Genomic DNA, 121,896 nt, shown 5'->3' on the forward strand with positions numbered 1-121,896 from the left:
GGACAAAACAAAGACCATGTCTCTCAAAAGGATGAGGTTTTCCTCGAACAGGTTCCTATCCATTTGTTACTTCCTACTAATAGCAAACTTTACAATGCATGGGTCCCTTCTACACCTATCTCCATAAATCTTTTTTTTTGCCCAGCATTTTCCAGAAAGCTCCAAATCCGTCCAAATAGCATGATAAACACCAGAAAGTTCTGCCTGACCTTTCATTAACATTTCTGCCCCCCCCCCCTCAGCCAATATGGTTTTCTTTTGCTACCGGCACCCAGAGGAATTATGAAAAATACTTTTTTCTGTAGTTTAGCCCATGTGCGCTTAATAGGTTCACAAATATAAAACCATTATAAAAAAGAAAAACTGCCAATGCGGCGAAAACAAATTGTCATAACACTAAATTATTATATAAATATAAAAGGAATATGTCTGTAAAATATTCACTCAGTGGGGATCCCAAGGTGATGCTTTTGCTATGTTGCTCTTATTCCTGAGAGATCCATAACACATTTGGATATGTCATATGTCACCACATGAATCAGGAAGTTAATGCATGTGCTTTTCCAAAGCAGAGCTGTCTCCTTTACTGAATGTCTTTATACGTACCTATATATGTGTGTGTGTGTGTATGTATGTATGTATGTGTGTGTGTGTGTATGTGTATGTATGTATGTATGTATCTATCTATCTATCTACCTGTCTGTCTCTATCTATCCCTATCTATCTATCTATCCATCCATCCATCTATCTATCTTATCTATCATCTATCTATATCTATCTATCTATTTATCATCTCTGTCACCTACCTACCTACTTACCAAACTACCTATCTATCTTTCTATCTATCTATCTATCTATCTATCTATCTATCTATCTATCTATCTTTCTATCTATCTATCTATCTATCTATCTATCTATCTATCTATCTATCTATCTATCTGGAATGGAATGGAATGGAATGGAATAGAATAGAATTCTTTATTAGCCAAGTGTGATTGGACACACAAGGAATTTGTCTTTGGTGCACATGCTCTCAGTGTACATAAAAGAAAATATAAATTTATCAAGAATCATGAGGTACAACACTTAATGATTGTCATAGGGTACAAATAAGCAATCCGGAAACTAACTAACTATCTATCTATCTATCTATCTATCTATCTATCTATCTATCTATCTATCTATCTCTATATCCATCTGTCTGTCTGTCTGTCTGGCTGGCTGGCTGGCTGGCTGGCTGGCTGGCTGGCTGTCTGTCTGGCTGGCTGGCTGGCTGCCTGTCTGTCTGTCTGTCTGTCTGTCTATCATCTAGCTATCTCTATCTGTCTGTCTGTCTGGCTTTGTCTCATCAGGGTAATTTAATGTCTTGCTCATAATACTGCATCTTAAGGAAAAATATGCACTGTCTTAAGTAGTTATTTATTGTGGCATGCCAAGTCTATTTCCTCAAGCTTCACACACACCTTGTCTATAGTACTAATGTCCAATATGCTCATAGACCTTAATAGAGTTAATATATTTCCAGTGTAGGGTTTTGCCCCTATTGTTTTACAGTAGCTTTTCATGGATTGTTGATTCAGAAGCAGCTGAGGCTCACATAAACCTGCCCATCAACACCAGGCTTAAATGATGTTATTTTAAAGGAAGGGTGTGATCTGGCATGCTTCAGTATTTTTCATGGGGGAAAATAGTGCCCTCCCAGCAGTGATGGGCTCCTACAGGTACAGTCAGGTACGCAGAACCGGTAGAAAAAATTTGAATTTTTTTCTTTTTTTCCCCTTCTGGACTCTGGGTATGTTTTTCCTATCGCAGTAAATGAGGTTGAATGTGTATAATTTTGGAAGAGCTGAGCGTGAGTGTGTTTACACACACTTTATATAGTAGATAATGTATATTTTTGTCTGCCTGTGTGTAATATCTTCGGAGTGTGTGTCTTCGGAGAGGGGCGGCATACAAGTCCAACTAATAAATAAATAAATAAATTTATGTACACATATGGCATATATGCATAGAATTAAATAGTATATTTTGGATGTTCAGTAATAGTAAATAGATAGGGAAATGGTATCTCTTTGAGGCGAGGAGAGGCCAGGCATGATTGTCAAACCATTCCCACCTGGTCACATGGCCAGCAAGCCACACCCATAAAATAAGCCACCATGTGACCAGGGCGTGGCTTAAAGGTCATGTGACTGGCTTAAAGGTGGCCAACTTGACGTCACTCACGTCAAGTGTTTGGGTTAGGGTGCCTGGCCTCTCCTCGCCTCAGAGAGATACAATTTCCCTTACTATTACTGAACATCCAAAATATACTATTTAATTCTATGTATATATGCAATACATATTACACACAGGCACAGAAAAATATACATTATCTACTATATAAACTGTAGGTGTACGTACACACGCAAACACATGCACAGCTCTTCTAAAATTATATACGTTCAACCTCATTTACTGCAATAGGAAAAACATACCCAGAGCCCAGAAGGGAAGAAAAGGAAAAAAAAATCAATTTTTTTCTGCCAGTTCTGCATACCTGATTGTACCCATAAGAGCCCATACTGGCTCATTCCCATATGCAAGGCATCTGATATTATATCAATCCTAGGTCTGGAAAGCTTAGAACTACGTCGCCTAAAACACGATCTAAGTATTGCCCACAAGATCATACGCTGCAACGTTCTACCTGTCAGTGACTACTTCAGCTTCAACCACAACAACACAAGAGCACGCAACAGATTCAAACTTAATATTAACCGCTCCAAGCTTGACTGTAAAAAATATGACTTCAGCAACCGAGTTGTCGAAGCGTGGAACTCATTACCTGACTCAGTAGTGTCCACCCCTAACCCCCAACATTTTTCCCTTAGCTTAGACTATCCACGATTGACCTCTCCAGGTTCCTTAGAGGTCAGTCAGGGGCGTGCATAAGTGCACCAGTGTGCTTTCCGTCCCCTGTCCAATTGTCTCTCCTTATCTCATTTATCTTTTCTTCCTTTCATATATGTTCACCTATACTTTTATATCTTTTCTTCTATTCTTTTCTTTATTTATATTATTACATATCTATTCTCTTCAATGTGTATTATGTATTAGACTAAATAAATAAATAAATAAACAAACAAATAAATAAATAAATAAATCCAGTGTATGTGTGATTCACCCTAAAAAGGACTAAATCCGATTTATTTTGTTTTCTTTTTTTGATTTCTACAATCTTAAACAATTCTCAGTGGCTCATGACACCTCCCTAAAGAAAAAGGGTGGGTTTTAGTGTGTACATTCAGGTTCTTTTTTTAAAAAACAGTTCTCTAAACCATTATCAGACTAAAGTTTAGAGCAGTGTTTCCCAACCTTGGCAACTTGAAGGTATCTGGACTTCAACCGCCTGCTACCGCACGAGTCCCAGCGACCGATAAGGTCCCACAGAGTTGGCCTTCTCCGGGTCCCGTCGACTAAACAATGTCGTTTGGCAGGCCCCAGGGGAAGAGCCTTCTCTGTGGCGGCCCCGGCCCTCTGGAACCAACTCCCTCCAGAGATTAGAACTGCCCCCACCCTCCCTGTCTTTCGTAAACTACTCAAGACTCATTTATACCGCCAGGCATGGGGGAGTTGAGACAGCTCTTCCGCCTAGGCCATTACAAGTTATGCATGGTATGTTTGTGTGTATGTTTGGTTTTATAATAGGTGTTTTTAGTTGTTTTTATTATTGGATTGTACATGTTGTGTTTATTGTTGTTGTTAGCCGCCCTGAGTCTGCGGAGAGGGGCGGCATACAAATCCAATAAATTATTATTATTATTATTATATTATTAACTCCCAGAATTCCCCAGCTAGCATTCACTGGCTGGGGAATTCTGGGAATTGAAGTCCAGATATCTTCAAGTTGCCAAGTTTGGGAAACACTGCTCTAAACTTTAGTCTGGTAATGAAATTAGTGGAAGACAAAAGATCTAAAACTGAACCAACTGAAGAGGACTTACTTTGATTAGTGCCTCGTTTCTTAAAATAACCTGTTAAATTCCTCACGTCCTTTCGTGAACCATCTATGGGATCCCAATCATGCAATTAACAGCAGAAATATTTTTATTTTTATTATTATTATTATTTATTATTATTATTTATTAGATTTGCCTGCCGCCCCTCTCCGCAGACCTGGGGCGACTCACAGCACAGGAAAGATTGTGGCAACCAAGTTCACATGAAAAGAAAAAGCCCCTAACCTTTTCTGTATTTCCCCCCCCCCTACTTTTACAACGAGAACACGGTGTTCAAATATTGTTTAATTAACAAAGTGTCATTACAGCCACTGGACTTATCAGGCTCCCCGTTGTAACGGTTAAACATAACAAAGACTGTACAATTCAGCAGTTATTGCGTTCTCCCCAAAAGTGCTTAAATAATAGCCTAAAATCTGAAGAATTACTTTAATACTTCAATAAAAATAACCCAATTCAAAACATTTTCGTGGAAACACAGCTCCTTGCTCTAGGCTACCGAATAATGGCTGAAAGGAAGTATATAGCTTGTCACTTCTGATTATAGAACTGTGCCTCTGCGCTTTGAATGAGAGGCACGGTTGGTAATAGGAAGTGCAGATATTAAAGTTAATAAAATAATGCGGAATACGATATATATGAAACTTGACCAAGTATAACCCAGAAAAAGAACATACATTACACTGCTCAGTCAGATCCAGTGTTTGGGCATTTAATGACCGACTTAATTTCTATTTTCTAAGGAGAGCATTACAAAAATAAAAATAAAAAATAAAAATCATAAAAGAAATCTCCAAACCTCACACTTTGGAGATTACCCAAATATTTTATTGTGCTATATCGCAGATGCCAACCAAAATGGCCTGACATAATGACACAAGCACACAGCAACGGGGCCAGAATTTTAAATTGCCTAGAGATATAGGTCCTATTTCAAAGCCTTGTGGTTATTAGAAATAATTAGCCACAAAGCTGCTAATGCCAAACTATTGTATTGTCCTATTATCTATAGCATCTTCTCTCCCAGGTTGCCAAAGGCTTTATATACACTGCTCAAAAAAAATAAAGGGAACACTTAAATAACACAATATAACTCCAAGTAAATCAAACTTCTGTGAAATCAAACGGTCCACTTAGAAAGCAACACCGATTGACAATCAATTTCACATGCTGTTGTGCATATTTGGACAGGGAGTCACTGCAGTAATCGAACCTTATCACCTCGAGGTTCGGTTACTGCAACGCTCTCTACATGGGGCTACCTTTGAAAAGTGTTCGGAAACTTCAGATCGTGCAGAATGCGGCCGCGAGAGCCATCGTGGGGCTTCCTAGATTCGTCCACGTTTCTGCAACACTCCGTGGCCTGCACTGGCTGACGATCGGTTTCCGGTCACAATTCAAAGTGTTGGTAATGACCTTTAAAGCCCTACATGGCATTGGGCCAGAATACATCCAGAACCGCCTTCTACCGCACGAATCCCAGCGGCTGATAAGGTCCCACAGCGTTGGCCTTCTCCGGGTCCCGTCGACCAATCAATGTCGTTTGGTGGGCCCCAGGGGAAGAGCCTTCTCTCTGGGGGGCCCAGCCCTCTGGAACCAACTCCCCCCAGAGATTAGAACGACCCCCACCCTCCTTGTCTTTCGCAAATTACTTAAGACCCACCTTGGTCGCCAGGCATGGGGGAGTTAAGTTATCTTTTCCCCCTAGGCTATTACAAGTTATGCATGGTATGTTTGTGTGTATGTTTGGTTTTTTATAATAAGGGGTTTTTTAGTTGTTTTTATTAATTGGATTGTTCATGTTGTTTTACCACTGTTGTTAGCTGCCCCGAGTCTGCGGAGAGGGGCGGCATACAAATCCAATTAATAATAATAATAATAATAATAATAATAATAATAATAATAATAATATTCAACTTTGTTCAGAACGAAGTATTCAATGAGAATATTTCATTCATTCAAATCTAGGATGTGTTATTTGAGTGTTTCCTTTATTTTTTTGAACAGTGTAGTTTTTGTCAAGCAAATAAATGGACTTATGGACAGAGTATCCAATCACTGAATACTGATTAATCTAATATTCTAAACAAGTTATCGCTGTTGTTTTTTTCTCAACACCCAACATGACGTTTCCTTATTTAAGGGTAGGCTATGTTTGCACCAGATATTTTCATATACACCTACCCTCAAAGCAATAATGAAACAATCCCCACACTGTGACACTCTTAAGGGATTTTTTTTAAAAAATCCAACAACAATAATAATAATAATCATTCCATGAGCTAATCCTAGTAAACCCAGAATTAAAGTTTATGTTTCCATATTTCACTCTCAAAAATATTTAGAACTTTGACACATATGACATTATGTTTTCATTAAAACAGCTGATTTCAAAATGCTGCACTGTGCAAAAACACTATAAACAGTTTATGATGAACTGCCAGGCTCTTAATTAAAACAATAAATCCAGACTGCAATATTTGTGCAGGCTCCGGTTTGACCTTTGCCTCCTGCTATCCACTACCAAAGCCACTTGCCTTGTTCTCGGTGCCAGTGGTAGATGGTTTTAAAACACGATCTGAAAGGCACTAAAAGATAAAATAAGAGAAAATGCACCATTACTCTTTGGCAGTAATGATTAATTCAGTTCATATTTTACAATCTGGTTATGAAGTTAAAGCCCGCAGACTTTACATCAAGTCTCTCCCATCTGCGCACCTCCTAGAGGGTGTTAAAAAGTGGCCAGCAGTTCACAAGATGGACACAAAGGTGTAATTCACAAGCAGCGTACGTGGAAAGGGGGCGGGAGGGGGAAGAGGCGTTGTAGAAATAATGAGTAAAAGATGATGAACTTCGCAGTGCGTTGGATAAGATTTGTTCCTCAGCAGAGCCGATTCAAGGGTTAAGTGGGACTCGATTCTTAGCGCGAATCTATTGTTTGTGGGTCTATTGACAGATTCTATAAGTAAACAGAAAATGGAGGCCACGGGAAAGAATTTTGTAGATCTGTCACAGGGGTGAAATATCTATTGGTCGGTTGTCGAAGAGTTGGTCCTGAAGGGAGCGTGAGATTCCGCCTATCCACCCGGACACCACGCTCTCTACATGGGGCTACCTTTGAAAAGTGTTCGGAAACTTCAGATCGTGCAGAATGCGGCCGCGAGAGCAATCATGGGCTTTCCAAGATATGCCCATGTCTTGCCAAAACTCTGTGGCCTGCACTGGTTGCCGATTAGCTTCCAGTCGCAATTCAAAGTGTTGGTTATGACCTATAAAGCCCTACATGGCATCGGACCAGAATACCTTCGGGACCGCCTTCTGCCGCACGAATCCCAGCGACCGATTAGGTCCCACAGAATTGTCCTTCTCCAGGTCCTGTTGACTAAGCAATGCCGTCTGGCAGGACCCAGGGGAAGAGCCTTCTCCGTGGTGGCCCCGGCCCTCTGGAATCAACTCCCCCCAGAGATCAGGACTGCCCCTACCCTCCTTGCCTTTCGCAAGCTGCTGAAAACCCACCTATGCCGCCAGACATGGGGAAATTGATACACCCCTTAGCTATCATGGTTTATATATGGTTTGTTTGGGTTGTGTGATTGCTTTTTATTATAAGGGTTTTGTTTATTTATTTATTTATTTATTGGATTTGTATGCTGCCCATCTCCGGAGACCCGGGGCGGCTAACAGCAATAATAAAACAGCATATAATAATAATCCAATACTAAAAACAATTAAAAACCCATTAATATAAAAACCAAACAGACATACAGACATACCATGCATAAAATTGTAAAGGCCTAGGGGGAAAGGGTATCACAATTCCCCCATGCCTGGCGGCAGAGGTGGGTTTTAAGTAGCTTACGAAAGGCAAGGAGGGTGGGGGCAATTCTAATCTCTGGGGGGAGTTGGTTCCAGAGGGCCAGGGCCGCCGCAGAGAAGGCTCTTCCCCTGGGCCCCGCCAAGCGGCATTGTTTAGTTGACGGGACCCGGAGAAGACCCACTCTTAAATTGTTTTTTTAAATATTGGATTTGTACACTGTGTATTGTTGTTGTGAGCCGCTCAAAGTCTTCGGAGAGGGGCGGCATACAAATCTAATAAATTATTATTAATAATTATTATTATTATTCTGCCCATGCACCACCACCATTCTGTCCATTCTGTCCAGAAAGCATTCTGTCCATGCATAGAGGGTAAAAGAACCCAAATGGCGGCATCCATGTGGGTGGGTGGATGCTCCTGTCATGACCGGCTCTCAGATGATCGATCCTATTTATAACAGCGGCAATGTGCTGGTGAACATGGTTTCCGGAAAGCAAAGTCAATGGGGAAGCCAGATTCACCAAAAAACCCATCCGCTAACCATAGTTCCCTCTAAGTTGAGCAGTGAGCAATCGCTCACTTAAAAATCATCATCAACTCAGAGTTTTCCAAACCTGCCCAGAAGCCGAGAGGGAAAGAGTGAGAGGGAAGGAGAGAGAGGAAGAGAGGAAGAGAGGAAGAGAGAGAAACAGATAGAAAAAATAGAGGAAAGAAAAGAGAAAGAAAAAGAATGGGAGTAAGGGAGAGAGAAAGAAAATCAAAATCTAGTTTGAAACTAGCTCAACTATTGAAGTGGCATTTTGATATTGATAGAGTTGCCCTATTATGAGCTCACTGTTATAGACACACAGTAGAGTATTTTATTTTAAAATTCTCTGAGGCAAAACAGGGTGGGGTTTTTGTTTGTTTGTTTGTTTATTTATTTATTATTTCTGTGCCGCCCAGTCCCAAAGGGACTGCCGCTCAGACACTATACTTTTCCCCCCACCCCCAAAAAAATTAGAGGGAACACTGCCGCTAACTGAACATCTGCAATGATTCACTGGGTCGTAAAATGGGGCAAAACTCATTTCACCAATGTTTCACTTAGCAACATGAATTTGGTGCTCAGCGGTGGTTGTAAGTCGAGGACTTCTTGTATAACACGGAATATCAACCCATTCATTTCATTTGCTCTGCTTGCGTTTTGATTCCTGAGCTTGGCTGCTTTGTCGATGCTCAAATAAACACACTCTAGGTTCAGCCTCATCTATCAAATGAAACAAGAGATCTAGCGGTTTGGTCTGAATTAACAGATGTGCCGGATCCTAGATTTCTGCTTTTAAGGGCCACGGACAATGTCAATAAGCATGTGCATGTATGCACACACACATTCATGCTTTTTCAATAGCATGGTACTGTGAGTTTCCTTGCTTCTTTGCCCAACCAGGTTGTTTAACAGCTCCCGAGAAAAAAACCAACTTTGCTTCTTGTCTTCCCAATCACTGATTCACACATGAGGGCAAAAAACACTACAAAAAATAAATTGACGAAGGCGCTGACATTTCCAAATGTCTGCATTCCTAGAATTAAAGTCACACAAACCAGGAGACCCTGGAAAGAGAACCAGCTGCTGCTGCATTTTCCTCTGTACCAGAGTGAGGCTAACGTCTGTGCTGTTTTGGGTTCTTAAGAAACAGACTGTTTTTTTATAGCCAATGTATAAAACATATAGAAAACTGAAATGTAGATCACAGACGTTATTGTCGTTGTTTCTCTCTCTCTCTCTCTCTCTCTCTCTCTCTCTCTCTCTCTCTCTCTCTCTCTCTCTCTTTCCCTCTTTCCCTCTCTCCCTCTCCTTCCCTCCCACTCTCTCCCTCCTTCCCTCTCTCCTTTCCTCCCTCTCTCCTTCCCTCTCTTTCTCTCTACCTCCTTCCCTCTCCTTTCCTCCCTCCCTCTCCTTCCCTCTCTCCTTTCCTCCCTCTCTCCTTCCCTCTTTCTCTTTTCCTCCTTCCCTCTCTACTTTCCTCCCTCCCTTTCTCTCTCTCATTCCCTCCCTCCCTCTCCCTCCCTCCCCCTCCCTCTCCCTCATTTCCTCTCCTTTCCTCCCTCCCTCTCTCTTTCTCTTGTTCTCTCTCCTGTTCTCTCTCTCTTGTTCTTTCTCTTTCTCTCTCTCCTTCCCTCCCTCCCTCTTCTTTCCGCTCTCTCCTTTCCTCCCTCCCTCTTCTTCCGTCTCTCTCTCTCCCTCCCTGTCCTTCCCTCTCTCTCTCTTTTCTTCCATCCCTCTCTCTCCCTCCTTCTCTCCCTCTCTCTCTTTCTCTCTCTCTCTCTTTGTGAGTGTGCATGTGCGTCTGTGTGAAGACTGAACTTCCAAACATCTGAACAAACATCCACAGTCAGCATAAAAGTGTCTTGGAGATCCAATACGCAGCTGACAGACCATCTGTCTCTCCATTCTTGCTCTGTATCTACCGATTAAAAAATGAAGCTAAGCAAAAGGAAAAAAGTTTTGTTCAGATTATACACCAGACTCCAATCAAAATGCACACTGCTAACTTGATTTTGCCCAAGGTGTCCATTTAGCATTACTATTACGTTTTTTACGACTTTGCACAAAAGTTATTAACTTCTGTTCTCAGGTTTGGATAACCATAAATAACTCAGTTTTATGTTACCAAACACACCGAATCATGCCTTCCCACTGGTCATGCTGGGTGGGAATTATGGGACACCAAGTCCACCACCTATGAAGGTACTGTCTTGAGAAAGACTGCATCAAATATTCTTCTCTACCACCACCCAACACCAATTTTGTGGAGTGCTGATGGCTCCTTTTGCCCTGAAAGCTCCACCCTGTGGCCATATTACACAAGAGGAAACAATCATTTTCCAACCTAATCACATACTATTTTGCAGTCTTAAGCTGAGCAGCAAGGAGCCTTCTCTATCTAAGTCAGAGGCTTCCAACCTTGACAACGTTAAAGCTTGTTGACTTCAGCTCCCAGAATTCCCAAGCAAGCAGGGGTGGCTGTGGAATTTTGGGAGTTGAAGTCCTCAAGTCTTAAAGTCACCAAGATTGGCCACTCCTGTTAGAATTTAATTTAGTTTAATTCTGCTGTTGTTTCGGAACATGAAGCAGAAAATCTGGATTATCAGCTAGGTCAGGGGTAGACAAATTTGGCTGTTCTATGACATGACCTCAACTCCCAGAATTTCTGAGCTAGTATGATTGTCTCAGTCCGCAGTCTGCATTGGTTGCCAATCAGTTTCCGTTCACAATTCAAAGTGTTGGTCATCACCTATAAAGCCCTTCATCGCACCAGACCAGGGTATCTACGAGACCGCCTTCTGCCGCACGAATCCCAGAGACCGGTTAGGTCCCACAGAGTTGGTCTCCTCCGGGTCCCATCAACTAAACAATGTCGCTTGGCGGGACCCAGAGGACGAGCCTTCTCTGTGGCGGCTCCAACCCTCTGGAATCAGCTCCCTCCAGAGATTAGAACTGCCCCCACCCTCCTTGCCTTTCGTAAATTCCTTAAAACCCACCTCTGTCGTCAAGCATGGGGGAACTGAAACATCTCCCCCTGCCTATGTAGTTTTCTGTGTCTGATATGACTGTCTGTATGTTTTTTATATATTGGGGTTTCTTGTTTTTTAGACTTTTTAAATGTATTATTGTTATTTTAGAGTCTAACTATTAGATTTGTCATTATATATTGTTTTTATCATTGCTGTAACCTGCCCCGAGTCTACGGAGAGGGGTGGCATACAAATCTAATTAATAATAATAATAATAATAATAATAATAATAATAATAATAATAATAAGTAATAATAGTAATAATAATAATAATAATTCTGGGAGTTGAAGTCCACAAGTCATAGAAAGAGCCAACTTTGCCTACCCCTGAGCTAGGTCAATGAATTTCATTTTGGAGTATGCATGATACGCTTGTGTCCCCTGACCCAGTTTAGTGTGATATACATTTCTAGGATCATTGAAGGTTGTGGTTCATAAGATCACAAAGTACACTCCACATCAAGATGTCACTCCTCTGATGCTCCCCCTCACCCCCAAAGGCTGGCAACTTACAATAAAGGGTAAATAGAGGAACCCTAGCCAAAGTGTACAATCGGTTGTGCTCCGATATGATTTCTCTTCATAACATCTTGGCTACTCTCCATGGTGCTGAAACATTTATATCGTTCTGTAGTATCTATCTAACTCCTGAACCAGGTGAACTAGTCTTGCTTCCATCAACTGACCCCTGATAACTCTTCTGGTTTAAACTCCTATAGATTTAGATGATGGAAGTCATAATGGAGAAGGCGGCTGTATTGTAACCCTTTCAGTCTTTTACATCTTTTTTTCCTGTGGTGGATTTAGTAACGGTGGCCTCAATTTAATGGTGAGTGACAGAACATTCAAATAGCTCTTTTATTCCAGGCTGAATGTGCATATTTTATTTTGATAATTCGACATCGAGAAACTGGCTGTTTGATCTAAAATCTTATGCAGAGCCCTTAAGTAAAGCAGACCAAAGCTAATGGGACACCTTTTTGAATAAACACACGTAGGACTGTGCTCCAAATCTTCGGAGAGGGGCGGCATACAAATCTAATAAATTGAATTGAATTGATGGTCTTCTGAATTTGATCATTCTGAATTTGATCCAGTCTGATATTTGATGCCCTGGATCAATGCTAATTCACTTGAGGTCTTTATGAGGCCTTGGAAAGCCAAGTCTTTTAGCCATTTGGTGTCTATGGCTATGCTGGTGTTCGCACATCCCATGATGCTACGCAGAAGGAAAAAACCATCTGGGCAAATAGCATGTCAACTCCATTTGCATTATTGTAATTTTTTTTTTTGTTATATATTATTACCTCTGAAAGGGAGGAATATTAAAGAGGAAGGAACCTGTCGTGGAAGCAAAATTATCCCATCCCCTCTTTGTGGTGAGTAGAAAAGCTAAAACATGGTCCATAGCCAATAGTTATCATAGTTATCCTGTATTAGGCACTGCTTGCATTCAATATGCCTAGAAAAGATAATTGGATTGGTCATCTTAAGCACATGGGGCCAGAATAGGTCTTCAAGGAGATTAAGACCTCCAGAAACAGCTTCTGGGAAGAAGGAAGATGGGTTATTATTTACGCCGACCCATATTTCAAAATAAATTCAGGCTGCCAAAAGAACAGACGATGAATCTCATTAGCAGGACCAGTGCCAAGGGTCGGAGACTTATACTTCAAAATATCTTGAGACCATTCTGTTGTCTATACTCGATCAAAGAGATCGGACCTCAACGGGATGGGGGTGAAGCTGTTCTTCTGAGTATCGCAGGTAAGATTGTGCTGTTCCAGCACCAATGGGATCCATGCCTGGTCAGAAATATCTCCTGCCAATTTTAATTAGACTCATTATAGCATCACCTGTACAGCCGGGTAGCCCTCCGGACATTAATGAACTACAACTCCCATCATCTCTGGTGCTGACTAGGCTATGCTGTCTTCCAGCCCCGTTCCCAAGCCACAATTCCTCGAAAGGATGGGAGATTGAGATTCCTATTTCTCCTTCCCTGGGGAGGGGGGGGTTGTAGAATTAAAATGCTTAGGTAGGTAGATGTCTGGTTGAGCTACTTTTGTAGGAGAGGGGAAGTGATAGAGCTCAAGTGGGAATCTGTAGGTTGATCACAGCCTTCTCAAGGACTGCTTCGAATTCCCTGATCTTGTTATGGTATTTTTCCCCCTTCTCATTCTCTCATTCTCCCCCTCTCTCCCACCTTCCCTCCCCCTCCCCCCCCCCCACAAACGCCCTGAGTGCCTGGCTTACAAAATGCACGGAAAGTAATTTAATTAAGTATCTATTCTGAGCTGAAAATGACCATTTTGTTCGAACCAGCCGAGCACTAGTTTAACCGGGGTGTTCACACACTCCCAAGCAAATCAGCACATTATAAAGGCAGCTCTTCAACTTAAGAACAATTACTGTCATTTATCAGCCTGAATAGCAATAATGCCTGCATCGACAGCATCCGAGAGGTAAAAGAGCAAGGTAGGTGTAATGATATGCAAAGCCGCCACTTTCCCCCGCATTTGGAACTGTCTCTTTCCCATCAATACATCTCCCGAACCCTACAATTTATCAATACAAATGGGGGAGACCCGTTGAAGGCGGGCGGGGAAGGGGGGGAGAGCGAGAAGATAAATATGAACAGGGCGTAATAAAAAAAAGGTTCAAGTGTTTGAGTTCCAAGATGATGAAAGGCGCATGACACCTTTGCGGCATTTCCCGAACGATGACCTGATCGCATCAAGTTTTATTCAGCACGAAAAAAGAGAAGCCAGGATAGACGCTCATCTTTCTTCCAGATGGCTGTAGTAGCTACTTCCTCTGCCGTGCCTTCTTCACTCTGTCATTTCCAACCACCTCGGCCACCATTTCTATTTCAATCATACAGAATAGTAGCTGCGTCGGGGTTGCTGCTTATATCCAACTAGCGTTATTACATCCGTGCTGTTACAGCCTGTGGATTTGCAAAGGAGAGAAAGCCGCGATTGTCCCATGAATCTGGGTGACTTAAATGACTGCAGCACCCGACTTTGAGACCAAAAGCCGAGCAGATGGATTGGGGAGGAAGGAGGAGGAAGAATTGTAGCTGTCACCTGATGGGAAACTGCTTCCCATCTTTCATCTCTGCATTGAGTTTCCTGTTACTTATCTTACAGGTCTTCCCGGTGGAAGATAAACTGTCTTCTTCCAAGTCAGACCTCTGGTTCATCTTGGCCAAGGATCAAGAGCTCATAACCCTCCGAAGGGTTGCAAATTTTTTTACTACCACACTGTGGGCATGGCTTATTTTGTGGGTGTGGTTTGTCAGCCATATGACCAGGTGGGAGTGGCTTGACAATTATGTGACTCATGGTGGCTTAAAGGTCATGTTATTGGCTTAAAGGTGGCCAACTTGACGCCATTCAAATCAAGCGTTTGGGTTTGGGTGCCTGGCCTCTCCTCACCTCAAAGAGATACAATTTCCCTATCTATTTACTATTACTGAACGTCCAAACTATACTCTTTAATTCTATGTATTTATTTATTTATTATTAGATTTGTATGCCGCCCCTCTCCGAAGACTCGGGGCGGCTAACAACAATAAAAAAGACAATGTAAACAAATCTAACATTAAAAATAATCTTAAAAACTCCAATTTAAAAAACCAATCATACAAACAAGCATACAATGTATAAATTCTATAAGCCTAGGGGGAAGGGAAAACTTTCAATTCTCCCATGCCTGACAACAGAGGTGGGTTTTAAGGAGCTTGCGAAAGGCAAGGAGGGTGGGGGCAACTCTGATATCTGGGGGGAGCTGGTTCCAGAGTGTCGGGGCCACCACAGAGAAGGCTCTTCTCCTGGGTCCCACCAAACGACATTGTTTAGTCGACGGGACCCGGAGAAGGCCAACTCTGTGGGACCTAACTAGTCGCTGGGATTCGAGCGGCAGAAGGTATGCATGCTGTATGTGTACATACATATTACACACAGGCACACAAACATTATCTACTATATAAACTGTATGTGTATGTACATACACACACATGCACAGCTCTTTTAAAATTATACACATTTAACCTCATTTACTGCGATAGGAAAAATATACCCAGAGCCCAGAAAGGGGAAAAGGAAAAAAAAATCAAAATTTTTCTACTGGTTCTGCATACCTGACCAAAATTTTTCTACTGGTTCTGCATACCTGACCAAAACTTTTTTACCGGTTCTACGTACCTGACCGTACCCATAGGAGCCCATCGCTGCTCCAGAAGTTTTGAACCTCAGCCCATCATCTGCTGCAGCCAGAATGAAAATTAAAGTAGGTTATAGGAGATAAATGGCACGGCGTCTTGGGGTGCGAGTTGTACCTCCTTTTACCCACGCTAATAAATTCTCAGGGCCCAGATTACCACTTTCCAAAGTCTCATGTCGTCTTCAGATCTGCCAAGTTTTTTTCAGCAACAAGCAGCACTGAGATGGGAAGATCAAACAGTAGGAAGATGTCACTCAAACAGCCACTCATGGAGACTTCGAGATTATCAGGCACTAGACCAGATAACCTATGTTGCTTCTTCTGAGCCAATGGTTCTCTCTGATACGTACAAGGGTTGCCCAGAAAGTAATGCACCACATTTCTTTTTCAGCCTACAGTAATGGTGCAATATATATTATTTGAATCGTCAGGAGTGCGTGTGTAAATTTTGCATTTCTTCAGACAGCAGTGTTTTAAAATGGCATCTGTAAGTGACGTATGTTACAAGCAGCATGTCATCATTGAATTTCTCACTGCGGAGAAAGAAATTGTTGGGAACATTCACAAATGTTTGTGTACAGTTTATGGAGAGACTGCAGTCGACAGAAATACGGTTAGTCGCGGAAAACATTTTCAGGATGACGAAAAGGTGATTTGCACAGTGCAGAAATGGCTTTGTGACCAGAACAAGGAGTAGTACCGACAGGGCACACACATCCTTGTGTCTTGCTGGAGGAAGGCCATAGAACGGGACGTAGATTACGTGGAAAAATAGGGGAGTGTAGAAGAAACATCATTCTTTCTTGTGTGTAAGTTTCATTGTGTTCAATAAATAATTGTTGAAGGAAAACAATGTGGTGCATTATTTTCTGGGTGACCCTCATAGGATGGTACAATTCCACGCACAGAGTTCCAACACAAAGGTTCTCACCTACTGATGCGCTGGTCTGGTGCACCAGCTGCTGGTGATCCCTACCCCCACTCCATCCTCCGTCTCAAGGCCAGTCCCTCCCCAATTAAGTGACAGAGAAAATGGGCAAAGTGAAGACTATGAATTGCCTCACAGCTGCAAGCTAAGTATCACAGAACTGATAAGGGACTTGTACAAATTACCAGTTTGTTTGGAGACGAGTGCTCTTTGCTATACCAAAAGAGGGCTTGGTTTAAGGGAATTTTCATTATAAAGAACATTGTTTTGAATTTTCAAACATGTGTGTGTGTCTGAAATTTGTACCTGTGAATTGTTGGGAGGAGTCAACCAGAGAGCCCGACAGAATATGAGCCTCCGCAGGAAATGTTGATATATTCAAAATATGCTCTGAGCCAGAGGGTATGTCTTCCTCACTGTCATCTTATTACACCATGCAGGTGGAAAACGGACAGTTCAATCACAAAATCATAATGCTTAAGGCAGCATGAAATCATAAAGCTAGCAACAAAACAGGTGAAGCATGCTAGACTTATGATTCATGGGCTCCTTTACACCCTGGCATGTCAGTGATTCAGTGATAGCCTTGAATGGTTAGTCTCCGGCAGGGTTCTCCCCTGCCTCTCTACCTCGCCAAACCCCCCACCCCAGCCCACTGAGCACAGGAGGAATAAGATGCATTATCCATTTGGGGGCACTTACGTTTCGTTTTCCATTCCATAAAAATACTCATGAATAGTTAAACTGTTTATCCAACTGTACACACTGGTTACGAAGTATAAAAATGGACGTGGGAGGCAACTCGTGTACAAGGAACGCAGTTCCAGATCTGACTCGCAAAAGGCAACGGCTGGATTGACATCAAAGGCTAGGCTCAAGGGGACCAAAGCAGGGATAAGTCATGCAACTATGCTGAGCCACAAATTACTTAAATCTCGGTTTTAAACTTGATTAATCTGTTGCATGAACCTAGTCAGAGGGTGACTCGGGTTTTTGTTAGTCCCTAAAAAACAGGTGGCACAATAATAATAATAATAATAATAATAATAATAATAATAATAATAATATAATAATAATATTGTGCCCCCTGTTTTTTAGGGACTAACCAAATCCCGAGTCAACCTCTGACTACGTACATGCAATAGATTAATGAAGTATAATAATAATAATAATAATAATAATAATAATAATAATAATAATAATATTGTGCTCCCTGTTTTTTAGGGACTAACAAAATCCCAAGTCACCCTCTGACTAGGTACATGCAATAGATTAATCAAGTATTATTATTATTATTATTATTATAATAATAATAATAATAATTTAGACTTCTATGCCACCCCTCTCTGAAGACTCGGGGCGGCTCACAACAGCAATAAAACAATACAATACAAATCTAATAATTAAAACTATGACTAAAAAAACGCTATCTTAAAAAACAATCAATACAGTACAGTCACAACCATACACTCTTAATGGTCAGAGAAGGGGATACATTAATTACCCCATGCCTGGCAACATAGATAGGTCTTCAGGGTCTTATGGAAGGCGAGGAGGGTAGGGGCAGTTCGAATCTCCTGGGGGAGTTGATTCCAGAGGGCTGGGGCCACCACAGAAAAGGCTCTTCCCCTAGACCTTGCCAGAAGACATTGTTTAGGGACCTAATTGGCCGCTGGGATTCCTGCGGCAGAAGGCTTTGATGCTGTTCTCTACTTCAGATATCTGGTGCCGATCAGTGGTGGGCTCCTGCCGGTATGGCTAATTGAACACTGCTCTGCAGCTCTGGTGCACAAATGCGGGATCGAGTGCAATTTTGGTTCCCGCACCTGTACAGGGAGCAAAATCTCGTTCGGGGACACATGTGTGCATGCGTTTCGGTGAGGTTCTTTTGCTTCCCCGCATACGTGGAAACTAAAAACGTGCGAGATTTTTGTGTCCTGCACAGGGGCAGAAAGCAAAGTTGCACTCGATCCTGCACTTACGCATCAGAGCTGCAGAGCTGCGCAAAATTAACCGTACCGGTAGGAGCCCACCACTGGTGCCGATAGTCCAAATGCCCAGGCCTTTGACAGAAGTGACGGAGTTCTCCTTTGGTTTATGAGTACTCTTTTTCATTCCCATCCAGTTTTTCGCCATCTTTTTTTCTTGTTGTTATAGTGTTCTTTTACTAAAACGCTGGCATGGCGTGGCATGGAATGACATGACATGACATGACATGAGTCATTGGCGTTCTGGTCACTAAATAAATATACAGTGGTACCTCTACTTATGAACTTAATTTGTTCCTTGATCAGATTCTTAAGTAGAAAAGTTTGTCAGAAGAAGCAATTTTTCCATAGGAATCAATGTAAAAGCAAATAATGCATGCAATTGGGGAAACCACAGGGAGGGTGGAGGCCCTGTTTCCTCCCAGGAGATTCCTAGAAAGGCCCAAACATGGCAAGCCCGAAGCAAACTAGCCACACCCTACTGTTCTGTCGGGCTCTCTGGTAGACTCCTCCCAAAAATTCACAGGTACAAATTTCAGACACACACATGTTTGAAAATTCAAAACAATGTTCTTTATCATGAAAATTCACTTAAACTAAGCCCTCTTTTGGTATAGCAAAGAGTACTCGTCTCCAAACAAACTGGTAATTTGTACAAGTCCCTTATCAGTTCTGTGATACTTAGCTTGCAGCTGTGAGGCAATTCACAGTCCTTCTTTCACAAAGTGAAACACACTTTGCTCTGGTTTAGTTTCAAAGCGGGGAAACATCAGCACACAAAAAGTCAAAGTCAGTAAAGCAGGCACGGAATACAAAGATCAGATAATCCTCCGCAATGGCCAAACCATAGCCCCACCCAACCACAGGTGGCCTCATTTTCTTTGATAATAATCTCTCAGTTGTTGCTGCCTATGCATCGCTCTCCGCATGCGTGGCTGTATCATTAACTCTTGTTCTGAATCCAAGGAAAAGCTAGATAATTGATCTCCTTCTGAGCTGTCTGCCACACTCTCCTCCTCCCTATCACTCATGTCTTCTTGGTCAGAGGAGCCTTCATCAGCAGATTCCACCGGGGGCAAAACAGGCCTGCAGCATGTGGATGTCTCCCCCACATCCACAGTCCTTGGGGCAGGAGCTGGGCCAGAGCTAACCACAACACCCTACCATAAAACATACATCAGCTATAGAGTCCAAAAGTCATTGTTTTGGATATGCACATACATGCTTTCGTTTCTCCTAATAACGATGGCGTATCTTGCTATTTACAAAGCTGGAATCTGTTCTTATTGTTGACAGAACAAAACACTTTGCTAATGTCTTTTGCATTATGGCACAATGATTATTTATTTGACTGTCTGAAATATTTCCCGGGTTTTGCTGAACTTGCTCCTTTGGTATACCATGCTCGCCTTTTCTTCCCTCTACACAATCCAGGCAATTAACCAGATGACATTTCAAACCGTTCTAACGCCATCATTCTATCATTTCTGCTCCATAATATGTGATGTGATCATGCCTTATTAAGGAATGTGCAATGCAATGAGAGGAGGTGATAAATTCTAACTGGGTAGAGGTGCAAATTGAAAGGGAGGAATTCACTCAAATAAAACTGTACAGTTACATAATTATGGAACAATTTCAAGGAAGTCGCTGCAAAATCAGCTTTCAGACTACTGGGATGTTTAACTAGGGCCACAAGCTAGCTGGTTCCAATACTTGCTGATTAACAAAATTCAGCAATAGCAATCTGACTTCAAATGTTTGACTTGCAACTGGTAGCCAGCAGAACTCTGAGAGTTGGTCCACGCAGCTTAAAGCTGCCAAGGTTAAGAAACACTGCTTTAAATGGCAGTTAAACTAACTTTTCAGACATAGTGCAGTCTTTGTTCCCAGAAAGACCTGTACAGACTCAAATAATTTGGGATGATGATATATCACTGCTCACAGTCACTCATGCCCTCATCACCTCGAGGCTCGACTACTGTAACGCTCTCTACATGGGGCTACCTTTGAAAAGTGTTCGGAAACTTCAGATCGTGCAGAATGCAGCTGCGAGAGCAATCATGGGCTTTCCGCAGTCTGCATTGGTTGCCGATCAGTTTCCGGTCACAATTCAAAGTGTTGGTTATGACCTATAAAGCCCTTCATGGCACCGGACCAGATTATCTCAGGGACCGCCTTCTCCTGCACGAATCCCAGCGACCAGTTAGGTCCCACAGAGTGGATCTTCTCCGGGTCCCGTCAACTAAACAATGTCGCTTGGCGGGACCCAGGGGAAGAGCCTTCTCTGTGACGGCCCCGGCCCTCTGGAACCAACTCCCCCCAGAGATTAGAATTGCCCCCACCTTCCTTGCCTTTCGCAAGCTACTTAAAACCCACCTCTGCCGTCAGGCATGGGGGAATTGAGATCCTCTTTCCCCCTAGGCCTTTACAATTCTATGCATGGTATATATGTATGTATGTATGTTTGGTTTTTATATTAGTGGGTTTTTAAATCATTTTTAGTATTAGATTACTATTGTACACTGTTTTATTGTTACTGTTAGCCACTCCGAGTCTCTGGAGAGGGGCGGCATATAAATCCAATAAATAAATAAATAAATATTAAACCCAACTTTTCAGACTCTTCCAACAGGTTACTATTTGGCTAAGAAAGATATCAAGCCTAAGGGTATGGTTCCTGGATGCTCCTGCATTATCTGAGGACAGACTGAATCTGGTTTCTCTGAACTGAGCAAACCTTATCTGAGTCCTGCCTAAATTCACAAATAAAGGTATTTTGCAACAGGGGGAAAAAGTGCAGCGAACCATCTTCTTCCAAACCTTTTCCCTTGGATTATGCTGGACTCATCCTCGGTCTGACTGACCATCATCTGTGGATGATGAGAGTCATTGTTCAATAGATCTGGAAGCTGCCAAATTAGAAAGGGAATGTTTTGAGAAAGAAAAGCAGGCAAAAATATTAGCATCTTTGTCTGCGGATATTATTTTGTGCTTTTAAAACAAACTTTGATATACTCTATTTCTCACTCTCTCATATAGCAATGTGTATGTGTGGTTGTGTGTGTATGTATCAGTGAGAGTGAAAAAGAAAGAGAGAGAGAGGGAGGCAGGGAGGCAGGCAGGCAGGCAGGCAGGCAGGCAGGCAGGAAGGAAGGAAGGAAGGAAGGAAGGAAGGAAGGAAGGAAGGAAGGAGGGTGAGAGGGAAGATAAAGAAAGAGAGAAAGAAAGAATGAAAGAATGAATGAAAGAATGAAAAAAGAAAGGAGGGAGCGAGGGAGCGAGGGAAGGAAGGAAGGTGGATAGAGAGAGAATGAATGAAAGAAAGAACAAAAGGAGGGAGGGAAGGAAGAAGGTAAAGGAAGAAAAAAGAGAAAGAAAGGAAGGAAGGAGGGTGGGAGGGAAGATAAAGAGAGAGAAAAAGAAAGAATGAAAGAATGAAAGAATGAATGAAAGAATGAAAAAAGAAAGGAGGGAGCGAGGGAGCGAGGGAAGGAAGGAAGGTGGATAGAGAGAGAATGAATGAAAGAAAGAATAAAAGGAGGGAGGGAAGGAAGAAGGTAAAGAAAAAAATAGAAAGAAAGAAAGAAAGAAAGGAGGGAGGAAGGGTGGGAGGGAAGGAAGGAAGGAAAGAAAGAAAGAAAGAAAGAAAGAAAGAAAGAAAGAAAGAAAGAAAGAAAGAAAGAAAGAAAGAACAGCTCAGCATTTTGGAGGTTGCATTTTTGAAGCCCACACACGCTGTGCATAAGGAGAAGAATGCATTATTACATGACATTCCTAATTGTACCTCTCTCGGTTGGAGACCATCAGAAGCTCCGCATGTTGTGCCTTTCTAAGAAATACCGTCTCCAGAGAACATAAGAAAGCACATGGTAAGCTGGGAAATAAATCACCATCGTACGGGAGATATCCGTTATGCTTCCCATAATCTGAAGCTTTGCACAGACAGTCCAGGTAGTTGTTGTGTCGTCTCTCAGCTCACACATAAGACAACAGAGCTGCAAGTGGCTTATCACCTAAACCCTGTAAGTTAGTTTCAAGTCTCATATTTTTATTTATTATTTCGTCAAGCATCTATTAGATAACAGATATAAGTATAAACATGATTACGAATACATGAAATGGATTATGTCCAAAGATACTTCACCAGAAGAGCCCTTCACTCCTCCACTCGAAACAGAATGCCCTACGAAACTAGACTTACAATCCTGGGTCTAGAAAGCTTAGAACTACGACACCTTAAACATGATCTAAGTATTGCCCACAAGATCATATGCTGCAATGTCCTGCCTGTCAATGACTACTTCAGCTTCAACCACAACAACACAAGAGCACGCAATAGATACAAACTTAATATTAACCGCTCCAAACTTGACTGTAAAAGATACGATTTTAGTAATCAAGTTGTCAAAGCATGGAACTCATTACCGGACTCCGTAGTATCATCCCCTAACCCCCAACATTTTACCCTTAGACTATCCACGGTTGACCTCACCAGATTCCTAAGAGGTCAGTAAGGGGCCTGCATAAGTGCACTAGTGTGCCTTCTGTCCCCTGTCCTATTGTCTCTCCTACATCTCATGTATGTTTTCTTCTATTTCTATGTCCTTTCTCTATTCTTTAATTGATATATTTTATTCCTATATTTTATTCCTATACTGTATCTCTTCTATTTTTCCTCTGATATATTTTACTACAAGTATATCCTCTATAACATTCATTGTGGATTGGACAAATAAACCAATAAATAAGTCTCATATTTTTATTTATTATTTCACCAAGCATCTATTAGATAACCGATATAAGTATAAACATGATTACGAATACATGAAATGGATATGAATAAAAGGGAATATTAGGACAGGGACATTTAGGCATGCCCCTTAAAGCAGTGTTTTTCAACCAGTGTGCCGTGGCACACTAGTGTGCCGCGAGACATGGTCAGGTGTGCCGCGAAGAAGGAAGCTCAGGTTCCGGTCTCGCAACTTTTTGTTGAGACAGTGAGAGTGAGAAAGAGAGAGAGAAAGAAGGAGAGAAAGAGAGAGAAAGAAAGCAAGAGAGAGAGAAAGAGAGAAAGAGAGTGAGAGAGAGAAAGAAAAGAGAGAAAGAGAGAGAAAGCAAGAGTGAGAGAGAAAGAAGGCAAGAGAGAGAGAAAGAGAAAGAAAGCAAGAGAGAGAGAGAAAAGGAGAGGAAGGGAGAGAGAGAGAGAGAGAAAAAATGAGCAAAAAGGGGAGGAAAAAAGAGAAATGAGAAAATGATTGAGACAGAGAATGAGAGGAAAGAGAGAGAAACAAAAGAGAGAGAAAGTGACTCTTGATTTAAAGAATAAGAGGAAAAAAACCCCAGCCCTCACCTGTTTTTGGAAATGGTTCAAAAGTGTATACACACACACACACACAAGGGTGGGGAGGAGACAGGGATGGAAAAAGAGAGGAGAGTGTCTTAGGGTGTCATTTTGTGTCATTTTGCTTGGTGGTGTGCCCCAGGATTTTGTAAATGTAAAAAATGTGCCACGGCTCAAGAAAGGTTGAAAATCACTGCCTTAAAGGCCTCTTACCGTGTTTCCCGAAAATAAGACACTGTCTTATATTAATTTTTGCTCCAAAAGTTGTGCTACGTCTTATTTTCTGGGGGTGCCTTATATTTCTCAAATAAGACAAATTCACAGGCAGAAAAGCTGACACCCCCAAAGAAAGTGTACGGTACGATACACTGATTGTGGTACGGTACCTGTCAGTATGGCACCCACACACACAAACAACGGCACTTATATGGTACAACAGTATACTCCCACTATTGCAGCTTCCGGCCACCAGAGGAACTACAGTCTACGCACTGTAGTGGAGACTGTAATGGCGGTGAGACAGCAGCAGACTGTGTCTGCTGTACTGGACGGTACAAAGCGATGGAAGGGGCCAGCAGGGGACGCCACATTATTACTGTACCGCTATGAACAGCTTTGAATGGTACCGTATGTTTTTCCACCGTACTGTATGTAAATTTGACTACGCCTTATTTTGGGGGGGGTGCCTTATATTAGCAAATTCTGCAAAACCTTTGACATGTCTTACTTTCGGGGTACGTCTTATTTTCGGGGAAACAGGGTAGGAATGGGGTGAGGTCGACAATAGATGGTCTAAGGTTCAAATTTTGGGGGTTCGGGAAAAAAATCACCATTAGTGGGAGATGAGTGATGGGAACGATGAGAAGATTAATAGCAGTACAGACTTAGTATTACAGACAACCACAACCGCACACACACACATACACTCGCACACTGTGCACCAATGGATAATACTTTTCCCAACACGCGTACCCTATAACCTAATCACAATTTTCTTATCAGGAAGATTGAATTGCCTTCCACCCCACCCCCACCAATCCCCACCCACCCCAGCATTTTGCTAATGCCATTTCCGAATGGCTATTGAGCGACAGTAGTCTTAACTTTCGTACCTTGCATTTGTGCAGCAACAGTGATATTGATCCACAGAGCCATATAAACTCTGCTCTCTCTCTCTCTCTCTCTCTCTCTCTCTCTCTCTCTCTCTCTCTCTCTCTCCTTTTTTGGGGAGGAAATATAGATAAAGAGCTAGATATGGATAATTCAGCAGAATGGGTCTCTTCTAAAATTACTCTGACTATTGAGGGGAGATTAATTCCCACTTTTTCTCCTTTCAGCAACTCTTTCCTGATTCATGGATATCAGAGGGTAAATTAGTGCTGTACATAACCAAACAATATGATCTTACCGTTGGACTTTGTGCTGCCTCTGTTATCAAAAAACAAAGCAGCAGAGGGCGTCCATTTCTCCCTCTCTTAAGTCTCTTTCTTTTTAAATGAAAAGCCTCAAAAGCTAAGACAGAGCCAGGATGTCTCATTGCTCAAATGGTGCACTTGGTTTTTATAAGAAAACAGAAGAGTAGAATAGCATAGCATAGCATAGCATAGCATAACACAGAACAAACAGAACAGAAAAAGAACAGAACAGAGTAGTAGAATGGAATGGAATGGAACGGAACAGACAGAACAGAACAGAATCGTAGAATGGAATGGAATGGAACGGAATGGAACAGACAGGACAGAACACAACAGAACAGACTATAATTCTTTATTGGCCAAGCATGATTGGACACACAAGGAATTTGTCTTTGGTGCAAATGCTCTCACTGTACATAAAAGAAAAAATAAGTTCATTAAGAATCATAAGGTACAACACTTATTGATAGTCCAGGTACAAACAAGCAATCAAATCCTATTTGGAATTAGTCATTATAAATCATAAGGATACAAGCAACAAAGTTAGTCGTGCAATCATTAGTGGGAGGAGATGGGTGATGGGAACAATGAGAAGATTAATAGCAGAGCAGCCTTAGTGAATAGTTTGACAGTGTAGAGGGAATTATTTATGCAGCAGAGTGATGGTGTTTTGAGGAAAACTGTTCTTATGTCTAGTTGTTCTGGCGTGTAGTGCTCTATACACTACTGTTGTTTTGAGGGTAGGAGTTGAAACAATTTGTGTCCAGGATGTGAGGTTTCCGTAAATATTTTCACAGCCCTCTTTTTGACTCATGCAGTATACAGGTCCTCAATGAAAGGCAGGTTGGTAGCAATTGTTTTTTTTCCCTGTAGTTCAGATTATTCTCTGAAGTCAGTGTTGGTCTTGTTGAGTGGCAGAATCTGACAGTTATGTAGGTACAAATGACAGACTCAATAATTCTTCTGTAGTACTGTATTAGCAGCTCCTTGGGCAGTTTGAGCTTTCTGAATTGGTGCAGAAAGAATATTCTTTGTTGTGCATTTTTTATGACATTTTTGATGTTAGGTATCCATTTTATATCTTGCGATGTGGTACAATCTAGAAATCTACTGTTGATACTGTGTTGTTTAGTATTGTAAACAATATTATTGACTGTTTTCTGAGCCTGAATGGGAGACAGAATTTCTCTCCCCTCCTCCAAGATTTTCATCGACACCATCAAAAGATCTTGGAGTCATACTTCCACGGCTCCTGGACCGACTTCTGCTGAGCATAATTTCCATGGGTTCGGTCCAGAGATGGATGACCTCTTGCAGTTTCCTCCTGTAGACCCACCAATGGCCAACCTAGTGTTCTTGGTGGGTTTTCCATCTGAGGTGTCGGAGGGCCACCAGCCCTCCATGTCTGGCACCAAATTATCTTCAGCTGGTCTTACCTGTCTTAAAGTTGCCAAGGTTGAGAAGCCCTGTTTAAGGTGACACCAGTAGCCTTAACACGGTTACTTGAACAGGAACATTATGGAAGAGTTTTCTTTAGTTTGCTGTCTGGTTATTCTCCCAAGGGAAACTCTGTTGTAGTCTCTCTCCTTGTACCATTGAAGTTATTTGTATTGGGATAATTAATTCTTCGGATACTTTTGGAAACATGTAATTTTCTTCGTTAAAAATAAGATGGCAGGACAGCTTTTTGTTCTTGGTGGAAATATTCTTGGCACAAGAGTTGCCTTATCCAGAAGGCAGCACTGATTTTGATGGATAGTTTCATTGTGCATGAGAATTAATTTGTGAATATGTGTTCAGTGAATGCATCGGGATGTCCTGTGTGTTTTATTTTTTTCAGTGTCTGCCATCGACTTCCAAAGCATCCTTTAGTAGTATAAAGAGAATAGCACCTCATCAGAGAAGAAGGGGAAGCCAGGAGATAAAGTGTATATACAAGATCAAATAGATCATCATCTTTCGGCTGTGGCAAGGAGGGCGTTTGCCCAGGTTCGCCTGGTGCACCAGTTGCGGTCCTATTTGGACAGGGAGTCATTGCTCATGGTCACTCATGCCCTCATCACCTCGAGGTTCGATTACTCCAATGTTCTCTACATGGGGCTACCTTTGAAAAGTGTTCGGAAACTTCAGATCGTGCAGAACGCAGCCGCAAGAGCCATTGTGGGGCTTCCAAGGTTCGCCCATGTTTCTTCAACACTCCGTGGCTTGCACTGGCTGCCGATCAGTTTCCGGTCACAATTCAAAGTGTTGGTCATGACCTTTAAAGCCCTACATGGCATTGGACCAGATTATCTCCGGAACCGCCTGCTACCGCACGAATCCCAGCAACCGATAAGGTCCCACAGAGTTGGCCTTCTCCGGGTCCCGTCGACTAAACAATGTCGGTTGGCGGGCCCCAGGGGAAGAGCCTTCTCTGTGGTGGCCCCGGCCCTCTGGAACCAGCTCCCCCCGGAGATTAGAACTGCCCCCACCCTCCCTGTCTTTCGTAAACTACTCAAGACTCATTTATACCGCCAGGAATGAAGGAGTTGAGATATTCCTTCCCCCTAGGCCATTACAAGTTATGCATGGTATGTTTGTGTGTATGTTTGGTTTTATAATAAGGGTTTTTAGTTGTTTTATTATTGGATTGTTACATGTTGTTTTTATTATTGTTGTTAGCCGCCCCGAGTCTACGGAGAGGGGCGGCATACAAATCCAATAAATTATTATTATTATTATTATTATTATTATTATTATTATTATTATTATTATTATTATTATTGGGAGATCCATGGATGATCATCGGAGGGTAGGTCAAAATGACAAGCATTTAGCCATTCAGTCAGCAGCTATATTACATGGTGCCCAACTAATAGATGTTGGGACGTCGGGGCTCAGTGGCTAAAATGCTGAGCTTGTCAATCAGAAAGGTCAGCAGTTCGCCAGTTCGAATCCCTAGTGCTGTGTAACGGAGTGAGCTCGCATTACTTGTCCCAGTTTCTGCCAGTCCAGCAGTTCAAAAGCACATAAAAATGCAAGTAGATAAATAGAGACTGTTAGGAATAGTAATCCTGAGTGATATTTCATTGCAGTACCATATAAGGTAAAACTTGAATTGTATTACCATATAAGGTAATGTAGAACGTAAGGCATGCTCATGCTGAATCTTTGGGTGTAAACCGCAATGTGATTGGGCCAGAGCATTATAATATGCAGATCAACTTCACCATTTCCTTGTTGGGTTGGTTGTTTGATTGTTTGCTGTTGATGGTGGTGGCTGGAGCAGTTTGAGCATGAGTTAGATATTGAGTAGAACTGAGATAGTGATACGAAGAAACCTGGATAGGTTTAGTATCTACTAGAAACCTGGATTGGTTTTGTATCTACTTGTAACCTGGATTGGTTGAATATCTACTTGTAAGTAAGCTGAATATAGCTGATGTAAAGTTTGTGTAAACAGAAGACGGAAGATATTCTTCACTGAAGAGTAAACCACTGTTTTATACAAATGTGTATTCATTCATATAACTGGTTCATTAAATTGCCACAGTATATTCTGATACCTTATGTAGTCCTCCTGTATTATTATGCTTATATATATCCGGACAGAGACTACTTTGGTAGGAAGATAACAGTGTCCCATGTGCCTTCGGCATTTAGTCATGCTGGCCACATGACCACAAATCATCAGACAGCGCTGGCTCTTCAGTTTAGAAACAGAGAAGAGCACCACCCCCTAGAGTCGGGAATGACTAGCACGTTTGTGCGAGGGGAACTTTTAATTTTACATTTAACTAATAGATGCCAAATTAGGTGAGGGCTTCTAGCTTGCTTATTTATTTATTTATTTATTTGTTTGTTTGTTTGTTTGTTTATTTGTTTATTTGTTTATTGGATTTGTATGCCGCCCCGCCCAGTGTACAATAGTAATTTGGTATTAGAAATTATTAAAAATCCATTAATATAAAAACCAAACATACAGTCATACATACCATGCATAGAATTGTAAAGGCCTAGGGGGAAAGAGGATCTCAATTCCCCCATGCCTGGCGGCAGAGGTGGGTTTAAAGTTGTTTACGAAAGGCAAGGAGGGTGGGGGCAGTTCTAATCTCTGGGGGGAGTTGGTTCCAGAGGGCCGGGGCCGCCACAGAGAAGGCTCTTCCCCTGGATCCCGCCAGGCGACATTGCTTAGTTGACGGGACCCGGAGAAGATCCACTCTGTGGGACCTAACTGGTCACTGGGATTCGTGCAGCAGAAGGCGGTCCCGGAGATATTCTGGTCCGGTGCCATGAAGGGCTTTATAGGTCATAACCAACACTTTGAATTGTGACCGGAAACTGATCCGCAACCAATGCAGACTGCGGAGTGTTGGTGTAACATGGGCATATTTGAGTTGCACTCAATAAAATAAGTTTAAGTACAATCATACCTGGTTAGTTCTTTGATACTTAAGAGATGATAGGAAATCCCTTGGTTGTTGGCACCCGTGCCCTTTTGGCATCTGAGCAAAAAAAGATTTGCCATCACTGGTCTAGGTCCAATCTAGAAATGAAGAGAAATTTCCTGTTAGTGAACAATCAGTGGAGCGCTTGACTTTTAGAGTTCTGGCTGTTCCATTGCTGAATGTCTACAAGAAAAGACTAAGCACAGTTAGTCAAGACAAAAAGGATTTGTTTGTTTGTTTGTTTGTTTGTTTGTTTGTTTGTTTACTTACTTACTTACTTACTTACTTACTTACTTACTTACTTACTTACTTACTTACTTACTTACTTACTTACTTACTTACTTATTTATTGGATTTGTATGCCGCCCCTCTCCGTGGACTCGAGGCGGCTAACAACAGTGACAAAAAACAGAATGTAAAAATCCAATACTACAACAGCTAAAAACCCTTGTTATAAAACCAATCATACATACAAACATACCATGCATAAATTGTAGAAGCCTAGGGGAAAAGATTATCTTAATTCCCCCATGCCTGACGGCAGAGGTGGGTTTTGAGGAGCTTACGAAAGGCAAGGAGGGTGGGGGCTATTCTAATCTCTGGGGGGAGTTGGTTCCAGAGGGTCGGGGCCACCACAGAGAAGACTCTTCCCCTAGGCCCCGCCAACCGACATTGTTTAGTTGACGGGACCCGGAGAAGGCCGACTCTGTGGGACCTAACTGGTCGCTGGGATTCGTGCGGCAGAAGGCGTCCCGGAGATATTCTGGTCCGGTGCCATGAAGGGCTTTATAGGTCATAACCAACACTTTGAATTGTGACCGGAAACTGATCGGCAACCAATACAGACTGCGGAGTGTTGGTGTGATATGGGCATATTTAGGGAAGCCCATGATTGCTCTCGCAGCTGGATTGCATTTGATGAGTGATCAAATCCTTTGCAAACACTCTTTTAGAACCGTGTTTTTCCAAAAGGCGCCTTTCATTTCACTCTACATAACATTTGACACTTTGCCAGCTTTGCCATCATATATGGCTTATTTCTACATTTATCCCACTTCCACGGGCTTTTAAAACATATCTGACAAACTAGTAAAAATTACATACAATGCAAATGACGTTCGAGGCAAGTTTTTATTGACTTAGAGAGCAAGGTATAAAATGATAACAAATAGGGTTGCTTTGATTTAGTGCTTTTTAAACACACACACACATACAATCTCTCACTCCAAATGTATGACAGGAGTTAAACGTAGTGTTGCTGCCACCTCAAGGTCTCGGAAGAAAAGTGTCACGTTTTATTTTCACTCCTCGCTCCTAGCCAGTACATTTTAGTCACACGGTCGAGTATGTACATGGTGTGGCCTTGTGAAAATACATCCCCTAAAAGTAATTCTGCGTGTCTGCTCAAAAAGCTATATATGTATCAAAAAGCATTTATACAGAGCACAGTCCTGACTGTTGGAGAATGGATTCTAGCAGTTAAGACAGCAAGAGGAAAGCATATCTTAATTAACCACAAAAAAAGAGAGATTTCTTTTTTTTAAAATTACTTTAGAATGTGGCCGCGAGAGCCATCGTGGGGCTTCCTAGTTTCACCCACGTTACTGCAACACTCCGTGGCCTGCACTGGCTGCCGATCGGTTTCCGGTCACAATTCAAAGTGTTGGTAATGACCTTTAAAGCCCTACATGGCATTGGGCCAGAATACATCTGGAACCGCCTGCTACCGCACGAATCCCAGCAACCGATACAGAGTTGGCCTTCTCCGGGTCCTGTCGACCAAACAATGTCATTTGGCGGGCCCCAGGGGAAGAGCCTTCTCTGTGGCGGCCCCAGCCCTCTGGAATCAACTCCCCCCAGAGATTAGAACGGCCCCCACCCTCCTTGTCTTTCACAAATTACTCAAGACCCACCTTTGTCACCAGGCATGGGGGAGTTAGGATATTCCTTCCCCTAGGCCATTACAAGTTATGCATGGTATGTTTGTGTGTATGTTTGGTTTTTATAATAAGGGTTTTTAGTTGTTTATTAAATTGGATTGTTACATGTTGTTTTTTATCATTGTTGTTAGCCGCCCCGAGTCTGCGGAGAGGGGCGGCATACAAATCCAATAAATAAATAATAATAATAATAATAATAATAATAATAATAATAATAATAATACTTGGAGATGTGTAGTGAATTGCAATGAATTCTAGAAAATTAAACCTAGACTGTTGGTTTTAACTTCTATCAGGCCGGGGTTCCAACTTACCGCCGGGAGAACAGCAGGCATGCGCGTTGGAGTGAGATTTGACTTCTGCGCATGTGCAGGAAGAAAATTTCATGAGAAGACAGGCAGGCATGCGAGATTTCAGTGATTTTATTTATTTTTTGCTTCTGCCCATCTGCAAATAGCAAAAAATCACTGAAAATCACCAAAATCTCGCACACGGGGGGGGGGGGGGGTTCTCGCGAGATTTTGCTTCCTGCGCATACACAGAAGCAAAATCTTGCTCGAACACACACACACACACGCCTGCCAGTCACAGCTCCATTTCCACTACCAGAGCACCGTCCCCTTCCCCGTCCAGGTAGGAACCCAATATTGACTTCTACCCTCAAAATGATTTTATAATGCAGTGACATTTTTGACGCTGAGTGCCCAAATTGGAATGTATGTGCAACTGAACATACGGGAGAACCAGAAATCCGAAGACCAGCTGGCCCATGTGTACATGTCCGTTTTGGGGGCTGTTTTTCAGGCCATTTTCCGGCACTCCGATGCCCGCGAAGATCAGCATGCCTGCCACAAAGCAGCTGGCGATGGAGTGTGTGCTCAGAGAGGGCTCTGTGTGCCACCTCTGGCACGTATGCCATAGGTTCGCCATCACGGTTATAAAGCATTGCACACCAGGACAACTAAATACAAAGGCAGTTTTTCCCCAAATGTCGCCACTCTGCTAAACAACTGATTCCTATAACAATCAAACTATTTACTAAGACTGTATTATTATTCTCATCCTTCCTATTACCTATTCTTCTCCCACTGGTGACTGTAACCTTGTTGCTTGTATTTTTACATTTTATATTGTTTTATTTAGTTTCCTAGTATGATTCGATTGTTTATTTAGCATCCTATGACTATCACTAAGTGTTGTATCTTATGATTCTTGATTAATTAATTAATTTATTTATTATTTAGATTTGTATGCCGCCCCTCTCCGCGAACTCGGGGCGGCTCACAACAAAGCATAAACAAATCGTACAAATCCAAATAGAGTCAAATAAATTTAAATATTTTTTAAAAAGTTTTTTAAAAAAGAACCCCAATGTACTAACAAGCACACACACAAACATACCAAACATAAATTGTACATGCCCGGGGGAGATGTTTCAGTTCCCCCATGCCTGACGGCAAAGGTGGGTTTTAAGAACTTTACAGAAGGCAGGAAGAGTAGGGGCAGTTCTAATCTCCGGGGGGAGTTGGTTCCAGAGAGTCGGGGCCGCCACAGAGAAGGCTCTTCCCCTGGGGCCCGCCAACCGACATTGTTTAGTTGACGGGACCCGGAGAAGGCCCACTCTGTGGGACCTAATCGGTCGCTGGGATTCGTGCGGCAGGAGGCGGTCTCGGAGGTATCCTGGTCCAATGCCATGAAGGGCTTTAAAGGTCATAACCAACACTTTGAATTGTGACCGGAAACTGATCGGCAACCAATGCAGACTGCGGAGTGATGGCGAAACATGGGCATACCTAGGTAAGCCCATGACTGCTGTCGCAGCTGCATTCTGCACGATCTGAAATTTACGAACACTTTTCAAAGGTAGCCCCATGTAGAGAGCGTTACAGTAGTCGAACCTCGAGGTGATGAGGGCATGAGTGACTGTGAGCAATGAGTCCCGGTCCAGATAGGGCCGCAACTGGTGCACCAGGCGAACCTGGGCAAACGCCCCCCTCGCCACAGCTGAAAGATGGTTTTCTAATGTGAGCTGAGGATCGAGGAGGACGCCCAAGTTGCGGACCCTCTCCGAGGGGGTCAATAGTTCCCCCCCCAGGGTGATGGACGGACAGATGGGATTGTCTTTGGGAGGCAGGACCCACAGCCACTCCGTCTTATCCGGGTTGAGCTTGAGTCTGTTGACACCCATCCAGGCCCCAACAGCCTCCAGACACCGGCACATCACTTCCACTGCTTCGTTGTATTTTTTGTATTTTAAGGTACACTGAGACCATATGCACCAAAGACAAATTCCTTGTGTGTCCTATCACACTTGGCCAATAAAGAATCCTATTCTATTCTACTCTATTCTATTCTATATAGTTTTCTGATTGCTTATTTGTACCCGATGACAGTCATTAAGTGTTGTACCTCATGATTCTGGATGAATATATTTTAATGTACACTGAGAGCATATGCACCAAGATAAATTCTTTGTGTGTCTAATCACACTTGGCCAATAAAGAATTCTATTCTATTCTATTCTATTCTGAATTCTATCCTATTCTATTTTACTCTACAGTGGCAAAAAAAAAGTTTGTAGAAGGGAGCAAAACTCAAGAGTCTTGCTTAGCAATGAGGATTTTGGGTTCAGCTGTGGTCATAAGTCAAGGACTACCTCCATTACCGCAGGATAGTTGTATGCATGGCATTGTCTATGGGATGGACCTGATCCTCTAAATACCTGATAAGCTATGGGTTTGGAAGTGTTTCAAACATCCTAGCATCAAGAACTCAAATATGGCCATTGCACCACAGCATGCTATGTAATATGCCACAAAACAAATTTATGATTGTTGCGATGCCAATTAGATGTTCAATTTAAAATAAAGAGCCTGTGATTAAAAGGCTGAGGAGGTTCCAATACACTCACATCCCCTCTACAGAAAATGTGTAGGCTGGGGAAAATTTACAACCCAAATGCTACATAAAACATACTACATCCTTTATGCTTCTTGAGGAATTCACTAGGCTTATCTCATCAATAACACCAAGACACCCCATTCTTTTTAATCACTGGAAAATATTTTGAACCTGAGCTACAAAAAGTAGCTGGTTTGACTACCCTGAGGTCAACAATTCCAGAGGAATTGTTTTTAATGCATTTGAAAGCTCATGGAAAGATTTACGAGCATGTTCCTGAGAGCCCATTCTTTCAAAAAAATAAATGTTAAGTAACAGCATTTTAAAAAATAATTACATCATCTACTCTTCAAAGCATGCTTTGCAATCAGTTAGATTGATATTGCTGTTTATGATCCTAAGGTTGTTGTCGTTACATAAATTGTTGTTGTTACATAAATGAACTTATAGAGCAACTCAGAATTGTTCCTATCAGCAGTGGTAGCTCAGTATAAAAAGTGGAAACTGTAATATGTCGATTATGGGGGGAGAGGGAGGGGGTCTAAAAAACCTTCCCTTTGGTACCTAAGTTGAAAAGTTTGTAAAATACTTCCAAGGTAAGAAATCTGTATCCCGAAAGAGAAAACGATTTTCTCTTTCGCTTCCTTTTCTATTTGGTTCGATGGTTAATGTAAAGATGTAGCAACTGAGAAAATGTCTTTTTAAATATATATACATGTATTTGAAATAAAAATTATTAAAAAAAAGAAATCTGTATCCCATAAGATGAAGGGGAAAAGATATACACACAGCTGTAATTGGTGTAACATTTTCATCCTGCAGCTGCAAGAGCAATCATGGGCTACCCTAAATATGCCCATGTCACACCAACACTCCGCAGTCTGCATTGGTTGCCGATCAGTTTCCGGTCACAATTCAAAGTGTTGGTTATGACCTATAAAGCCCTTCATGGCACCGGGCCAGGTTATCTCAGGGACCGCCTTCTGCCGCACGAATCCCAGCGACCAATTAGGTCCCACAGACGGGTCCCGTCAACTAAACAATGCCGTTTGGCGGGACCCAGGGGAAGAGTCTTCTCTGTGGCGGCCCCGACCCTCTGGAACCAACTCCCCCCAGAGATTAGAATAGCCCCCACCCTTCTTGCCTTTTGTAAGCTTCTGAAACCCACCTCTGTCATCAGGCATGGGGGAATTAAGATATTCTTTCCCCCTAGGCTTCTACAATTTATGTATGGTACGTTTGTATGTATGATTGGTTTTAAAATAAGGGTTTTTAGCTGCTTTAGTATTGGATTGTCGCATGTTGTTTTTACCACTGTTGTTAGCCGCCCCGAGTCTACGGAGAAGGGCGGCATACAAATCCAATAAAATGAAATGAAATGAAATCCTTTGCAATGGTTGGACACAGAATGACGTTTGAGAATAAACTAGGGATTGTGAATTGTAAATCTGCTTTAGGCATGAAGGTCACCTCAGCCAGTCTCTCTCTCTCTCTCTCCCTCTAACCAGCCTACCTTTCAAGGCTGTTGTTGTAGGGATCACAGGAGGCAGGGGGTACAGTGTTTTTCCACAAGAAGAGACTATTCATAGTTCAGGGGTGGAGTGCTTGGTGCTCTCTTGGCTGTTGGCCTCAGACATTTCATTACCTAGTTGAGTAACATCATCAGTGCACTGCCTTCTTGTTAAAGCAGGACTGCATAGCCCCAGTTTAGAAAGCAGTGCACTTGTTTCACTGATGTTACCAAGGTAGGTAATGAAACATCTGCAAGTCAGCAACTGAACTCATGAGAACCTCAAGAACTCCACGGTATGAGATGCCTTAGCTACCTTGAGTTTCCTATTTTTATGAAATATTTACTGACACCTTGCATCACAGATTTAAATTGTTTCAACTCCTACCCTCAAAAACGACACTATAGAGCACTGCCCACCAAGACAACTAGACACAAAGAGTTTTATCCTAAACGCCATCACTCTGCTAAACAAATAATTCCCTCAACACTGTCAAACTATTTACTAAATCTACTAGTTTTTTTCCATCATTCCTATCACCCATCTCCTCCCACTTAGGACTGTATGACTGTAACTTGTTGCTTGTATCCTTAAGATTTTTATTAATATTGTTTCCTCACTGCTTATTTGACCCCTATGACAATCATTAAGTATTGTACCTCATGATTCTTGATAAATGTATCTTTTATGTACACTAAGAGCATCTGCACCAAAGACAAATTCCCTGTGTGTCCAAACATACTTTGCCGATAAAGAATTCTATTATATTCCTATGATAGATAGACAGACAGACAGACAGACAGACAGACAGACAGACAGACAGATGTACGTAAATTAGGTAGGTAGGCAGTTTCCCGATTGCTTATTTATACTCTATGACAATAATTAAGTGCTGTACCTCATGATTCTTTACAAATGTATATTTTCTTTTATATACACTTTGAACATATGCACCAAAGACAAATTCCTTGTGTGATCAATCACACTTGGGTAATAAAGAATTTCTATTCTATTCTATTCTATTCTATTCTAACAAAAAAGCCGGGCGCCAGATAAATAAATGTGTGCAACTCCTTTTGAGGTGCAGCTGTTGGACGTTCACACGACCGAGCTGAGACTCGGCTCCCCAACCCCCCAACCCCCCAATCGCCACAGCTAGTGGGTCCGCTGCCTCCTCCTCCCTCTCCCGCCCGCGAAGCGGGTTAAGAGCGCTCGAGCGAAGGCCGAGAGCGAGAAGAGCGCACGCGTCATCCCGCTCGGCCGGCCTCGCGCGCCCTTTACCGATCTCTATGGTAACAGGTGGGCGGGAGTATTAAGGTAGAAGAGAAAGTTGCGGACGGAACTTTCGCTCCCCTCGCCCCGCCCAGCCGTCACCTGACCCGGCCCCGCGGGCTCACGTGACCGCCTTTCCATCGTCGCCATTTTGAAGCGGAGTGGCTTTTCTACCGCAGAGGAGGCGAAGGAGGGAGAGCTGGGGTAGGGAAAGGGGGAAAGGACGGAGCCGTCTTTGGGGGCGGGAAGGGAGGGAAGGAGAGCGGCGGGGGGAGGCTCGGAGAAGGGGGCAGCCGGGACCGGGAAGAGAGAGAGAGCGGCAGGCGTGGGAGGGGAGGGGGGATGTCCCCGCAAACGGCTCTTCCCCTCCCTTGGCTCATCCAGAGTGAAAGGGCTGCCGTTGCTTGTATCCTTAATGGGAGAGGTCGCCAGTTTGGAGGTCTCCCCACATCTCGTTTCGCCCGGCGGAAGGGGATCTCCTTCCCCAGCCCCGCCTTCGGTTCACACCAAGGCGCTTGGCCAGGCTGGCCCTAAGCCGAGCGGGAGGTTGGGCTCGCTGCGGGGCAGAGACCCAGAAAAGGGGTAGATTCACTCCTGTAATTGATAGATAGATAGATAGATAGATAGATAGATAGATACACAGGAGATGGTAGGTAGGTAGGCAGGCAGGCAGGCAGGCAGGCAGGCAGATAGACCGACAGACAGGAGATAGATAAGACATAGATGAGAGATGGATTTCACTCCTATAATTGATTGATTGATTGATTGATAGATAGATAGATACATAGGAGATAGATAGATAAATGATAGATAGATAGATAGATAGATAGATAGATAGATAGATAGATAGATAGATACGTAGGAGATAGATGAGAGATAGATAGACAGACAGACAGACAGACAGACAGGAGATAGATAAGACATAGATAGATGAGAGATTGATTTCACTCCTATAAGTGATTGATGGATAGATAGATACGTAGGAGATTGATAGATAAGATAGATGGATAGATACGTAGGAGATTGAGAGATAGACAGACAGACAGGAGATAGATAAGACATAGACAGATGATTTCACTCCTATAATTGATTGATAGATAGATACGTAGGAGATAGAGAGATAGATAGATGGATGGATAGATACGTAGGAAATAGATAGACAGACAGACAGACAGATAGATACTGTAGATAGATAGATAGATAGATAGATAGATAGATAGATAGATAGATAGATAGATAGATAGATAGATAGATAGATAGATTCCAGATTGCTTATTTGTACCCTATGACAATCATTAAGTATTGTACCTCACGATTCTTGATAAATTTATATTTTGAATTTAAACATGCCTGGGATAAACATACTGTATATCCATCCTAAGATAAAATACAGGAAATAGTATAACGGCCGACTAGGTGGACCAGGAGGTCTTTTTCTGCCATCAATCGTCTATGTTTCTATTTTCTTTTATGCACACTGAGACCATATGCACCAAAGACAAATTTCTTTTGTGTCCAATCATATTTGGCCAATAAAGAATTCTATTCTATTCCAGCAAACTTGGAAATCAGGGAATTATCAGGGATATTGGCGGTTCAGGAAATATCAGGGAATTATCAGGGAATTAGTGAAAAAAACAGAATAAATCAGGGGGAGGAAACATAACTATTAAAATGTTCAAAAGTCAGGAAAAAATCATGTTTAAAAAACTGATCACACTGCCTGGCAAAGTCATGCAAAAATGAGAATAACGGTGGAAATAACTTGCTTCACAGCTTAGCCATTCAATATGACATCATCTATTACCACGCCTTAACTAGATCGCAAGTTATAGGGAAATGTCAGGGAGATATCAGGGAATTTCAAAATGCTTTCCCCTCGGGCACCCTGATATTAATACAAATACAGTGGAACCCCGACATAAGAGCTGCTCTACTTAAGAGCAACTCGAGATAAGAGCTGGGAGGGGAGAGATATTTTTGTTCTACTTACAAGCCCAAATTCGAGATACAAGCGCCAAGGAGCTGTCTCCTGAAGCCAAACGCTAACTTCCACGTTCGGCTTCAGGAGACAGCTGCGAAGCGGCGCGCGTGTTTTAAAAGGTTGCAGCCGGCCTGGGGGGCTCGGGGGGTGCTTGCAGCTTTCTTTCTTTCTCTTTTTCTTTCTCTCTTTTACCTTCCCTTCCTCTATTTCTTCTTTTCTTTCTCCTTCCCACCTTCTTCCCTCCCTCCCTCCTTTCACTCATTCCTCTCTTACTCTCCCCTTTCATAAGTTTCCTTGCTTCCTTCCTCTGTTCCTGTCCCTTCCCCCTTTCTTTCTTGCTTTCTTTCTTGCTTTCTTTCTTGCTCTTTTTCTTTCTCTCTTTTACCTTCCCTTCCTCTATTTCTTCTTTTCTTTCTCCTTCCCACCTTCTTCCCTCCCTCCCTCCCTTCACTCATTCCTCTCTTACTCTCCCCTTTCATAAGTTTCCTTGCTTCCTTCCTCTGTTCCTGTCCCTTCCCTCTTTCCTTCCTTCCTTCCCACCCTCCGTCCATTCATTCACCCATTCCTCTCTTGATCGCTTAAAGCCGGTCCCTGGTGCAAAAAGGGTTGGGGACCTCTGTCCTACAGGATTGGGTGGCAGAGAAGTTGAACATATGTAAATTTAAAAGTTTAAGAAAGTTTACAAGTTAAGTGAAAGAAACTTCATTATTCATTTATATGTACATGTACATTTCTTCATTAAAAACATGTCTTTCTGCATAATTTAGACTAACTTTGTGAGTTTTTTGAGGGCTGGAACCAATTAAAATTATTTACATTAATTCCTATGGGGAAAAGTCGTTCGAGATAAGAGCTGCTCGACTTAAGAGCCCAGGTCCGGAACGAATTAAACTCGTATCTCGAGGTACCACTGTATTATTTATTTCATTTATATTCTGCCTTGCATTTAGTAGCTCAAGGCAATAGAGGCACTATTCCTATTTTTCCATGAGATAGGTTGAGCTGAGAGAAAGTGACTTCTCTAAGTCCTATAGTGACTATTTGAAAGTGAACACAGCTCCTGGTCCAATATAGCCACCATCATGTTACACTACCTCTCTAAGCTGAAGACAGTCTATAAATTGCAGCTGGCTAAAAATGATGGCATGGATAATGATGTTGTTAGAGTTTAAACAGTGTGTTGCTTATTGATTGCTTTCCGAGCTAATTCAGCTTTGGTGTGCAGAGTTTTCTATCGTGGTTGAAGGCCCTGAAGGTAATTTGTGAACCAGTTTGGTGTGGTAGTTAAAAGCACTCAAACCAGCATACGTTTCCAGTTCTGCTTTAGGCTCAAAGCCAGCTGGATGACCTTGGGCCAGTCATTCTCAGCTATTGGAAGAAGATACTGGCTGTTAAAGCCACCTCTGAAAAATGTTGCCAGCAAAAAGGCAGGGTCTCATCCAGACCATTGCCAAGAATCAAGACTGATTTTAAAATTAATATAATAGTAGGCTTTATACACTTGGTGGTCTTTAATAGATAATTTATTTATTTATTTTATTGATTTATTTGATTTTTATGCCGCCCTTCTTAGACTCAGAGCGGCTTACAACATGTTAGCAATAGCACTTTTTAACAGAGCCAGCATATTGCCCCCACAATCCGGGTCCTCATTTTACCCACCTCAGAAGGATGGAAGGCTGAGTCAACCTTGATTTCTAAATTTCTAAAATAAAATTTAATGGATGTCCAAGTGCCGCCTCTATGTTGGTTGGTAGGATTCCCTTGGGTACCATTTATTGGGGGTGAAGGAAAAGGGAGGGTTTTGCCTTCTCTTTCTGCTCAAGATCCTCATGTACAATTGGTGGCCCACTGTGTGACACAGAATGCTGGACTTGATGGGCTTTGACCCGATTCAGCATGGCTCTTCTTATAATAATAATAATAATAATTTATTGGATTTGTATGCCGCCCCTCACCGCAGACTCGGGGCGGCTAACAACAATAATAAACACAACATGTACAATCCAATAATAAAAGACAACTAAAAACCCCTATTATAAAACCAAACATACACACAAACATACCATGCATAACTTGTAATGGCCTAGGGGAAAGGAATATCTCAACTCCCCCATGCTTGGCAGTATAAATGACTCTTGAGTAGTTTACAAAAGACAGGGAGGGTGGAAGCAGTTCTAATATCCGGGGGGAGTTGGTTCCAGAGGGCCGGGGCCGCCACAGAGAAGGCTCTTCCCCTGGGGCCCGCCAAACGACATTGTTTAGTCGACGGGACCCGGAGAAGTCAACGACCCATGTCCAGTCAACGAAGCAGTGGAAGTGATGTGCCGGTGCCTGGAGGCTGTTGGGGCCTGGATGGGTGTCAACAAATTCAAACTCAACCCAGACAAGACGGAGTGGCTGTGGGTTTTGCCTCCCAAGGACAATTCTATCTGTCCGTCCATTACCCTGGGGGGGGAATTATTGACCCCCTCAGAGAGGGTCCGCAACTTGGGCGTCCTCCTCGATCCACAGCTCACATTAGAAAAACACCTTTCAGCTGTGGCGAGGGGGGCGTTTGCCCAGGTTCGCCTGGTGCGCCAGTTGTGGCCCTATTTGGACCGGGAGTCATTGCTCACAGTCACTCATGCCTTCATCACCTCGAGGCTCGACTACTGTAATGCTCTCTACATGGGGCTACCTTTGAAAAGTGTTCGGAAACTTCAGATCGTGCAGAATGCAGCTGCGAGAGCAATTATGGGCTTCTCCAAGTATGCCCATATCACTCCAACACTCCACAGTCTGCATTGGCTGCCGATCAGTTTCCGGTCACAATTCAAAGTGTTGGTTATGACCTATAAAGCCCTTCATGGCACCGGACCAGAATATCTTCAGGACCGCCTCCTGCCGCACGAATCCCAGCGACCGGTTAGGTCCCACAGAGTTGGCCTTCTCCAGGTCCCGTCGACTAAACAATGTCGTCTGGCGGGACCCAGGGGAAGAGCCTTCTCTGTGGGGGGGCCGACCCTCTGGAACCAGCTCCCCCCTGAGATTAGGATTGCCCCCACCCTCCCTGCCTTTCGTAAACTCCTTAAGACCCACCTTTGCCATCAGGCATGGGGGAACTAAAACACCTCCCCCTTGCCCATGTTGTTTTGTTGATTGATTGACTGTGTGCCTGTTTTTTATATATACTGTTTTTATGAGATTATTAATTTAAATTGTAACTGGATGGGTGGGCATTGGATTTGGTATTGTGTACTGTACTGTTTTTTATTATTGTTGTGAGCCGCCCCGAGTTTGCGGAGAGGGGCGGCATATGAATCCAATAAACCTAACCTAAGAAGGCCAGTTCTGTGGGACCTTATCGGTCGCTGGGATTCGTGCGGTAGCAGGCGGTTCCGGAGGTAATCTGGTCCATTGCCATGTTTATGTTCTAAAAGCATGTTCCACGACGCTGTAGAAAAGATGGATTTCTTTCTTCTACTCTAAAGAGATAATCAACTATATTTTTGTCCCAGATTTCTGCCATGAATGATTTCTGTTAAGATGAGAAGAGAATTCACAAGGAAGGTGCAAGGGCTCCACTGACTATTGTTCCAATGAACCATGCTGTGCACTGCCACGTGGGAACATCGGCAATAATCACCTCTAATAATAGAGCAGAAGAGCGGCTAAGAAGAGTGCTGAAGTTGGCCAAAGGAAAAATTGTCTCCAAACCCTTTCCCTTTTAAACCATCTGCTAAGACTGGCAAGAACTTGGTAAGTCTTCGGAGAGGGGCGGCATACAAATCCAAATAATAAATAAATAAATACAGTGTTCCCTCGATTTTCGCGGGTTCGAACTTTGCAAATAGCCTATACCACGGTTTTTCAAAAAATATTAATTAAAAAATACTTCGCGGTTTTTTTCCTATACCACGGTTTTTCCCACCCAATGACGTCATATGTCATCGCCAAACTAATAATTTTTGCAAATAAATAACAGAAAAAATAATTATTGTTAATAAATAATTATGTTTATAAATATCAGGATCACTAAGTGTCTTATTCAATGGTGAGTACCAGTAATAATGGTGAGTAAATGGTTGCTAAGGGAATGGGAAATTGTAATTTAGGGGTTTAAAGTGTTAAGGGGAGGCTTGTGATACTGTCCATAGCCAAAATTGGTGTATTTACTTCTGCATCTCTACTTCACGGAAATTCAACTTTCGCGGGCGGTCTCGGAACGCATCCCCCGCGGAAATCGAGGGAACACTGTATAAATAAAGTCCATCACGTGGAAATGATGGTGTCCGTTCATCATGCCCAACTGCTGGGGATTCTTTGAGCCAGGTCTTTCCATGTCTTTGGAATTTTTCTGCGTTCTGGTTGGGATCAGCTTTATTATCCAGAGTCCACACTGTTCTTTGGGGACCTGCTTTCCTTTCCCGCTAACGCTTCCAAACGCAATTGCTTTCTCCCCTACATGTCATGGCCAAAGTAGGTGAGATGAAGCTTTGTGATTTTGCCTGCTAGTGATAATGTCTGGGTTTATGCACTTGCTTGTCAGGCCTCTCTGCTCTCCAAAGGAATACGCAGGACCCTTCCCCCTGTATCACATGTGAAAGATTGTTTCTTTTTTTAATGATAGAATTTATTAATTTTCAGTCTTTTTTATATAAAAACAATAATACAATAAATACAGTAAGTGATTCTGCATTGTTACATCATCGCATCTTCTTTTTTTTGAGCTTCATCACATTTTATATATTTGGACACACTGTACTAATGCAGAATGCAGCTGCGAGAGCTATCATGGGCTTTCCCAAATATGCCCATGTTACACCAACACTCCGCAGTCTGCATTGGTTGCCGATCAGTTTCCGGTCAAAATTCAAAGTGTTGGTTATGACCTATAAAGCCCTTCATGCCATCGGACCGGAATATCTCTGGGACCGCCTTCTGCCGCACAAATCCCAGCGACCTGTTAGGTCTCACAGAGTTGGCCTTCTCCGGGTCCCGTCAACTAAACAATGTCGTTTGGCGGTACCCAGGGGAAGAGCCTTCTCTGTGGCGGCCCCGACCCTTTGGAACCAACTCCCCCCAGATATCAGAGTTGCCCCCACCCTCCTTGCCTTTCATGCGCTCCTTAAAACCCACCTCTGTCGTCAGGTATGGGGGAATTGAGACTTTCCCTTCCCCCTAGGCTTATAAAATTTATGCATGGTATGTCAGTATGTATGATTGGTTTCTTAAATTGGGTTTTTTTAAATTAACTTAAATATTAGATTTGTTTACATTGTATTGTTGTTGTTAGCCGCCCCGAGTCTACGGAGAGGGGCGACATACAAATCTGATAAATAAATAAATAAATAAATAAATAATATTATGTTGTTACAATAGCTAAAATGCTTATACTTTTCTATATATATATATATATATATATATATGTACATGTTATGCTTCTATTTTAGCTCGCTCTTTTTATTTTTGTTTTTCTATGCTCGATCCAATGGTACCATGTACAGCAGGGGTGGGCAATTAATTTTGCCATGGGGCCGCATGAGAAATTGGGATGGTTTTAGAGGGCCGAAGTAATATAGTTAACTCAGTTCTACCCAATACTTTAAAGACCCAGACCCTGGCCTGACCTAAACACCCAGACCCACTCTACAGACTCCTGATTGTTTGCTTTACAGAAACACAGTGCACCACGGTCACTGCACTGGAGTATTTGCGTGATTTCTGTGCTCGGACGTTCTCGGTAGGAGGTCAGAGTCCGCTCCAGTGCAAGGATGAAAGAGCTCACCACATCTGCCGGGACTCCTCCGGTTCCTGCTTTCCTCATAATTCATCAGGAAAGCAGGAACCGCAAGAATCCTGGCAGATGCGGCAAGCTCTTTCATCCTCGCACTGGACCTCGACCTCCATGGACCAGTCACAGATAGCAGGCAGGCGGGACACAGACAGCGGGCAGGCCGGATGCGGAAGCTGAGAACGATCTACAGTAATCCCTCGTTTTTTGCAGGGGATGCGTGCCAAGACCACCCGTGAAAAACAAATTTCCGTGAAGTAGAGGAAAGATATTTTTTTTATGCATTTAACGAGTATTTGGACTTTTAAAACCCACCCTTTGCATTAAACAGTCATTTTATAATGCTTTTCAGCTGGAACTACATGTGATATCCTACCAATTTCTTTAATAGAATACAGTAGTACTGTTGAAGAATTTTACGAATTTTTAATGGATTTAAAATTTTCAATGGATTTAATGGATTTAAGCCCCCTGTGTGTAGTGTGTGTCTATGCGACGTTTCGGTGAAATCACATTCACCATCATCAGGCTGAAGTTGTAAGCTTCGTGCTGCTGTAGATATAGGGTGCCAGGAGATATAGATATATCTACAGCAGCACGAAGCTTACAAGTTCAGCCTGATGATGGTGAATGTGATTTCACCGAAACGTCGCATAGACACTCAAAATATTACACGGGGCAAAACCCGAACTCAGAACAATCTACACACACGTGTGTGTGTGTGTGTGTGTGTATATATATATATATACTGTATATATATTTATTTTCATAAATTTTCACGGGTATATGTATGTAGATTGTTCTGAGTTCCGGTTTTGCCATGTGTAATATTTTGCATGTTTATGCGACGTTTCGGTGAAATCACATTCACCATCATCAGGCTGAAGTTTATATATATATATATATATATATATATATATATATATATATATATATATATATATATATATATATATATTTTCATTCTCCGCCCCGAGTCTGCAGAGAGGGGCGGCATACAAATCTAATAAATTATTATTATTAATATATAAATCTTTTTCTTCTCTGTATTTTACAAGCTGGACGTTTCCCTCTGTAGCCCAAGCATGAATTTGTTTGTTTGTGTGTTGCCATTTTAGGTATTATGGAAGAAGGCAGTAACATCATTGCTCTGATCTCAAATCTAAGGGAACAGGAAGCCGTCCTGATTTCTGAAGCCATCGTAAGCTCCTCAGCGGAGAACGCCAACGACCCACTAAAGTGTAAACCTGATCCCCTCATCCAGGTCATTCAGAAGCTCAGCAAAATTGTTGAAAGCGACAAGTCGCAGAAATGCGTTTTGATCGGGAAGAAACGCTTGTACCCGGACGCCCCCAGCCTTCCGGAGGCGCCCTCCAAAACCTTAGAATTGCCCGCCCTGGGCACCATCAACATAGAAGACTATTACACAATGGACGATCCTCCTCAGAGCAAAAGGAAAGTCCTTTGCTATGAGTGCAGCCTCTGCAAGTCTGTGTCGCCCACTCTCCCCCTCCTACAGGAGCACATGAAGCAACACGGCCAGCAGAACGAGGTCATGCTCATGTGCTCGGTCTGCAGCTTCACCACCCGGAGCGTCGAAGATTTCGAAAGCCACATCCGAAGCCACCCGGAGAACAGCAGCAAAATCCAAGCCCTGTTGAAGGAAGAGCCGGTCGAAAAAGTCGTCATCGGCACCGACCAAGAGACGCAGCCTCCCCAAGCGCCTGAGAAAGGGAGGCGGAAATGGTACACCTACGAGCAATACGGCATGTACCGATGCTTGATCTGCAGCTATACGTGCGGGCAGCAACGGATGCTGAAAACGCACGCTTGGAAGCACGCGGGCGAGGTGAACTGCTCTTACCCCATCTTCGAGGAAGAAAAAGAGCGAGCCGCCTTGTCCGATTCTACCGCGATGGATACCGTCGTCCTGTCCCTAGACAATAACGAACCAGGACTCTGCAACGGTCAGCCTGTGCAGCTTCGCCTTTGCAGCCCCGAGCCCATGGCTTTCAAAACCGAAGAGTCCATCAAAGAAGAGCCGGCCTTCGATCAGCCAGTTGCGCTGTCCCCTGCGGGCACATTGTTAGAGGAGAACGCGGCGCGTGAAGATCTCGACCCCGATCGTTCGGGGTCCGACAGCTTGCTTTCGTCGGCCCAGAAAATCATCCACTGCAGTCCGAACGAAAAGGGCCATGTCAACGTCATCGTGGAGCGCCTGCCCAGCGCCGAAGAGCCCGTCTTGCAGAACGAAGTCATGGAGAACGTCTTGCATTATTCCGTTGAGGATGCCCCCAAACACCAATCAGACGGACGAGAGGTGTCGGAAGACGTTTATCACATGGATAAGAATTCGATTGAGATCGAGGAAGTTATCATCGGCTGGAGCAGCACGGAAAAAGCCGAAGATAACGTGAATCCCAGCCGGGCTAAAACAGCCGACGAAAATGCTCCACCTACCCGGAGGAGGACCAATTCAGAGTCTTTGAGGCTGCACTCGCTAGCCGCCGAAGCTCTGGTTACTATGCCGATCCGAGCGGCGGAGCTTGCCCGATCCAGCTTCCGGGCTTTCGCGGATGTCAATCCTTTAAGTTCGGAGGCTGGGCAGAAGCCTCCCGACGGCGGCTATTTAGGCCACTCCAAGCGGCTCGCCTCCCTGAAGACGGAGGAATTGACTAGCGAAGAGGAACGGGCTTTCGCGGAGCTGCAGAAGGATAAACCGGAGCTCCCCGAAGGGCCCATTAAAATGGGCATCAGCATGTCGCTGCTGACGGTGATCGAGAAGTTGAAAGAGAGGACAGACCAAAACGCCTCCGACGACGACATCTTGAAGGAGCTTCAAGACAACGTCCAGTGCCAGCCGTCGGGGGACGCCAGCCTGTTGGGGAGCAGCCTGGTGGAGTACATCCCCGACGCGGAACGGCCCTTCCGGTGTCGCTTGTGCCACTACAGCAGCGGCAACAAAGGGTACATCAAGCAGCATTTGCGGGTCCATCGGCAGAGGCAGCCTTACCAGTGTCCGATTTGCGAGCACGTCGCGGACCACAGCAAGGATTTAGAAAGCCACATGATCAACCACTGCAAAACCCGAATGTACCAGTGTAAGCAGTGCGAGGAATCCTTCCATTACAAGGTGAATAGCTGCGCTTGGCATTTCATTAGTTCCACAGCGTTGTTAGTTAGTTAGTTAGTTAGTTAGTTAGTTAGTTAGTTAGTTAGTTAGTTAGTTAGTTAGTTAGTTAGTTTGTTTGTTTGTTTGTTTGTTTGTTTGTTTATAGTTCATGCACTGTCATTAACACTGATGGCATAAAAGGATCCCCAAATGAGTGAGGGTTAAAAACATAAAAACATAGAAGATTGGCGGCAGAAAAAGACCTCGTGGCCCATCTAGTCTGCCCTTATACTATTTCCTGTATTTTATCTAGGATGGATAGATGTACCAGTATAAGCAGTGCGAGGAATCCTTCCATTACAAGGTGAACAGCTGCGCTTGGTGTTTAATTAAGTGCCCATCCCGCACAGCCAGCTTAGGTGCTTAGGATTAAACAAATTGATGGGGTGGCGAGTTGGCGTCCTCTGCTCGTTTTATTACAACCCAACGCTGTGCTTTTTAAAAATTGTGGTCCTGCTTGTGAGGACCTCTCAGACTTGTGCAAAACACAGAATATAGAATAACGGGGTTAGAAGGAACCTTGGAGGTCTTCTAGTTCAGCCCACTATTCCGCAGCTTTGAGCCCCGCAGTAACGTTGTTAGTTTCTTTCTTTCTTCCCTCCCTCCCTCCCTCCTTCCTCCCTCCTTTCTTTCTTTCTTCCCTCCCTCCCTCCTTTCTTTCTTTCTCTCTCTTTCTTTCTTTCTCTCTCTCTTTCTTCCCTCCCTCTTTTCTTTCTCTCTTTCTCTCTTTCTCTCTCTCTTCCTCTCTTTCTTTCTTCCCTCCCTCCTTCCTTCCTCCCTCCTTTTTTTCTTTCTCTCTTTCTTTCTTTCTCTCTCTTTCTTCCCTCCCTCCCTCCTTTCTCTCTCTCTTCCTCTCTTTCTTTCTTCCCTCCTTCCTTTCTCCTTTCTTTCTCTCTTTCTTTCTTTCTCTCTCTCTCTTTCTTTCTTCCCTCCCTCCTTTCTTTCTTTCTCTCTCTCTCTCTTTCTTTCTCTGTCTCTTTCTTCCCTCCCTCCTTTCTTTCTTTCTCTCTTTCTTTCATTCTTTCTTTTTTTCTTGTTCATCCACTGTCATTAACACTGATGGCATAAAAGGATGCCCAAATGAGTGAGGGTTAGGAACCTAGAAACATAGAAGATTGACGGCAGAAAAAGACCTCATGGTCCATCTGGTCTGCCCTTATACTATTTCCTGTATTTTATCTTAGGATGGGTCTATGTTTATCCCAGGCATGTTTAAATTCAGTGACTGTGGATTGACCAACCACGTCTGCTGGAAGTTCAAGCATCATCTACTACTCTTTCAGTAAAGTGATATTTTCTCACATTGCTTCTGATCTTGGAGATTAACAACATTGTTTTAACATTTATGCGACTGTTTTGTGTTCCAGAGCCAGCTGCGCAGTCACGAAAGAGAGCAACACTGTCTCCCAGATACGTGTGCAACCCCAACGTTTGACGGCTTAACGCCTTGCAGTGAAGCAGATGAAAGAGTTGGTACTGTCTATCTCGTTGGCTAGTTTTGTGGGTTGGATTGGGTTCCTCTCGCACACCATAGTGATTGTGCCAGGATGCACTTTCTCTCTCTTGCTCTCTCGCTCTCTGTTGTCTCTGTCTCTCTCTCTCTCCGTTTCTGTCTCTGTCTCTCTCTGTCACTCTGTCTCTCTCTGTCTCTCTCTCTCTCTCTCTGCCTCTCTCTGTCACTCTGCCTGTCTGTCTCTGTCTCTTTCTGTTTCTCTCTCTGTTTCTCTGCTTCTCTCTGTCACTCTGTCTGTCTCTGTCTTTGTCTCTCTCTGTTTCACTCTGTCTGTCTGTCTCTCTCTCTGCCTCTCTCTGTCTCCCTCTTTCTGTTTCTGTCTCTCTCTCTCTCTGCCTCTCTCTGTCACTCTGCCTCTCTCTGTCACTCTGCCTGTCTGTCTCTGTCTCTCCCTCTGTCTCTTTCTGTTTCTCTCTCTGTCTCTCTGTTTCTCTGCTTCTCTCTGTCACTCTGTCTGTCTCTGTCTTTGTCTCTCTCTGTTTCACTCTGTCTGTCTGTCTCTCTCTGCCTCTCTCTTTCTGTTTCTGTCTCTGTCTCTCTCTGCTTCTCTCTGTCACTCTGTCTATCTCTGTCTCTCTCTGTTTCACTCTGTCTGTCTCTCTGTCTGTCTCTCTGTCTCTCTCTGTTTCTCTGCCTCTCTCTGTCACTCTGTCTGTCTGTCTCTCTTTCTCTCCTGGCACCCTCCAAAATCCTGCACTACCCATCTATTTGCCTCTGCTGACTGACAGCTTCAGAAGTTATAACCTGGTAGATCTAGAGCGGTGTTTCTCCATATCAGTGACTTTTAAGAGCTGTGGACTTTACGAGCTTGTGGAATTCCACAAGTAGTGGTGGTGGTGGTGGTAGTAGTAGTAGTAGTAGTAGTAGTAGTAGTAGTAGTAATAATAATAATAATAATAAATGTTTATTTATAATGCCCTATTACCAAAGGGCATAACAACAAGCCATAATTACAGTTGGTGAGAAGGGACAATCACACTTATTAGCTTAACAAATATCCCCTCCCTCCCCTGCATCCCACAATTCCCACAAAGACCCCATTTCTAAAGTGTGCAAGTTTGCAAGAAGGCCATTGTTAAATTCACCTTTTAATTTTCCCCATTTGTAAATAGAATCTGATATTTCAGGGGAGCAGGGAAGATTCCTTTGATAGCAGGGGAATGTCCCTAGCTATCCTTAGTCAAGGCCCTTTGTCACTGGATTGTTTGGCAACATCGGCCGGGAGATTCTTTTTCTTATTCCTTCATCCGGATGCAGAGATTAGTGCCTGCATTTTTTCTTGATTGCTCATTGCTAAAAAAAGGGGGTGGGTGGGGGTTTCCTGCCTGGTTTAGCATCTTAGAGACATAGAAACATAAAAGTCTGACAGCAGAAAAAGATCTCCTGGTCCATCTAGTCTGCCTTTATACTATTAGAAACATAGAAACATAGAAGTCTGACGGCAGAAAAAGACCTCATGGTCCATCTAGTCTGCCCTTATACTATTTTCTGTATTTTATCTTAGGATGGATATATGTTTATCCCAGGCATGTTTAAATTCAGTTACTGTGGATTTATCTACCACATCTGCTGGAAGTTTGTTCCAAGGATCTACTACTCTTTCAGTAAAATAATATTTTCTCATGTTGCTTTTGATCTTTCCCCCAACTAACTTCAGATTGTGTCCCCTTGTTCTTGTGTTCACTTTCCTATTAAAAACACTTCCCTCCTGGACCTTATTTAACCCTTTAATATATTTAAATGTTTCGATCATGTCCCCCCTTTTCCTTCTGTCCTCCAGACTATACAGATTGAGTCCATTAAGTCTTTCCTGATACGTTTTATGCTTAAGACCTTCCACCATTCTTGTAGCCCGTCTTTGAACCCGTTCAATTTTGTCAATATCTTTTTGTAGGTGAGGTCTCCAGAACTGAACACAGTATTCCAAATGTGGTCTCACCAGCATTCTATATAGTGGGATCATAATCTCCCTCTTCCTGCTTGTTATACCTCTAGCTATGCAGCCAAGCATCCTACTTGCTTTCCCTACCGCCTGACTGCACTGTTCACCCATTTTGAGACTGTCAGAAATCACTACCCCTAAATCCTTTTCTTTTGAAGTATTTGCCAACACTGAACTGCCAATACAATACTCAGATTGAGGATTCCTTTTCCCCAAGTGCATTATTTTACATTTGGAAACATTAAACTGCAGTTTCCATTGCTTAGACCATTTATCTAGTAAAGCTAAATCATTTACCATATTACAGACGCCTCCAGGAATATCAACCCTATTGCACACTTTAGAGTCATCGGCAAATAGGCAAACCTTCCCTACCAAACCTTCCCCTATGTCACTCACAAATATATTAAAAAGAATAGGACCCAGAACAGATCCTTGTGGCACACCGCTTGTAACCTGACTCTGCTCAGAATACTCGCCATTAACAATAACTCTCTGATGTCTACGCTTCAGCCAGCTGCAAATCCATTGAACTATCCAGGGATTAAGTCCAATCTTCACTAATTTATCTATCAGCTCTTTATGTGGAACCGTATCAAAGGCTTTGCTGAAGTCCAGGTAGGCAATATCCACGGCACCACCTTCATCCAACACCTTTGTGACATAGTCAAAGAAATCAATGAGATTAGTCTGACATGATTTGCCTTCAGTAAAGCCATGCTGATTTGGATCTAATAAGTTATTGTTTTTTAGGTGCTGATTTATCCTCTTTTTGAGTAGAGTCTCCATCATTTTAACTACAACTGATGTCAAGCTAACTGGCCTGTAGTTACCAGCTTCTTCTCTACTGCCCTTCTTGTGAATAGGCACAACACTGGCCATTCTCCAATCCTCAGGAACTTCTCCTGTTAACAAGGATTGGTTAAACAAATCAGTCAGGGGGGTAGTAATGACAGATCTGAGTTCTTTAAGAACTCTGGGGTGGATGCCATCTGGACCCATTGCCTTATTTATCTTTAATCGTTCAAGTTCTTCTAAGACATCGGCTTCTAAGATCACTGGAGCTGAATCCGTACAGCTGGAAGCAATGCTATATCCCTCTATAGTATTATTTTGTAAGGTGTCTTTTGAGAAAACTGAACAGAAGTAACTATTGAAATGGTCAGCGATCTCCTTATTCCCATTAATGTATGTATTATTCCCGGTACTAAGCTTCGTGATGCCGCAGTTTTTCTTCTTCTTATCATTAATATATCTGAAGAAGGTTTTATCCCCCTTCTTTACAGATTTGGCAATTTCTTCCTCTTTTGAGGCTTTAGCAGCATATATTATCTGTTTCGCCTCCTTCTGTCTCATTTTATATACCTCCCTATCAGCTATACTTCCAGACTCTTTATACCTCCTATAGGCAGCCTTTTTTTCATTGACTATAGCCCTTACATCATTGCTAAACCATAGCGGTTTCTTCTTCCTTTTACCTTTAGTTATTTGTCTTACATACAGTCCAGTGGCTTTTAAGATGGCCTTTTTTAATACAGTCCACTGGATGCTCGCTCCTGCCATTTTATCCCTCCCCTTTAATTCATTATCTAAATATTCTCCCATTGCATTAAAATTTGTTTTTCTGAAATCCAATACTTTGGTTGCATTATAGGATTGCTCACAATGAGTTTTTACATCAAACCACAAACATAGATGGTCACTGCAACCTAAATTTTCTCCCACCTTGACATCTGAAACCCAATTCCCATTCGTAAAAACTAAATCTAGAATATTCTCCCCTCTAGTTGGTGTCTTAACCAGCTGTGCCAGAGCTGCTCCTGTAAAGGCCTCTACTATATTCTTACTTTTGCATGTAAGGGCACTGGGGATATTCCAGTCAACATCAGGCATGTTGAAATCACCCATAACCACAATATCTCCCTTTACTGCCATTTGGGTAATTTCATCCACCATCTTGTTGTCATATTCCTCGGATTGCCCTGGAGGCCTATAGATCACCCCAATTCTAATGACAGAACCTTCTTTATTTTGCATGCAAATCCAGAGAGTCTCTAGATCTTGACACGTATTTTGAATTAGTGTTGTTTTTAGACTTTCTTTAATATAAATGGCTACTCCCCCTCCCCTTCTCTCTATTCTATCCTTCCTATTTTCTGTATTTTATCTTAGGATGGATATATGTTTATCCCAGGCATGTTTAAATTCAGTTACTGTGGATTTACCAACCACGTCTGCTGGAAGTTTGTTCCAAGGATCTACTACTCTTTCAGTAAAACAATATTTTCTCATGTTGCTTTTGATCTTTCCCCAACTAACTTCATCTTGTGTCCCCTTGTTCTTGTGTTCACTTTCCTATTAAAAACACTTCCCTCCTGGACCTTATTTAACCCTTTAACATATTTAAATGTTTCGATCATGTCCCCCCTTTTCCTTCTGTCCTCCAGACTATACAGATGGAGTTCATTAAATCTTTCCTGATACGTTTTATGCTTAAGACCTTCCACCATTCTTGTAGCCCGTCTTTGGACCCGTTCAATTTTGTCAATATCTTTTTGTAGGTGCGGTCTCCAGAACTGAACACAGTATTCCAAATGTGGTATCTTAAAGTATCTTTTTTATTCGAACACCTCATGTCAGATGCCTGCCTTCCCTTAACATCATTTCCTTTTTAATTGTACTCATTAAATGAGAATGCTTGCATTCCAAAGCATTTTGGAAGCCCTTTGCAATCAAATTAAGTCACAATTGCAGGAAGGAAACCTTCTTGTCAAACAGATGCTGCCTCTATTTAAAAAAAAACCCGAAGTTTATGGCACAGCATCTGCCTGCGTGTCAATTGCTTGAGCAGGAACCTGCCCCCCCCACCTAGAAAATCATCAGGGTTCCTGTTCATCACGGCTGCACTTACAAATTGCTCGTGTGTACAATCACACTTGGCCGATAAAGAATTCCATTCTATTCTATTCTATTCAGGCAGTGGCTCTCAATCTTTCTAATGCCGTGACCCCCTTAATACAATTCCTCATGTTATGGTGAGCCCCAACCATAAGTCTAGCGCCAATTCTCCCAACAGAGTTTAAGCTGATTGGCAGGAAGGTCAGAGGGATAATCCCACTGTAAACTCCTGATTGGTCAGATTGTAAAAATGCGTTCCAAGGCTCCAGAATAGAAGCCTTAATTCCTAACACCATGGGAAATTTGTCTTTTCCCCTTGATCTTAGGCGACCCCTGTGAAACAGTCGTTCCACCCCCCCAAAGGGGTCCTGACCCCCAGGTTGAGAACCACAGATTTAAGGGATCCTCAGCACCCAGGATTGGAGGGGGGGGGGAATGTGGGATCACTTTAGAAAAAGACCCACAGCTAAACTGAGTTTTGTGTCTTCTTCCCCTTCCAAAACATGTATGCATTAAAGCAAGGTCGCAAACCCACCAGCTCAGCTAAACCATTTAGTAAAAAGGAATGGGAGTGTAGGGCTTTAACAAATTTAATCTGAGAGTTGTGTAAGTCAGTGTTTCCCAACCTGCTGGCTGAGGAATTCTGGGAGTTGAAGTCCAAATATCTTCAAGTTGCCAAGGTTGGGAAACACTGGTGTAAGAGTACAATATTGGGTATACTGACTACTTACTCAGGCATGAATAAGCAGGTGTTGGAGTTTAGGTCAAAGCACTTCAAGTTTATTGCATTATACCTCAAAGCAAGAATCTGATCTACTAACGGTCCAGGTAAATTGATGCTAGATAGGAGCCAACGGAATTCAAGGGATGGGGGTGCTGGACTTAGGTCTAATATGGGAGCATAGCGATTCCAAGCTGATAGAAACATAGAAACATACAAGTCTGACGGCAGAAAAAGACCTCATGGTCCATCTAGTCTGCCCTTATATTATTTTCTGTATTTTATCTTAGGATGGATATATGTTTGATCTCATCCTCTGGCTCAACCTGGTCATCTCCTACCTCCAGTCAATGATAACGTCATTTGCCAGTGCTTAAGTCTTCTCACCTTATTTAAATTCACTTTATCTTAATGTAATATTAAGATAAAGACATCTGAAGATGTTTTGTAGGTGTGGCTTGATAGTCATGTGACCAGGTGGGAATGGCTTAACAGTCATGTGACTGGGTGGGAGTGGCTTACCGACCAAGATAAGTTTTCAAATAGGTGCTTGGACTCTTTTTCAGTTGATTAAGTCGCATTACTTGAATAGCCACAAAAAGGACAAATTATCGACAGCATTATTTGTTGAGGAGCACAGTGACATTTAAAGGTTTTGTACTACAAGGTTAATCATAATAACAGATGAGGCAAGTAGCTGAATTTTCTTTAATAGCTATAAAAGTTCCGTTCTAGATAATGATGAAAATGATTAAAACGTTTATGGGTAAAAACATACTATTTAATTATTTCCTATTTTAAACGTAATTAAGGATCATCCTAAGGTACTAGAGAAGGAAGGACAATAAAAAAACTATTAAGTATTCATTCATTCCAATTTTATTTGATTAGTCAGTCGACCATATCAAAGTAAAGGTAATGATCACATCGGTCATCATAAAACGGAGACTTATCATAAGCACTATACCCTAGTGTAAACTGGTTAAAATACCACAATATTAAATTAAGATAAAGTGAATTTAAATAAGGTGAGTTAAAATGAGTGTTTCTCCCCGGACATCTGGGTGCAACTAGAAAAGACAATTGTGGAGATAAATATTAAGTATTCAATAAATAGTGCATAAACTTACTACAAAATGTCTTCTGATGTTCTTATTGCAGGGGACAAGTTTTCAGTCCAGAAACTTTACCGATGCGACATTTGCGATTACACAAGCACAACGTACGTTGGAGTGAGGAATCACAGACGGATTCACAACTCGGAGAAGCCCTACAGGTGCAGATAACTTTTATTTCTATATCTGGGGAATTTCTGCCGGCTCTGTTTCTTGTTTGTTTCTGACCCTTGCAGCAGTCAGTGAGCCATTTAGGTTCCCTAAATGGCTCAGGGCCAGACTATTTACGGGACTGCCTCCATCCTCATACCTCATTGCGGCCAATAAGGAACCACAGAGTCGCACTTCTCCAGGCCCCATCCGCCAAACAATGTCAGTTGACAGGACCTCGGGGAAGAGCCTTCTCGATGGTGGCTCCGACCCTGTGGAATCATTATTATTATTATCATCATCATCATCATTAAGACCTGGCTTTTCCAGCAGGCCTGGAATTAGATTGACTGTAGTTTATTTATTTTTTTAGAATATTATTGTTTTATTATATTATTGATTTTATTGTATATTTTGATGTACAGTGGTCCCTCGATCATCGCAAGGGTTCCGTTCCAGGACCCCAAGCGATGATCGATTTTTCGCGAAGTAGCGGTGCGGAAGTAAAAACACCATCTGCGCATGCGCAGATGGTGTTTTTACTTCCACCGCCGCCCGCCCTTCGCCCGCCCACCCCGTTGCTCGCGCCTGGGGTTTCCCCGCGCGCGTGCTGCCCGCCCGCCCACGCCGTTGCTGGGGCCGCTTCCCAGCTGGGAAGCGGAGCTGGGATGTCCCCAAGCGCGCGCGCGTTGCTGGGGCCGCTTCCCAGCTGGGAAGTGGAGCTGGGGTTTCCCCAAGCGCGCGCGCACCGCCCGCCCACGCTGTTGCTGGGGCCGCTTCCCAGCTGGGAAGCGGAGCTGGGGTTTCCCCGCGCGTGCCGCCCGCCCGCCCACGCCGTTGCTCGCGCCGCCGCTGGGGTCTTACCGGGGCAAGAGGGGGAAGACCCAGGGAAGCCGCCCAGCAGCTTATCTGCCCGGCAGGAAACTCCACCATCTACGCATGCGTGGCCATAGAAAAAAGGCACGCATGCGCAGATGGTGGAGTTTACTTCCGGGTTGAAAACTCGCGATATAGCCCTTTCGCGATGCCCGAGGACGCGAAACTCGAGGGATCACTGTATTTTACTATTATTATATTTATGTCATTTGTTAGTTGCTCTTAGTCCTTTTTGGAATGAACGGTATATAAATACAGTAAAGAAGGAAGGAAGGAAGGAAGGAAAGAAAGATAGCTAGATTAGATAGATAGATAGATAGATAGATAGATAGATAGATAGATAGATAGATAGATAGATAGATAGATAGGATTGATTCTGATTTTGAAGAAAGGCATAAAATTGTTTTATTATATTATTAATTTTATTGTATACTTTGATGTATTTTACTATTATTATATTTATGTCACTTGTTAGCCGCTCTTAGTCCTTTTTGGAATGAACGGTATATAAATACAATAAAGAAGGAAGGAAGGAAAGAAAGAAAGAAAGATGATTGATAGGTAGGTAGGTAGGTAGGTAGATAGATAGATAGATAGATAGATAGATAGATAGATAGATAGATAGATAGATAGATAGATAGATAGATAGATTCTGATTTTGAAGAAAGGCATAAATGATCAGGGATTTGTTCTTGCAACATACCTAGAATCCCCCCAGCCTTCTGCACACTGTTTCCTACATGTCTACTTGCCGTAAGTGGAATCTGTTTTCATTGGCAGAATTCAAGCCAAAGCAAGTGGATTTAGCCCGGCTTTTTAGAGAGCCCATCTGCAAAATACACGTGAACTTTTAGAACATTCCATTTAAAATATTCAGAGAGTGCTTGAAAACAATCAACTGAGGTTTGTCAAGTCACAGTCACCACCGAGGAACATTTTGCAGACTGCATTCTAAAGAAATGCAAGGGTTGAAATAGAAATAAATCTTAAATCTGCTTTTTAATTTAATTGTTAAATTCAATTACAGGCCTACGGTCCTTATATTTCTCCATCCTGTCATACTAAACTATTTAGCTATCATTTTTGCAAAGGCTGTGGGGTTTTCAGCCTTTGGCAGCCATCTGCCTCTCTGCTTCCTCGCTTGAATAGGTTGCCAACATCTGGAACGGATTTTTGACTCGTGGTTTTGCAATCTTAATGGCAGCCATTTCTGACTAGCCTTTTGCCGACGGCCACTTCCAGAATTCCCCAACCAGATTTTGTTTTTTCTATCCTTCAAAAAGTGAATTTGGAGCGAAAGGAAAGCCGTGTTTAACTATTGAATTGCAAGTGATCAAATCTGGAAGCATTGCTAATTTTCCAAAATATTTTTTTAAAACGTTTTAAACTCTGCTGCATTAAAATGCCGGGGTGGAGGATGTTGTGAGTGAGGAGGATGAGCCAGGCCCTTCTGTTCTGTCTGGGTCACTCCAGAAGCCAATACCAACCCAAAAAGAGAAACCAGACACACTGGTAAAAGGCAACGGCAGTTTTATAAAATTCAAGAAAAACACAGGTAACAGAAAATGTCCTTACAAACAGGAAAATGCTGTATCTTCAGATATATTCACGAAGGCCAAAAGTCCATGCAGCAATACAGAATTCTTGCTGCCAAGCCAAGGCTGTAGATAGCAGACCTATACCTCCCACGGATCTTCCAAAGCTGCTGGGCCACAAGCTAAGAACAGAGATGCCGAGAAACAAGACAGGATAACGCCACGCCAAGCTGATAACACTCCACATGGCTTAAAGGGCTTGCCTGCCTTTTAAACCCTGCTGATGAGTACCACACCCAAACCCAGCTGTTTCTACTTCAATGGTGAAAATATCTCTTTAACTGCTCCTTTCGTTGCTCTGAACGTCTCTGTCTCATGTCAATGACAGCTTGTGCGTCATCACCTAATGACTCCAAGCTACTGGCTGGGGAGAGCCCCCCCCCCCCCCCCCAGGGCTCTCATGCTGTTCGCCTTCATCCCATTCCTGATTTTCCTCTCCCCCGTCCGACTGTTCAGCCCCCTCCTCTGCGCTGTCATCCTCCTCCGGGCATGGAGCCAGCAGAGACACAGCTGGTCCCTGAGCAGCCTCAGGCTGAATCACAGCACCTTCTGGGTACCTTGGACCAGAGGGGTTGCCAGTTCATGGAGAGTGTGAGAGTGAGGAAGTGACCTGAGTGAACTCAAGGAACCACTAGAGGGGGCTGATGTGACAATGAGGGAGTGATCTAAGTCAGAGGATGAGGAAGACATTAGAGTGGATAATCCGTGGATAGATCCTCCATATAGGAGTTTGCTGAGAAGGCGAGAGGAATTGCATATTAATGCAATGGCATTTATTTTATTTATTCGATTTTTATGCCGCCCTTCTCTTTAGACTCAGGGTGGCTTACAACATGTTAGCAATAGCACTTTTTAACAGAGCCAGCATATTGCCCCCACAATCTGGGCCCTCATTTTACCCACCTCGGAAGGATGGAAGGCTGAGTCAACCTTGAGCCGGTGATGAGATTTGAACCGCTGACATACAGATCTAGCAGCGCCACCCCGGCATTATATGGCATCAGACCAGATTACCTCTGGGACCGCCTCCTGCCGCATGAATCCCAGTTACGAGAGGCGAGAAGGGTGGGGCAGTACGAATCTCTGGGGGGAGCTGATTCCAGAGGGCCGGGGCCCCCACAGGGAAGGCTCTTCCCCTAGGCCCCGCCAACTGACATTGTCTAGTAGTTGACGGGACCTAGCGAACACCAACTCTGTGGGATCTAACCGGTCACTGGAATTCATGCAGCAGGAGGCGGTCTCGTAGGTATTCTGGCCCAATGCCATGTAGGGCTTTATAGGTCATAACCAAGACTTTGAATTGCATCCGGAAACCAATTGGCAGCCAATGCAGTCCGCAGCCGAGTTGCTAAGCTTTTCCCAGACTTTGTTGATGTTTCATTTTGGATAGAGAAATTACTCCCTTTTTCTTGGCATTCAATATGCTTTATCGTTGTGTGTTGCTTTTATCAATAAAGAGTGTGATTTTTTTACCATGAAATAAGGGACTTTTGAGTCGGGGTGTTCCCTCCGAGAGGCCGTGCGCAGAATGGAGGGGACACAAGACCTGCTGGAATCCACCCTTTCTTTGTTTGTTTTTTCCTTCAGATGCCGTGTCTGTGACTTCTCCACCACAAGTATGAATAGCTTGAAGTGTCACATGAGACGCCATCCGCAGGAGCATCAGGCAGTGCAATTAATGGAACAGTTCAAGTAGGTAACAAGTAGCTCACCGAGACAGTAGCACCAGTAGCAATGTTGTGGCTAAATAACAGGGTCACAAGTTCTCAAGGTTTCGCTGGATCAGTCCTTATTGCTTAGTCTGTCTCCCTTTCTAGTCTTTGGGTTTTTTAAAAATATATATACAGTGATACCTCGTCTTACAAACGCCTCGTCATACAAACTTTTCAAGATACAAACCCAGGATTTAAGATTTTTTTGCCTCTTCTTACAAACTATTTTCACCTTACAAACCCACCCCCGCCTCTGGACTTCCGTTGCCAGTGAAGCACCCGTTTTTGCGCTGCTGGGATTCCCCTGAGGCTCCTCTCCATGGGAAACCCCACCTCTGGACTTCTGTGTTTTTGTGATGCTGTAGGGAAATCCTAGCAGGGGAATCCCAGCATCGCAAAAATGAGCGCTTTACTGGCAACAGAAGTCTGGAGGTGGGGTTTCCCAGTGAGGGGAGCCTCAGTGAAATTGCAGCATCGCAAAAACACAGAGGTCCAGAGGTGGGGTTTTGAGGACTATAATAATAATAATAATAATAATAATAATAATAATAATAATAATAACAACTATATTAAGGGCTCGAGGCATTAGAAAAGGTGAAGAGGTATATAAGTCTTAAGTGCTATTGCTATTACAGTGATCCCTCGATTTGCGCGTTCTCGATTAGCGCGAAACGCTGCAACGCGGTTTTTCAAAAAATATTAATTAAAAAATAAGTCCGCGTTTTTTTTCCTACACCACGGTTTTTCCCGCCCGATGACGTCATACTGATTGCTGATTGGCCAAAATCAGGAAGGAAGGAGGGAGGGAGAGAAGGGAAGGAGGGAGGGTTGCCATTGCCATTGCCGCCAGCGCTGCCCTGTGGGTAGCGGCGAGGAGCCCGGAAAAATCACCATTGCATTGCCAGCCTCCGAACTTGCGTCGCTCCACCTTCTGCGCATGTGCGGCCATGGAACAAAGGGCGCGCATGCGCAGATGGTGTTTTTACTTCCGCATCCAGTATAACGCGGAAATCGGTTAGCGCGGGAGGTCTTGGAACGTAACCCCCGCGCTAACCGAGGGATCACTGTATACAACATACTAGAACCACAACTGCCCAGAGTCCGATGACAATGCTTTGCTACACTGTGTGTTTACACTTGTAATAACTTTTGCACCCCGCTGTTGTCGTTTCAGATGTTCTCTCTGCGGATACGTTTGCAGCCACCCTCCTTCCCTTAAGTCTCATATGTGGAAACACGCAAGCGATGAAAACTATAATTATGAACAAGTGAACAAAGCTATTAACGATGCCATTTCACAAAGCGGCAGGTGTGTGCGATCGGCAGCCCCCGTTTAGGTTTGTGACAAGCGCCAGACCCGATCCGAAACCACGATGAAAAGATCGCCCGTTTTAATCCCCTGGGTTGAAAGAAAGAATGTAATCAAAAATAAGGGTTGGATGGAGAAAACGGATGCTTTTGCTAGCTGGCCTCTTTATTTTTATTTTTTAAAATTTCTTTACGAAATTTATATGCCGCCCATCTGGCTGCCCACGACAACTCTCCCTATGCCGGTGATGGCGAACCTTTTTTACCTGGGGTGCCGAAAGAGCGTGCACACATGCTATTGCGCATCCGCGAGTGCCCACACCTGTAATTCAATGCCTGGGGAGGGCAAAAACAGCTTTCCCCGCCCTCCAAGAGGCCCTCTGGAGTCTGGAAATGTTTCCCAACTTCTTGTGGGCCCCTTAGGCTCGTGTTTTGCCCTCCCCCAGGCTCCAAAGGCTTCCCTGGAGCCGGGGGAGGTTAAAAATGCCCTCCCCCATCCCCCTGGAGGCTCTCTGGAGACCAAAAACGCCCTCCCAGAGCCTCTGTGTGAGCCAAAAATCAGCTGGCTGGCACACACATGCACGTTGGAGTTGAGCTACCGCAATGGCTCATGTGCCAGCAAAGAAGGTTCCACGTGCCATCACTGCCTTATGTCAAACTTCTAAACTTCTCCTTAAAAAGCAAGAGGATATTTAATAACAGTTTGAAGATAACGGTGCAGCACTTTGGAGGAAATGCAGAATACAGTGATACCTCATCTTACAAACGCATTGTCATACAAACTTTTCGAGATACAAACCCGGAGTTTAAGATTTTTTGGCCTCTTCTTACAAACTATTTTCACCTTACAAACCCACCGCCGCTGCTGGGTTGCCCCCCCTCTGGACTTCCGTTGCCAGTGAAGCACCCATTTTTCCGCTGCTGGGATTTCCCTGAGGCTCCCCTCCATGGGAAACCCCACCTCTGGACGTGTTTTTGTGATGCTGCAGGGGAATCCCAGCAGAGGAATCCCAGCAGTGCAAAAACGGGCGCTTTGCTGGCAATGGAAGTCCGGAGGTGGGGTTTCCCAGCGAGGGGTGCCTCAGTGAAATCGCAGCATCACAAAAACACAAAGGTCCAGAGGTGGGGTTTCGAGGACTTTGGTGTTTTTGCGATGCTGCGATTTCACTGATGCTCCCCTCGCTGGGAAACCCCACCTCCAGACTTCCGTTGCCAGCGAAGCGCTCGTTTTTGCGATGCTGGGATTTCCCTGCAGCATCGCAAAAACACAGAAGTCCAGAGGTGGGGTTTCCCATGGAGGGGAGCCTCAGGAGAATCCCAGCAGCGCAAAAATGGGCACTTCGGCTGGCAAAAGGGGTGAATTTTGGGCTTGCACGCATTAATCGCTTTTCCATTGATTCCTATGGGAAACATTGTTTCGTCTTACAAACTTTTCACCTTAAGAACCTCGTCCTGGAACCAATTAAGTTTGTAAGACAAGGTATCACTGTATAATTTTTCAGTATCAATTGCGTCTAGTATCGAACAACCTTCCCATCTCTTGGGTGTTCCATGAATTAAAAATAAAACAACTTTTTCCCTTTGTCTTGTAGGCTACTGGGTCAGCTTACTGGGAAGAAAGTAACCAAAACTTTGGAAGGCGATGCCGTTCCTTTCACTACTAGTAGCTCCGAAAGCGTGTCTTTTTCAAACTCTCCTAAACCGGCCGCGAACAAAATGAGTTCTGACCACCACCAGGATCAAAAGTCTACAACCAATACCTCAAGCAGTTCGGAGAAGGCCACAGGCCTATCCTACTTGGGCTCGGAATACTGTGTTCTGCTCTTCTGCTGTTGTATCTGTGGGTTTGAGTCCACCAGCAAGGAGAATTTGTTGGACCACATGAAAGAACACGAAGGGGAAATCATCAACATCATTCTCAATAAGGACCACGCAGCAACTCCAAGCATAAACTGAATCAATGTTTCTCCGCCTTGGCAACTTGGAAGGTGCGTGGACTTCAACTCCCAGGATTCCTTAGTCAGCCGTGCTGACCTTGGGATTTCTGGGAGTTGAAGTCCAGGCGTCTTCAAATGGCCCACGTGGAAAGACATTGAGCTAGACAAAGTTCCCTTCACTCCGCATCTCCAATTTTCCCTGCAAGACTTGCCTAAATCAGGGCTAGGCAAAGTTCGCTCTTCTATGACTTGTGGAATTCAATTCCCTGAATTCTTGAGCCAATCAAGCTCAAGGAATTCTGGGAGTTGAAGTCCACACGTCATAGAAGAGCCATCTTTGTCTACCTCTGTGCTAAATCAAAGAACTTAGGAATAACCATGTATGTATGTGTACATATTTATTTGCTCAAAGTGCTTTTCTTCAGCAAGTCTTTGTTCCTGCTTCCCTCCAAAGCCACTGTTATCCTCAAAAGAGCAGATTATTTTGCAAGCTTTTGACACAAATAATGCTGCGTTTACAGTAAAAAAAAAATATCCAGATGTTACCTTCTACCCACAGAACTATTTTTAATGCCTATTATTAACCCAAATGATAGTGGCATGGAGGAATCAACAAAAAAAAAAAGGGATTTAACCTTTCTACTAGAAATGCATCCAGAAACTATAAAAATGCTTCGGGCGAGTTTTAACGAAAACCATCTCAATACGACCATAAAGCAGCCAATTCGGAGGACAGAAGCCTGTGTTGGTTTCGTAGGGCTTCCCATCACAACCGATGGTTGTCCAGGCAAAACTCTCTTGCTGCATCAAACGACATAAAAAGTCCTTCCTCTTGGTAAAATGTTTGGCTGGTTAATTCTTTGATGTGGTAGGAAAGCACATGTATGTCATTGGAGCCTCTAGCAAAGGTTTTTTCCGTTCTACCTGTACATAGGTTAAGCTGATATTTTATTAGTATTTTCCTTTCAGCAGGCTTAACAGCAGGCATAATTTTAGAAGGGCCACAAAATACGAGATAAAATGTTATTCCAACTCTGAAGCAAGTGCAGTGAAAGGGATTGATCTATCTCCATCTCTCTCTCCCTCCCTCTCATCAAATAACATTGCAAAATCTATGTACGGAGTCCCTCTCATCGAATAACATTGTAAAATCGGAGTTGCAAGTCCATTGCAACTCCGAATTTTTTTTTAAAACCCTGCTGAAACAACAGCAGCTTTTAACCTAAGGGAGGGATTATTCCATCGAGATGAGAATGGAGGATAATTTTGCAACTTGCCCTTCCTTTCTCATCTCCGCATTTGGGAAAAGAACTCAGGAAGGTAAAAGCCATCACAAAACGTTCTTAGCTGGGCTCTGCTTTTCTTTCTGACACCTTTGTGATGTTACACTATTAGGATTTGGCAGGCGTTACAATCTCTTTCTGCCAGGCACGTCCTCTGTTCTTGCCAACTTTTAAGACTTACCGACTTCAACTTCCAGAATTCCTCAGCCAGCCATGCTAACCTGGGAATTCTGGGAGTTGAAGTCCAAAAGTCTTGGAAATGGCCATGTTTGGCCTGTCTTATGCCATGGATTTCAATGATTTCCATGCTACTTACAGAGTCTCAGTACTACAAAATCAAGGTTGTTCTTTGTGTGACGTTGGATGCTTCCTTTTAACAATTCTCTCTCAGCTCATGTCACGCCTGCTACATTTCCTTTAGCTCAAGTAGCTGGTTGCTTGCAAGTGGCTTTACATGCAATTTTGAATTGTTTTGCAAAGACTTGGCGAGATATATTCCTTTTTGTCTTATTTATTGATCTATTTATATTTGTATTTTTAGCAGAGTTAAAAACCTCGCAGTTTTTACGGTGCTACTTGAGTTGGGTATCTCCTTCCCTGCCCTCGCCCCAAATATTTCTGAAGTGTGCAAATGGAAAAACTTGTGTGTAAATAGTTTTCAAGCTTTAAACGCTGAATGGGGAAAGCATTTTATATTACCCAGTGTAGGATTCCTCATTGTTGCGTTGTTTAATCCTGCATATTTTTTTCTTTCCAAATTATATGCAGCAGTACCTTGAACTGAGAGTATTATAATAGTCTGATTTAGCAACTTTTAAGACTTGTGGACTTCAACATCCAGAATTCCTCAGCCACCTTGGTGGGATGAGGAATTCTGGGAGTTGAAGTCCAGAACTCTTAAAAGTTGCAAAGTTTGAAGGCCCCTGTATAGTCCAAATTTGAGAAGAGCCTACTGTTCAGAGTTATCTGTTACCCGCTGTTGCCAAAAGAAATAAAGAAAAAAAATCAGAAAAAACAACAGCTTTTCATTGCCCGATCTTTTACTTTTAAATGAGATATAATCTATTACCACCAAATAAGTTACTCATTTTTGATTTACAGGAATGTGTCAGGTTAAGATTACAGTTAGATAGGATGTAGAATCTGGTGTTTCCAAGTTGTCCTTTAAGACAACTTTTCTCAACCACAATAACTTTAAGATGCACGGATTCCAGTTTCTAGAATTTGAGGGATTTTGGGAAATGAAGCCCATGTTGAGGTGGAGAATTTTTTGTTAAGTAACAGAACATTTAAGACAGGGATGTCCAACCTTGGCAACTTTAAGACTTGTGGACTTCAACTCCCAGAATTCCCCAGGCAACTGGCTGGGGAATTCTGGGAGTTGAAGTCCACAAGTCTTAAAATTGTCAGTGTTAAGATATTCCTCATCTAAGGAGAAACTGAGAGTATGTCTCCATTTCAGGATACTGATTCTCCCAGTCAAGAAAATGGAAATAAGATTGGTTAGAACAGTTTTTAAGATATTGGACTCTTTGTATTCATTTTTCAATAGAAGAATGAATGAAAAGAGTCCAATATCTTAAAACCTGAGGGTAAAGCCCATTTTACCCTCAGCATGAATTTCTGATATGCTTGCAAAAAGGGGTACTTCTTTAAGTATGTGCACACATACTACAAAAGACCAATGTTTCATCTCCTTGTGTTAGAGTAAGCAATCTGTTTACTGTAACCTGGTTAGGCTCTGTTATAAAATTACCCAGGTTAAAATTTCATTTTTAATTTTTCCCTTTCAAGCCATGGTAACTGCTCTTTGTTTATTTTCATTCTTCATAATAGATCATGCCTCTTTAGTACACTACAAGACAATTGCGACAGTATATGCTTACAGGATATAATATTGCATTGAAGCTCTTATTGAAATTAGCTATTAATTTTTAGGCATGCAATTAAAAAAAATTGCACAAGGAATAAATAAAGGTATTTTCTGTATGTAAGCTTTAACTCACGGTTAAAACATCTGAGCTAATTTTTAAAATAGGAAATTAAGTGACTAGCCAGTACTAAAAGAGTGGCATTGCCGTTATTTGCACAAGAAGCCAACCAATTTTAAACTGACATTCTTCAGTCTTGAGCCTGAACGGAATTTATTGATCATGTTACTTGCCTTGGGGTGGGGGTGAGGGAATGTTGAGATGTACTTTATTTGGATGTCATGAATTTCCTGTTTATCCAAACGCACTTTTCAGATATATATATATATATATATAGCATGTCTTTTCAGTTTTTAGATATTGGTAAGAGGATTCTTAAAACTCATTATAATTAATACTGTTTGCTTTAATTTATGCAGGAGCCGAACTCAGTGCTCTGAATTAAAAAAGTTTCTAGCTGCAGTTATTTATATGCCCTTGTTAGGGAGCAGAGTTTATCGAGAAAGAAAAGAGAGAGCCACCTTATTCCACACAGCCTCCAATTGTATTCAACATATTGCATTGAATACATGCTATGCTAAAGAATCAGCGTACTTCGAGCTGAACTACCCAAGTTGTAAAACTGCCAAGAACAGAGTAGAAAAATATGAGACGTGATTGAAATCATATTTGCACTCACTGGATATTTGTGCTTGTGCACGACAAGTATTTAAATAGGTGCATTTTTTTAAAAAACCCATAGAAAGCAAGCCCAGATTTGCATATTTTTTTTCCCCCTAGGAAATGCTAGCTTGTGTAGATGGTTTGGTCTTTATATATGCAGATATGCAAACATGGCTTGAACCTTAGTGGATGCAGAAGTCAAACCGGGATGCGAGATGCCCCAATGTAATTCACTCTTTGGTCTCCTGTCCAAATAGACTTAACACCTTCAGTCTGAGCTCATTCCACACGATTGCATTAAACAGCTCACCTGGAAAAAACAATATTATGCTAAACAGGGGCCCTGCTTCCACAATTAAATATGGCATTAACAGCTTGGCCAAGAGAAGCTATTTTTAGTCTTTCTCTTGAGAGGCAAGTGAAGTGAATTTTAAAGCTCTTATTTAATCAGTAAATAAATGAATAAAATGTACAGTCGGTGCTCAAGAGTGATGTTTAAAAAAAATATATTTAATAGACTTTTGCATTTGATAATTCACAAGCATGGATACATTTATATTTTTTTAAGAAAAAAGAATTGTGATACAACGGCAATGGTTTTTATAGCCAATGTATAAAACGTATAGAAAACTGACATGTAGAAGATCACAGAAGTTGTCGTTGTTCTCGCTCTCTCCCTCCCTCCCTCTCTCTCTCTCTCTCTCTCATATTGTATCTTACTGATAGGATGGCTTATTTCGTAAGATCCGCACAGTAAACTGCATGCCTTAAGCTCTCTTTAGAAGTGTCTTCTTTAGAAACGACGGACGCAGGCTTTGTATATAGAGCTACTTTTGACTACCTGACGAGATACTGAACAACGTTAGAATAATTTATTTTACTTTTACAGAAGTTTTGTCATGTATTGACTAATTGTATTTTGGTAATAAACTCCTTTGTTGATTACATCGGCAGCATGCTCTCAATTTAATGTGAAGCGAGTAGAACTCCCATTTTTCTGTTGGTTTTTTTTAAAAATAAATAAATACCGTATTTTTCAGAATATAAGATGTACCTTTTTCCTCCCGAAAAGAGGCTGAAAATTTGGGTGAGTCTTAAATTTTGAATGTAGCTTTTGGGGGGGGGGGCTTAATTAAGTAGCTGCTAACGATCTTCCCAGCTCTTCCCGCCCCGAGTCTTCGGAGAGGGGCGGCATACAAATCTAATTATTATTATTATTATTATTATTATTTCCTTGCAGGCTCTTTGGTTGTTTCTCTCTGCAAAGAATGCTTTCCAAGCCCTAAGTCTTTGCAGGTTTTTTTTCATTACTCTAACTTGCTCTGAGTAAGTTTCTTTCCAGCCCTAACCAGGTGCTAACGATGTTCCCAGCTTTTACCGGCTTGCAAGCTCTTTCATTGTTACTCTCTGCCAAGAATGTATTCCAAACCCTGTCTTAGTAGGGGAATTTTTTTCATTGCTTTACTTGCTCCAGATATTTCTTTCCAGCCCTAACCAGGTGCTATGAATGTGCCCAAGCTCTTTCATTGTTACTCTCTGTGCAAAATGTTTCCCAAGCCTTAAGTCTTTGTAGGTTTTCCCCCCCCATTGTCTAACTTGCTCCAAATGTTTCTTTCCAGCCCTAACCAGGTGCTAATGATGTTCCCAGCTCTTACCAGCTTGCAAGCTCTTTCATTGTTACTCTCTGCAAAGACAAATGTTTTCCAAGCCCTAAGGCTTTGCAGGGTTTTTTCCATTGCTCTCATTGCTCAGATTGTTTCTTTCCAGGTGCTAATGATATTCCCAGCTCTTACTGACTTGCAAGCTCTTTCATTGTTACTCTCTCAGAATAAAATAATGTGCTGAAGCTGACCAGGCTAAGGAGGATAGCCAGATGAATACCTGGTAACCAGATTCTTTTCCCTATTGTCCTTCCCAAAACTAAGGTGCGTCTTATGCTCCAAAAAATATGGCAGTTGGCAATCTTGTTAATCTCCAAGAGCAAAAGTAGATGGCAGTTTTGCTTGGTTTTACACAGAAAACGTCCCCAGCTCTTGCAACCCAAAAGGCATTCTACAAAGAAAAATGAATTGGTCACAGAAGATTTAAAAGTACAAAGGAAACCGGATCTACCATCTGTTAGTTCTGCATCTACATGGAAACCTTACAACAGTTCTACTTACTTAGAGAAATTATGAACTCTAGCAATTTAATTAAAGATTGGATTGGATTGGATTGGATTTGTATGCCGCCCCTCTCCGTAGACTCGGGGTGGCTAACAACAGTAGTAAACAGCATATGACAATCCAATATAAACAGTTAAAAACCCTTATTGTAAAACCAAATATACATACAGACATACCATGCATAAAATTGTAAAGGCCTAGGGGGAAAGAGTATCAATTCCCCCATGCCTGGTGGCAGAGGTGGGTTTTAAGAAGCTTACAAAAGGCAAGGAGGGTGGGAGCAATTCTAATATCTGGGGGGAGTTGGTTCCAGAGGGCCGGGGCCGCCACAGAGAAGGCTCTTCCTTTGGGTCCCGCCAAGCGACATTGTTTAGTTGACGGGACCCGGAGAAGACCCACTCTGTGGGACCTAACTGGTCGCTGGGATTCGTGCAGCAGAAGGTGGTCCCGGAGATAGTCTGGTCCGGTGCCATGAAGGGCTTTATAGGTCATATCCAATATGGGAAGACCAAGCTAACCCATGGCTGAATCAGTTTGTTACCCAAACCCATAATTACGCGGATTCACTGGACGTGACACTGACCCAAAAGTGAACCACATGTTGAGTACTGGTTAACGATGATTCCAGGGAAACTGGGTTCACACATGCTTAAACCAGACTAGGATGTTTCACTCCTCTATCTGGGGTGGGCTTTTGGACAGCGGCCTAAAGAGCAAACTTACCTCTAGTGGTTTGGACATGGCTCTGAGTTCTTGCTGGCATGCCCAGCTAAGAAATAGTCTCAAATATGCTTTTTCAAGAGAGCCAATTTTTCTTTGAAGACATTTTGCTTATCCTCCAAGAATCTTTTTCAGCTCTGACTAAATAATAATAATAATAATTTATTGGATTTGTATGCCGCCTCTCTCCGTAGACTCGGGGCGGCTAACAACAATGATAAAAACAGCATGTGACAATCCAATAATAAAACAACTAAAAACCCTTATTATAAAACCAAACATACCATGCATAACTTGTAATGACCTAGGGGGAAGGAATATCTCAACTCCCCCATGCCTGGCGGTATAAGTGAGTCTTGAGTAGTTTACGAAAGACAGGGAGGGTGGGGGCAACTCTAATCTCCGGGGGGAGTTGGTTCCAGAGGGCCGGGGCCGCCACAGAGAAGGCTTTTCCCCTGGGGCCCGCCAAACGACATTGTTTAGTCGATGGGACCCGGAGAAGGCCAACTCTGTGGGACCTTATCGGTCGCTGGGATTCGTGCGGTAGCAGGCGGTTCCGGAGGTAATCTGGTCCAATGCCATATAGGGCTTTAAAGGTCATGACCAACACTTTGAATTGTGACCGGAAACTGATTGGTAGCCAATGCAAGCCACGGAGTGTTGAGGAAACATGGGCGAATCTTGGAAGCCCCACGATGGCTCTGGCGGCTGCGTTCTGCACGATCTGAAGTTTCCGAACACTTTTCAATGGTAGCCCCATGTAGAGAGGTGGGGAATGGAAGGATTCTGACCATCATGGATTCTGAAGAAAGTTGGATTCAGATGAAATAATATAAAGCTAACCTGGAATGTGATTAGTTTGCCAAAAGGATGTTGAGACTCTAGAATAGTGTTTCCCAACCTTGGCAACTTGAAGATATCTGGACTTCAACTCCCAGTATTCCCCAGCCAGGATTCACTGGCTGGAGAATTCTGGGAGTTGAAGTCCAGATATCTTCAAGTTGCCAAGGTTGGGAAACAGTGCTCTAGAAAGAGTGCAGAGAAGAGCAACCAAGGGGACTGGAGGCTAAAACATGTGAAGAACGGTTGCAGGAACTGGGCGTGGCTTGTTTAATGAAAAGAAGGACCAGGGGAGACATGATAGCAGTCTTCCAGTATCTCCGGGATTGCCCCAAAGAAGAAGGACTCAACCTATTCTCCAAAGCACCTGAGGGTAGAACAAGAAGCAATGGGTGGAAACTAAGTGAGGAGAGAAGCAACTTAGAACTGAAGAGAAATTTCCTGACAGAACAATTAATTGTGGTTGTGAATGAATTGGCTGACTGATTTTAGTATATTGGGTTTTTAGTTTGTAATTTTTAATTGATTAGATTTGTTGTTGTGTTGTTTACATTGTTTCCTGTGAGCTACCCTGAGTCTTCGGAGAAGGGCAGCATACAAATCTAATAAATAATAACATAATGATGATGATGATGATGATGATGATGATGATGATGATGATGATGGAGGAGGAGCAGGAGGAGGAAGAAGAAGTAGTAGTAGTAGTAGTGGTAGTGGAACAGCTTGCCTCCAGAAGTTGTGAATGGTCCAACACTGGATGTTTTTGAGAACAAGTTCTGGAGACCTCACCTACAAAAAGATATTGACAAAATTGAACGGGTCTACAAGAATGGTGGAAGGTCTTAGACATAAAAAGTATCAGGAAAGACTTAATGAACTCAATCTGTATAGTCTGGAGGACAGAAGGAAAAGGGGGAACACGATCGAAACATTTAAATATGTCAAAGGGTTAAATAAGGTTCAGGAGGGAAGTGTTTTTAATAGGAAAGTGAACACAAGAACAAGGGGACACAATCTGAAATTAGTTGGGGGAAAGATCAAAAGCAACATGATAAAATATTATTTTACTGAAAGAGTGGTAGATCCTTGGAACAAACTTCCAGCAGAGGTGGTTGGTAAATCCACAGTCACTGAATTTAAACATGCCTGGGATAAACATATATCCATTGTAAGATAAAATACAGGAATAGTATAAGGGCAGACTAGATGGATCATGAGGTCTTTTTCTGCCGTCAGTCTTCTATGTTTCTATGTTGGATAACCATCTGAAGTAATGTAGGGTTTCCTGCCATGTAGGGGGTTAGACTAGAAGACCTCCAAGGTCCCTTCCAACTCTGCTGTTGTTAGTATTAGTATTATTAGTATTGTATTGTACAGTATTTGAATCATATGTACAGTATAATAAGTCATATGTATAATAAGGTATATGAAGTTGCATGTTGAAAGTGGAGGGGGGGGAGCACCGAGGATGCGCGCGGTGGCTCCAGGGAGGGTCTCGTCTCTGGGCGGGGGAGCGACTAGCGGACCCCCCCACCCCAAACCCGCCTGTTGCACTGACCGACCCCTTCTTTGCATCCATAGCTGAGCCCGCCTGGCTCCTCCTTTCGCTCCCGCCCGCCCGCCTTCATTCTTCCGGCGCCCAAGCAACCCAGGCCGCTTTCCTCGGGACGCCGCTAACCCTGCGCCGCCGCCGGCAGGTAAGGTGGATCCCGCCGCTCCCCAGGTTCCCCAGGCGGGCGGGGCGGTGGGGCGGTGGCCGGGAAGCGCGGAGGGGTCGGGCCGGGCTAGGCCGGCTGCGGGAGGGGCCGGTCCGGGCCTGCCCGCCGCTGGGAAACACACGCATGTAAAGGATGCTGCTGGGGGTCTTCGGAGGCTCCCCTCCTCGAGAACGACTGCCTTGGGTCCGCCTAGATCAAGATCTGCTCCCTTTGCGCCGATCCAGCCTCTTGCACGCAAACATCTACACGCCCTCTCTGTATCCGTGTCCACATGTGCAAACCCCCCTTTTTTTCCTGGGCGTTACCAGAGTCCGACCTGGATTCGCACGAGTAGGTTGCAAAAAAAAAGGAGAAGGATCTTGTTGGCTTTGGGGGGTCGTGGGAACTGGGCCCTGTGCGAGGGGATCTGCAGGGGCGGGTTTAGGCACCAGGGAAGGGCTGGACCCCTTGATTAATTTGGTGAACCCTGGCTTCATTTAGCTATGATGCCTCTTTATGTCAACCTAGGCAGGATAATGACGATGATGATGATTTTTTTCACAAAAAACAGTAATACACAGCAAACAAGACTGATATGCTGGATTTTGTATCATTATTATTATTATTATTATTATTATTATTATTATTATTATCATTATCGTTATCATCATTATTTCATTCACAAAAAAGGTTTTATATGCTGGATTTTGTATCATCATCATCATTATTATTATTATTATTATTATAATTATTGAATCATGATTGTTATTATTATCATCACCTTTTTTTTTTAATCATCATTATTTTATTTATAAAAAACAGTAATACACAGCAAACAAGATTGATATGCTGGATTTTGTATCATTATTATTATTATTATTATCATCACAAAAAACAGGAATACATGTACACAGCAAATGAGATTGATACGCTGGATTTCATGTCACAATATCACAGGTGGAACACTTCCCAAGCATCTAGGACTGTGATGTATTTTCGTATGATGCTCGCAGATCCAAATACGGTGGCCTTTTGCAACTGATGGATCGCGATTTTGTCAATGTTTATTGTTTTCAAATTATTATTATTATTATTATTATTATTATTATTATTTGTAGCCAATATTGAAAAAAAATAAACATTGACCAAATCACGATCTGTCAGTTGCAAAAGGTACTTGGATCGTAGGAAAATACATCACACAATTCTAGATGCCTGGGAAGTTTATTTTTAGAGTTGGAAGGGACTTTGCAGGCCATCTAGTCCAACCCCCTTCTTGAGCAGGATACCCCACACCACCCCAGACAGATGGCAGTCCAATCTCTTCTTGAAAGTGTTGAGTGTTGGGGCGTTCATAACCTCCATTTTCCCTTTCCCTTTTCCTGCCAAATGTCATATCCTTGGATAACACCCAGGTAGGCTGAACTCGCGCAAAACGTTTAACCACAAAGAAATCCAGCACATTTTAATTGTGTACACATCCATCCTGCAAATTTATTATTATTATTATTATTATTATTATTATTATTATTATTATTATTAATTAGATTTGTATGCCGCCCCTCTCCGAAGATTCGGAGCGGCTCACAACAGTGATAAACAAGGTGACAAAACCAATGTACTTAAAAACATCTAAAAACCCATATCATTAAAACCATACACAGAATTACTTTCAGAACAAAGATTAGGTCAAAATTATCCTACTTAGGTTAATAGTGGACTAGGAGGTTGTCTGAATGTAGCTATTGTTTCAAGATAGATTATGATTTCATTGTCACGGTAGCATGTGTATTTTACCAATTGGTTTCCTTACCAGTTCATTGGTAGGTAAGTTAAAAGCCTGAAAAATTCCACTGTCGATTGAGAAGTTAGTTCCAGCTTGTTTGTGTAGCAATCATTCTGTGCCCCCTTGAACTGGGTTCATTTTTGCGAATTTGGCAAAGTTTGCTTCTAAGTAAATACGCCTAGCTTGAGTTAACTTGGGGCCATCCCAGATGGGTCCGTTCAGAAGCAATTCAGTTGCGTTTACTTTTAACGGAATCTAACGGGACAGGCAATTTTGTACTGATGGTGCATTATCTTAACGGAGCTTCTTGGAGAATCTGTTTTGGTGGGAAAGACTGAAGAAGCTGAGCTTCTGAGTTAGGAGAACCCATGATTCCCTTTCTGGCACCTATTTTCTGAACAAGCAACAAGGAAGAGACCGCAATTAATATTTTTGAAAAGAGATTGCAGTGTTTATTCAACCGGGACAACTTGAAATTGTGTGGACATCAAGTCTCAGAGTTCCTTTTGGGAGTTGAAGTCCACAATCTTCAATGGAATAGAATGGAGAGGAGAGGAGAGAAAAAATAAAAGAAAATAAAAAAGAAAATAGAATAGATTTCTTTATTGGCCAAGTATGATTGGACGCAAAAGGAATTTGTCTTTGATGCATATGCTTTTAGTGTACATAAAAGAAAATACAGTGTTCCCTCGATTTTCGCGGGTTCAAACTTCGCGAAACGTCTATACCACGGTTTTTCAAAAATATTAATTAAAAAATACTTCGCGGTTTTTTCCCCTATACCACGGTTTTTCCCGCCCGATGACGTCATATGTCATTGCCAAACTTTCGTCTGCCTTTAAAAAACATTTTCTTAAATAAACTTTAATAAATAAACATGGTGAGTAATAATCTAAATGGTTGCTAAGGGAATGGGAAATTGTAATTTAGGGTTTTAAAGTGTTAAGGGAAGGCTTGTGATACTGTTCATAGCCAAAAATAGTGTATTTATTTCCGCATCTCTACTTCGCGGAAATTCGACTTTCACGGGCGGTCTCGGAACGCATCCCCCGCGAAAATCGAGGGAACACTGTATACATTTGTCAAGAATCATGAGGTACAACACTTTAATGATTGTCATTGAGAAAACAATGGGGCTACCTTTGAAGAGGGTTTGGAAACTTCAACCCGTCCAAAATGTAGCTGCACGAGCAGTCTTGGGCCTTCCAAGAAATGCCCACATCTCACCATCACTCCATGGACTGCATTGGCTGCCGATCTGTTTCCGGGCACAATTCAAAGTGTTGGTTATGACCTATAAAGCCCTACAGGGCATAGGACCAGACCATCTCAGAGACCGCCTTCTGCTGCACGAATCCCAGCGACCGGTGAGGTCCCACAGAGTTGGCCTCCTTAGGGTCCCGTTGACCAAACAATGTCGGCTGGCAGGACCTAGGGGAAGAGCCTTCTCTGTAGGGGCCCCGACCCTCTGGAATCAACTCCCCCCAGAGATTCGCACTGACCCCACTCTCCTCGCCTTCCGAAAGAGTTTAAAAACTCATCTTTGCCGCCAGGCTTGGGGCTTTTAGATCTTCCCCCTGACCAATGAATTTGTTGAGCATAATTGTTGAATGATTGGTTTGATAGGTTTTCTTTTAATTGAATTTAATGGTTGTTTTAAATGTAGTATTAATTGGATTCATATTATTGTTCTGTTTTAGTACATGCTGTGAGCCGCCCCGAGTCCTTGGAGAGGGGCGGCATACAAATCCAAATAAATAAATAAATGAATGAATGAATGAATGAATGAATGAATGAATAAATGAATAAATGAATAAATGAATGAATGTCAATATTAATAGAAATATTCAAGCTGTCCAGGTTGAAAAACACTGGCCTAAGGGTTCAGTGACATCAGTCTGCACATTACGTAGCAGTTTCAGGAATTATAATCCCTCTTCCGTCTGGCAAAATTCATATTAATCCCCTAAACATACCTCTTGTGCTCTGTCAGTGGTGGGTTGCTACAGGGTTCATTCCAGATTGTGCGAACCAGTAGCGGCAGTGTAGTGAGGCTCCGCCCACCTGCCTGGACATCTCTGCTCCAACTCAGAAGCACCTACATGCGCTTCAATAGCAATAGCAAACCGGTAGCAACGGTAAATCCACTACTGTATGTACAGTGTTCCCTTGATTTCCGCGTGGGATGCGTTCCAAGACCGCCCGCGAAAGTTGAATTTCCGCGAAGTAGAGATGCGGAAGTAAATACACCATTTTTGGCTATGGACAGTATCACAAGCCTTCCCTTAACACTTTAAACCCCTGAATTACTATTTCCCATTCCCTTAACAACCATTTACTCACCATTATTACTGGTACTCACCACTGAATAAGACACTTAGTGATCCTAATATTTATAAACATAATTATTTATTAACAATAATTTGTTATTTATTTGCAAAAATTATTAGTTTGGCGATGATATATGATGTTCATCGGGTGGGAAAAACCGTGGTATAGGAAAAAAAACTGCGAAGTGTTTTTTAATTAATTTTTTTTTAAAAAAAATTGGTATAGGCTATTCGCGAAGTTCGAACCCGCGTAAATCGAGGGAACACTGTATATTATTAAATAAATACAATTAAGAAAATGGGTATGGATCATCAATTATTGTGATGTTCTAAAAATAAAAAATCAATAAAGGAAACATTTTTTAAAAATTCTTTCCATCAACCAATAATAGATAAAACAGCACTTCCTTCTTCCTTTCTATTGCACGCTGCTTATTTAAACATTGAGTTGAACTTAGAGAACCTGGGCACTTTGTGGTCACACCCTTGGCAAATTGTCTTAGCAAAAGCGCAGAAGCTGCTTGTCTCTGCTTTGGCCTATGATAGTTTTTCAAACTTTTTAAGTAGATTTTTACCCCAGTGGGATTTTCCTACATATTTTACCAGGAAACCTAGTTTTGGTTTGTTAGCCATTGCAGTCATAAGCTCAGGTCCTTATGGGGCTACAGGTATTTATTTATTTATTTATTTATTTATTGGATTTGCATGCCGCCCCTCTCCGGAGACTCGGGGCGGCTAACAGCAACAATAAAGCAGTGTACAATAGTAGTCTGATGTTAGAAACAATTAAAAACCCATTAATATAAAAAAACCAAACATACATACATACCATGCATAGAATTGTAAAGGCCTAGGGGGAAAGAGTATCTCAATTCCCCCATGCCTGATGGCAGAGGTGGGTTTTAAGCAGCTTACGAAAGGCAAGGAGGGTGGGGGCAATTCTAATCTTTGGGGGGAGTTGGTTCCAGAGGGCTGGGGCCGCCACAGAGAAGGCTCTTCCCCTGGGTCCCACCAAGAGGCATTCTTTAGTTGATGGGACCCGGAGAAGATCCACTCTGTGGGACCTAACTGGTCGCAGCAGAAGGCGGTCCCTGAGATAATCTGGTCCGGTGCCATGAAGGGCTTTATAGTTGGTGTATAAGATGCATCCAAATTTTCACCCTCTTTTTGGGGGTAAAAAGGTCTGGCATATATTCCAAAAAATACAGTATTTGATTTCCATAGTTGACATTCTCACTTCCTGGTGGTCATTTGGTATTAAAAAGTCTTCGTAAAGACTTGTAACCTGAAAAGGTTGCAACCGTGAAAAATGGTCATGAGTCATATTTTTTAGTGTCTTTGTTACTTTGAATAGTCACTAAACAAACTGTTGTAATTTGAGGACTACCTGTATTGTGCCAAGGCTCCAGGAAAGAAAAATCAAGATACAGTATTTTGCTTTTATTCTATCTTTTTTATACCCTGGCTGACAAATCTGTCATCTCAAATGAACTAATGTGTTTGATGATCGTGTTTATTTCTCTAATTTATTTGTGACAGGAATAAGCCAACAAATGATTAATTGCTCTGCAAGGGAAAAAAACTATAATTCTTCAGCATTAATGTTCAAAGCCTGCCATTTTTCTGTGTAGTGTGAATATTTACTTCCTGGTATAATTTTTAAAAGGAGGAGAAAGGGAAGAAGGATTGATTGATTTTTAAGTGTATGTTTAATTAACACCTCTCGTACTTTGTGTTTGTAAATATGCATATAGGAACCAGATGAAGTATAATGTGTGAATGTTACTGACATCATGACAAGTGTTAGACAGAGAAGAGGAATAAAAAACAGCAATGTTCCACAAGATTGTCTGTCACATGAGAAAAATTGGAAACTTAACGAGAAGAGCGTGGCTGGTAAGTCACAATTGTGAGAAAGAAAAATTAAAACAATTTTTGGTCACTTTTTTTAACAGTTTTCCTCTTTGATCTCCTCCCCTGCTTTTTAAATTTTTGTTATTTTTGTTGCTTTGCATTCTGTCTTTCTTTGAAACTTATTGAAACCGTGTTATTTTTTTAAAAAAAATTAACTTATAATAAGCATTCAGGATATCCCAAAAGACAGGATACAGTTTTAAGCTTTTTAAATTTTAAAATTGCACCAAAGCTTTTGGGACAGTCTGTATAAACGTATTATTCTCATTGTACTCCTTCATCGTTACTTTATTACTCTATTATTTTATTTCTGTTCTGTTTGCACGGTTTTCCTTTCCTTCCTTTTCATTATTGTAAGGCAGCCAACAAAGTTAACAAACAAAATAAAGGCATTCTTCTTCCACTTCTTCCAATCAAGGTTCTATGTTTTTTGTTTTTAAACTGGCAGATTCCATGGCTTAATTTTTAAAATTTTATTATTATTTTTTTAAAAAATTATGCCGCCTGTCTTCCATATAAGAAAACTCTGGCCAGCTTACAAGTTATAAAATAAGTAAATATATATATATTGAAGCATTAAAACTACACATATTTATGGATAGAACATGGACAGTAACTGGAGAAGATGATTGTCTTCATTTCAAAACCTTTTAATTTTAAACTTTTAACTAGGTACAAAACTATGGAAGAAAGTTTCACTTGTTCTTGGCGGAATTGTGGGCCTTTTCTTGGGAATACTCACATCTGTTTACATCTCCACACTTCATGAAAACGATCTGTGGTTTTCAAATATCAAGGTAAAAACATCGTTTATTTATTTATTTATTTATTTATTTATTTGTTTGTTTATTTATTATTTAGATTTGTATGCCGCCCCTCTCCGCAGACTTGGGGCGGCTCACAACAAGATAAAACAATTCATGACAAATCTAAATTATAATTTAAAATATTTTTTAAAAAACCATTTACTAAGCAAACATACATACAAACATACCATGCATAAATTGTATAAGCCCAGGGGAGATGTCTCAGTTCCCCCACGCCTGACGACAAAGGTGGGTTTTAAGGAGCTTACGAAAGGCAAGGAGAGTAGGGGCAGTTCTAACCTCTGGGGGGAGCTGGTTCCAGAGAGTCGGGGCCGCCACAGAGAAGGCTCTTCCCCTGGGGCCCGCCAACCGACATTGTTTAGTTGACGGGACCCGGAGAAGGCCCACTCTAATCGTTGTTGCGTTCTGAAAGTTTTGGTCTGTTCCTGTCCTTCATCATAAACGTGTGTGTACTGCACAGGGATGTCAAGCTGCAATAATTAGCAGCAACACAAGCATTTGAATAAACTATATCCACATTTTACATATTGAGGTTTATAAAATGTACACTGAGAGCATATGCACCAATGACAAATCCCTTGTGTGTCCAATCACACTTGGCCAGTAAAGAATTCTAGCCTATTCTAAATATACTGCTCAAAAAAATAAAGGGAACCCTCAAATAACACATCCTAGATCTGAATGAATGAAATATTCCCATTGAATACTTTGTTCTGTACAAAGTTGAAGGTGCACAACAGCATGTGAAATTGATTGTCAATCAGTGTTGCTTCCTAAGGGGACAGTTTGATTTCACAGAAGTTTGATTTACTTGGAATTATATTGTGTTGTTTAAGTGTTCCCTTTAGTTTTATGAGCAGTGTATATGTATGTCTACCTCCTATTCTATTAATATTGTTACTACTAAAGAGGAACTACGTTGTTTTCTTAACTAATGTTAATATGACTGAATGGATTTTACTATTAAATTGTTAAGCTCTGGCCACAATTGATGAGAGTCTAGGAAAAAAGTAGAACTTGTTACAGAACTGGCAAATAAAGAAAGCAGATGTTAGCTTAGTATAGAACAGATGTAAAACAGTAATGTTTACCCCATAAAGTGTGGCATTCGATGGAATACAGCTGGTACCCAGCTTACAGATTAATTATGTTTGATGCATTTTTGCTAATTGGATCCCTCTCTATGATCAATCTTCCTCCCCCATTAAACCCAGAATGTTTCAAAAAATATGTTAGATGATATTGTACATTATATATACTCCCCCCCCCCCCCAATGCATAACAAATGTGAAGACATCAGTTGTATTAATGTACAAGCTTTGTGGCTGATTGAATTTAGGGTAGAAGAATTCCTATCCAAACAACTGAAAGTGCTTTGGGGTCTCCTGCTTCAAAGATGGCAAAATCTATCATCTGGAATTGGTTTTTGGCTGGTTGGGGAATTCTGGGAATTGAAGTCAACATTCCAACATTTGGAATTTTGTTGTAAGTGATCCTCAACCAACTCTGATAATGGCAGATTCTGAGGAGGTTGAACCAGGGCCAACTTGGTACCCTAGGCCAGTGGTTTTGCCAGCTGATGCAAAGAGTGAGAGTTATGGAGAAATAATCCTAGATGAACTTGAAGGACCACCATAGATGGCAGATACGCCAATGACAGTAAGATCTGACTTAGAGGAGGAGAGGAGGAAGAAGACCTTGAGCCTTTGTTAGATGCCCGCTTTAGAAGACTAAGAAAAAGACAAGAATACTTGTATGGGAAAAGGAATTAGTCTGTAGTTTTTTAACTCTAGGGAATTGTTGACCACTCCTCATAGATATTTAAGGGTGGCTCATGAGAAATTCAGGCTGGAGTTTCAAAGTTCTGTAATGAAGTCAGTTGAGTTTGAGGTTCCAGCCATGTTATGCTAGCCAACTGTTATTTCTCAGCTAAAATCCTTGGTATAGAATTGCCCTGTCTATGGAGAGTCTGGAATGCTGTAACTGTAAGTCAGTGAAACTGACGAATCCTTATCTCATACAGGAATATGCAATTAGCTTTGATCTTTGGCAGCAGCTTGGCCACTGGACTGTTTATCTTTTAACTCTTTTCACTGAGAAGCTGCCGAGGTGAACTCAAATGCAGAGACTTGGCTTGTATAAATGATGCTTTCTATATAAGAAGGTTTGATTTGAAATATCAGCGAATGGATTCCTCCTTTGTTTTCAATCTGTGTAGGCCCGGGGTAGAACAGAATATTTTTGGTCGTGGGTTCAGTCCCCCCTTCCTAAAGTTGCTAAGTTTGTCCTTTGTGATTGGACCATCACTGAAGTCATTATAGCAAACATGTAGTCTTGAAGTTCTCAGTGTGGTAGAAAATTTGTATCCTTCACAAAGGGGCGAAGTGCTCCTGGTTTGCTCGGGCCTGTCAGTCGTCGGAGAGCCAGTTGCGAAGGGGTCGTGAGGCTCCACCTACTTGCACGGACGCCGCCATTTGGATTCTTTTACCATTGGTGCACGGGAAAAGCGTTCTGTGCATGCGCGGAGGGTAAAAGAACCCAAATGGAGGCGGGTGGGCGGAGCCTCACGCTCCCTTCGCGACCAGTTCTCCGACGACTGACAGGCACGAGCGAAACGGGAGCGTTTCACCCCTGCCACAAACTTCAACAACGGGACATCATCCCACCACTGGCCTGAAATACAGTGATACTTCGTCTTACAAACGCCTCATCATACAAACTTTTCGAGATACAAACTCGGGGTTTAAGATTTTTTTGCCTCTTCTTACAAACTATTTTCACCTTACAAACCCACCGCCGCCGCTGGGATGCCCCACCTCTGGACTTCCATTGCCAGCGAAGCACCCGTTTTTGCACTGTTGGGATTCCCCTGAGGCTCCCCTCCATGGGAAACCCCACCTCCAGACTTCCGTGTTTTTGTGATGCTGCAGGGGAATCCCAGCAGCGCAAAAAAGGGGAATTCGCTGGCAACAGAAGTCCGGAGGTGGGGTTTTGAGGACTTCAGTGTTTTTGCGATGCTACAATTTCACTGATGCTCCCTTCGCTGGGAAACCCCATCTCCAGACTTCCGTTGCCAATGAAGTGCTCATTTTAGCGATGCTGGGAAACACAGAAGTCCAGAGGTAGGATTTCCCATGGAGGAGAGCCTCAGGGGAATCCCAGCAGTGGAAAAACGGGCGCTTCGGCTGGCAAAAGGGGTGAATTTTGGGCTTGCACGCATTAATCGCTTTTCCATTGATTCCTATGGGAAACATTGTTTCGTCTTACAAACTTTTCACCTTAAGAACCTCGTCCCGGAACCAATTAAGTTTGTAAGACAAGGTATCACTCTATGTCCTTTGTGCCAGTGGTGATCTGCTCAAATAATTTGTGTCAGTTGTTGGCTGATAACATCATGTTGGATATTAGTTCTTCCTTCTCTCCTCCATAGATATCCCGGCTACCCACCTGATAAGCCTTGAATGTCAGCGAGACAATAAAACAGACAAATACAGCCGATAAAACAGCTTTAAAACAAGCAGAGTCCCTTAAGTCTTTGCCACTCAGGAGATTAAATGCTTACTGGCATAAAAAGCATCTTTCCCACGTTGCAAAAGACAAGATTATTTTAAATAGAAAGACTCTATCCGATTCATATTGGGATCAGAAATGGAATGTAAAATGACAGGGTGATGGCTGTAACATACAAATGACTTTAGGAAAGACAAAAGAACGTAGAAAAGACGTTCGTAAAATTTCCATTGGGTTCAATCCAGATTAGAGTAAACTAATTGATTTTGGTGGATTATTCTAATCACTTTTTTCACTTATTCTAATATTATTCAACATATAATTCATTCAACTTCAGCTTTTTCATGTTAAGTGTAAGAATTAAAAAGAAAGAGAAAGTTCAGCTACCAATTTTAAATTTACATTTTACCCAAGAGCACTTTGGTTCTTATGTGTAGGGCACATCAGTTAAGACTTTTTTTTGTCAGTTTAAAATCACAAGAATTACCGGATCATGGTAGTAACTTTAAAAAAATAATGCTAGGTTAAGTGTCGTCCCCCCCCCCCCCCTTTGATTATCACACCTATGCCTGATAGCTGAAATGAAACGTAGTTTATAGTTCCTTGCATTTTTTAGGAACTTATATTTTGGTCAACGTACAAAATTGTCTGGAATATGTGGACGTCAGTAAGAAGAGTTTAAAGCTTTGCTGTGTCATCAACTCGCAAAATGATCTTGATTAATCTTTCAACCTCAATTTCACACTGCTTGAGCTAGGAAAGTTAGTGATCTATGGCCCGGAATAACTATTGTGAGAAATGAGATAAGTATTGCAAATGGCTTTGCCTGTTTAATGTATTGGGTTGCATCTCAACCTAATCGTGCAAAGATTAGATGCCCTGAAGTCAATATGCATGGATTTAACCCATAAGTTTTAAAAGTTGTATGGCATAAACTTTTGCCAGACCGATCCTCGAATACAGCTCATCTGTTTGGAACCCATATCGCATCTCAGACATTAACACCCTTGAAAAGGTCCAAAGATACTTCACCAGAAGAGCCCTTCTCTCCTCCACTCGAAACAGAACACCCTATGAAACTAGACTTTCAATCCTGGGCCTAGAAAGTTTAGAACTAAGACGCCTTAAACAAGATCTAAGTATTGCCCACAAGATCATATGCTGCAACGTCCTGCCTGTCGGCGACTACTTCAGCTTCAACCACAACAACACAAGAGCACACAATAGATTTAAACTTAATATTAACCGCTCCAAACTTGACTGTAAAAAATATGACTTCGGTAACCGAGTTGTCGAAGCGTGGAACTCATTACCGGACTCCATAGTGTCATCCCTAAACCCCCAGCACTTTACCCTTAAATTATCTACGGTTGACCTATCCAGATTCTTAAGAGGTCAGTAAGGGGCGAGTACAAGTGCACTAGAGTGCCTTCCGTCCCCTGTCCTATTGCTCTCCTATATCTCCTATACCTTTCTTCTATTCCTATATCTCTTCTTCTATTCTTTCATTGATATGCTCTATTACTATACCTTCTTTTCTATTATTTCTTAGATATATTTTACCATGAGTATCTCCTCTATAACCTTCATCATGTATTTTTTCTATGTGTATATAGATATATACCCACTAAAACTCTCATTGTGTATTGGACTAAATAAATAAATAAATAAATTCTTCGCGGTCTTACTCCAACTCTATTCTACTTAAGACTTAAGTTGAAACATTGCAGTCAGGCTTAATGGGACAGGTTTGGTTTTTATAACATTTGCAATATGTCAGACAAAGTTACAGCCCTTCCAAAGTGGGAATTGAATCAACTTTAGGATGTACAACAAATCATAGTTAAACATGGCCTTCCTGTGATATGTAAACCCTGCCCAAGTGTACTACACAGGACAAGGTCAAGCAAGAACAGTTGCATAAACTGGGTATCTATAGTTTAATGAAAAGAAGGACTAGGGTAGACATGAAAGCAGTGCTCCAATATCTCAGGGGTTGCTACAAAGAAGATGGGGTCAACCTATTCTCCAAAGTACCTGAGGGTAGGACAAGAAGCAATGGGTGGTAACTAAACAAGGAGAGAAGCAACTTAGAACTAAGGAGAAATTTCTTGACAGTTAGAACAATTAATCAGTGGAACAACTTGCCCCCAAAAGTTGTGAATGCTCCAACACTGGAGGTTTTAAAGACAAAATTGAATAACTATTTGTCTGATGTAGGGTTTCCTGCCTAAGTAAGGGAGTTGGACCTCCAAGGTCCTTTTCCACTCTGTTATTCTATTCTAAAATTAATAAATAAATAATTTAAAGTACTTCTTGCATCTCAACTGATGTATTTCCTTCTAGGAAGTAGAACGGGAAATTTCCTTCAGAACAGAATGTGGTTTATACTACTCCTATTACAAACAGATGCTGGCAGCTCCATCAATTCAACAAGGTATTGTAGAGTTGGTGTTTTTAATGTTATTTTTCTGCATCAAACATATCAACTGTTCATGCTTAGAACCAATTATCCAGCTTTGCCTTCCATAGATAGTTGTTCTGTCGAGCTCTCTGGTAGAATCCTCCTGAAAATGCACAGATACAATTTCAGGCATACACACGTTTGAGAATTCAAAACAATGTTCTTTATACCGAAAATGCAAATAAACGAAGCACTCTTTTTGTATAGCAAAGAGCACTTGTCTCCAAACAAACTGGTAATTTGTACAAGTCCCTTATCAGTTCTGAGTTACTTAGTTTGCAGCTGTGAGGCAATTCACAGTCCTTCTTCTTCCACAAAGTGAAACACACTTTGCTCTGGTTTAGTTTCAAAGCGGGGAAGAATCAGCACCCAAAGGTCGAAGTCAGCAAAGCAGGCACGAAACACAACGATCAGATAATCCTCCACAATGGCCAAACCCACAGGCTGCTATTTATAGCAGCCTCACTAATTACCGCAGCCCCACCCAACCACAGGTGGCCTCATTTTCTTTGATAATAATCTCTCCGTTGTTGCCTATGCATTGCTCTCCGCATGCGTGGCTGTATCATTAACTCTTGTTCTGAATCCAAGGAGGAGCTAGATAATTGATCTCCTTCTGAGCTGTCTGCCACACTCTCCTCCTCCCTGTCACTCATGTCTTCTTGGTCAGAGGAGCCTTCATCAGCAGATTCCACCGGGAGCAAAACAGGCCTGCAGCATGTGGATGTCTCCCCCACATCCACAGTCCTTGGGGCAGGAGCTGGGCCAAAGCTAACCACAACAGATAGTCCTTGACTTTTGATCACAATTGAGACTAGAATTTACATGGTTAATCCACGTGGTTGTTAAATCATGCCCAACTTCGCAACATTTTGTCATGATTGTTAAGCGAATCATTGCAGTTGTTACAGTCTTTTAAACAAACCCAGTTTTCTCCATTAACTTTGCATATCTGGCTCTCGGGCCGCATGCCACCTTTGAGAGCTATTAATGTGGCCTCACAAAATTATAATAAAGAATATTTAAAAAAATAAAGGAGGCTTGTTATTTATCTACAATAAACTGTGTTATAAGAACATAAGAAGAGCTCTGCTGAATCAGGCCAAAGCCAATCAAGTCCAGCATTCTGTAACACACAGTGGCCCACCAATTGTCCATGGGGATCTTGAGCAGAAAGAGAAGGCAAAACCCTCCCTTTCCCTTGACCCCCAACAAATGGTACTCAAGGGAATCCTGCCTGCCTCAACCCACATAGAAGCGGCCCTCGGACATCCCTTTCAATAACCACCGATACACTTGGCATCCATGAATCTGTCTAATCCTGCCTTGAAGCTATCCAGGCTGACAGCTGTCACAACTTCTTCTGGAACTGAATTCCATAAACCAAGGACCCTCTGGGTGAAGAAATATTTCCCTGTATTTGTCCTCACTTTCTTACCTATGAAGTTTAGGGAGTACCCCATCATCCTAGTATTGTGTGATAGAGAAAAGAATTTTTCTCTTTGATATATATTTTATATGTGGCTCAGGACAATTTGTTTTTACTTAACATGGCCCAAGCAAGCGAAAAGATTGGATACCCATACTCTAAACTAAACCAAGAAAATAAAGTCATTTGGTTGAGATGGGCAGAACAAATGAATGAATAAATGACATTATTTCAGTTTCTTTCTTTGTAACTTCACTTTAGCATAAGTCTTTGACATTTTCATGGATTTATATAGGTGGAGGTGTCACATTTTCTCTTCCTTTTCACTGTGCAGGTTTACACAGCTTGATCTATGACAATAAAACTGAATCCATGAGGACAATTAACATACTTGAAAGGATGAACGTTTATCAAGAAGTATTTCTCAGCATACTATACAGAGTGCTTCATTTGAAAGTAAGTTGTAATGAAAGATCCCCGGCAAATGCTCAAAAAAACCCCATCCTTATTGTTATGGTGTTTGCATAAATGCAGCAACACTTAATGTCATTGTTTTATATACACACACAGGGCCTGAAATTTATTTCAGAGCCAGCTCAAGGTTCACTCAGCCTTCCATCCTTCCGAGGTGGGTAAAATGAGGACCCAGATTGTTGGGGGCAATATGCTGATTCTGTAAATCGCTTAAGAGAGGGCTGTAAAAGGACTATGAAGTGGTATATGTCTAAACACTATTGCTATTTTTCTTTTGATACTTGGTTTGGTATAATGGTTAAAGTCCTGGCTTGGGAGTAGGGAAACATGAGATTTATTTATTCATTTATTCATTTATTTATTTATTGGATTTGTATGCCGCCCCTCTCCGCAGACTCGGGGCGGCTAACAGCAGCAATAAAACAGCATATAACAATAATCCAATACTTAAAACAGTTAAAAACCCATTATTATAAAAACCAATCATACATACAAACATACCATGGATAAAATTGTAAAGGCCTAGGGGGAAAGTGTATCTCAATTCCCCCATGCCTGGCGGCAGAGGTGGGTTTTAAGCAGCTTACGAAAGGCAAGGAGGGTGGGGGCAATTCTAATCTCTGGGGGGAGTTGGTTCCAGAGGGTCGGGGCCACCGCAGAGAAGGCTCTTCCCCTGGGCCCCGCCAAACGGCATTGTTTGGTTGACGGGACCCAGAGAAGACCCACTCTGTGGGACCTAACTGGTCGCTGGGATTCGTGCGGCAGAAGGCGGTCCTGGAGATAATCTGGTCCGGTGCCATGAAGGGCTTTATAGGTCATAACCAACACTTTGAATTGTGACCGGAAACTGATCGGCAACCAGTGTAGACTGCGGAGTGTTGGTGTAACATGGGCATATTTGGGAAAGCCCATGATAGCTCTCGCAGCTGCATTCTGCACGATCTGAAGTTTCCGAATACTCTTCAAAGGTAGCCCCATGTAGAGAGCATTACAGTAGTCGAGCCTCGAGGTGATGAGGGCGTGAGTGACTGTGAGCAGTGACTCCTGGTCCAAATAGGGTCGCAACTGGTGCACCAGGCGAACCTGGGCAAACGCCCCCCTCGCCACAGCTGAAAGGTGTTTCTCTAGTCCTACCTTAGGAGAGGAAGCTATCTGGATGACTTTGGCCCAATCGTTTTCATCTTACCGTATGAAGACGATTTTGACTGGCAAAACATCCTCTAAAATCTTGCCTACAAAAATGCAAAGATTGGTATTTGTAGCCTGCAAGAGTAAAGATTGACTCAAAGACACACACACACACACACAATCATATTTGCTTAGATGTAAATCTTGCTGTGTTCAATGAGGTCAAGTTCTTCCACCAAAAGTACAGGAGGCTTGAAGAATTACAGGATGCCTTACTTGAACACATCAAGTTTCAAAAGTCTTCCCAATAAGCAGGATGTATTTTACAGAAATGTTTTTTTTTATATGAATAGTTGACATCATGCTGAAAGGAAATATGGCTACCTCACTCCTTGATTTATCCTTCCTTTGCAGAGATTTTTAGAACCCGTTTATTTTTACATCTATACCCTGTTCAGCCTTCAGGCTGTGTATGTCCTTGCCTTGTATGCAACTAGTTGGCTTCTTAGCGGAACGTGGTTTTCAGGTGTATTAGCTGCTGTCTGGTATATAGTCAACAGGTGAGGTTGTCTTCTCTTACCATCATAAATGATTTTTCTCCCCTGGGGACCGTTTTTACCTGAAAACATCAGAAACTTTGCATTAGGAGTGCTACCTTGGGAATTCTGGGTATTGAGGTCCATAAGTCTTAAAGTTGTCAAGTTTGGGGACCCCTGGTGTAAACCTTTGGTTGGATTTCACAATAGGCAAAGAATACAGTGATCCCTCGTTTTTCGCGGGGGATGCGTTCCAAGACCACCCGTGAAAAACGAATTTCCGCGAAGTAGAGGAAAGATATTTTTTAATGTATTTAACAAGTATTTGGACTTTTAAAACCCACCCTTTGCATTAAACAGTCATTCTATAATGTTTCGCAGCTGGAACTACATGTGGTATCCTACCAGTTTCTTTAATGGAGTACAGTACAGTGTTCCCTCGCTTTTCGCGGGGGATGCGTTCCGAGACCGCCCGCAAAAGTCGAATTTCCGCGAAGTAGAGATGCAGAAGTAAATACACTATTTTTGGCTATGAACAGTATCACAAGCCTTCCCTTAACCCTTTAGACCCCTAAATTGCAATTTTCCATTCCCTTAGCAACCATTCAGATGATTACTCACCATGTTTATTTATTAAAATTTATTCAAAAAATATTTATTAAAGGCAGACGAAAGTTTGGCGATGACATATGATGTCATCGGGTGGGAAAAACCGTGGTATAGGGAAAAAACCCGCAAAGTATTTTTTAATTAGTATTTTTGAAAAACCGTGGTATAGACTTTCCGTGAAGTTCGAACCCGCGAAAATCGAGGGAACACTGTAGTACTTATAGAAGAATTTTATGAATTTTTAATGGATTTAAAAAATTTAATGGATTTAAGCCCCCTTTGAAAACTTGTGAAATAGTGAATCCGTGAAAGATGAACCATGAAGTAGCGAGGGATTACTGTATTCCAACTGTGTTTTAATTTCCGCCTCTCTTGAAGAGTTTCCCCATCTTAGCTTAGAACTAACTTTAGATTTTGATTTCCACAGAGTAGATACCACCCGAGTGGAGTTCACCATCCCGCTAAGAGAAAACTGGGCACTACCATTCTTTGCCGTCCAGCTCACTGCGATTACGGTCCTTTTCAGACCACATTTACGATCGGCTCACGAAGTAAGTCTCTCGTTCCTTGTCCAAAAACATAGAAACATAGAATACTGATGGCAGAAAAAGACCTCATGGTCCATCTAGTCTGCCCTTATACTATTTTCTGTATTTTATCTTAGGATGGATATATGTTTATCCCAGGCATGTTGAAATTCATTTACTGTGGATTTACCAACCACGTCTGCTGGAAGTTTGTTCCAAGGATCTACTACTCTTTCAGTAAAATAATTTTCTCACGTTGCTTTTGATCTTTCCCCCAACTAACTTCAGATTGTGTCCCCTTGTTCTTGTGTTCACTTTCCTATTAAAAACACTTCCCTCCTGAACCTTATTTAACCCTTCAACGTATTTAAATGTTTCGATCATGTCCCCCCTTGTCCTTCTGTCCTCCAGACTATACAGATTGAGTCCATTAAGTCTTTCCTGATACGTTTTATGCTTAAGACCTTCCACCACTCTTGTAGCCCGTCTTTGGACCCGTTCAATTTTGTCAATATCTTTGTGTAGGTGAGGTCTCCAGAACCGAACACAGTATTCCAAATGTGGTCTCACCAGCGCTCTATATAGCGGGATCATAATCTCCCTCTTCCTGCTTGTTATGCCTCTAGCTATGCAGCCAAGCATCCTACTTGCTTTCCCTACCGCCTGACTGCACACAAAAAAAAAAAGTTTTCTTCAGAAAATGTTTTGCTGCAGCTAAAGAAATATTGGGAATGGTTTGGAAACCAAATATACCTAGCATTTGCCAATTCTCCTCTTCTCTTGTCTTCCTCCTCCTCCTCTGTTCTACTATTTTACTATTACTATTTATTAGATTTGTATGCCGCCCCTCACCGCAGACTCGGGGCGGCTCACAACAACAATTAATAACAATGTGATAATGTAACAAATCTAATATTTAACAGAAAGCATCTAAACCCCCATAATTTAAAAACCATACAACACAAGCATACCATACATAAAACTATATAAGCCTGGGGGAGATGTCTCAATTCCCCCATGCCTGGCGATATAGGTGGGTCTTAAGCAATTTACGAAAGACAAGGAGGGTGGGGGCAGTTCTGATCTCTGGGGGTAGTTGATTCCAGAGGGCCGGGGCCGCCACAGAGCAGGCTCTTCCCCTGGGTCCCACCAAATGACATTGTTTAGTCGACGGAACCCGGAGAAGGTCAACTCTGTGGGACCTTATCGGCCGCTGGGATTCGTGCGGCAGAAGACGGTCCTGGAGTATTCTACTCTACTCTATACATTATATATTTAGATTTAGATTTATTGGATTTATATGCCGCCCCTCTCCGTAAACTCGGGGCGGCTCACAACAATGGTAAGCAAAACATAGTAACAAATCTAATATTTCACAATCTAAATTACAGTTTTAGGTTAAAAAATCCAAAAGAACCTCAATATATAAAAAGAAAACAAGCACACAATCGAATCATACACAAAAACTACATGGGCAAGGGGGAGATGTTTCAATTCCCCCATGCCTGACGGCAGAGGTGGGTTTTAAGGAGTTTCTCAAAGGCAAGGAGGGTGGGGGCAATCCTAATCTCTTATTCTCCTCTCCTTATTCTCCTTATTCTCCTCTCCTCCTTCTCTTTCTCTTCTTCCTCTATTCTACTCTACCCTACTCTACTCTGCTGTATTCTCCTCTCTTCCTTCTCTTCCTCTTCCTCTACTCTTCCTCCGCCTCCTCTGTTCTGTTCTATTGCCATGGTGGTGCAGGGGTTTGAAAGCAGTATTGCAATACTGACTCTGCCCAAATCCAAAGCCTTCTATTCTTCTTTTTTCATCACTTGTTTTTCTTCTTTCTTCTTACAGAGGTTGACCCTTCTCGCTGTGTTTGTTGCCACCTTCCTCTTAAGTTTGACTTGGCAATTTAATCAGTTCATCCTGTTGATCCAAGCCATGGCTTTGTTCACCCTCGACTGCCTTGACATGATTCCTGAAGGAAAAGTAAGTTCATTATCAGGTGGGGCATTCAGTGGCGATGGAGGGGGTGGGATTATTAAAAATAATGAATTTAAACTGGGTTGTGTTCTGCCGGCGTGTTTCAGCCGCCTGTAATTACAGGGTAATTAGTCCAGGAAGACACACACCACACGATAAAAGGAAAACCCAAAAGTTTTTATAAACAGAAAAAACAGAAACAGTTCCCTTTTTAAATATCAAAGGGATTTTCTGGAACACACAAGGCACAGGTTAAATGCAATCCAATTGCTCACCCAATAAGTGGGAAATTGAGTCCAATTCTAAAGTCCAGAGAGTCCACACAATCTTGAACAGCACAAAAACCACAATCTTGACAAAACAATGAATCAGATAAACTGCCATGAGGCTAAAACACCAGGCTGCACTTTTATCTGTAGCACTAATTACAGCAGCCCCACCCAACCACAGGTGGCCTCATTTTCTCTTGTAATAATCCTTCAGTTGTTGTCTCCTATGCATCACTCTACGCACGCGTGGATGTGTCATTAATTCTTGTTCAGAATCCAAGGATGATACAGATGATTGATCTCCTCCTGGGCTGTCTGCCAAACTCCCCTCTTCCCTGTCACTCACGCCTCCTTGGTCAGAGGAGGCTTCGTCGTCAGATTCCATCGGGAGCAAAACAGGCCTGCGGCATGTGGATGTCTCCCCCACATCCACCTGCACATTCCTTGGGGCAGGAGCTGGGCCAGAGCTAACCACAACAGGTTGGATATAAAACAAAAACGAGTCATGTAAATTTAGTCTCTTTCATCTAAGCATTAATGCCAAAAAATGCATAAGCATGGAAAAATGACGATGTACAGTAGTCCCTCGCTATACCGCGCTTCACCTACTGCGGCTTCACTTCATCGCGGGTTTCTGAGGAAGTCGATTGGCAGATTTAAACAGCCCGCCGAACTCGATTGGCAGGTTTTTTAAAAATATATATATATCTAAAATTGTAAATACTGTATTTAAATACTGTATCTAAAATAAATACTGTGTGGGAAGGGTTTATAAACACTTAAAACAATGAAAACTTACCAAACAATTACAATATAAATACTTAAATAAGTACTATCAGTCGATAAATTCCCCATCGCGGATTTCACCTATCGCGGCCAGGTCTGGAACGTAACACCAGCGATAGGTGAGGGACTACTGTATATCAAAAGAAGTAGAGGTAACTGAAAAAATAACAGTCTATAGTAAAATGGATAAATTAACACATGTACTTAAAAATAAAGAAGATTCAGATTATTATAAATGCTGGGATAGACTTTATTGTTGGATGGAAAAATGGAAAAGATAAAAACAGATAGTTAAAATAAAAGACGTAACGATTAAGGAGAAGGAAATAGAAGCTTAAATATCGGGGGGGAAGAAAAAAGGGAGAAAGAGGGAAAGACCTATTTGAAAGGATGTATGGAAACTGTAAATTTATTTTATTTTATTTATTTATTGGATTTGTATGCCGCCCCTCTCTGGAGACTCGGGGCGGCTAACAGCAATAATAAGACAGCGTACAATAATAATCCAATAATAAAAACGATTAAAAACCCATTAATATAAAAACCAAACATACATACAGACATACCATGCATAAAATTGTAAAGGCCTAGGGGGAAAGAGTATCTCAATTCCCCCATGCCTGGCGGCAGAGGTGGGTTTTAAGACGCTTACGAAAGGCAAGGAGGGTGGGGGCAAATCTAATCTCTGGGGGGAGTTGGTTCCAGAGGGCCGGGGCTGCCACAGAGAAGGCTCTTCCCCTGGGTCCCGCCAAGCGGCATTGTTTAGTTGACGGGACCCAGAGAAGACCCACTCTGTGGGATCTAACTGGTCGCTGGGATTCGTGCAGCAGAAGGCGGTCCCTGAGATAATCTGGTCCGGTGACCGGTGCCATAATGAATTGTTAATATTAGCTATATAAGTATGAATAAGTATTAATGAATATCGTGGGAAATGTAAACTGACTTGTCACGTAACACTCACTATTTTTAAATGTTCTTTGTTTGTTATATGTATTTGTAAATAAACAATTTATTTTTTAAAAAATGCCAAAAAATAGAAGCTGAGTCCGGCATCACTTCTTAATCATTTTTGCAGGTGAGATGGCTCTATATCGTGCAGGGGGCCAGTCTGATGATGGTTTACATCTTACAATTCTTTAATTCTATGATAATTGGATCATTGCTTCTAAGCTTTAATATGTCAGCCTTGTTAGCAAGAAAACTTCAGGTACGTGTTCCATTTTCCTTTGCCAAAATACCTAGCTAAGAAAACAAAAGGTGCTGTTCGCTTGCTTTATCTTCCGTTTTTGTACCATTATAAGTGGTAGAGAGCAAGCGCAAATAAATATTATTTGCACTTCATTTTTTCCCCTTTTCCTCTCTGTCCTCGTGGCCCACAATTTTAATTAGAACTCAAATCTTAACATTTTCATCATGTTGTTTTCAGTTCTTTTCCACTTTATTGGTGCAGGTGGTTCTTAATTTACAACCACACATTGAGTGACCGTTTGAAGCTACAGCAACATTGAAAAAGTGACTTATGACCATTGCGACACCCTCGTGGCCATGCGATCAAAATTGAGTCATATTTACAACAGTTGCCGTTTCCCTACTACAGTGGTACCTCTACTTACAAACTTAATTCGTTCCGTTTCCAGGTTCTTAAGTAGAAAAGTTTGTAAGAAGAAGCAATTTTTCCCATAGGAACCAATGTAAAAGCCAATAATGTGTACGATTGGGGAAACCACAGGGAGGGTGGAGGCCCTGTTTCCTCCCAGGAGATTCCCAGAGACGCCCCTCGGAGGCTTCTACCCGCCTTTTCCAGCCCCATTTCTTCCCAGGAGATTCCTAGAGAGGCCCACAGAGGCTTCTCCCCGCCTTTTCCGGCCCTCTTTCCTCCCAGGAGATTCCTAGAGAGGCCCCGCGGGGGCCTTTTCCGGTTACAGTTTTGGAGGCTCAGGTTTGTAAGTGGAAAATGGTTCTTAAGAAGAGGCAAAAAAATCTTGAACCCCCGGTTTTTATCTAGAAAAGTTTGTAAGTAGAGGCGTTCTTAGGTAGAGGTACCACTGTACTTTTTTTTTTATTATTTTTTATTAATTTTTAACAAATTTATATACACACAACATAAAACAGTGCATAGTGAAATGTGCCCACCACCCAGACACACACACATTCCCCACCACCAAATCGGGGGTGTTTCTTATATAATCCACTTGACCCAAGAGCAATATATCTATTTACATATTATAGAGTGATTCCAATTTATTTCTTGTAGCTTGGTCTCGGATTCTGCTCATCATATATCGCCTTACCTTGTCCCACCGTCCCATCAGTTGTCCCAACTCAGTTTCATTATCCGAAGTTATCCTTTTATCCATAATTTCAAATTGAATATGGTCCACCATGTACCTATACCAATTTTGCATTGTCCATTTTGTCGCATCCTTCTAACCCAAAACTATTACTGCCTAAGCGCTTTCTATTGCTGCTTTTTTTATTTCTCTAAATTCTCCCATCGCATTGCTTTTAACTAGTACTGCCATTTCCTTAGTCCATTGTATATTTAGCATTCGATTGATATCCTCTTTCACTTTTTGCCAAAATTCCTGCACTATCGGGCATTCCCAAAACATATGCATAAACACTCCTTTATCTTGACACCCGTGCCAACAATTCCCCCTGACATTCTGCTGAAAGTGTGCGAGTACAGGTACCACTGTACTTGCATGAAGCTGAAAATGGCCTTTATTGGACAAGCAATGTGGCTAATACAACAGTAAAACTTTCCATTTATTAACATTATTTAATTAATAATCCAGAAATACCAAACAACTTTAATTTGTATTGTGGTAGATTAGGGGTGTCAAACTAGCGGCCACAGTTCAGATTCAACACATGTGGACCATCCCGACCCCAGTTCCGGGAAGGGGAAATCGCCACAGCGGCAACATGACACCGCGAGTTTGACACCCATGTTGTAGATGCATTTTAAGGACTGTTAACTGTTTGCCTCTTCCAGAATAACTTGAAAACCGGCGGCTTGTTAAGCAGAACTGGGAAGCTTCTCCTCCATGTGCTATTAGTGCTGTGCTTGACGTTCCTTGTAAATAATTTTATTAAGGTGGGTAAGGGTTGGCTTTTTTTCTCCCATCTGCAGAGCATTGTTTTAAAGAAGAATATAGGATGTTTAAGCCTTAGGCACTAAATTATAGAGCAGTGTTTCCCAACCTTGGCAACTTGAAGACATTTGGACTTCAACTCCCAGAATTCCCCAGCCAGCAAATGCTGGCTGGGGAATTCTGGGAGTTGAAGTCCAGATATCTTCAAGTTGCCAAAGTTGGGAAACACTGTTATAGAGGACTATATTCATATAGAACAGGGGTGTCAAACTCGATTTCATTGAGGGCCACATCAGGGTTGTGTTTAACCTCTGGGGGGGTCAGATTGGGGAGGGGTAGTTGCATGAGAGGGGGAAATACCAGCCAGCACATATTCTTTCCAGAGATTCAAGGTCATCTTTTCTTCAGCACCAGCCGGAAGTACAGGGCAGGATCGTGGACGTTGAGAGAACCGGAGTGGTCCACGTGATTGATTGATTTATTTATTTATTTATTTATTTATTTATTTATTTATTTATTAATTAATTAATTAATTAATTAATTAATTAATTAGTTGGACTTGTATGCCGCCCCTCTCCGGAGACTCGGGGCGGCTCACAACAAGTAAAAACAGTCACAACAATCCAATTAATTAAAATATTTAACGATTTAAGAAAACCCCATGTAATAGCAAACACACACACATGAACTTGTGGGTGTTGGGACAAGGGATGAACCTTAACCTGGATGGAGAGCTATAGGAAAAGTTAGTATCAGGTTGACTACAGTTCATATCCAACATGGCTCTGTTTATAAATTGGAACTTGGAAGAAGGCCAAGGGTTGGACTCTGATTTATTTCTCAGAAGTGAAACCTTTTCCTCTTCTGCTTCTTTAGAATACTTTTCTTGTAGATTTGAATCATACCCTGTTTCCCCGAAAATAAGACATGTCAGAGGTTTTGCAGAATTTGCTAATATAAGGCACCCCCCGAAAATAAGGCGTAGTCAAGTTTACATACGGTATGGTGGGAAAACATACGGTACCATTCAAAGCTGTTCATAGCGGTACCGTTATAATGTGGGGTCCCCTGCTGGCCCCTTCCATTGCTTTGTACCGTCCAGTAAAGCAGACACAGTCTGCTGCTCTCTCACCGCCATTACAGTCTCCACTACAGTGCATAGACTGTAGTTCCTCTGGTGGCCGGAAGCTGCAATAGCGGGAGTATACTGTTGTACCATATAAGTGCCGTCGTTTGTGTGTGTGGGTGCCATACTGACAGGTACCGTACCATAATCAGTGTACCGTACGGTACACTTTCTTTGGGGGTGTCAGCTTTTCTGCCTGTGAATTTGTGTTATTTGAGAAATATAAGGCACCCCCCCCCGAAAATATGACAAAAATGAATATAAGACTGTGTCTTATTTTCGGGGAAACACGGTATGAATTATTGCACTGCTGTAAAGAATACTAAAGTAATAACATGTGTTATGAGAAGAGAGTAGGGTTGGTAGAAAGGGACTGAGTTGTACAATCCTTCCCAGAGAATATACCGGTAATCACTCTACCTTTTTCCTTTCCCCCATAGAGAATTTTAAATCTGGAATCAGATGAACACATCTTTAAATTTCTGAAAGCAAAATTTGGATTCGGAGCAACAAGGTACCAGCGATAATTGTTTTCCTAAACTTATTTGCTTATTAGAAGGAAGATCTTTCCACACTTCAGGGTAGAATATAGTTCTAATAAATAAATACTTTAAAATCACAGACTCTGTCACCATATTCTTTTCTTTCTTTAGAGATTTTGATGCTAACCTATACTTGTGTGAAGAAGCATTTGGTCTTTTGCCCTTTGATACTTTCGCAAGACTTTCAGATACGTTAGTTTTTTATGCTTACTTATTGGTCCTGTTGATCACGGCTGCAACAGCTGCTGTTGTCTCTTTTCAAAACCTCAGGTAGGTCTATTTTTAAACAGTTGAGTTTTCTTGTGGTTGTGAAGTTCCTATCCTCCCCCACTGTACTTCACTAAGAGCAGGAACAGAGAACTTGGCAGCATATGTATGCCACTTTTCAGATAGAAAGTCCATACAGAGAGTGGTAAAGACAGTCGAGAAGAGTATAGGAAGCTCACTTCCTGTTATTCACGATACTGTTATGTATTTAGAGCTCAAAGCATTGCTAGAGATCCCCACACCCACTTTATGGTCCGTATCTGTTGCTCCCCTCTGGAAGGAGGTTTCAAAGTATTTCTAGCAGGATTACCAGATTCTGTAACAGCTTTGTTGCCTTGTGCCAATTGTCTGGTAAACTCACAAGATCCGTTTTTCTCACCATGTACAGGTATACCTCTGAACTAGACTGTGTTGTTTCTCTGTGTCATATATGTGGGTATATACATAATTTTATATTTATTTATTTATTTTGTCATGTTCATGTAGCGTATATTTGAGGCAGTGAACCCTTTGAGAGCCGTGTGCAACAAAATTTCATTTTAACATATGCCAATTAGTATGCATTCAAAGTGGCAATAAAATTATTATTCCATTCCATTCTATTCTATTCTATTCACGGTCCCTGTCTAAAGATACTGCAGTCCCAGAATATTTGTGCTTGCCATGAGATACGAAAAAAACATCTCCCTGATTTCTGAAGAAACTGGTCAGGCAAATATTTATTTAAATAGCTGGACATGGGGGAAAAATCAAAGGCAACATGAGAAAATATTATTTTACTGAAAGAGTAGTAGATCCTTGGAACAAACTTCCAGCAGACGTGGTTGGTAAATCCACAGTAACTGAATTTAAACATGCCTGGGATAAACATATATCCATTGTAAGATAAAATACAGGAAATAGTATAAGGGCAGACTAGATGGACCATGAGGTCTTTTTCTGCCGTCAGTCTTCTATGTTTCTATGTTTCTACATACCATAACCCCCATCGTCTGCAAAAAATATCACTGGCCAATTTTTTAAAAAGTGATACCTATATATTTGGCCCTAGTATTCTGTTGTATAAAAGTGAAAAATCTCACGCAGGGGAACATTATGAGCCTTGGTGGCGCAGTGGTTAGAGTACACTACTGGAAGCTGCTTCTGCTGACTGTTCAGTTCAAATCTCACCAGGCTCTAGGTTGACTCAGCCTTCCATCCTTCCAAGGTGGGAAAAATGAGGATCCAGATTGTTCGGGGCAATAGGCTGATTCTGTAAACCGCTTGGAGAGGGCTGTAAAGCACTGTGAAACAGTATACAGTGGTACCTCGGTATTCGACCATAATCCGTTCCAAAAGTGTGGTCGAGAACCGATTTGGTCGAGTACCGAATTAATTTATCCCATAGGAAATAATGGAAATGGGTTTAATTGGTTTCCAGCCCCTATTTCCTTTATTTCCTATGGGATAAAGATATGAAGTCTAAGCACTCCAAGCTGTAGTTGGGGGGGGCAGTTTCGGGGGGCTCCTTTCCTCAGTGGTTCGTCTTTCCTTTAAGCAGTTACACCAACTTTCTCTTTCCCGAGAGTAGCGACGGCAGCAGAGGCTTTCCTTAGAGCAGCAGCAGCGCCGCGAACGTGAGAAGAGAAAGGGAAGCCTCTGACGTTCCCGATGTTGCTGCTGCTCTAAGGAAAGCCTCTGCTGCCGTCGCTACTCTCGGGAAAGAGAAAGTTGGTGTAACTACTTAAAGGAAAGGAGCCCCCCTGAAATTGACGGTATTGCAGCCGCCCCCCCACTCCCTACAGCTTGGAGCGGAAGGGTGTAGGAAGGGTGGGGCGGCTGCAATACCGTCAGTTTCGGGGAGGCTCCTTTCCTTTAAGCAGTTACACCAACTTTCTCTTTCCCGAGAGTAGCGACGGCAGCAGAGGCTTTCCTTAGAGCAGCAGCAACGCCGGGAACGTCAGAGGCTTCCCTTTCTCATCTCACGTTCCCGGCGCTGCTGCTGCAAGCTTGAGCAGAGCTGCGGAGCGGGGCGTTCACACTCTTTCCTCCCGGTGGCCGGCCGAGGGGAGCCCGGAGGGGAAAGGAAGGCCTTCGGAAAGGCGAGGAACGAAGGGAAAAAAAGAGGCGGGGGAGGGAACCGGGGGGCGACGGGAGAAGAAATCACTAAAGACTCGGGGATTAAAAGGAGCTGCTTTTGTTCGACGGCGCGCTAATAGCGGCAGCCAATAAAACGCCTCACGCCCCCTCGTTTGGGGGCGGAGTAGGAGGGGGGAGAAACGCCGAGGCTGCGAGTGGGGTCGGAGGGAGACGAAAGGGCTGGATTCTAATCCTCGCCTTTCTTGAGGATGGGGGGGGGGGGAGGAGGAGAGCCAAGGAGTCACTTTATCAATGGGGGCAGCGCACGAGTCAAGGGCAAAGGCTTCCATTTCTGATCTCACGTTCCCGGCGCTGCTGCTGCTCTAAGGAAAGCCTCTGCTGCCGTCGCTACTCTCGGGAAAGAGAAAGTTGGTGTAACTGCTTAAAGGGAAGACGAACCACTGAGGAAAGGAGCTCCCCCGATACTGCCAGTATTGCAGCCGCCACCCCACTCCCTACAGCTTGGAGCACGCCTGGGAGGCTGTTTAGTGGGCGGCCAGAATGGGTGTGTTGAATTCCGACTCACCCCGTCCCCTCATTTCGGATAATGAACAAAATTTTCTCTGGCTGTTCGGTATCCGAATTTTTGTTCAGATACCGAAGCAAATTTTTGCCGAAAATTTTGTTCGTTATCCGAAATGTACGAGAAAGGAAGCGTTCGAGTACCGAGGTACCACTGTATATCTATTAGCATATTCAAGCCATAGATTCCGTTACAGTTGCATTAAAATGCTCTATGGTCTCAACAAAGAGTCAATAAGCAAGAGGATGCTTTGAGCTGCCTACAAATGTCCTTTTTAAAAAGAACTTTAAAGCCATCTCCTTGAGAATAAATGGATTAATGGCAACTTTCCTCCTCTTTCATTTGTTCAGTGGCCGTGCAAGTACGAAATCCATGGAAAAACAACCCAAGTCCACCACCGTGTTCAAACCTGCCATAGCTTACCACTTGGTCCACACCATTTCATTCGGACTCCTGGCCTTAAGCACCATGAGGTACGTTTTATCTAATTGTATCTATCGTGGGGGGATGCGATGGCTCAGTGGTTAAGGCGCTGATCTTGTCGCTCAGAAAGGTCGGCAATTCGGCAGTTCAAATCCCTAGTGCTATGGAACAGGATCTGCTCCAGTGATGGGCACCTACGGGTATGGTCAAGTACGCAGAACTGGTAGAAAAATGTTGAATTTCCCCCCCCCCCCCCTTCTGAGCTCTGGGTATGCTTTTCCTATCACAGTAAATGAGGTTGAATGTTTATAATTTTAGAAGAGCTGTGCGTACATATACTGTACACATATATACTGTATATACATATACAGTTTATATAGTAGATAATGTATATTTTTGTATGCCTGTGTATAATATGTATGTACACATATGGCATATATACATAGAGTTAAATAGTATATTTTGGATGTTTGTTTATAGTAAATTGAGATTGTGATCCCCTTATATAGAACGCTGGTGAGACCACACTTGGAATACTGTGTTCAGTTCTGGAGACCTCACCCGGAGAACACAAGAACAAGGGGACACAATCTGAAGTTACTTGGGGGAAAGATCAAAAGCAACATGAGAAAATATTATTTTACTGAAAGAGTAGTAGATCCTTGGAACAAACTTCCAGCAGAGGTGGTTGGTAAATCCACAGTAACTGAATTTAAACATGCCTGGGATAAAAATATATCCATTGTAAGATAAAATACAGGAAATAGTCTAAGGGCAGACTAGATGGACCAGGAGGTCTTTTTCTGCCGTCAGTCTTCTACGTTTCTATGTTTCTAATAGATAGGGAAATTGTATCTCTTTGAGGTAAGGAGAGGCCAGGCACCCTAACCCAAACCCTGGACGTGAGTGACGTCATGTTGGCCTCCTTTAAGCCCGTCACGTGACCTTTAAGTCACATGACCAGCAAGCCACTCCCACAAAATAAGCCACACCCACAGTGTGGTAGTAAAAAATTTGTAGCCCTTCACTACATGGTTCAACATAAAGAGGCTACATTTACATTTACATAAAGAGACTACATTTTTGTAAAGAAGTTAGTTAGTTAGTTAGCTAACTAGCATCAGACCAGCCCCTGACAGCTGTAGACACAAATGCCTTCAATTCTGATTTGACCCTGACAAGGATGTGTATTTCTTCTGAGAATGTTCAGGAGATATTTCCAATCTCATCCATGCACTTTATTTATTATCTTTATTTTCTCCTTGTTGTTACGGTAGTCTACTGCATTAAAAAGAATTGGAAGTTAATGTTTTTCTTTTCTTTTTTTTCCCCTTTCCCCTATACAGTGGTCCCCCGATTATCGCGAGGGTTCCGTTCCAAGACCCCGCGCGATAATCGTAAACTCGCGATGTAGCGGCACGGAAGTAAAAACACCATCTGCGCATGCGCGTCCTGTTTTCCATGGCCGCACATGCGCAGATGGTGGAGTTTGCGTGTGGGCGGCGGGGAAGACCCCTTCGGCCGCCCAACAGCTGATCTGCTCCGCAGCGCGGCAGCACGGCAGCAGCGAGGAGCCGAAGATGGAAACCCCAAGATCGCTTGCCGCTTGCCCGTTCACCCGCCCGCCCAGCTGCTCGCTTGCAGCAGCTGAGTCCTGAAGCCAGACGGCAAAGGCGAACTTCCGCGTTTGGCTTCGGGACTCAGCTGGGAAGTGGCGCTGGGGTCTTACTGGCCGCCCACGCAAAGGGGAAACCCCGGCTCCTCGCTGATGCCCGCCGCTCGCCCACCCGCCAGCAAGAGGGGGAAGACCCAGGGAAGCCGCCCAGCAGCTGATCTGCCCGGGGAACGCAAACTCCACCATCTACGCATGCGTGGCCATAGATAAAAGGGGCGCGCATGCGCAGATGGTGTTTTTACTTCCGGGTGGAAAAATCGCGATATAGCGATTAGCAATGATCGAGAGCGCGAAACTCGGGGGATCACTGTATTTCTCTTTCTTTTCCTTTTTTCCTTTCCCGTTTTCCCACTATTTTCACTTTCTTTTGCATTTTATACTGTGATAAATTTATATTTAAAAATATTTAATTAAAAAAATATAGGAGCTATGTTTCACTTTCAGGGGGTGAACAGATAGTAGCTATGGTGTTTTTCTTTCCCCTTTAATTTTCCCTTTCCTGAATCTTGCAGGATGAAATATCTCTGGACTTCCCATGTATGTATGTTTGCAGCATCTGGACTGTGCAGTAGTGACATCTGGGGACTGGTTCTGAAATGTGTTCATCTTCACACACCCAAACGGGTGAGAGGCCTTTTATTGATTCAGCTATGTAACAAAATTATACAAATTTGAAAAGTGTTCGGAAACTTCAGATCGTGCAGAATGCAGCTGCGAGAGCAATCATGGGCTTCCCTAAGTATGCCCATGTTACACCAACACTCCACAGTCTGCATTGGTTGCCGATCAGTTTCTGGTCACAATTCAAAGTGTTGGTTATGACCTATAAAGCCCTTCATGGCACCGGACCTGATTATCTCCTGGACCGCCTTCTGCCGCACGAATACCAGCGACCAGTTAGGTCCCACAGAGTGGGCCTTCTCAGGGTCCTGTCAACTAAACAGTGTCGTTTGGCGGGACCCAGGGGAAGAGCCTTCTCTGTGGCGGCCCCTGCCCTCTGGAACCAACTCCCCCCAGAGATTAGAATAGCCCCCACCCTCCTTGTCTTTCGTAAGCTCCTTAAAACCCACCTCTGCCATCAGGCATGGGGGAACTGAGATATTCTTTCCCTCTAGGCTGCTACAATTTATGCATGGTATGTTTGTAGGTATGATTGGTTTTATAATAAGGGTTTTTAGCTGTTTTATTACTGGATTGTCGCATGTTGTTTTTACCACTGTTGTTAGCCGCCCCGAGTCTACGGAGAGGGGCGGCGTACAAATCCAATAAATAAAATAAAATAAATAAATAGTCCTGGTCCTGGACTTAAAACCGTTTGCTTAACAACCAGTTGACGTTTTGACCGACTTGAAAAAAGTGACTTGCAACTCCCTGCCAAAGTTATGACTGTTGTATCACCTGTGGTCACATGACCATAATTTGGTTACTTAGCAACAGGCTTGCATTTATGACTGTTTGCAGCGTCCCATAGTCATGTAATCACATTTTTCAATGTCCCCCATCCCATTTTCAAGCAAAAAAAAAAAGTCACTTTTTGATAAGATGGATTCAGACTTCTGACTCCATCATTCACTTAACTGCAGTGACTCACTTAAGGACATTGTAAAAAGTGTCATAAAATTGAGTCCGGTCGTGTATAACTCAACTTACAACTATAACAACTTGTGACCAAAAATTTTGGCTTCAATTGCAATTGGAAGGTTTTTTTATTATTATTAATATTTTTAATTATTATTATTCATAATTATTATTTTTATTATTAATTATTATTTTAATTATTATAATAATTATTATAATAATTAATATTAATATTTTTAACTATTATTATTAATATTTTTATTGATTTTTATAATATAAAACACACATATAACATGTGCTCAGTGATCCCACCACCAGACAATCAATCATACCCCACCACCAGTTGGGGGTATTTCTTGTATAAATCGTTTAAACCCAAGAGTGAAATATTTCTTTGCACATTATAGAGTGATTCCAACTTGTTTCTTATAGCTTGATCTCGGATCCTACTCGCCATATATCGTCTTACCTTGTCCCATCGCCCCATTAGCTGTTGCAAATCAGTTCATTAATGGAATTCATCCTTTTATGCATAATCTCGAATTGAATGTGGTCCACCATATACCTTTCCCAGTTGATTGCAATTGGAAGTTGAGAACTACCTGGATGGAAGCCCAGCTTACAAAGATGGAACACTGGGTGGCATTCAATCAAGAATCAAACATTAAAAGACAACAGCAAAAATTAATAAGTGATTAAGAACATAAATTCAAATTACCTTCTTCCCTGCAGGAATTTCAATCATTACATTGTGAAATGGAATGGAATAGAATATGGAATATGGAATATAGAATAGAATTCTTTATTGGCCAAGTGTGATTGGACACACAAGGAATTTGTCTTTGGTGCATATGCTCTCAGTGTACATAAGAAAAAATAAAATATATTTGGCAAGAATCATAAGATACAACACTTAGTGATAGTCATAGGATACTAGAGCCGGGGTGGCGCAGCAGGTAGAGTGCTGTACTGCAGGCCACTGAAGCTGACTGTAGATCTGAAGGTCAGCGGTTCAAATCTCATCACCGGCTCAAGATTAACTCAGCCTTCCATCCTTCCGAGATGGGTAAAATGAGGACCCGGATTGTGGGGGCAATATGCTGGCTTTGTTAAAAAGTGCTATTGCTAACATGTTGTAAGCCCCCCTGAGTCTAAGGAGAAAGGCGGCATATAAATTGAATAAATAAAATAAATAATAAAATAAATACTATAATAAGCAATCAAATCATATTAGGAAACAATAAAAATAATATAAGTTGTAAAGATACAAGCAACATGGATATATCCATAAATGGGTAGAGATAAGTACTAGTAAGGATGACAAGAATACAGTAAATTATTGGACAGTGTTGTGGGAATTAGTTGTCAAGTAGAGTGATGGTATTTGGGAAAAAGCTGTTCTTGTGTCTTGTTGTTCTGGGGTGCAGAGTCCTATAGCATCGTTTTGAAGGTAGATGTTGAAACAATTTATGTCCAGGATTTGAGGGGTCTGTAGTTATTTTCCCTGCCCTCTTTTTTGACTCGTGCAGTATACAGGTCCTCAATGGAAGGCAGGTTGGCAGCAATTGTTTTTTCTGCAGTTCTGATTCTCCTCTGAAGTCTGTGTCCATCTTGAACCAAACCAGACAGTTATAGAGGTGCAGATGACAGACTCAATGATTCCTCTGTAGAACCGTATCAGCAGCTCCTTGGGCAGTTTGAGCTTTCTGAGTTGGCGCCGAATGAACATTATTTGTTGTGCTTTTTAGATGATGTTTTTGATGTTAAGTGTCCATTTTAAGTCTTGAGATATGATAGAACCTATTTAAATAATGAATAAAATTCTGGTTCAGTTTTCATGACCTAAACAGATTTGCGACATGGTGGTTGAGCCCAGATTGAGTACAATTTAATTAGGTATTTGGGAGGGGTTGCATAATCTTCTATATCTAACGCTTTTCAGCTCAAAATTCAAAATATACTGTTTCCCATGCAAAATTTCAGCTCTCCTATTTTAACGTATTTTAAAAGCTTCCAACACTGTTCAAAATGTCAGTTTTCCGATTCAAATAGTCATTTGCATTGAAAGTAGCATGTTTGACAGTGCTTAAAGTTCAAAATGTCCTAATAAAACATTGACACATTCCTAGCATTTAGAATATGTTTAGAATGCATTTGGAAGCATATTACTTTTGAAAATGAATGCTATTTAAGTCCACTAGATGGTGATGTTGTAGAAGCTATGAAAAGCATAAACAGTGTAAAGATTTTCTTGCAAAATGCCAACTGTGCATAATTGCTCATATACAGTGATCCCTCGAGTTTCGCGATCTCGATCTTCGCGAAACGCTATATCGCGATTTTAAAAAAAATACTAATTTTTTAAAAAACCACTTCCGGGTTTGGCTTCGGGAGTCAGCTAGGAAGCGGCGCGGCTGTTTTAAAAGGTCGCAGCCGGCCTGGGGGGCTTCCCAGCACCCCCCCGAACCCCCAACCCGGGTTCGGGGGGGTGCTGGGAAGCCCCCCAGGCCGGCTGCGACCTTTTAAAACAGCCGCGCCGCTTCCCAGCTGAGTCCTGAAGCCAAACGCCAAAGGCGAACTTCCGTGTTTGGCTTCAGGACTCAGCTGGGAAGCGGCGCGGCTGTTTTAAAAGGTCGCAGCCGGCCTGGGGGGCTTCCCAGCACCCCCCCCGAACCCCCAACCTGGGTCTTCCCGGCCGCCCACACAAAGGGGAAACCCCGGCTCCTCGCTGATGCCCGCCGCTCGCCCGCCAGCAAGAGGGGGAAGACCCAGGGAAGGTTCCTTTGGCCGCCCAGCAGCTGATCTGCTCGGTAGCGCAGCAGCAGTGAGGAGACGAATCGGGGTTTCCCCTTTGCGTGGGCGGCGGGGAACGCAAACTCCACCATCTACGCATGCGCGGCCATAGAAAAAAGGGCGCGCATGCGCAGATGGTGTTTTTACTTCCGCAACCCTACATCGCGAAAAATCGATTCTCGCGAGGGGTCTTGGAACGGAACCCTCGCGATAATAGAGGGATCACTGTATAGCACAATAAAATTCAGTAAAATTCATAGAAACTTAATGCACAGTCTGGGCTTAATATTCTTAATAGAGACACTGTTCTAGAAAGTCATTCTGTGACTGCAAAGTATGCACAGTTTGTGTGACAAATTTCTTATGACTTTGATCTAAATAGGGTGTTGCTTTTTCCTTTCAATACATAACGTTCTTCCTTTTTCCCTATAGGTATCTGTGATTAGATATATAACACCAATCCTTGTATTACTCTATCTTTGTTATAAGGTAAGACCTTTTTAATCTTTTTAAATTTGGGGGGGGGGGGGTCCCTTTCTCAGAATAAAAAAATTGATTTTATCCCAGTCCATATTTTTCCTTATACAGTAATTTATGCCCTCATCACCTCGAGGTTCGACTACTGTAATGCTCTCTACATGGGGCTACCTTTGAAAAGTGTTCGGAAACTTCAGACCGTGCAGAATGCAGCTGCGAGAGCAGTCATGGGCTTACCTAGGTATGCCCATGTTTCACCATCACTCCGCAGTCTGCATTGGTTGCCGATCAGTTTCCGGTCACAATTCAAAGTGTTGGTTATGACCTTTAAAGCCCTTCATGGCATTGGACCAGAATATCTCCGAGACCGCCTCCTGCCGCACGAATTCCAGCGACCGATCAGGTCCCACAGAGTGGGCCTTCTCCGGGTCCCGTCAACTAAACAATGTCGGTTGGCGGGCCCCAGGGGAAGAGCCTTCTCTGTGGCGGCCCCGGCCCTCTGGAACCAACTCCCCCCGGAGATTAGAACTGCCCCCACTCTTCCTGCCTTCCGTAAACTCCTTAAAACCCACCTTTGCCGTCAGGCATGGGGGAACTGAAACATCTTCCCCTGGGCATGTTTAATTTATATATGGTATGCTTGTGTGTATGTCTGTTAGTATATGGGGTCTTTTAAATCTTTTAATTTTAAATTTGTTAGATTATTTATGATTTGTTTCCACGTGTTGTGAGCTGCCCCGAGTCTTCGGAGAGGGGCGGCATACAAATCTAAGTAATAAATAAATAATAAATAAATAAATTTATTTATTAATTTATTTATTTATTCGATTTTTATGCCGCCCTTCTCCTTAGACTCAGGGCGGCTTAAAACATGTTAGCAATAGCACTTTTTTAACAGAGCTAGGCTGTTAATACCTTGTCTTACTAACTTAATTGGTTCCCGGAGGAGGTTCCTAAGGTGAAAAGTTCGTAAGATGAAACAATGTTTCCCATAGGAAACAATGTAAAATCAATTAATGCATGCAAGCACAAAAAAAAAATCGCAAAAACGGCACGCCGCCGGGCGCCACTGCCCAGCTGTCACCTTTTGAAACAGCTGGGCGATTCTCAGCATTCTCCCGAATGCCAAACCCAGAAGTTCGGCAAACGTTCGGGTTCGGGAGGCCACCGAGAAGCCCCACTCCCCGGCTGTCACCTTGCCAGAAGTCGCGGAGCTGCCGGTCGGGAGGCTCAAACGGAGGTGGGGAATCCCAATAGGGAATTCCATGGGCGAAGCTTTGACGTCACAAAGACGTCCTTCCTGGCCGGCCGAAATGGGGACTCCAGGAAGGACGTCTCCGTGACGTCAAAGCTCCGCCCAAAGCCTCCCGACCGGCCGACAACTCTGCGGCTCTTCTGGCAAGGTGACAGCCGGGCGGCAGGGCTTCTCAGCAGCCTCCCGAACGCCAAACCTGAACTTTTGCCGAACTTCCGGGTTCAGCGTTCGGGCGGTGGGTTCGTAAGGCGAAAAAAGTTCGTAAGAAGAGGCAAAAATTTTCCAACCCCGGGTTCGTATCTCGAAAAGTTCGTATGACGAGGGGTTCGTATCACGAGGTACTACTGTATATGTTTTAAAACAAGAGTCCACCATTGCAGATGGAAGCCAAATAAAACAGTGCCTCAAAGATCAGAAACCTCAACTTTGCTGCTCGGGCTTTTATAAGCAATGTTTTTTATTCCATGCTGAAGATTTGGGCTTCTTTGGGCGTCTGTCGAGATTTAATTTGTTGTGTTTGTTTTCTTCTTAGTTCCTGCCTGCAATAATGGCAGAGTTGTCAGAGCTGAGAGAATTCTACGACCCGGACACGGTGGAGTTAATGAACTGGATTAAGTAAGAGGAACTTTACTCTGTTTAAATCACCTGCTAGATAGGGCGAGTCAATGCAATTTGTGATCGCGGCTTCCAATTCTATCAGTTACATATCGTATTTTTCGGAGTATAAGACGCACCTTAGTTTTGGGGGAGGAAAATAGGGAGAAAAATATTTATCTGGCTAGTATCCTTATTCTGGTCAGCTTCATCACATTATTTTAGCCCCTGGTTAGGGCTGGAAAAAATCTTCTTGGAGGGAGTAGCTATGAAAACAAGCTTGCAAAGACTTAGCCTGAAAAAAAAACTTCTTTAGAGGGAGTAGGGATGAAAAAATCCTGCATGTTGGGAAGATTGTTAGCACCTTGTTAGGGCTGGAAAAAAAATTTCGGAGGGAGTAGCAATGAAACAAGCCAGCAAAGAGCTAGAAAAAAACTTTTTAAATTTTTTATTTAGAAAAGAAATACAAAAGTATACTGTATCGTTACAGAGATACATATAGAATCATTTCAAAAGAAAGGAAACTTAGAAACAGTTACAAGAGAGATATCCTTTATTTATTTATTTATTCATTCATTCATTCATTCAATTTTTATGCCGCCCTTCTCCTTAGACTCAGGGCGGCTTACAACAAGTTAGCAATAGCACTTTTTAACCGAGCTAGGCTATTGCCCCCACAATCCAGGTCCTCATTTTACCCACCTCGGAAGGATGGAAGGCTGAGTCAACCTTGAGCCAGTGATGAGATTTGAACCGCTGACCTTCAGATCTACAGTCAGCTTCAGTGGCCTGCAGTAGAGCACTCTACCTGCTGCACCACCCCGGCTCTTCACTATCTTATTCTTGCTGATATCTTACTATATTTTGTGCAGTAGTCCATAACGTATCGTATAAATGTTTACCATCTTATCATTTGGCATATTGCAATTTTATCATCTTGATAAAGATTCTTAATTTTAAGTAATTTTATGTCATAGTTGATATAGTTCACCTTTATAAATTAGCTTCTTTGTAGGGAGTAGGGATGGAAAAATCCTGCAAGCCAGGAAGATTATTGGTACCTTGTTAGGACTGAAAAAACCCTTTGTCGGAGGGAGTAGCAATTTTTAAAAGTCTGCAAAGTTTTAGGGCTGGAAAAAAAACGTTTGTTGCTCTTCTCCGTACTCTTTCTAGAGTCTCAACATCCTTTTTACATTAGATATGTTTGGGGTCTTAATCTCTTTATAAAAATATTAAAGGTTGGGTACAAATAAATAAGAACACCCTGTAGGAAACAGTGGCAGCAGTGTTCAGTTAAGGACTGAAAAAGCCAACACAGTTCTAGGCTGCATTAACAGAGGGATAGAATCAAGATCACTTGAAGTGTTAATACCCCACTTTATAAGGCCTTGGTAAGGCCACACTTGAAATCCTGCGTTCAGTTTTGGTCACCACGATGCAAAAAGGATGTTGAAACTCTAGAAAAAGTGCAGCGAAGAACAACAAAGATGATTAGGGAACTGGAGGCTAAAACATACGAAGAACGGTTGCAGGAACTGGACATGGCTAGTTTAATGAAAAGAAGGACCAGAGGAGACATTATAGCAGTCTTCCAGTTTCTCAGGGGTTGCCACAAAGAAGAGGAAATCAACCTATTCTCCAAAGCACCTGAAGATAGAACAAGAAGCAATGGGTGGAAACTAAACAAGGAGATAAGCATCTTAGAACTAAGGAGAAATTTCCTGACAGTCAGAACGGTTGATCAGTGGAACAGCTTGCCTCCAGAAGTTGTGAATGCCCCAATACTGTTGAATAACCATCTGTCTGAAATAGTGCAGGGTTTCCTGCCTAAGCAGTTGTTGTTGTTGTTATTATTATTATTATTATTATTATTATTATTATTATTATCATTCATTCATTCATTTATTTATTTATTGGATTTGAATGCCGCCCCTCTCCGTAGACTCGGGGCGGCTAACAACAATGATAAAAACAGCATGTAACAATCCAATCCAATACTAAAATAACTAAAAACAAAACTTATTATAAAAACCAAACATACATACAGACATACCATGTATAAATTGTAAAGGCCTAGGGGGAAAGACTTTCTCAGTTCCCCCAGGCCTGACAGCAGAGGTGGGTTTTAAGTAGCTTACGAAAGGCGAGGAGGGTGGGGGCAATTCTAATCTCTGGGGGGAGTTGGTTCCAAAGGGCCGGGGCCGCCACAGAGAAGGCTCTTCCCCTGGGTCCCGCCAAACGACATTGTTTAGTTGACGGGACCCGGAGAAGGCCCACTCTGTGGGACCTGACTGGTCGCTGGGATTATTATTATTATTTCTGTGATGGGCACTTTACACTGGCTGGGGAATTCTGGGAATTGAAGTCCACAGGTCTTAAAGTTGCCACATTTGGACACCTCTGATTTAGATGATCTCCAGGGGGTTAGGAGCATAACGCTTGTTTTTTATGTTACTTCATTCTAATTTCTCTCTTTCTGGCAATAATAATGAATAGTGTGATTATTCACGAGTAAAGAGGTCATATAAATCGCTGACGGCGTCCTGAAAACCAGCTAAAGTGATCTCCATCCCTCTGTTTCCTTATTGGCATATTCTCATGACAAATCTTCGCCAGCCAGAGGTCTTTAAAACCACTTCTGTATTAACAGATGCTAAATGTTTGATGAACCTGCTCTCCCGAGTGCAATACACAGTGTTTTATATATAGATTTAAGCATAAAATATACATGGGTCTTTGGGTTCAGCCACAAACTGGATTTGACAAGTTGCAACGAGCCCCATTTTTCAACCCAGTTCCAGGCTGGAGAAGGCAGAACCGTTGCTTAGCCTCCACCGTTTAAATTAGCTTTTTTTCCCCCCCTTGTGATTTGTTATGTGGGGATTTATGGGCGTGGAGGAGAAACATTATGCATCAAAGAAGTTAATTACTTTTGCCGGAACAGCAGTTGGCAACCAATTTATGCCTCTTAACCTGAAGTTGGGAGTCAGACTTAATAAGATCTATAAGTAATCCAGGGGCACAGGTAGTTCCAGAGCCGGCCCATTATCGCTCTTAATTCATGACAGTTGTAAAATCTTTTCTGCGACGGTCGTTAAGTGAAGGCAGCGGTTTTAAACTGGCTGCTGCAGATGTAAAAGTCATCAAAAAGCAAATAATGCTTCATTCCAGGCACGGAAGTAGGTTTCCTCCAAAATAAAACCTCCCCTGATAATAAACTCAATCAGGCTTTTCAGTGCAATTAGGCCAAACACTTATTTCAGGCTTCAAAACAATATAAAACAAGGTCTTATTTTCAGAGAAACATGGTAGATAGACAGACAGACAGAGTCAAGCTATTCTCCAAAGCATCTGAGGATACAACAAGAAGCAATGGTTGGAAACTAATCAAGGAGAGAAGCAACTTAGAACTAAGGAGAAATTTCCTGACGGTCAGAATAGTTAATCAGTGGAACAGCTTGCCTCCAGAAGAAGGGGACACAATCTGAGGTTAGTTGGGGAAAAGATCAGAGGCAACATGAGAAAATATTATTTTACTGAAAGAGTAGTAGATGCTTGGAACAAACTTCCAGCAGTAACTGATTTTAAACATGCCTGGGATAAACATATATCTATCCTAAGATAAAATACAGGAAATAGTATAAGGGCAGACTAGATGGACCATGAGGTCTTTTTCTGCCGTCAATCTTCTATGTTGTGAATGCCCCAACATTGGACGTTTTAAGCAGATGTTGGATAAACATCTGTCGGAAGTAGTGTAGGGTTTCCTGCCTAAGCAGGGGGTTGGACTAGAAGATCTCCAAAGTCCCTTCCAACTTTGTTGTTGTTGTTATCTGGGTCCTCATTTTACCCACCTGCGAAGGAGCCGGTGGTGAGATTTGAACTGCTGAACTACGCCTAGCAGTTAGCTGAAGTAGCCTGCAGTGCTGCACTCTAACCACTGCGCCACCCTGGCTCCAGGTATGTCCTGGGCTAACCTTCATACACAGCCATTTTTTGTTCTTTCAAACACTATCAGGAAACATCTAATCTATGTCAAAGTGATGCCAAATTTAGGAGAATTTTGTTCTGCCTGACTGGCTCAGGCAATGCGTAACAGTCCAAGGAAAAGAAATTAAACACACACGTGCTCTGCTAATCAGCAAACTTGTATTAAATAAACAAAAAAGGGTTACTCAAAACAGTTTGTAGTGTCCAAAAACAATGCAAGGCTTACTTCAGCCGCATACAAAAACACAGGAAAAAACAAACAAAGACAACCTGGAATGAGCAAAGACGTTTCAGGAGTCCTCTTGAATCTTTGGAGCAAACAGCAAGTCCCAGAGTTTTCACCTCCCACTTGTCTGAAAAAGCTGGTTTGAAAACTCCAACGGCACGAAACAGAAACTTCAAAGCAGGAACCACAAAATAACACAGCCACAGTTTGCCTTGGCCTTTGTTCCCTTTTATCCCTTTAACCCTCATTAAGGGAACCACACCCAGGCCAGGTGCTCCTATAATGACTTGTAATACTCCTTAAAGTGATCCCTTCTTTGCATAGCTCTTCGGCTACGCAGATCAATATATTGATCTGCAGAAGAACCCAGGGAGGAAAGACTGAGGGACTGCATGCCAAATCCCCTGGGCTGTCTGCTGAATCCTGCGTCCCAGTGGCCTCGTCCTCTTGGCTCTCTGCCACGTCTTCCTGGCTGTCAGCCAGGCTTTCGCATTCACTTTGTGCCGCGTCTCTCCCATCTGTGGGAGCAACGGCTGGCCCAGGTCCAAACACAACAAATTTAGGGTTGAAGTCACCTGCATTTGTAACCCTAGCGATTAAGGCTGCCAAACGTGCACAGAAATATTGACTTCTTTCCTCTAATTTTGGAATGAATCTTTATTTTTGAAAAGATCCAAGGGAGGGGAAAACTCTGTCTTTTCCCCCAAATTCCTATGCTTCCCACTGAAGCTTTCTGTTGCAAATGAGTTATTTTATAATAATCCTAAAATGCTGGAAAGCATAGATAAAACAGAGATTCCCGTTTTACATTACACTCCACTCTGCTTACCCCCATTAGTTTAACAGTAATTAACTTGTTGAAGCTTGGAGCTTCCAAAATAAATGAGATTATTTGTTCAAAATGCCATCAGGTCTGCTTGGAGTGACATTTAAATTACATAATGTAAATCAGTTTGACCTCTGAGTCCTTGTCATTATTTAGTGACATTTCTTGCAGAATAAATTGCACGAGGGTTGAGCAGCCTGGATATGAAGCTTGGCAGAAACCTATAAAAACAAATTATCCTTTCATTTTATACATCATTTATCCGGACATTTGTAAAAATTGCTTCGTCTTTCTTTAATGGGAAACTGCCGTTTGGTCGTTTGGAGCACATTAGCTGTGGGAGGCTCAAGTTGAGCATTTGAGGGGCTGCCTCGGGGTGAAAGATTTGAGGAGTGGGAGGCAACCTGTGTCAGGAATGCTTGATCTAAGCCTTCCATCCTTCTGAGGTGGGTAAAATGAAGACCCAAATGTTTGGGGGCAAGATACTGACTCTATAAAACCGCTTAGAGAGGGCAGTAAAGCACTATGAAGTAGTATATAAGGATCCTCCTTCCTTCCATTCTTCTTTCCTTCCTTCCTTCCTTCCATCCTTCCTTCCTTTCTTCCTTCCTTCCTTCCATTCTTCCTTCCTTCCTTCCTTCCTTCCATTCTTCCTTCCTTCCTTCCATTCTTCCTTCCTTCCTTCCATTCTTCCTTCCTTCCTTCCTTCCATTCTTCTTTCCTTCCTTCCTTCCATTCTTCCTTCCTTTCTTCCTTTCTTCCTTCCTTCTTTCCTTCCTTCCTTCCTTCCATTATTCTTTCCTTCCTTCCTTCCTTCCATTCTTCCTTCCTTTCTTCCTTCCTTCCTTTCTTCTTTCCTTCCTTCCATTCTTCCTTCCTTCCTTCCTCTTCCTTCCTTCCTTCCTTCCTTCCTCTTCCTTCCTTCCCCAGTGGTTAGAATGCAGTACTGCAGGCTACCTCTGCCCACAGCTAGGAGTTTGATCCTGGCTGGCTTTAGGTTGACTCAGCCTTCCATCCTTCCAAGATCAGTAAAATGAGGACCCAGATTGTTGGAGGCAATATGTTGACTGCTTAGAGAGGGCTGTCCTCGGAGAGGGGTGGCATAGAAGTCCAATCATCAATCCATCCATCCATCCATCCATCCATACATACATACATACATACATACATACATACATACATACATACATGAAATTTACATCAGCTAAATTCAGCTTACTTACAAGTAGATATTCAACCAATCCAGATTACAAGTAGATACCAAACCAGTCCAGGTTTTTAGTAGACACTTAAGCCAATCCAGGTTTCTTCATATCACTATCTCACTTCTACTCAATATCTAACTCACACTCAAACTGCTCCAGCCATCCAACTAACAACCACCATCAAAAGCAAACGACCACCAAGGGAATGGTGAAGTTGATTTGCATCTTACAATGCCTTGATCCAATCAGGTTGCAGTTCACACCCAACGACTCAGCATTAGCAGGTTCACATTCTACCTTTTACCTTATATGGTAATACCTTCTACTTTTCACCCTGTACTACAGTGAAATATCACCCAGGATTGCTAAGCCTGACAAACCAAAAATGCAATATTACACCGTTATCTGCTCTTGGACTGTAAGCTGGTAAAAGTAGCCAAAAGAAAAAAGAAAGTTATAGCGCTGTGTCCTTCTAAAGTGAATCTCAATGTTCGTTCAGGTCCAACACTCCAAAGAAAGCCGTGATTGCAGGAAGTATGCAGCTCTTAGCCGGAGTTAAGCTTTGCACGGGAAGAATTTTAACCAATCACCCCCATTACGAAGACAAAAGTCTGCGAGAAAGAACAAAGGAGGTAAGGAGGATCTGACTTTCTCCAGCTACTCCTTTATTTAAAAAACAAATCACAGGTAAATCGTTTTAATTAAAAACAGGGTCTTATTTTCAGGGAAACGTGGTAGACAGACAGACAGATAGACAGACAGAGTCAAGCTATTCTCCAAAGCACCTGAGGGTACAACAAGAAGCAATGGGTGGAAACTAATCAAGGAGAGAAGCCCCATAATCATTTTTAATGTTTTATGGTTAAAAAAAAACCCCAGCTGTTTTATAAAACATAAGATTTTATTTTAATCAATTCTCTAGCTAACCTATTCTTGGGTTGTCTCTTTTTATAGCAATGGTGGATAACAGTTACTTTTCCCCCCTCAAATAAATATCACAAATCTACTTCTTTCTTTCTTTCTTTCTTTCTTTCTTTCTTTCTTTCTTTCTTTCTTTCTTTCTTTCTTTCTTTCTCTCTCTCTCTCTCCCCCCCCCCCAGGAAAATGGGGGGCAGTGCGAATCTCCAGGGGAAGCTAGTTCCAGAGTGCCGGAGCCACCACATAAAAGGCCCTCCCCCATGGTCCCGCCAGCCGGCATTGTTTGCAAGGGAGAAATTAATTAATTAATAAAGCAATTCAACACGATTCTTTTCACACATTTGCAGGTTTATCAGGTGTATGCCAAAAGATCGGCTGAAGATGTCCACAGGATCCTCAGGTCTTTCGGCACCGACTTTGTGATCTTGGAGGACAGCATTTGTTACGAAAGAAGGCATGGCAGGGGTTGCCGGTTGCGTGACCTTCTGGATATTGCCAACGGCCACGTAAGTCTTTTTTCAAAACCGGGTTGAGCTACTCGTAAAAATAATAAAAACAGGATACAGATCAATAAAGTAAAAATAAAGTAGTATCAGAATACAGTGGTACCTCTAACTTCATTCGTTCCGTGACCAGGTTCCTAAGTAGAAAAGTTTGTAAGTAGAAGCAATTTTTCCCATAGGAATCAATGTAAAAGCAAATAATGCGTGCAAACCCATTAGGAAAGAAATAAAAGCTCAGAATTTGGGTGGGAGGAAGAGAAGGAGGACAGTCGCTGCCGAAGGAAGAAGGTGAGGTGAGGGGAATTTTAAAAAATCTGAAACTTTAAGGCTTAAAAAAAAGAAGAAGGACTCTGAGGCAGCGAGGAGGAGCACGCGCCTCCCATACATAAGCTGCATTGATCCATTCGGGGTGAAGCACCCCCTTTTGCCTTTCCGCACCCAGACGCTCTGGGAGGCAACCTCGCACCGGGTGTATGGGAGGCAGAGCGAGAGAGTCACCACAGCAAAGTGGTTTATTCCCTCTCCAAGCGCCCAGAGAAAGGAAAACGCTCCGTTCGCTCTTGGCTGCCCAGAGCAAAGGGAGCGTTTCTTTTCTCTGGGCACTGGCAGAGGTTTATTCCCTCTCCAAGCACCCAGAGAAAGGAAAATGCTCTGGACTGCCAAAGCCTCCTTAAGCGCCACTGAAAGGCTCCTCTGGCAGCCCAGAAAAGCCCGAGATGGCCAGGATTAAAGGGGGAATGGCAGACAACTGGCTGGGCCTTCGTGCCACTCTCAAATTTCATGGGAAATTTTTCCGGGTTCTTAACTAGAAAATGGTTCTTAAGAAGAGGCGTTCTTAGGTAGAGGTACTATTGTAGTTGTAAAAATAATAAAACAGGATACAGATCAATAAAATAAAAATAAAGCCGTATCGGAATAGTTAAACAGCCTTGTCCTTTCCGTTCCAGGCGATGGATGGTCCTGGAGAAAACGATCGTGGTCTCAAACCTTCACCGTTCCCTCGTTTCTGTGAAGAAATCAAAAGAAATCTGCCCTCCTATACGACGTATTTTACTAAAGTCTTTCACAACAAAACTTTCCATGTTTACAAACTGGCTCGACCTCAAAACAACACGTAGCTTTGCTACAACGGTGGCAGAAACCCCTAGTTTATAAAAACAAACTCTTTTTTTCTAGTTTTTTTTAAAAGGGAAATAGTTTTAGATTGGTTGAAAGTCTTTTAATTTTTAACTCCTCGATAATTCAAGAACGTTGGGTTTAGTAACATTTTACATGTCACGTAATGTAAGTTATCAACAACTAGTTGACAAGGGGCCATATATATATATATATATATATATATACTGCTCAAAAAAATAAAGGGAACACTTAAACAACACAATATAACGCCAAGTAAATCAAACTTCTGTGAAATCAAACTGTCCACTTAGGATGCAACACTGATTGACAATCAATTTCGCAGGCTATTGTGCACATTCAACTTTATACAGAACAAAGTATTTAATGAGAATATTTCATCCATTCAGATCTAGGGTGTGTTATTGGAGTGTTCCCTTTATTTTTTTGAGAAGTGTACATACAGAACACTGAACAGAGATCATGAAAAGCAAATATTTCATAAATTCCATACCAATATTTTATTATTTTTTAAAAAGATCTAAAAATGGGGAAGGGTCCCTTATGTCACCCCCTACATCCCATGCACCAAGCGTCTCTTGGTCTTCTCCTACTATTTAGTTTTCAGAGAATTGTGTCTTGGTATACCTGTGGGCCTTATAAGTTGGGAATCTTTTTTGACGTTTTACACTTCCCTAGTTAAGGACTGAGAATAGGACTGGCCTATTTAAAGCAGTGTTTCTCAACCTTTGGCAAATTTTAAAATTGCCGGGGAATTCTGGGAGTTGAAGTCCACATGTCTTAAAGCTGATAGTTGGAAAAGACTAATGCAGTGATGGCGAACCTATGGCACGGGGGCCACGGGTGGCACGCGGAGCCATATCTGCTGGCACGCAAGCCGTTGCCCTAACTCAGCTCCAACATGCATGTGTGTGCCGGCCAGCTGATTTTTTGCTTGCACAGAGGCTCTGGGAGGGCGTTTTTGGCTTCCAGAGAGCCTCCAAGGGGAAGGGCATTTGTACCGGCTCCATGGAAGGCTGGGGAAGGCAAACACGAGCCTACTGGGCCCACCAGAAGTTGGGAAATAGGCCGTTTTTGGCCTCCAGGGGGTGGCGGAAGCTGTTTTCGCTCTCCCAGGGGCACTCATGGCTGCGCAATAGCGCACACCCATGCTCTTTCAGCACCCGAGAAAAAAAATAGTTCACCATCACTATACTAATGTGTTCCCCCACCAAAATAAGATTCTATCTTATATTTCTTTTGAACACCGAAATAAACGCTTGGCATTGCCATGCACTCAAAAGTCCGATTGGGCTTATTATCAGGGGACGTCTTATTTTGGCGGAAACAGGGTTATTAGAGAGGGAAATTCATTTCTCAACTCTTACCGGTTCCTTGGTCTTCAGTATCCGCTGTAGATTGAGCCATTTTCATCGAAGCTTTAGTAGGGGAGGCGTTATTAACAATTCAACTCTCAGTCCAGCAAAAGTGGTCAGGAACACCCAAGTGCTTCGTGATCACTGCATTTTCAGGGTCTGTGGTTCTTCAAACCATCATTACTACCACGGTTTGGTTTTTTTACACTGTATTTCAAGTCTTATTAGTAGCACTTTGCTGTCTTTCCATCCAGGCTTAATAGTTGATTGGTCTAGGCATAGAATGTTGTAATTGAGATTTGGTAAAGTGCAGAAAAGTTCCTTAATCTATATTCCAAGGAGTTAAAAGGAAGTTTTGACATGAAAATGCCCCCGACGTGCTGATATAAAACCATGTTCAGTTACTGTGTTCTGTTTCATTTTGCCTCATTTTGAGTGTATTAACATCCCAAGGAGGATAAAGAATACCATAAAGAATTCTCATAAAAGGCCATATACTTGGTTTTTAATGGAAATTTATTTATTTACTTACTTACTTACTTACTTACTTACTTACTTACTTACTTACTTACTTACTTACTTACTTACTGGATTTGTATGCCACCCCTCTCCGTAGACTCGGGGCGGCTATCAACAGTGATAAAAACAACATGTGACAATCCAATACTAAAAATAGCTAAAAACCCTTGTTATAAAACCAATCATACATACAAACATACCATACATAAATTGTAGAAGCCTAGGGGGAAAAGAATATCTCAGTTCCCCCATGCCTGACGGCAGAGGTGGGTTTTAAGGAGCTTACGAAAGGCGAGGAGGGTGGGGGCTATTCTAATCTCTGGGGCGAGTTGGTCCCAGAGGGCCGGGGCCGCCACAGAGAAGGCTCTTCCCCTGGGTCCCGCCAAACGGCATTGTTTAGTTGACGGGACCCGGAGAAGGCCCACTCTGTGGGACCTAACTGGTCGCTGGGATTCGTGCAGCAGAAGGCGGTCCCGGAAATATTCTGGTCCGACGCCATGAAGGGCTTTATAGGTCATAACCAACACTTTGAATTGTGACCGGAAACCGATCGGCAACCAATGCAGACTGCGGAGTGTTGGAGTAACATGGGCATATTTGGGGAAGCCCATGATTGCTCTCACAGCTGCATTCTGCACGATCTGAAGTTTCCGAACACTCTTCAAAGGTAGCCCCATGTAGAGAGCATTACAGTAGTCGAACCTTGAGGTGATGAGGGCATGAGTGACTGTGAGCAGTGACCCCCAGTCCAAATAGGGCCGCAACTGGTGCACCAGGCGAACCTGGGCAAACGTCCCCCTCGCCACAGCTGAAAGATGTTTCTGTAATGTAAGTTTCACATACAGAGACTGGGAGGGCGAAAAA

The 121,896-nt window shown here is 42.4% G+C and overlaps 2 protein-coding genes across 4 annotated transcripts; both read left to right on the plus strand.

Annotated features, from left to right (window-relative positions):
* Positions 1-37,469: 37,469 nt before the first annotated feature.
* ZNF507 (zinc finger protein 507) lies at positions 37,470-66,326 on the plus strand. Of its 2 annotated transcripts, XM_070760288.1 has the most exons (8): positions 37,470-37,533; positions 42,814-43,054; positions 46,208-48,222; positions 49,629-49,734; positions 56,497-56,611; positions 60,659-60,763; positions 61,958-62,092; positions 63,684-66,326. In XM_070760288.1, the coding sequence occupies exons 3-8, from the start codon at positions 46,213-46,215 to the stop codon at positions 64,045-64,047; spliced, it is 2,835 nt and encodes a 944-aa protein (XP_070616389.1). In that variant the 5' UTR covers positions 37,470-37,533; positions 42,814-43,054; positions 46,208-46,212; the 3' UTR covers positions 64,048-66,326. The 2 variants fall into 2 exon arrangements, with proteins under 2 accessions (XP_070616389.1, XP_070616390.1); XM_070760289.1 differs by lacking the exon at positions 42,814-43,054 and having other exon boundaries at positions 37,471-37,533.
* Positions 66,327-73,246: 6,920 nt separating this feature from the next.
* DPY19L3 (dpy-19 like C-mannosyltransferase 3) lies at positions 73,247-121,014 on the plus strand. 2 transcript variants are annotated; one of them, XM_070760291.1, is made up of 19 exons: positions 73,247-73,327; positions 79,198-79,339; positions 80,030-80,154; positions 86,041-86,131; positions 87,922-88,043; positions 89,604-89,749; positions 90,762-90,885; positions 92,701-92,835; positions 94,960-95,091; positions 96,883-96,984; positions 98,549-98,622; positions 98,762-98,920; positions 101,909-102,031; positions 104,169-104,280; positions 108,460-108,516; positions 110,292-110,374; positions 117,100-117,232; positions 117,866-118,024; positions 118,969-121,014. In XM_070760291.1, the coding sequence occupies exons 2-19, from the start codon at positions 79,237-79,239 to the stop codon at positions 119,137-119,139; spliced, it is 2,151 nt and encodes a 716-aa protein (XP_070616392.1). In that variant the 5' UTR covers positions 73,247-73,327; positions 79,198-79,236; the 3' UTR covers positions 119,140-121,014. The 2 variants fall into 2 exon arrangements, with proteins under 2 accessions (XP_070616392.1, XP_070616393.1); XM_070760292.1 differs by lacking the exon at positions 73,247-73,327 and adding an exon at positions 73,459-73,678.
* The last annotated feature ends 882 nt before the right edge of the window (positions 121,015-121,896 follow it).

The sequence above is a fragment of the Erythrolamprus reginae genome, chromosome 9 (genome assembly GCF_031021105.1).
Source record: "Erythrolamprus reginae isolate rEryReg1 chromosome 9, rEryReg1.hap1, whole genome shotgun sequence".
NCBI classification, from domain to species: domain Eukaryota; kingdom Metazoa; phylum Chordata; class Lepidosauria; order Squamata; family Dipsadidae; genus Erythrolamprus; species Erythrolamprus reginae.

Bases quoted from the DNA above. Each gene is read 5' to 3' on its own strand.
- ZNF507 (XM_070760288.1), top strand. From the start codon at position 46,213: ATGGAAGAAGGCAGTAACATCATTGCTCTGATCTCAAATCTAAGGGAA. The intron at 56,612-60,658 runs GTGCAGATAACT...TTTTTCCTTCAG, and splicing joins AACTCGGAGAAGCCCTACAG to ATGCCGTGTCTGTGACTTCT. The intron at 62,093-63,683 runs GTGTGTGCGATC...TTTGTCTTGTAG, and splicing joins GCCATTTCACAAAGCGGCAG to GCTACTGGGTCAGCTTACTG.
- DPY19L3 (XM_070760291.1), top strand. From the start codon at position 79,237: ATGACAAGTGTTAGACAGAGAAGAGGAATAAAAAACAGCAATGTTCCA. The intron at 90,886-92,700 runs GTAAGTCTCTCG...TTCTTCTTACAG, and splicing joins ATTTACGATCGGCTCACGAA to AGGTTGACCCTTCTCGCTGT. The intron at 98,623-98,761 runs GTACCAGCGATA...TTCTTTCTTTAG, and splicing joins TTTGGATTCGGAGCAACAAG to AGATTTTGATGCTAACCTAT.